The following is a 144,179-nucleotide window of genomic DNA, read 5'->3' as shown; positions in this document are numbered from 1 at the left end:
GAAAACACACTGTCTGAGGGGGAAAAACATCTGGCTTCTAAAACAGTGATTCATAAAGTGTGCTTCATTGGATCTTAAGTGATGGTACATACATACACATAAAGTTGCTTATGGTGATATAAGTTCAAAGTGATGTTGCTTTACTGCAAAAATTCTAAGATTCTCTAATGAAAAAGTCTGCAAATTTTTTTCTTCATATATTTTTTCATCAATAATAATTTATCCCCGATATATGTGTACATGCTCATATATAAATTGAGTAATTGCACTATTGTATAGTTATATACATTATAAAATACATAAAAATAAAAGAAATCCAAAATATTATAAAAATACATTTTGAAAACGTTTTCAAATTCCCTTCTTACTTTCTACTAAATTATCTTGTGCACCCTGTGATATAGTCACACCCGATTTGAAGACCACTGCTTCAATGACTTGATGTACATTATAAATCTGAGAAAGGGGAGACATTATGTGCAGAGTTTCTCCATGGGGCCATGGAATTTTTTTTATTCTACTGAATCTTCTAAAATGAATGCTTCTCAGAATGTATTTTAAAATCTCGATCCATTCTCCAGAGGCTGCAGGCTTCAGAGTTGCAAATTCTGGTGGCCCCAATTAGTTCATTCATTTCATTCGAATCTACATGGCATTACTCAGCATTGCAGTTAGTCTCCAGTTACCTAATCTTCAGTATACTTCTTTTTGCTTGATAAATTTATTTTACTTACTCATCTATCTAACATATAAAGTTCTTTTAGTTTTATAGTGCAACTTGGATTAGTTTAAAATACCACATGAAGTTTAGTGGAAAGCTTTGTGGCCTTAGAGGAACATAATTTCTTCAGAATGAGCACATATTTTTGTCCAGGGATAAGTACATAATAGCTTGCTTGAATTGGACCTAAACCAAATGGTCATGCCAGGTAATGGAATCTTTAATTCCTCTCCCCACTATCATTGTAGAATTTCTTGTGCCAAAAGACATGGTCCCTAGATTATTTATGATTTTCATATTCAAGAAAATTATAGCTTCATTCTATGGCCAAGTTTGAGAAAGATAGGTTGTTAGCTTATACAATAATTAAAGAGTAAGTGGCATTAATTTGTCATTTATCTTTCTTCACCAACCCTAGAAATTCAACTATTTCACACAAATTAAAAATTTTAAATTTAATTCAGAATTATCTTATTGGATTTTAAATAATCTAGAAGGAATTATAATTTAAATATTTCTAAAATATTATGAGGGTAAATTGATCATTGAAGACTATGATAACTGAATCACATTAAATCCAGTGTAATTTCTATTTCTTCTGTGAACCAGTGAAAGAAATGGGAAAAGAGAGAAATAAATTATGTAAACAACAAAGTCGGCACCTTCTTTCATGTGAAATGTTTTTAAATGTTAGCCAGAAAAGGGAGACTTTGCTGAGTTTTGTGGCAATTGAAATTGTATTGCCATTCATTCTATTCCCGCAGGGAGAGAGTGGGTGAGACAACAATTGATTTCTTCCGAAGGGAACCAGCACCCATGACTCTCACTGTTCTTATACATCCGTAGTCAGGCAAAAGAAAGTTTCCTAAAGAGATTTTTATTCTCTTGAATCTTAAAAATATATATATATTTCTAGATGTTTTAGTTATTAAATTTCAAAATTGTATGATACAGATAAAAATGAGATATTTAAATGGTTGAGCAACAGATGGTAAGGCAGACATAAAAATTGTACATCATAAGTGCTTTTAGCTCATATCCAGATTTTTCTCTTAAACCTTTTAAGAGTTAAGAGGGTCTGTTTGGTACTTCCTAATTTAACCTGGCACTTGAGCTGAAAAACTATAGTAAAAACCTGAAAGGAGGAGGCAGAGCCAGTGATTATTATAATAAACACACAGTTTCGTACTTAAAAAAAAAAATCAATGGGCTTGAATTAGAATTTAAATGATTCCTGTTATACTCAGTAGAACCTCAGAAAGCAATGCAAAATCATGCCATCTTAGCATGCACTTTCTCTCTCTGTCTCAGTATGTATATATATTTCCATACATATATATTATATTAGTATAAATACATTTATATTTTATTCATATTCTTTAAAATGTAATAAAATATTTTAAAATTTTTAAATTCTTTATTGTTGAAAGTATTACATATGTCTCCTTTTCCCCCCCATTGACCTCTCCCCAGCTGCTCCCATCCCCCAGCACATGCCCTCACTCCCTTACTGTCTGTGTCCATTGGTTATGCTTATATGCATGCATACAAGTCCTTTGGTTGATCTCTTACTGCCCTCCCCCACCCTTCCCTGCCTTCCCTCTGAGGTTTGATGGTCTGTTATAATAAAACTAGTAGCTCTGTGCATGAACTCATGCACCAGTAGGTCGCTGCCACCCTCCTGTAGCTCTCCACCCACTGCCCCACCCTCCTGTAGCTCTCCACCCACTGCCCCACCCTCCTGTAGCTCCCCCTGTTCCCTCTCCTCTTCCCCCTTCACCCCCGTAGCTTGCTGGCTTGCTCCCTCCTGTAACTCTTGTCCACCCACTTGTACTTCGCTGCCCCAAACTCCTGCAGATCCTTGATCTGGTCATTAGTGGTGGTCGTTACACCTCAGGGCATAATGGATAATTAGCATATTCCTCTCTTATTATATAGAATATTTTTAAATGCATACATATACTTCTTTGAAAATTGTGTTACAGTGAGAACAAGACATAATTCTCTCCTTGAAGTGTCCATTACACTGTATTTTTGTGAGCTTCTACTTTTGGCATCCTTAGATGGTCTAGGATGGAGAATTATATAAGGTAGAGATACTTATCTATAACACAGTACAAATTCAGGGGATAGAAGCAAGAAATTAGTTGAGCAGTAGGACTTTTTCTAATTCAAGCTACTGATAGTATAACCAACATCTTAAATGATGACAGATCTGTTTTTTTGAAAGGTGTAACACTGGCTCTCTGTTTTCACTGCATGCTGCTAAGGTGGTGACTAAACTAAAAATTTGATTGCAAGGTATGAAGTTTATTAATAGCATGGGAGAAGCAAATAAACAGAAAGAGATTACAGACCAGTGCTGATGGTAGTTAGCACCAAATATTAAAACCAACCCCACCCACCCCACACCCTGCAGAACTAAATTCAGTGCTGAACATTTAGAAACATAAGAAACTAATAACAAATTTGCTCAGCCCTCTTAAAGTGAAAAATATGCAAAGCTATGTAAATACTTCCAAAGCTATGTAAATACTGTGGAAATGATGAAGGCAGAAGGCAGGCCAATGGGCTCATGATTAAATTGACACAGCGAATCACCAGGTGGAATAATGCAATTCAAAAAGGCATTCACAACACTGACTGGGCCTCCAACAAATAATGTATACTGATTCAAATACTGAATACCCTGACTTGAGTTTCTAACTTTGTTTCTCAAAGAGATGTCAAACCTTAATGTACCAATGTTTATTTTCCCCTTTTCCCTACTGTGTAGCCAAAGCAGAGGTTCCATCCATAGTGTCAGAATGCATGTTCACAATTATAACTTGTGAATTTGGCAACATCCTACTTAATTAAAGAGTAATATGCAAATTGACCACACCTTTGCTATGCCCAAGCCACGCCCACAAGCCAATCAAGGTGAGTATGCAAATTAACCAAACCAAGATGGCGGTTAATTTGCATACATACCTGGGTCCGGGGAACCTCCTCGGCACCCAGCTCACTCCCAGCCGGCCATGAGGCAGAGGCTTTAGGCTTGGGAAGAAGCTGAGCCTGCCATAGGAGAGGCAGGGATCCCCTTCCCAAGCCTAAACCTGGGGCAGAGGCTTTAGGCTTGGGAAGGGGTCAAGCCTGCGATCAGAGGTTGGGGGGGGGGGAACTCTTCCCAAGCATAAAGCCTGGGGCGGAAGCTTTAGGCTTGGTGAAGTGCTGGGGGGAACCCCTTCCAGGCCTAAACCTGGGGCGGAGGCTTTAGGCTTAGGAAGGGGCCAAGCCTATGATCAGATGTGTGGGGGGTGGGGGGTCCCCTTCCCAAGCCTAAAGCCTGGGGTGGAGGCTTTAGGCTTGGGGAGGTGCTGGGGGCAACACTTTTCCAAGTGGGGCAGAGGCTTTAGGCTTGGGTAGGGGCTGAGCCTGTGATCGGAGGTTCTGCGGGGGGGAACCCCTTCCCAAGCCTAAAGCCTGGGGAGGAGGCTTTTGGCTTGGGAAGGGGCTGAGCTTGGGATCAGAGGGAAGGGGAAAAATCAATGGAAACATATCCTCAGGTGAGGATAAAAAAGAAATAAAGAAATGTCATATTCTATGAAAGACACATCTTGAAAATGCTTAAAGAAAGTTGTCATTTTTTCATGAAGGGTTGGGGGTTTGTGTTGATGAAAATACCTGGGCGGCTGCAGTGACTGGCAGTGGCTGCAGCAGAGGTGTGATGGGGCAGGCGCCTTCCCCTGATCAGCCCGGTTGCCTCAAGCAAAGGGAAGCTAGACTGCAGCTTAGGTCCGCTCCCAATGGGGAGTGGGCTTAAGCCATCCATAGGACATCCCCGATGGCTCCCAGTATGTGACAGGGGCAGGCTGGGCTTAGGGACCCCTCCCCAGTGCATGAATTTCATGCACTGGGCCCCAAGTTGATCCTATATCTGTTCATTTGAAAGAGCATTTGAGTAACCTAAACTCTGATCACCATCAATACAAAATTGCCATGTTAACCTAGGCCAGTGGTCGGCAAACTCATTAGTCAACAGAGCCAAATATCAATAGTACAACGATTGAAATTTCTTTTGAGAGCCAAATTTTTAAACTTAAACTTCTTCTAACGCCACTTCTTCAAAATAGACTCGCCCAGGCCGTGGTATTTTGTGGAAGAGCCACAGTCAAGGGGCCAAACAGCCGCATGTGGCTCATGAGCCGCAGTTTGCCGACCACGGACCTAGGCTGTCCTAACTTTATTTCATCTCAGCATAACTACTTTTCCGCTGATGAATTAAATAGCAAAATGTTGTTTCAGGTTGTGTTTTAAGGCTGTGCCCTAGAGAGAAATTCAAGAATCAGCTTAGTCGACAGAGCTGCACTTCCTAGCCTACACTTGATTGAATGTGTTCTGTCCACAAAGTGCTTTGAAGCAAAGACAGTAGATGATATATAATAACTAAATAGACAGAATTTTACTGGGGCACTTAAGGAAAAGGAAACAAAAGAAATCTGACCATTTATAGATATTGCCATCAGAATGTTCTAAGAGAGCCTCATACAAAATGTGTTGTAAATAAAATAAAATTGCTAATTGTTATTAAAATAATAAAATTCAATCATTTGTGAAAATACCTTTTTAAAATATTTATTTGATCATCAGAATCTTTGTTTTCATCTCTAATATTTTGCTCCATTTTAACAAAATGTGCTTAATTTTTCTTATGTTTTTGTCAGCTTTTTAATGTGTGAGAAGTACAAATTGGCAGTTATAAAAATAGTCATGGAGGTATAAAGCACAGCATAAGGAATATAGTCAATAATATAGTATTAACTATGTATGGTGTCAGATGGGCACTAGATTTATTGGGGAAATCACTTCATAAGGCATATAAATGTCTAATGACTATGTTGTGCCTGAAACTAATGTAATATTGTATGTCAACTGTAATTGGAAATTAATTCCTTTTTAAATAAATAAGCAGATGGAGGTTTCTACCTTTAAAAAATAAAATAACAAATACCATTTATAGTTACAAAGAAAAAAAGGGAAATCTACAAATTACATAAGAACAAAGATAGCAGAATTAGAAGACCTTTATGAAAAGTATTAAATATTATTGAAAGATTTTAAAATGCTGGAGTAAATTTAGAAAGATATATAATAAATGCTATTATTTATATAAATACAAAAACAATTCTGTTTTTATTTCAGTTTCTTGAAATTACTCCTTCCCGCCTTTCATCTTAAAGGTTTTATTCATTCAAATACTCTATACTTTTGCCAGAGGAGGCATTAAATGAGGTTTCATAGTAGGTTTACTTTATTGTTTTATGATTCCACATTGCCCTATATTTGGAATATTAGATGTTTTTTAAAACACATTAGATGTCTAATTTCTAGTTCAATGTTTGTATTTCCCATACTATCTAATAAAAAAGTAATATGAGAATTGACCATCACTCCAACACACAAGATGGCCGCCCCCATGTGGTCAAAGATGGTCACCCCCATGTGGACACAAGATGGCTGCCACAAGATGGCCAGCAAGGGATGGCAGTTGTGAGCGATCAGGCCAACAGGGGAGGGCAGTTAGGGGTGACAAGCTGGCAAGGGAGGGCAGTTAGGAGCAATCGGGCTTGCAGGGGAACAGTTAGGCGTCCATCAGGCTGGCAGGGAAGTGGTTAGGGGGTGATCAGGCTGGAAGGCAGGCGAGCAGTTGGGAGTCAGCAGTCCTGGATTGTGAGAAGGATGTTTGACTGCCCAGTGGGATCAGGCGTAAACAGGCAGTCGGACATCCTTCAAGGGATCCCAGATTGGAGAGGGTGCAGGCTGGGCTAAGGGACAATCCCTCCCTGTGCACGAATTTCATGCAGCGGGACTCTAGTTAAATTATAAGATCAATCACCTTCTGTTTACTTTTAGATCCCCCAAGGTTCAGCACAGTACTTGCAAAATAGTAGACTCAAAATTACTTAGTTCATTCATTCATTCATTCATTCATATTGTGTATTGTTATTAATTATTTTAATAACAATTCACTTAATTTAGACACAACACATTTTTACACATCTGCTAATGTTATTTAATAGTAAAAATACTAGTTAAAGTTATTTTGGGTTTTATGTTTATTTTCATATAGTTTGATTAATTGACCTAAGAGAATGAACTATGGGTAGCTTTATACTGAAAATTTTTGCTATTTAAGTAAGTCCATGCATAGTAAGGGTATCTTATTTCATTATTTCTTTGCACCTTGATAAAGCAGTGTTTGCACCATTTTGAGTCAAAGAAAACTGAGTTACAAAGAGGTTGCTTAGCTAACAATATCTCTAGGTTAGACACTAGCAGATAACATGCAGTAAGTTGGGATGAATAAAAACAGGTTTGAATAATACATATTCAAACATTGTGGCCTCAAGTGTCACTACATAAGTAAGGCTTAGATGAACATTTTTAAGCACCATTAATAATCATATCATATACTTGTATCATTTAGAGGGTTAGAGTGATTCTGTGATTCACCACACCTACCTCTAATCTTTCATTTTCAATGCTCTTTACTCTGATGTAGAATATTAATTAAATCTGTTCTGTACAGATGTAGTCTCAGGAAGTGCTAAAACAAACACTTGAAGTAGTCTCATTGAGACCGATATTAATATCAAGTTCATCTGCAAAATCCCCTGAGTATCTGAAGAATACATACTTCAGGTTTTGAAAATATTAGCTGCTGATATTTCAATTTATTCAAGTATTTTGTTTCATTTCCATAATCTTTTTTTTTTGAGCACTGCTTTTTTATTTTTAAAACTGGGAATGAGCTGAGATTAATTGCTCAGTTGCATGAGCCTTAATAATTATAAAAATCTCATATGGTTTATAAAATCCACTCCATTTTAAGAGATGCTTGTGAGTAATAAAAAACTGATGAAATATGGTTTTATATGTGAATGCCCCTTTAGTGAAAAAAAGAGTTTTCTGAATTTTGGCCAATTATAGTAAAGCTATAACCATATTCTAGATGTTGTTGACCTTCAATTCTCCTTCAGTGTTCAATGGTAGAGACCACTTTGCAGTCTTCAGGAAGTCCATTCTTCCAGTAAGTTCTCCACTACAAACATTTTCTGAGAACCTCTAAAATATGCACAGTTTTCCTCTTCTCCCTCCTTCTCATCACCGCTGGCTTCATGTTGGACCACTGATGCTTCCAAACCCGAAGGCTACCTCTCGCTTCTGGAAGTGTCTTCCTGAATCTCCTGTCACACACAAAGCAAACACTGTTAATGGGCTGCTTTCTTCATGCCTTAGATTGAGTCATACTGTTTTTAAAATATTTCCACTGAAGGAATAAGAAAAGCGAGCTAGAGAATAGCTTATGTGCCAGCCTCACTCTCAGCAAACTGATCCTGGGAAAGCCAGGTCAGCCTCTGGACCTGGGCACAAAAAGAAATTCTGTCCAAGACTACCATTTTTCACCCCAGAATGTGTCCCTTTTCAAGAGAGGGGGTTTTTAATGACTTTAAAAGCAAGTTCCCATCTCCACCTGCAAAATAGAACATGAAAATGAAGATAATCATACTGCTCAATGTTATTTCTAATATCTGGTTCTTAAAATTCTAAATAGCATTGCATGTGGCATACTAATAAAGCAGAACGTGTTGGACTGTGACAGCCTCGATCTGGCTGGCAGTTTCCTTCTACTATGGGGTGGAGACACTCTCTGCCTTAAATATCCTCCCTGGAGTGATCTGTTCTTCCAATAAATGCAAGTAAGTGTTTGAATGTATCAAACATTGTATCCCAAGGACAAATAATAGTTTTTAGTCGTGGGATAGCATACATCAAGATTCAATAAAAAAATTCATTTCTCTATCTCAGCAGGGATACAGTTTTGCATAAGATAAACCTAACTTCTATCATTAAACAGAACGCATCTTGGTTGATAATAGCTGCATTTTGATTTCTTCTCTTCTTCAGGGCTACACTATAAGGAGAGGGTAGACATTGCTTTGTGTCTGCATGAGTGAAAGAGCAAACCAGAGTAGTAAGTCCCCTAGAGAATACAAACAAACACAATGTCCAATTTTAACCCCAATCACTGGAACTTCCAGCAAACCCAATGTGGCAGTTTTTGTCTTAGCATTTTACAATTAAATCTTCATTGTACATTCACACAAAAATATCCCAAACAACCCAATAGTCAGTGACTCTTTGTTTATCCCCTGAGAAAAACTGGCATATTGCATACTTCTAAGTTCTATTACCTTCCTTCCTGGCCACTGCTAATTAACCTCTTTCCTTTTAAATCTTCTAAATCATTAAGCAACTAATCATTCAGTGTCTTGGAAAGTATTTTCCATTGTTTCCCAGTATAGCCTGTAATCACACATTACTGTCTCATTTCTCCAAGTCAATTGTGTGCTTGGAGGGTACAACTGTGGAAGGGCAACAGATTTTTGTCTTTCAAATGACCTTGAACTGTTTCTCTGCACTCAGTAGGAAACCAGTAAATATATGCTGATCCTATTCTATGAACATGTTCAGAATATGATAGTCTCTACTGTCTTTTATTAACCCCATCACAACACATACAAGTTATCTTCATTTTGGTACCACTGAATATTAAATGCGCTCTCTTAGTTAATGTTGTCATTGATCTCCTGAGTTATAAATTACTCCAAATTTTAATAACTCCTTCTTTCTTACTATCTCAGCTATTCATCTAAAAATTTGTCTAAAATTTTACCTGACAAAAGCCTGTGTTACTTAACCTCTCTCGTCAATTCCTCTCTACTTCCCTTAGTTTAGGACTCACCTGGAATATCCTTAAGACTGCTAGTAATTCCCCAAACTTCCAGTCAATTAACATAACTGTTCATCATTCCACTAATCCCATCAAAATACTGCTGAACATAAAATTGATTTTGTCACCCACTTGTTTGAAACTTTCCAGTGTTTTTCTATTATAATCTTAGTTTGGCATCAATCTGTTACCGGACTAAAGGGGCTCTTTTGCCTGTGTGCATTAAAGCCCAATGATTCACAAACAGGAACTTGCAGCAAAGAAGGTAAAGGTTTATTGTTAGGAAGTAGCCCACACCCAGAGAAAGGTTAGCTAATGCTCAAAGACCTGGCTCCCCCATGACTTCCATGACACTGGCTATATAGGGGGAAAATCCTTAATCATGGTGACAGAGGGAGCTAGGGTTGTGGTCTCTCCTGATTGGTTGATGCTACCATAGATAGAGGGTAGTTGATCAGGGCATCTGGTCCTGATGTCAGCCATGGTCTTAATTTATCTCGTTTCACCACTTTCCTGGGCCTGGAGCTGAAACATAACTGAGGCCTAGATGCTCTCTCTCCTTTGACTGAAACTCTCTCTCTATGGTCAACAGATCCAAGGCTTTGTTCCTAAGATTATTTGATGTAGACCAGAAAAACCTCATTGTCTTGAGGGCTTAATGATTAAGGGAGTGGACATGCAACGGAGAAGGAGGCAGGTGAGTCAGGGAGCTGGATGAGGTAAATTTGAATCAAAAGGAATGAATGGAGAAAAGGTTGTATTAAAGAGATAAAGTTTCTACTCAGTTACAGATCTTCATAATCTGGTCCTATTCTTTTCTCCAATATGACACCAGTGCATCCTGCCACACTGAAATTTCTACATCCTCCCAGATACAACACTTACTTTATACATGTACTAGTATATGTTTTGGCATAAACAAAAGCATGTCAGCGTGTTTTGTTCCTGAAAAATCTCGTTAGCCTTTTAAAACACAAGTTAAATATTACTCACACTATAAATGCATCCATGTCTTTTCCAGGTAGAATTAGTAACAGCACTTTAAATTGCATTTCCATAGCACTTTTTTTCATATCGTTATTATAGTATTCATAATGTTTATTGTTTTTATTTGCTTATATGCCTTTTTATCCTTGTTCTTCAATAAAAATGACTACATATTTATATCCTATAAACTTTGTTCTATTTTCTGGAAATTTGTTGGTCTCTTCATAGAAAGCAACAACATACAATCCTAAATGATAAAGATATGTTGAAAATTCAACTCTGTCATTTTACTCAAATCTAAGATTCAACATTGATCAGCTATAGAGAAATAATTTAACCTCCCTGTAGAAGCAATTATCTGCAATGCAGAGCTTATAACAGTTATCTAATTATCTATCATGATTATCAATGTGTTCTTATATCTGTATATAATAGATCCCCTTAGATAATTTTTTATTGTATCATGTTAGAAAGTGGTTGAGTAAATAACTTCTTTAATTTCATTATTTTCATTATCCTCCTATGTTGTAAGCTTCTGGCCAAGAAATTTGCACCCAAGAACAGCTCAAGAAAATAAGAGATGTAAAATTATCTCTCCTGCTTTTGATGTAAAAAACTGCAAAGAATGTTGCCCCCGCCTCAACAATTTAAAAAAGCTGAAAAACACACAAAATCACAACTTGTCAAACTATTATAGAGCAAAAGTTATAAGGCACCTATTAACCAGGTAAATTCCAAAGAGAGCTAAGCTTTTCCAAAATAAAAAAGGCACTGAAACTGTCATATCTGTGGCTGAGCAGAGGATAAAGAGATACCACCCACCATGTAAGCAGGCAAGAAAAAAACAGCCAAAATTGTATTTAACTTCGAAGTTCAAGTGTAGACAAGTTTGTCGGCTTGAAATAGCTGAGTTCAGGACATAAGGAAAGTCTTCACTCATTTGCAAAACTTTCTCATAGGTCTCTACCAGGTGAGACAAGGAAGATTGGGAGAACATGAGCTGAGAGTAAGTGATGCAGAAAGCAAGTAGATAAGTATGAAGAGGTACTTGGAGCTGGGAGGGAACAGTAATTAAACACTGCATATTTTCTCTCCTATGAAGCAAAAGTTTTCAGCCTGCTGATATAAGGGCGGCAAAGTCTGCTATACCCAGAGCGCAGGAAAAGACTGTATGGCTTAGGGAAGAATAGAAGAAAAAATATTTTTACTCTAGAAGGCAACAGGAAACCAACATGGCAGGATGCTGTCTTGGACCTAGAATCTTACATTGATATCAAACAGTAATCTCTTACTGCTACCTGAGAGCAAGAAAATTTCCATCAAAATGAACCACAAATGTAAGACTGTAAAAACTTTAAGACAGTGTTTGACTACCATGAAATGAGGGGTTAGAATGCTGAGAAAACCATGTTCCCAAAGCCAAGACACACATGGCCTTCATAACCATGAGACCGGATTGGAATAAAAAAGAAAAGAAATCCCTGACTCAAAAAAGAATCCTAGTACATAGCAACAAGCAGCTGTAATGTGCTGTGGGGGATGGGGTCAGGGCACGGAGAGACCACGGTTCTGGCACAGGTAGGCAGGAAGAGCTGAAAGCTGAGGATGAAGTAATGATGCAGAGAAAAGTCATCCAGCAACACAACCTAAACCTTAAGAACAAGATAAGAGCAGCACAAATTAAGAAAACTCATACAAGGAGTGTGCTAAAGGTAACCAGAAAAACAATAACACCCATATCCATCTCTACTCCTGACTAGATTCACAGAACCCCACACCTCACTAACAACTTGACAGAAGAATAGCATGACATTTCCAGGCATAGAAATTATTGACCTCTACTTTTACTATTCTAACATGATGTCTTGCAGTTAATCAATTAAAAGACATTTTTAAAAAATGGAAGAAAGAAAAAGACCAAAGGGAAAAAAAAAGTAATACAATAAGCTGAACCAGAATAAGAAATGACCATATGTTGTAACTCTCAGACAAAGCTTTTAAAATAAATATGACAGGATTTTTTTTGTTAGTCTAGTGAGAAAAACAAAAGAGAAAGTATGCATTCACAGATGGAGAATTTCAATAGAGAGTGAAAACTAAGTGCAAATGCTGAAAATATTTTTAAAAAGTACACAGAGGAATTCATTTGGCAAGTTTATTAGTAAATTAAAAACAGTTAATAAAAAGTAGTAAATTTAAAGCCAGGTCAATATAAATTATACACACTGAAATTCAAAAGGAAAAAAAAGGGGGGCGGGGGAGTGCAAAAAGATTATCCATGAACTGTGGAAAATTTCATATAGTTTAACAAATGTGTGCTTTGAGTTCCAGAAGGAGTAGGAAAAGGATGAAACTGAGATAATATTTAAAATAATAATGGTAGAGAGTTTTCCAAAATAATGAAAGACATAGATAGCATATGGCATCTTTGAGTTACTGCTCCAGATAAAATTTCTCTTTCTCTCTCTCTCTCTCTCTCTCTCTCTCTCTCTCTCTCTCTCTCTCTCTCTCTCTCTCTCCTCTTCTCCATGCAAAAAAAAAAAAAAATTTTTAAAAAGGAGAAAACTGCACATTATATACAGAGGACCAAAGATTTATACAGCAGCAAACTCCTTGCTAGGACTTATTCAAGTCAGAAGACACTTGAATCATATCTCCAAAGTACTTAAAAATAAAATAGTTCTCATCCCAGAATCATATATCCAATGAAAATGTGTTGCAAAATGAAAGTAAAGACTTTTTAAACCAACAAAACTTGAGATAATTCATTTTCATCAGACTTATGATGTGGGAAATGTTAAAGAAAGTTCTTCAGGCAGAAGTAGTATGACACAAAACAGAAACAGAATATGGTTTGAGTACTGAATATAGTAGAAATTAAAAGTAAGTTTTAAAAGGAATGTTTCCTTATCTTTAATCATTTTAATAGATAATTTACAGTCTAAAGAATAACTAATAAAACATACCTTGAGACATATAACATGTATAAGTAAAATTTATAATAACAATACAAAAGATGTAAGAAAGAAATTGGCAACATTGTAAAATTCTTACAATGTATGTGAGTGTTATCATATTCCTGGAAGGTTAGTTGTGATATAGTAAAGATATATATTGTCACTCTGACAGCTAAAAATGTATAAAGAAATATGCCAATTAGAAAAGGAATCATAACAATACACAATTAACCCAAAAGCAGGGAGAAGTTATACAAAAAAAATGAGATAGACAGCAAATCATGAGATAGTAGATTTAAATATTACTATGTATATTATTACATTGATTGTGATGAACCAAAGTAAATGTTGGAGATCATAATATTGGATTAAAAAACAAAAACTAAATTCTGACTATAAGAAATTCACTTTAAATATGCCAATATAAATAGGTAAAAAGTAAAATATTGAAAAACATATTGTTCAATCATTTTTTTTTTAAAAGGAGTGGCTTGAAGAACATTATAACTTAATGAACAAAAAGATAGATACAGAGGCAGAGAAGCATCAAACAGACTGTCAAATTACAGCGGGAAGGCTGGGAAGTATTGGGGGCTGGGGGGTGGGGCTTGTATGCATGCATATAAGCATAACCAATGGACACAAGACACTGGGGGGGGCGGGGTCGGGTGAGGGCATGTGCCAGAGGGTAGGGGAGGCTGGGGGAAGGTCAATGGGGGGTGGAAAAAGGAGACATATGTACTACTATTTGTAATACTTTAAATAATAATAATAATAAAAGGAGTGGCTATATTAATATCAAACACAATTGACTTCAGAACAAATACAGAGGAACATAGATAAAACTTGAGAAGCTATTGATTCCAGCACTGAAATTTCTGAGATGAAATAGACCCTACTGACTTACTGTTGGCACTGCTGGGCATAACTACTGAGGTCACACCAGAATGTGAGCATATACCAAATGACATTCCATAGTAGAACGTCAAGTCAAGATGATCCCAGGGAGAACAGTAGTGAATTAGATAGTAATATATTGAAAGTAACATCTTGCTAATTTAGAAGAGAAAATGGATTCAGTTTAAATAAAGACTAATTCCTCCTCCACTTTAAATGAAATATTATTTTCAATTTGTTTTATCTTGCCACCTTTTCTCTTTAAGCATGACTGTTAGGATATCTTGTTTCTCAAATTTCTCCATCTCTGACAACATAAAATCTTTCACAGTGCAATTAGCTAGATAGAAATTCATAAAAAATTCATTTATTGACCTCCTGTTCATTGCTGTCCCCTTAAGGAGCTCAGAGTTGAACACAGATGTAAAAAAAAAGTAAATTACAGTAAGTTGTGGTAAATACAAAAGGCTGTGCAAGACACAAATGTGGCATCATGCGTAACTAATTCTTCCAGGCTTGTGCAGGATTGCTGGACACATCAGATGAATATTTATTGGACATTTACATGAGTCTGCCAGGAGAACAAGTGGGGAGTAGGAGTTTCCAACAAGAGGGAATAGCATGAGCAAAGACAGGAGGCTAAAACCTGTGCAATGCTTGGCATCTGATACATCATAAAATATAATTAGGGGAATAGTAGGAGATAACAAAGGAATCAGATCCCAAAGTGCCTTATTTGTTATATCAAGGCAATATGAGAAGAATGAAGTGCTTTAATTGGTAGAGAAATATGATCAAACCTTTTTTAAAGATCATAGTTGCAATAGAGTGAAGAATGGCTAGAATGGAGAAAATTTTCAAACAAAGAGACCATTTCTGTGACAATTTAATTACAAAGCCTAAAAAGTGTCAATAAAAGTGGCAATGGCATAGAGAAGTTAGTTTTGAGAATATTTAGAAAATGCACGATTTTATGACTAATTAGGTACAGACAATGAGCACAGGTAGCATTTGGAATGGCTCCTAGATTTTACCTAAGAAATGGAATGACTGGTGATTCATTATCCAATATGGGATATACAGAAAGAAAGCATTTGGGTGGGAAGATAATTAGTTCAAGTTTAGAAATTCTGAGTTTAAATGACCACAAAAATACAGGTAGAAATAAAAATACGCAGAGAGTAGTTAGGATTCCTACATAATTAGGGACGTACTAATTAACAACATTCCCTGGTTATATTCTCTACTTGAGGCCCGGTGCACAAATTTGTGTACAGGTGGGGTTCCTTGGCCTAGCAGGTGATGGGGCAAATCGGGGCCAGCCGGCAGAGGGGAGAGGCCGTGGGAGGTTGGCTGTGGGAGTGCACTGACAACCAGGGGGCAGCTCCTGCATTGAGCGTCTTCCCCCTGGTGGTCAGTGTGTGTCATAGCAACCAGTCGACCAGTCTTTTGGTTGTTTGGTGGCTTAGGCTTTTATATATGTAGATTAGAGTGTATTTTCTATGAGCAACTGTATCATATTATGGTTAAAAGCATAGACTCTGAAACCAAACTGCCAGGATTCCTATTCTTGCTCTTTGGGGCTGCATGAACTAAACAATTACTTAACCTTTCTATGCCTCAGTTTCTTAATCTGTAAAATGGAGATAATAATGGTACCTATTACAGGATGTTATGGGAATTTAATGAGATATTTTATTTTAGCACTAACATAATGAGTTATCCTAGCACCTGATACATAGTGAGGACAATGTGCCTACTGTTATAAGATAAATAAGGCCTAAAGACAGAAACCATTCATTTCAATGTAATATTATTCTGACCTGGTATAGACACAAACAATAGACTACATTTTGTCTTGATTGTATACTATCAAGGCAGAAAGGTTGTTGTTGTTGTGTTTTAAATATTTTGTGAAAAGTTGATAAAGTACTACTTGAATCATGTTTCTCTAAAGAAGAAAGTTACATGGCTAAAACTTTATTAATTTGGTTTTTTATATTGATTGTGGTGTGGTTTACAAGAGATACAAACCTTGTTAACTAGTTTGTTATTTTTCATACAAGGTTATCAAGTTTGAAAAAAAATTTTTTTTTATCATTTAAACTTAGATGAATATAAAATCAGGCCATGGGAAAAATACCATTGTTTTAGGCCCATAAAATTCTAATGGGAAAAATATAATTTTTGATTCAGTGAAAAAGTACCAGAGATTTTTCTCACAGGCTTACTCTCTTGTATAATCCAAAAGAATGGTTCATGAAATACATTTTTTGTCAAGTTGCCTTCTCATCATCTTAAAGATCATGTCTTCTTCAAAATTCCTCTAAGCTTCTACCCTTTTCACTCTTGCCACCTCATTAACTAAATTCTGCTTCTTGCCCACCAGTCTGTGTTTTGTTTTCTTTGTTTGCTTGTTTTTTCATTTCACTTTGCTGCCTCCCAATGTTATGAGGCGTTAAACTTCTGACTTCCTTAGAGATATTGCATGAAATTGGAAAATAATGAAAAAAGTATACTTTTATAATAATTTTATTTTAAATGCTGCAATTATAAAGATGAGTCTGAACATATGGCATAATTCCAAAATTGGAACTGATTTTATCTAAATTAATGGCACCTTTTGGGAAAAGTATCATGTAACTGGCTAACTTTTCACTTCAACTCATATCTAGAAGATTATTTAGTTTAGCTAGGAGTGATTACGTTAGAAGACCCATTCTCTTGGTATTTGGAGTAAGATAAGGGGAAGAAGAAATCAGCAAATAATGGGGGAAATTAGCTTTTGGGGTACAGTCTGTATTGTTTAGTGGTTTCAACATTACATTAAATTCATATACTTAAGTAAGCTCATGTTTTTTTATGGGATAAGTTATTATTTTGACAACACCTTCTTGGCTAATTCTCAATGTAATATAAAATAATAGATATAATGAACAAAATATCATTTTAAAAACATTCTTATTTTAAAATAATACAGTGATGACATCTTTGCCAGATACTGGCTACATGAAGACCCCAATGCTAAAGCATAGACAAGGTGATTAAAAACCTCAACTCTTTCATAATATAAATTTAAAACAGAATTAATGTTACTTATGTTTAGGAATAATTTTTTTCCATTATGAAAATTTAGCAGGCTTTTGGAGAATAATTTTCTTGGTCCAAGGCTCTTAAAAAGCTGTCCAAATGAGCATGAAATCATGCCATCTTTTTATAAATTTCTCTGTAGCAAGCAAAAGCATTCAAAATCATTTCATTTGTTCAGATGGTGAGGACTCTAAAGGGACTTAGACCTTTACTGCAATCACCAGCACCTGCAGAATTTATTCTGGAGTTCAGCACACACCTGTGAGCCTTAATCCATCCACATCAAAAAGGCTGCTTAAAACAGGGCAGAGGGATTCTAAACCTCATCATGGGGTTTGCTGTCATATTTCACCTGCACACATGAGTGAGTTATCCACCCACATACTTAGGGTTCTGATTTTCTAGTCCCAGTGCATTCACTACCTTTTCCTTCATGATTGCTTAAGCCCTAAACTCTATTCTTAGATACTATTACAGCTTAAGCTGGCTCGCAGACTTCATTCATGATATTGTGGATTCTGTCTTTTGATGCTTAGTTTGGAAATTTTGCAAGTGCATTTATTTTTTTTTTATTATTTCTTTTTAGAGAGAGAGAGAAGAGAAGAGAGAGAGAGAGAGAGAGAGAGAGAGAGAGAGAGAGAGAGGAAGAGAGAGGGAGGGAGGGAGGGAGAGAGAGAAAGAGAACTATCAATCAGTTGCCTCATGCACACCCTCTCTACTAGGGATCAAACCCCCAATCCAGGCATGTGCCCTAACTGGGAATCAAACTGGCAACATTTCTATGCAAAGGACAACATCCAACCTACTGAACAACACCGGCCATGCCAATAATTTAAAAGAAAAATTATTTACTCCAGGAGATATGCTTGATGATAATTATTTACAAGGCTCTCTTACATACATCCCTGAATTTGGTCATCATAACCATTCAATGAGGTAGGGTATCAGCCTTGTGTCATAGCCCTGCATTTATATTTCTCTCCCCAACTTCCAGAGCTAAACCCAGTCTTGGTCCTCATTTATAGACCAAGGCTGAGTTCAGTCCCTAAGCCAATCAACAGTGGTAGGAAGCAATATTTTATTTTGTTGGAGGTCATGTATCACAGGCTCAGTCATTCAGCGAACGTATCTGGGTTTTCTTGGGTTCCAAAACTCATTTGTATAAAAATAGAGTTTTTAGTCTGATAAATCCCCAACATATTCTTGTCCCTACAAAGCTGCAGCCAACGGTTGGCCCCATTCTTAAATGTGTGCATGTGGTTGGGTCCTCTTTATTATTTATTTCTGTTTACTCAGCTCTCTACTTCATGGGGTCCTGCCTTATACCCCAGATATTGACAGATCACCAACCTCCTGTGAGAACTCCTTCCAGAAATCAGGCTCATCTCCACTGTATGTTTCCTTCATGTACTCCCCAACTAGAACCCCAAAGACTATATTAAATTCTTAAAACTATCAGACTCCTCCTGAATGTCAAGTTGTAGCTATGACTGAAATTCCTAGCTAACTTCACACCAGCCCACACCCAAAGTGCATGTAGATATATTACAATAATAATAATAATAATAATAATAATAATAAAATAATAAACACTTGAATTTTTTACTATTTTCCAGACACTGATCTAAGCTGTTTGCACACAGTAAATGCTTAATCTTCAAAATAACAACTCTCTGAGCTCTATTATTGTATAGGTAAGGAAACTGAGGCACAGATGAGATTAATCAAATAGTCAGGAAATAGTGAGCTTTATTTATTTATTTATTTATTTATTTATTTATTTATTTATTTATTAAATAGCTAGATTTAACCCCAAAGTTGTTTTGCTTCTGGAGTCCATGATCTTAACCAAGATACATTTCATCATTTGGGGGCATGAACTTTGGATATTGTAACTTGAACTGCTGGATTTCCTGCGCAAGGGAGGACACTATCAGCAGTATATGTATCTCACCTCCATCCTATGCCTAAGTCTCAGCTTTAGCACTCTTTCTTTGGTACATTATTTCCAAATATGGTCATTATAATGTCTCCCTATTGCATGCCTTCTGCAATGAGACTTCACCACTCCTCTCATCAAGTGGTGGGGGTCTAATTTGTATCTCCTCTTGTCTACGAGTTTGCTTTGTGACTTACTTTGCCCAATAAAATGTGGTGGAAGGAAAACGATAGGATTTCCCAACATTAGATGCTAAGAGCTTTGGATCTTCCACGTTCACATTCCTGAAATCCTCCCTATTGGAATGCTACAGGAGACCACAGGCAGTGGGGAAGCACATGTCCGCTCCTCGGAAAGGCCCTGTGAAGAAAATTGGATCAACCTCGCTAACAATCCAGGCGAGTCTTTCCCCTAATCAAACCCAGAGCTAAACACAACACTGATGATATAGGTCAAACCAGCAGAAAACTCAGTCAACCCACACAATCATGAGAAATAAACTATATTGCTGCAAGGCAATAAATTTCAGGGTAATTTATTATGCAGCACTAAATAACTGAAATGCACTCCTAGTCCTGCGGTGCCTGGATTCCAGCATATCTCATGCTTGAGCTTCCCTAAGAGCACAGATATGAATTTTAGAAAAAATAACAAAGAAGCTCAGAGTGATTTAATAAACTGTATTTGTGAGATACAAAGTCTAGCCTCCAACCCTGGCCTTTTAAATTCTAAGTGCCATAGTTTCATTAATCTTAAATCTGATGCCCCTTTATCAACGAACCCTCCCTACCCCTCTCTAACCAGCTTAGGGTTAGGCCATTGCATTTTACCTGAGACATTTTCCAGACATGGTCCTTCCTAGGACACCCAGTGCGACCACTGTGCTGACATCATTGACCTTGTAACTGTCAAGTGAATGCTGAATGCCTTTGGATAGGAAAAAAAAAAAAAGGAGGAGGATTAAAAAAGAATAGGAGGAGGATTTTCCCACTGACAACCACTCTTTTTTTTTTTTTCAATTTTTTTAATTAAGGTATTATACGTGTACATATCTTACCATTGCCACCCCCCACCCCACTCCCATATATGCCCTCACCCCCCAGAGTTTTGCATCCATTGGTTATGCTTATGTGCATGCATACAAGTCCTTTGATTGATCTCTTATCTCCCCCACCTCTCCCTAACTTTCCCCCTGTAATTTGACAGTCTGTTTGATGCTTTACTGTCTCTGTATCTGTCTTTTTGTTCAAGTTTATAATGTTCTTTATTATCCATAAATGAGTGAGATCATGTGGTATTTTTCTTTCACTGACTGGCTTATTTCACTTAACATAATGTTCTCCAATTCCATCCAGGTTGCTGCAAATGATGAGAATTCCTTCTTTTTTATGGCAGCATAGTATTCCACTGTGTAGATGTACCACAGTTTTCTGATCCAGTCATCTGCTGACGGGCACCTAGGCTGTTTCCAAATCTTAGCTATGGTAAATTGTGCTGCTATGAACATAGGGGTGCATATATCCTTTCTGATTGGTGTTTCTAGTTTCTTCGGATATATTCCCAGGAGTGGGATTACTGGGTCAAATGGGAGTTCCATTTTCAGTTTTTTGAGGAAACTCCATACTGTTCTCCACAGTGGCTGCACCAGTCTGCATTCCCACCAGCAGTGCACAAGGGTTCCTTTTTCTCCGCATCCTCGCCAACACTTGTCGTTTGTTGATTTGTTGATGATAGCCATTCTGACAGGTGTGAGATGGTACCGCATTGGACAACCACTCTTAAAATAACAGATTTAGACAACATTTTTTTTACTTTTACTTCTCTAAGTCTTAATTTATTTTAAAAAGCAGGTGAAGTTCATGAAAAGTTAAGACTTACTACTACAGTGCTTATCTATAGGCTATTTTTACCACTTGTTCACAAATATCAGAATCCTTCCTATGTTTTTCAAAGGTCACAGAAAAACAATTTAGTTTTTCACATAGAATTTTAAAGTAAACTTCTGAGAAGAATTTTTTGTTCTTACTATTCAAGGGTTGTTGGTTTGAAATAGACAAAATCTTGCAAAGAATGAGTTCTACTTAATTAAGCATCATCAGATAAATAACAGTGCAACTAGGAGACTGAGTATGAAACCATGTAAATCTGTAAGAAATAATTAAATTTCATTGAAATTTGGTGGGATTTTGGATTCTATACTAAAAGATTATATGTTAAAATGCTTTTACATTTTAAGAAAACAATATAGAAATGAGTAATTGTTGGTGCCAGGGTGTAAGCTGACACGGTCCTTGCACCTGAAGGGACTAGCAAGGCTGGGACCCTTACTCACACAGCTTTCCCAGACTTGTTTGGATGGCGGTTATCAGTAGAATGAGAGCAACCTTTGTAGAATGAGAACAGCCTTCCATGGCTTACCAAGAAGTCTGTAACTATTTTACTAAGATTTGCTATACCAAGAATTTGTCCTTCTGCTCTGTCTCTCCCTTAGATATTAAGAGGAACAAAGAGTACATTCCTCTTCACAGACCTCCTATTCAGTGTTTTGTGTATAAAAGGCATTACACAGTTAATAAACGATGCTACAGCCTCAAGAAGACTCAATAGACCTCCCGAACCCGCTGTCCTGTCTTTCTTTCTTTTCTCCAATCCCACCTCCCTACCTCAGCCCGGTTCAACCTGTCAGGCTGGCCCTGACAAGTAATATTATATTGTCCTCATTTTTTTCTAAATTACCTTTATTCTATCACAATTTTCAAACTTTACTCCAATCAACAGTAATCAATTGTCTTAAATATTCTTAATCAACTCCAATTTCAAAATAAAGTAATTCTTTCATAAGTGAGCATCATTAAATATAAAACTAAATGTGATATAGGTTTCTATTTTTGCATTTAGTGTTAATTTTTTTAAAAATGTGTAAGCCATATCATATAGTAACATTATTAATTCAGAAATTTTGAAATCATGAATATATCATTCCCTCCTCATGTTCCAACAAAAACAAATTTAGAAATATAGATTCACATTATAACCCTTAATTTTGAGTAAGATTAACATTATTCTCTGTGCAGGTATATATATTTTTAAAAGGAACATCATGAAAGAATCAGGAAGCATACTCTACCAAAAAAATCCCATGTATATTATTTCCCTCTTTGAACAATAATGTCTTTGTGTCTCCTTCTCTCTTATTAATTATATTAAATAGAAAAGCCATCCTAGAAAATCACTTCAAATATTATTAGAAATAAAAAATGGCATGCTCAAATAGTCATAATGATGAAGTTGCTATAAATGATTCCTATATTTTAAGCAATATAAACTAAAACCAATAAAGATAAAAATGCAGATTTCACATGCACACCTCTGGTATAACTATGGATAAATCACTTTCTCTATTTGTAGCTCAGTTCCTGAATTTAAGTTTTCTTCTCCAAAGTACTTGCTTGGGAGAACACTGCATGCTCATGTGTACATGCTATGTGCAACGTCAATAATTCCTCTGTAGAGGATAATGAAAGTAACAGGTATTCTACATGTACACAGGTTTATAATAAAAAATTAAATTAAATTGTGAAAGTTTACCTATGCTGCAGAGAGCTCTAAGAGTACATTGCTAATGAAATTATTTAGGACTCAATAATAGCAGCATCTGTCAGACAATCTTCAAACATTGATTGATAATTTTAGTGCAAAGCCTGCTGTCGGTCAGTTCTGTGCAACTCATCACCCTCCCTGACTAACGTACCACAGTTAAGACTGGAGTCCAATGATAACATTGCCCACCACCCTCATCATCCTGACACCATGCCATGCCCTGTTCTCACAAGATTGAGAGCTTCATGGGCTCTCAACTGGGGGATTAGCAGCTATTGCCTAATATTTTGTAAGATAACTTGCAATTTAATAGCTACATATTTGAAAACTAAAAACTTTTCACACCAAAGGAGTGAGTCTGTAACAATGAAAAGACAAGCTGTTGGGACTTCCTTTAAGTACAATGATTCCCACTTGAAACTCCATCAGCAACTCTGACACCGGTAGAATCCCGTTACGGTTTCTCTTGAGGCAGACACTCTGGCAAGGCTTACACGGGTGCCTCTCCCACTGATGACACTTCTCACATGGGAAGCACTTCTCTCATTCTATTGCCAAGAGGAGAGAATTAAAATGTAAGCAAGCTCACACACAACCTTTAGAAATGAATACAGATAAGTTATACCAACATGCTAAGTAGTGGAAAGCTGGGCAACTCTGTCAAAGTTCTATGACGCTGAAGAAACGTGCACTTAACGTAGAGTTTTGTTTTATCAGTGCGGTGTCTCTTACCTGCCACATGTCAATTACTTCCTTGCTAAATAAAACCTTTATGGGCAGAAGCCAAAATGTGATGAGTCTGGGTGAGAGTTAATGATCTGTGACTCAAATAAGGCTTAGCTTCGGAAAGGTCTCTGAGGTTCACATGTGATTATATCCAGTATGAACAAGAGCAGAGGGCATGTCATCAGCAGAGAGGGCACCGCTGGGGGATCAGTGTGGCATCTCTGTAAGGGTTCAGAAATAGGGCTTAACAACTTCCAGGCTGGCAGATACTTCCTCTGCTCCTGCACTTTAAATGTCATATAACTTCATCCTGGCTAACACGATGGCTGATGTGTCCATTCCCCCTGGATTCGCCTTGCAATATCATTGCAAAAATAGTGGAAACAATCAAGGTATCCTACCTTTCAGCTTGATCTAGAGCTGGATACATATAACAATGACTTTGAGCCAAAATATCTATAACGAGAAAACTGACAGCCCTCTTTGGGTTTAATTTTTGGAAGTTACCCTTTACATACTTTCTACATGCATTTCTCAGCCATGAACATAAACCCTGGAATGTGTGAGTAGGAACCTGTGTGGGTCAAATGGAAACCAGACAGAGAACACAATGAAAAGCAGACTCTGAGCCTAATTGACATGAGGAACACTGCCTTTCTATTGTCTTTCTGATCTACTTTAATGGTCTCTTTGAAAGAGTCAAAGCATCTGCTGCTGCCAGAAGTTTGTTGGGGAAAGAGAAGGTGCAAGTAGTCAAAGAGGAAGAAAGAATCTGGGATAGATGCACAGTCAAATACAAATGTTGGGGATCAGGTAGAAATTCAATACTCAGGTTACTTTTCAAAATGATTTGAAAACTAGGTCCAAAGCACAATGTGAGAGCAGCAAAAGGAAAAGAAAATCAAGACATAAATAAAGATAAGTAGAATTAAGTAAATAAGTAATTAGCTAGAAAAGGAAAAACAAAATAAGGATCAAAGTGACAACCCCTAGTTCAAATTAAAAAGCCCACATGGCTCTGTTACTTTCCAAACCCTTAGCTGCTATTCTGTTTCACTGCCCAAGTATAAAATCATTAGTGTTGTGAGCATCAGTATATTAGGTGTTGTCACTTAAAAGGAAGAACTTCACAGCACTGAGGGGTCTTTCAGAAGTCAGAGGCATTTAAAAGGAAAGTTAGTGAGATGATTTCCTTTGAAGAAAAAATATTGCATCATTATCTGATGTTCTCATTAATTTCTAGACTGTGCTCAGCATTTCTGTGGCAAAGGAAAGAAATAGACCCATATTCAGAAAACAGGCTATGAAAGAGGCTAATTTTCAATAATGAGAACAGGATATTCAGAAGCCAATGCTTCCACCGTTTTGTGAACAGGAAACTCTCATATAAGATCTGATACACTCTCTTTGACCTGTGTTCACAGGTCCTAATGATAAGCTTTAAGTGGCAAAAGAATCCCCTGAAATGGGAAGCTGAATGTGTATGTAACTTTTGGGGAGAAAACAGATCCACCGCCTTTTATCATAATTCAAAAGGATCTATGATCCCAACAAACTTAAGAGCTACTAAGCCGGGAGATCTTTGAAGTTCTCTACAGTTCTATGCTTCTGAGTTTTTTACTCCTTATGTTAAGATAAAACTAATTGATATTTTCTGCTCAGTATGATTAGAAATTATAATAATACAGAGATGAATAAGTCATATTGTTTGAGTACTTATAATGTACTGAGCACTGGTCTTTATAAACATTATCTCATTTTCATGCTCAAAACAGCCCCACGAAGTAGTTATTTTTATCACCACTTACATTAGGAAACAAGGACTCATGATTTGCCAAAAATCAAACAACTGGGAAATGATAGAACCTGTCATAAAACCTATAAAACTCGGATTCCAAAGCTGGTGCTTTTATGACTACACTTTATAACATTTACATAAAGACACAATTATGTCAGCCTCTTCCAAGAAACAAATGAATAAAAGAACTTTCTTTGAGGGTTCAGGGCCATACATGGGATACAGTGTAGGAAAAGAGAAAAAACTCGTTGTGTCTGCCAGCATTTTAATCTATTGTATTTATACTAAAACAAGTATCAAATGGTAAAAGAAAATGAGAAGAAAGCACAGAGCAGCGTGGTGTGTGGAGCAGCTAGCAGGCAACATCAATGTCTCATTCTCCAAGCCTCCCAGGCTCCTGTCTTCTCTCTAAAGTGCAGTGAAGGTACATGTTTATTCTACCCTAAGGACAACTCTGCTACTGATGTTTGGGAAACTGCAGGGGTAAAGGGGATGATCTTTGAAGGGCCAGCTGCGCAGTGTGCGACCTGTGCAGTCACTCAGGGCCCCCTGCTCAAAAGAACTCTGTAACTGCTTTAATGCTCTGTTATTGTCATCTTGAAATTTTTAATAGTTTTTGAAAAGTGTTTCTACATTTTCATTTCACACTGTGCCCTGCAAACTATGGGACAGCCCCGGGTCTTGGTTTGAAGTTCACGTATTACCAATTTTCTGCTTTGATTAAATTGAATTGTTAAATTTAATTCACATTAAGCATCCCAGCTTCGAGATGGGGATGGGGTAGAGTGTAAGAAGTGAGACCCTTAGTTGTCCACACAGTACCATTCAGTGTCCAACCATTCATCCTGCTCACTACATCCCATTTCATCCCTTTAATCCAATGCATGCAAAAGGTGGAAAAAATGCTTTAATTTCATCAAAATGACACTTCTATTTTTACAGTTAATCAATTCAGTTCAATGAGGCTGATTCAATAATGAAAAATGATTCAACTAAGTGGTTTCCCCTCCATTCCCAAGAACACGTGTCATGCACAGACACCTAGTCTGATGAGAGAGGCTTTGTACTTGATAAGCTACCTTCTGGAGGTGACCAAGGCTGCTAGCTGGTGTCTCAACATGCCAAAGCTTCTTAATCCACACACTTGTGCTTCACAGTCCCTAAGTGTTGAAATAAAACACTATATGCCCAACTAAATATCAATTCCCTGGATATTTTAATTTAAAGGTATTGGAAACTTCAGTCTAATTCAGCTTTTCTTTAACTTCCAATACAAGAACCACTTCAGTAAAGCACACGGCATCAATTTCTGTTACCAACACCATTTAAATAGTCATGGAGCATTTACTCTCACAGCCATGTTTTATTTAAATTTAAATTCAAGATTAAAATGTAATTCACCTAATTTTTTTCTGGAAAATATATATTACACTTAAACATTTTTATTTGTATTTTTATACTTGCTGTCTGACCATCTTAAGTATCTTAAGAGAAATGCACAGAACTCTCTTAAAGGACTACTAATCAAATATTTTTTATAGATGATAGGATTGAGAGAACATTTTAAAAAGTGCCTTGTAAGCTGTAGAGAGTAATAAAACATTGATTACTTCTCTAAGAGTGATTATTTTGAGTTCCTTTCCAACAGTGTGCATTTGTAAGAAATGCCAATTTAGACACTGAATAGTTTGCTTAAAGTCAGATAATTGGTTTTGGTATGTCAAAATATAGGCTCTCCATTAGACAATGAAAAATAGGATGAAGGAAGTTTTCTTTTGTTTAAGAGTTGTGGGAAGGTCACCTTATTTATGATGAAAATTCTGCCTCATGGTTCAGATAAAATACCTAAAACAGTATCACTAAGAACATAGTTTCTATAGCTCACAAGTCCAGACATGGCCTAGATGGGTCTCTACTCAGACTCTGACAACAGTGCAATCCATTGTTGGCTGGGCCACATTCTCATCTGAAGGTCCAACTGAAGGGAGATATGTTTCCAAGCTCACTCAGTCTCTTCTTGCCTGCCTTCCTCAGAATGAAAAGACTATATCTACTAGTGTCTTCTGGAAGAGGTAACATATTTTAAAAATATGTTGAATTAATTTAAGCTTTGTAATAGCTATGTAAGTGCAAAGCCCAGGAGTAGGGCTTTGAAGTTTGAATTTTGAGGGGGTGGTGTAGTGCTAAAATAGTTTGATCTATTAGTACTAAACTCTTTCTAGGGAGAATGGATACTAGAGAAGTGCCTAAAAGGGTCCCAGAGCATCCAGAGAATTGTATAATTCCTCTAAATTGTGGAGAGAAATACATAGATTTATCATCAACGTGCTTGTTGAGGGGATGAGCAAGGGCATAAAAGGGAAGTACTTGGTCATTCTTCCCTCCTTATCATGTTTTTCTGAGAGTCAGTGAGACTGAGCCCTTAACATAAATCAGTTGTAAGAAAAAAGGGCAACATCTATCAAGATGTGCACATTAAACTCCCTAGGTGCTCTGGGTTGAGTCTCCAAGATGAGGCAGGGTCATTTACTGCCTCAGAAGAACTTTCTTCATTAGATGTGTCAGTGGAATACAGCACAGTCTCCTATATAAGTAGTACATAATATGAACTATGAACTCTATGTATATAATCTTATTTAATCTCAAAAGAGCTGTTTGGGTAACTATCACCATTTGTGGTAGACACACCAAGATGACCCCAGTGAGTCATGTTCTTGTAAATCTTCTTCTCTTGAGTAAATCTTAATCTCTTGAAAGATTATAAATTCAATTTCTGTTCTAAGATGCAAAAGTTTAACAGAACTATTTATAAAGTTTCTCTTCTAGAAAAGAAAGACTTTCAAATCTAGAGTTACTTTCAAGTTTTCCTATTTTTATGGACAAAATAAATACTTTTTTATATCACAGTGTGATCTGTGACTTTTTGCTTACCAGTAGAATATAGCAAAAGTGATTCAACGTCACCCCTTGATTAGATTATGTTAATTGTCACTGCTATGATTGTTATATTGTATAAAATTCTATTTTAGCAGACTACAGCTAGAATATCTTCTTGCTTACTTGATGAAGTAAGCAGCCACATTGAGGAAGTTTGTGTGGAAGAAACTTCAAGGCCTGAGGATAGTCAACATCCAATAATCAGCAAAAGCCAGGGCCCTCAGTCATACAATCTCAAGGAAATTAATTCCGTTACCAACTTCAGTGAGTGTGGAATCATATCTTTCCCCATTCATGCTTCCAGATGAGAATGCAGCCCAGTCAGAACCTTTGTATTACCTTTTCTCCAGCTTCTCAAAATTCAGTTGTCCTTTATGGCTATTCCTCTCCACCACTACCCTCCAAGACTGTCTGTTGAACCCAGGCCCAACATTAATCTTTGAGTGCTGGTATACAACATGTTAGTTTGGATAAAATCTAAAACTATTTCAGATATTTTTTCATTGTTTATCATTTGTGTTAAGAACAATTACAGAACATAAATTTGAAAGATTATAAATTCAATTTCTGTTCTAAGATGCAAAAGTTTAACAGAACTATTTATAAAGTTTCTCTTCTAGAAAAGAAAGACTTTCAAATCTAGAGTTACTTTCAAGTTTTCCTATTTTTATGGACAAAATAAATACTTTTTTACTGTTATGTTTTTGCCGTTTTATGAAAGAAACTAAACAGATACCAACATATATTGCACTTTGTTATGGTCTGAATATTTGGATTGCCCCAAAATTTGTGTGTTGAAGCCTTAACTGTGAGTGCAGCTGTATTTGTAGATGAGGCTTCTACATAAGTAATTAAGGTCAAAATAGTTCATTAGTGTGCTTATAAGAGGAAACACCAAAGAGATCACTCTCTGTCTCCCTACACAAACAAGGCCATGTGAGAACATAGTGAGAAGGCTGCCATCTGCAAGCCAGAGAGAGAGCCCTCACTAGAAGCCACCAAGCCCTGCTGGAAACTTGACCTTGCACTTTCCAGTCTCCAGAACTGTGAGAAAATAAATTTCTGTGTAAGCCACTCAGTTTCCTGAACAGACAAATACTTACACTTTCATTTTAAAAATCCTTCAAAGTTAGTTTACAAAAAATTTATTTCAGCTTCAACATTAAGGCAGAAATAGTCAAAGCTTATCACATCATACTAGCTGAAATCTTTTGTAAAATACAGTTCCAAGAGCAACACCTCACTTTAGAATCTGATTAAATAAATCTTGGGAGGGATTCAGGTATCTGTATTTTAAGTACTGAAAATCAAAGTACACTGGGTGCAATATCATTCCAAACTTGCATAATGATTCATTCTGTTGTTGAGATGCTTGGCCCATACATTGAGAAGTATTGCTCTAAGTGTCCTTACAATACTAAGATATCTAACTATTCTTACCTAAGTATGTGTCTCCAGTGGATTATGATGATGGAATAGGGAAATAGTCTAAGTAATTCAAATGCACACTTACTTATTATACAACATTAAAAAATATATTTATTTAGAGATAACTCTCTGAATGTTTACTTATATAGGCATCTGTATTTAAATTTAATCATTGAAATTTTTCTCATACAATAAAAAAAAATATATGTTGTTTAAATTAAATTTTCTATACTGTTTGCCATACTGTTTTACCCCCAAATAACATACACACAGGAATATTTCTTTCATGCTTATTTTACAAAGTTAATATACATTTAGCATTACAAAAAAGAATCCTGAATTTAAGAAACTGAATAAGAAACAGATGTTGGGACATTAGTAAGATCTAAAATGCAGCCTACCTTCATTTCTGTTATAAAGAGACCCACATCAGGACCCCTGTTGTGGCTACATTCTCTCAACAGAAGTTTCATTTGGATTTTTTTCCCCCAGTAATGAAACCCAAGCTGCTGATACTCCTACAAAGACTGGTGGTTCTTTTAGGCAAGGATTATTTTGAAAATACCTGCCTCACTCAAAAATTTCTATAGGTCATCAAAGCCCCACTACCCCTATCAAATCCCTTCTGGAGCCCAGCATGATTCTTCACAAAAAAGATACATGAGCTACTTGCTAAAGAAGAATGGCTCTTTTAAAAATTGTATTACCCACTGAATATAGGGGTTTCTCAAAACATTCAGCCAAACACATTTAACCAGAACCCCCCCTCCCACCACACACCATTCTCCCTTTGTTGCTCTCACCCTCTTCCACCTAGGTTGCTTCCCTAGAAAAATATTGTCATGCACAGCTGAGAAATTCTTTCTAGACTGAAGCTTCATAGTGTGGTATGCCAAGGAAAACACCATAAGAACAAACCAACATAGTGACTAGAGCTATGGAGTGTAATTGGTTTTGAATTCATTTCTCAATTATGCTGAATTTCCTGAGAATGATTTTTAAATCTCTCAGCGATATAGTTTCCACATCTATAAAATAAAAAAGATAATGATGTGCATCTCATTGCATTATCCTGATTCTTAACCTTCCTTGACTGGTGTAGCTCAGTTGGTTGGAGCATCTTCCCATACACCGAAAGATAGCAGATTCAATTCCTGGTCAGGGCACATAACCAGAATGTGAGTTTAATCCTTGATCAGGGTGCATGCAGGAGGCAATTGATTGATGTTTCTTTCTCACATCAATGTCTCTCTCCTTTCCTCTCTCTAAAAATTATTTTTAACAATGTTTAATAAGGTAACTGTGCAAAACTGCTTGTACACCATCATAGTTAGCATTCATGGAACACCTACAAAATGCTGTAGTCAGCTAAGAGTATATTAGCAAAGTGTAACAATAAGTCAGAAAAAAATTAGATTACAGGCTCTTGGTTGTGAAATTTTGCTGGGTTTCAGCAAATACTCATTTCTCTATAATAAATGTGTGGTTGTTTATAATCAGGGTTGTCTTTTTTCCATGAGTTTTAAGTTCCTTTAAAACAGGGATCATGTCTCTTTCTTTACATATACTTGAACAACAGTACCTTATCAATTCCAATAAATTTAATTGAAAAATATTATGTCACAATGTTTGTGGCCAACCCTCCCCAAATATTCTTACCTAACACAACAAACTTGCACCTGCTATTAAGTTATAAATAACACACTAGTGTATTTTATTCATTTTTATTTATGTAACTAGAGGCCTGGTGCACAAAATTTGTGCATGGGGGTGTGTGTCCCTCAGCCCATCCTGCACACTCTCCAATCTGGGACCCCTCGAGGGATATTCTACTGCCCGTTTACAGGGATCAGGCCATGGGGGTGTGGCCAGCCTGGGTGAGGGGCTGAGGGCTGTTTTCAGGCTGGCCACACCCCCTTCAGGGTGGCTCCCTGCTGGGGTGTCTGGCCAGCCTGAGTGAGGGGCTGATGGTTGTTTGCAGGCTGGCCATACCCCCCAGCAACCCAAGCTCTCAGCACCTCATTTTTTTTTTTTTCAGCGCCTCCTTGAGCAGAGGCCAGGGCCAGCGGGAAGCAGGTATCTGGGATTTATTTATCTTCTATAATTGAAACTTTGTAGCCTTGAGCGGAGGCCAGCGCCAGCCAGTGAGGGCAGGAAGTTTGGCTTCCTCCATCACTGGGGGCAACCCAAGCCTCCTGCTTGCTCCAGCTCCGTGGCTGTCACCATCTTTGTTGGGTTAATTTGCATACTCGCTCCTGATTGGCTGGTGGTGTAGCAGAGTGATGGTCAATTTGCATGTTTCTCTTTTATTATTGTAGATTACAATTTGAAATATAGTAATAATTAGATGCAATACCTATTGAACTTTATCAATTCCTTCAGAAATTATGTGTGTGTATATATATATATACTAGAGGCCTGGTGCATGAAATTTGTGCATGGGAGGGGGTCCCCTGAGCCCAGCCTGCACCCTCTCCTAACTGTTCACCTGCCTGCCTGCCTGCCTGCCTGGTTGCCCCTAACTGCCCCCCTGCCAGCCTGGTTGCCCCCAACTGCCCCCCCTGCTGGCCTGGTCGCTCCACACAGCCTGCTGTTCAGTCATTTGGTCATCCCTCACTAACCCCCCTGCCAGCCTTGTCACCCCATGCAGCCTGCTGTTCAGTCATCCATCTGGTTGTTTCGGTCATGATGGCCCCTGGCTTTTTATATATTAGGATCTGTGTCTAAAAAATAGGGTCACAAGATGGAAGTAGGTTCTGTCTAAAGCATGTCTCTGTGATTTAGAAGAACTTAACTCCTATAAAAAAATGTATTCACTGTCAAGTTTAGAAGAAATGACTTATTTAATGTTATAATTTAGTAAAAATTTTAAGATTAATATCAAAGATTGTCACCAAAATCTCATAAATGAAAGATTGTCACTCACAGCCACTTGCTATAAGTCCCTGAAAGTGTCACTTTTTGTAAATCAACAAACATGTTTTTTATATGATCAATGATGCTTGTATATTCATTGCCTACAAATCACATCCAAGTTAACTATTAAAAGAAAGGTAGTCTTGGCTGGTGTGGCTAAGTGGTTAGAAAGTCTGCCTGTAGATGGACCTATGGGTCTCTGATTGACTGCCCTATCAAGGGCATGTACCTGTGTTGGAGGTTTGATCCCTGGGCCCAGTCACAGCACTTGTGGGAGGCAACCAATTGATGTGTCTCTCTCACATTGATGTTTATGTCTCTCTCTTCTTCCTCCCTCCCTTCCACTCTCTCTGGAAATCAATTAAAAAAATATCCTCGGGTGAGGGTGAACAACAACAACCAAAAAAAGGTAAAATGATGCTTAGCGGGATAGTGACAAATAGTGCTTTATACAGATAAATTGAATACTATAGTTTTATCTTTCAACTTCAACTCTGAGGTCTAGGCAGTCTCAGAGACTTTAGTTTAAAGTTGAAAGATTTTAGTACACTGGAACATAAGATAGTATGGAGATTACATCAATTCCATACATGGAAAAAGAGCCCAAAACAGAAGATGTAAACTATGTAACCCATTCAATAGACCTGCATTGGTTTAATGCTCTACTATTGCTGCCTTGAACTTCTTCATAAATTTCAACTTGGAACTTGAGTATTGTAAGTAAAATTCAGGGCAGGAACCCAGTGAAGGGGGTCAATGAGAGGGGACAAAGGGTGGACATCTGTAATACTCTCAACAATAAAGATTTTTTTTTTTAAATCCAAGGGGACAGTGAAGCATGCACTTGAGCAGGAGATACACTGGATGCATACACAGGCCCAGGCCAGAGAGCACGGCAGGCAGCATGCACACCAAGCATGTAACCTGGCCATGTCTAGGCCAGTCTGTGGCACTCTAAGGCCCAAAGGAGCAGCTAAAACTTGGCCCTAGAGGCATATTGGTGGCAACAATAGCAGCGACAGCAACTGTAGCAGCATCAGTGGCAGCAGTGATGGACACCTGCCTGCTTGTCATTCCCACAGCCCATCCCTGCCTAGAGGCTGAGACAAGAACTGCTAGTGCTCACACAGTCCACGTTGTCAGTAATTATAACAAAATAAAAGTGTACACATGAACATTGCAGTAAAGCATGTCAGTAAGATATTAGAATTCTTCAAAGGGATTAGACTCTTGTTTTAAAAATGTTTGCAACATTGCGAAGCAAATATCCACAGGCACAGAGTAAAATTTGGAATTTAAAAATTGTCACATTTAATGTAAAAAAGCATTATTTCCATATGAAGCTTGAAATAAAACAATTATTCACAAAGAAGCGTTTAAAATTAATTTATCTTGTAATTAAAGGCAGTGATAGAAAGCATAAACAGGCATTTTGAATTATAAACAAATCATGAAAGCACTTTTTTTGGATGTGATTTTCACAAGTTAAAGAAAATGTCAAAATACATTAAAATGCCATTGCGCATATTTGCATTTAAAATTAAATTTAGGCTTATAAGAAACTAGTGGCTCAGTGCACGAAATTCGTGCACGGGAGGAGGGTGTCCCTCAGCCCAGCCTGCACCCTCTCCAATCTGGGACCCCTCAGGGGATGTCAGACTGCCAGTTTAGGCCTGATACCTGGGGGATTGGGCCTAAACTGGCAATTGGACATCCCTCTCACAATCCGGGACTGCTGGCTCCTAACCACTCACCTGCCTGCCTGCCTGATCGACCCTAATCACTCTGCCTGCCAGCCTGATCACCCCCAAATGTCTCCCCCTGCCAGCCTGCTCATCCCCAACTGTCCCCTGCCGGCCTGCTCGTCCCCAACTGCCCTCCCCCCGCTGGCCTGATCATCCCAACTGCCCTCCCCTACTGGTCTGATCGCCCCTAATCACCTCTGCCTCAGCCCTGCCACCATGGCTATGTCCAGAAGGACATCTGGAAGGTCTCCTGGTCTAATTAGCATATTACCCCTTTATTAGTATAGACTAGAGGCCCGGTGCACAAAATTCATGCACGGTGTGTGTGTGTGTGTGTATGTGTGTGTGTGTGTCCCTCAGCCTAGCCTGCACCCTCTCCAATCTGGGACCCTCTCAAGGGATATCTGACTGCCCGTTTAGGCCCGATCCCACCAGGATTAGGCCTAAACGGGTAGTCAGTCATCCCTCTCACAATCCAGGACTGCTGGCTCCCAATCGCTCGCCTGCCTGCCTGCCTGCCTGATCACCCCCTAACCACTCCCCTGACAGCCTGATTGACACCTAACTGCTCCCCTGCCAGCCTATTTGCCCCTAACTGTCCTCCCCTGTAGGCCTGGTCCCCCCCAACTGCCCTCCCCTGCAGGCCTGGTCCCCCACAACTGCCCTCCCCTGCGGGCCTGGTCCCTCCCAACTGCCCTCCCCTGCTGGCCTGATCGCCCACAACTGCCCTCCCCTGTCGGCCATCTTGTGTCCACATAGGGCAGCCATCTTTGACCACATGGGGGCAGCCATCTTGTGTGTTGGAGTGATGGCCAATTTGCATATTACTCTTTTATTATATAGGAGTTGTAACTCTTTTTCTTTCTGTTTTTGGAAAAAGGGGCTCTGAATTTCATTTTGTATAGAACCCTCAAAATTATGTATCCAGCCCTAAATAGAGCTATCTTAATTCATTTTTACCTATTCTTTCTATCTGATAAATAGAGCTATCTTAATTCATTTTTACCTATTCTTTCTATCTCATTTGTTATTTCACTGACCACTTCTAAATTCCCCACATGAAAAATTCTGGAGTTTTTAACATAGTGTGGTTCCCTCTAAGATAAAATAATGCTGGATATTAAAGAACACCCTCCAGCAATGTACTGGATATTCTCAAAATCTTAATTACTTTACCTGTAAAAATCGAACATCTAGTGCTCCATAAATTACAGGCACCAAGAATGGTGAAATGCCTTATAAAATATCCTTAATCTAGTTTCTGGGGAATTTGCTATGCACATCAGCACATCCAAAGCTCTGCAGTGTCCTGCAGTCTTTGTTTAACCAAGGATCTGCATAAGTATCTGTCCATGGGCCTTTTTAAGTATAGCACTATCAACTCTCCATGTAGCTGCTGTTTCCTGGACACTATCTGAGAAGCATGCATAAACACAATAGTTATTTCCGCTTTTAAATTCAGGTTTTTTAAAAAGTGAAAATCCTCCATAATGTAGGCTTATTTTTATACTGCTCAGGTAGGATGGGTGTCTGTATTTGGTAGTTTCTAATAAATCAAGCTTGCAAATGTGAATTTCCAGCCACTAAACTATACCAGAATCATTTTTTTTCTTGTCATAAACACTTCATATCTCAGGGCAGAAACACAAGATAGTGGTGGTTAGCAGTCATTGTTATTTTTCTTTATAGCCACATACTAAAAACATATCCTTTTAACCAAGTGTTCTGATATGTAAACTGTCCACTTGTGAGATATATTTTGGGCCATAGGTAAATGATGTGATCATTTAAATGTGTATTATCAGAATAATTGTAACTTTTAAAATCCTTATGATAATTTTGAAAGATTATAGCATTCATTATAAAGTATTAAAACATAATCAATGAACAATGAACTTTTATCTCTAATTTTTTACAAGGGTTATTCTTGTAGCAATAGTTTTTCTACAATATTCAGTCTTAGATTATCAGTGTGGAAAAGGCAATGTTAATATAGCTCAGGAGTTAAGAGAGCTAAGTGTAGAGTCAAGTTTGCAGCTTGAATAGATCACTTCCCTGCCAAGTGATGTGGGGCAATTTATTTTAAGATATTTGATTCCTCTATTCAGTGAAGTTTAAAGCGTACTTACCTCTTAGAATTACTTTGCAAATAAAATTAAATATAAACATAAAAACACAAATGATATCAAAAAATATTAAAAGTAGGAGGAAATTAAAACCAAACAAGGAACAGGTGAAAAACAAACACACACACACACACCCCATACACACACATAAAACCTAATCCTATATAATAAAAGCCTAACATGCAAATTGTTCCCTCAGGCGGTCGTTCGACCAGGAGTTCAACCGGGAGACCAGGAGTTTCGACCACTTTCTATGATGTGTGCTGACCACCAGAGGGTGGTGCAGAACGTGGCGGGCGTCGGTGACATGGCACTGGCAGTGGGCAGCAGTGGAGGTGCTGATGGCCCCAATGGGCCCCAATGATAGCAGGACAGCGGCAGGATGATGGAGCAGGTGAGTGGGCAGCAACAGGCCAAGACAGGTGCAAGCGGGGGTCCGATTGCCCCACTGATCATCCTGCAGACAGCGACCAGCAGTGGTGGTGGGGGCAGGGCTGCCGCCTGGCTCCCAGGCACTGAGGGAGCCAGGTGGGGGGCCTGGCCCTGATCGATTGTCCCTCAGGCGGGATGGTGGAGCAGGTGAGGGGGGAAGTGCCAGGCCAAGACGGGGTACCAGGCAAGGCTGTGGGGTTGCGAGGTTGGGGGCATGAGCTGTGGCCCGATCTCCACAGGCCACCCCAAGGTACTCCACCCATGCACAAATTCATGTACTGGGCCTCTAGTATAATATAAAATGTAGCAGATAAAAAATTTAAGTATATTCAAATAGATAATAGAGGATATGATATCCATGAAACATGGATGGATGGAATGCTATGTTAAAATACCTCTACAGAGTCCCCCAAAAATGTATGCGTATTTTAACAGCTGATAGCTCCATTATGAAAATGAAATTTATTTTTTATTTATTTTAATTTTGTTAGTCCTCACCCAGGGATATTTTCCCATTCATCTTTTAGAGAGAGTGGAATAGAGAAGGAAAACCTGGGAAAACATCGATGTGAGAGAAACACATTAATTAGTTGCCTCCTGCACATGCCCCAACCAGGGCCCAGGCCAGGGAAGATCCTACAACCGAGGTATGTACCCTTGACCAGAATCTAACCTGGGATCCTTTGGTCCACAGGCTGACACTCTATCCACTGAGCCAAGCTGGCTAGGGCAAAAATAAAATGTACTTTAATAAGCACTGCCATTATAATTAACATGTGTATATACATTTTTGGAACATCTTCTATACATATATCTCTATTATAATTTGTTAGAATTTAAATAATGAAATCAGAAATAAAGAGAAAATGAATAGAAAAATTATAAGATAAACCTAATGACACCACTGAAAAAGTACTCAAGAAGAGAAAACACAAATAGAAAGAATAATTAAATTCAAGGGTTGATCTAGCAGGTTCAGCATGCAAATAATATTTTCAGAAAGAGCACATAGAAAAAAATGGCGGAAAGATGTAATGAAAGACATGGTATGAGAAAATTTTCCAGAATTTCCAAGAAGAAAATAATCTCCCAAACTTAAAGTGCCCATTAGAGCAATAAATGAAAAGAGACCCACACCATCTCATATTATCATGTTTCAGAACGTGGTCATTGAGAAAATCAAAAAAATCTATTCAGGATATGGAATAAACTGCCATAACACAGTATGAGGGAAGAAGATAGCATTTTCACACATGCAAGTTTTCAGAAAATGTACCCCACTGCTTGAAGTTACTAGATTCATTCATCAGGAAACTGCAGGATGGTTCATAAAACAAAGTGGAAAATACCTCAAAGTTAACTTGTGAACAAAGAATCCAAAGGAAAAAGAAGGTGAATAGAATTCATAGTGTTATAGTGAAAGTCCATCCTAGGGAAATATCTGTGCATCTGGTCAAGATAACAGGCAGTTTAGATCAAAGTAGGGAGATAGAAGTCTCCAGGAAAAGTCTCTTTAACAGAAAATAAATGGAACTGATAGATTCCCTGAGATATGAGACTATTGAGTACAACATATCAGTTTATTCCTGGAATTTGGAATACATTAGTAACCTAAACCATGAATGTTAATTTAACAAAAATTGTGAAGTATTTGTGTTGGTAGTATGGGACAAGAGGACAGCAGGAGGTGGTCAGGAGAGTGATATAAGAAAAGTAAAGCTCAGTGTTGATTTAAAGAAGTCAAAAGACTTCTTCAAAGTTGGGAAAAGCAAGATATAAATGTATATAAAGTGAATGTGTGACCATATGCATATATATATGTTTGAAAAAGCAAGATATAACATATATATATATATATGTATGTATGTACATATATATATGTATATATATATATGTGTGTGTATGTGTGTGTGTGTGTATGTATATATATATATATGTTACATCTTGCTTTATATATAAGCAAAATATTTAAAAGTGGTACCCTCTGAAAAGTAGAATTTGGAGAAATGATAGGGTAAAGTAGTGCTATATTTCTTTGCTAGAGGTCTGGTGCATGGGATTTGTGCACTGGTGGGAGGCGTGGCCTGTGGGGATCAGCCTGCTATAGGAGTGCTGCTCATCCTGGTCAGCTGAGTGGCTATAGATCTGCCCTCTGAGTGGCTGCTCTCACTGTGGGGGTGCCGCTCATCCTGGTCAGCTGAGCAGTGCTCCCACTGTGGGAATGCACTGACCACCAGGGGGCAGCTCCTGCATTGAGCGTCTGCCCCCTGGTGGTCAGTGTGCGTCAAAGCGACTGGTCGACCAGTCATTCTGGTTGTTCTGCCGTTTGGTCACTGGGCTTTTATTATATAGGATAAGACTAGTAGTACTATCAGATTTTGTTTAAACTGTGGACATATATTATCTTGATAAAATTAAAAATTATATTTGAAAACAAAACATTAATGCCATGCAAAACATTTACATAGTTGTGCCCTATTGAAGTTAATTTTTTGAAAAAAAAAAAAAAAAAAAACTACTTTGATCAACAGTCTTGTGGGAAATTTTTAATCCCAGGGGATTTTTTTATGTCACTCATAACAATTTTGAAACAATGTTCCCTTTAATCTACCATTATTTAATCAAGGAATATAGATTCATTTAACTAAAAGAATAGAGAATTTTTTAATACATTGCAGAATCAGTAAAATAAATATTGTAATATCTACTCTTTTACATTATTTACATGAGTATTTCTTAAATTCAATGGCACATAAATAAATCACCAGTACTTTTCTTAAAATTCAGATTCTGAATCTGTAGCGCCTCAAACTCTGCATCACAAACAAATGCTCAGATGATGTTGATCCTGATGGTCTGAGAATTGTACTTTAACTACCAACACAGATCTATGCCATTTTTCCTCTCCACACTGAAAACAATTAAATTGAATATATTTATTCCATTATAAAATAACTTAATAATCAAATACATTTAGAACTTTTAGATTAAATATTAACCTCTAGATTCCTCAAGGAATTAAAAATGTTACAGTTGATTATCAGTTTCCGCTGTGGAGACAGAACTCACCACAGTTTCCATATTTCCTTGGCTATTGTTAGAGAAAAAATTATTCATGACACTTGCAAAAGAAGAGTAAGGCAGACTTTATTCTGGGGCACTACTACTATGGGGTTTTAGAGTAAGAGAGAGAGAGAGACTAAGCTCAACTCCAAAGACAATAAGGAAAAGTAGGGATTTATACTAGTCCAGGAGCAGGGCAAAGTGATAGTGGATGAAAAATTATTAAGAGATAGGGAAATTTTTTTGCTAAACTGACCTCAGGATTCTTGTGAAAGACAGCCAGGGTAAACATATTGAGGGTGGTGGATTTTCACTAAACTGACTCAACAGGATACTTACTAAAACTAGAAGTGGGCCAAGGACAGAACCTTAAGGTAGGGTCTTGTCAGAGAGAAGATTAAAAGGAGCCTGATTAGAGTTAGGTCAAGAAAAGTCTTTGTCACCACATAAACCTTTTTTTCTTTTTGAGGGTGTGAGAAAGAAAAAAAAAAAATTTGTTAGTATTTGATATTACATAAATACACCAAAAATTTAAAAAGTGTTAAATATGTTTGTACTTTATTTTATTGAAGAATATTTTAAAAAATATTTCTAATACAATATCTTAGGTCAAGAAAGAAAATGATAAAATATTAACTCTATAATTTAAGCATTCAATTAGCAAATACTAATTGAATACATCCTGTTTTCCAGGTGAGATATACCTGAAGATTATACAAAAGAAATTAAAGCAATCTTCAAAAGAATCTTATATTGTTTTTGAAAAAGCTTGGAACCTTGCTGGCCATATTTTTCAGTTTCAATTTTCACTATAGCAGGAAATATAAAAAGGATTTCCTCCCTTTGGCAAGCTTCGCCTCAGTTTCAGGGAACTGTTGTCTCAGCTGGCTTGTACCTGCTGCTGCTTTTTTTCATTTTCTTATAACCTCTTTGACCCTAAAGTGAGCCGCTGGTTCCTGAACATACTTATGCATCTGAGTCACTCGAAGGAGATTTAATAAGTGCACGTTGTTGGACCCCAATTTACTTCAGAATCACTTATGCAAGTCCTCACCATTTATACTTTTAGCTTGCATACTGGGTAATGCTAAAATAGCCAGCCTGAGAATATGCCCTGGACCAGCTTTTGGTTATTAGTAATTAAACTTGCTCAACACTAAGGGATATAGTGTCACAGTTTCTGAACTCACTCTAAAATGATTTAAAATTGTGTGCGTGGAGGGAGAGAGAAAGAGAACTAGACAGACGATTTAAGGATTGATGACTCTAGTTCTAGATAAAGGGTATAATTACAGTGTATGTTCCAAGAACCCCTTGGATGCCTGAAATTGCTAGTAGTAAGGGACCCTATATATACCATGTTTTTCCTAAACATACATACCTACATACATACCAGGTGTACCGGTTAATAATGCGGATTTTTTCAATACATGGAGTTACACATCTGTTGATATATATGCAATTTGATATGTATGCTATTTTGTTGTATTGACAACAAGCTTCAAAACCTCATATGTCAAATTTGCTGAAGGTGTTAACATCATAGATATTTTTATGCTTAAAAATGTTGAATTTCATGCCAAAAAAGAGCATTTGCAGGAAGTTTTAATTCATTACTTTATTTTGAAGAAAAGTGGTGCTGAATACTTTGGGAAGCTTATGGTAAACATGCTCCATCTCAAGATACTTGTGAACACTGGTTTAAATGCTTTAAAAGTGATGATTTCGATGTGAAAGACAAAGAACGACCAGGTCAACCGAAAAAGTTTGAAAACCAACAATTACAAGCATTATTGAATGAAGATGCATGTAAAACTCAAAAATAGCTTGCAGAAAGATTAAACATTGCTCAGCAAACAATTTCCGATCATTTACAAGCAATGGGAAAGATTTTAAAGGAAGAGAAATGGGTGCCACATCAACTGAATGAAAGACAAATGGAAAACCGAAAAGTCATCAGTAAAATGTTGCTTCAAAGGCACGAAAGAAAGTCTTTTTTGCATCCAATTGTGACTGGCGATGAAAAGTGGATTTATTTCGAGAATCTCAAATGCACAAAATCATGGGTTGATCCAGGTGAACCATCAACATCGACTGCAAGGCCAAATCGATTCAGAAAGAAGACAATGCTCTGCGTTTGGTGGGATCAGGAAGGTGTGGTGTATTATGAGCTTCTAAAACCAGGTGAAACCGTTAATACTTATAGCTAACAACAACAAATAATCAATCTGAACCATGCTCTGATCATGAAACGGCCAGAATGGGCCAGAAGACATGGCAATGTAATTTTGCTTCATGATGACACACCATCACACACTTCAAAACCAGTTAAAGACATGTTAAAAGATCTTGCCTGAAAAGTATTAACCTACCTGCTGTATTCACCAGACCTTGCTCCTTCAGATTACCACTTGTTCTGATCGATGGCACATGCACTTTCTGAGCAGCACTCCAAAACGTGCAAAGAAGTGGAAAATTGGGTCTCTGAATGGTTTGCCTCAAAACAAGAAAAGTTCTATTGAGACAGTATCCACAAATTACCTGAAAGATGGGGAAAATGTGTAGCTAGTGATGGACATTACTTTGAATAAAGCCCTTTTGATGTTTCTCTTGAAATTATCATATTTTCTTTGATTACAAAATCCGCATTATTAACCGATATACCTGGTACATATGCTACATTTAATTTATAAATTAGGCAGAGTAAAAGGTTAACAATAACAGCAAAGTAGATCAATTATAACATCATATAGTAATATAAATTAAGTAAATTTGATATCACTCAGACTCTCTGATAACCGATCTGATAAGCAACACGGTTACTAAGTGACTAATGGGCAGAAAGCACATCAGTGTGTATATGCTGGACAAAGGGCTAATTCATGTCTCAGCTGGGACAGAGCAAGATGGCAAGATAGTTCATCATATTACTCAGAATGGCAGTGAGCCATTTAAAACTTACAAATTATTTATTGTGGAAATTTTTATTTAATATTTTTGCGATGCGATTGACCATAGGTAACTAAAACCATAGATAAGGGAGGGCTACTGTACTTTCCATAGAACTATTTTTGAAGTTTCAAAATCCTTCAAAATAAAATGTTGAGAAAAATTTACAACTGCCCCCTTCACTATCCCCAGCCTCACCAGCAGCCCTGTCACTCTCAAACCCTTAATCTTGCTCTATTTTTTTCCTCCACAGCATTTATCACTTTCTAGTAAACTATATTGCTAAACAATTTACTTACTTGTGATGTTTCTATTGCCTGTAGTCTGTCTTCTCCCACTAGAAGGTAGGCTTCATGGGCAAAAAGATTTTCTTCTCTTTCATTTGCTGATATTTTCCAAAAGCCTTGATCAGAGCCTGGTACATAGTAGTCATGGAGCACCAGTTTTCTCATATCCAAAATAAAACATATTAGCGTGAATATGTCTGAATTTATCTTGAAACAAATGTTTTGTGTTAATCTTCACCAGAGGATGTTTTTCCATTGATTTTTAGAGAGCAGAAGGGAAAGAGGGAGGAAAGGACTGATGGAGAGAGAGAGAAAGAAAGAAATGTCAGTGTAAGAGGGACAAGAGAGATGCATCAATTGGTTGCCTCCTGCAAGCTCCCGGACAGGAGCGGGGATCACACCTGCAATCCAGGTATGTGCCCTTGACTGGGAATCAAACTTGCAACCCTTCAGTGTGCAGGCTGACATTCTAACAACTGAGACTTACTGGCCAGCGATATTTAAAAATTTTTAAATTTAATATCATAAATCCTTTCATAATTACTGCCATATTTCTAATCAGTTTTAGATTGACTGTTTTCTCTTCTTAGTCTCATTTAAGCAAAACTATGCATAAAGTTATTTTTATGTTCTAGATATATTTCTAATAAACATTTAAATTTAAATTATTACAGTAGTAAATATCTGAATAGCCCCTAAAATTGCCTCATGTTTCACTTTGGAAATAAAGAATTATATAGAAGCACTGAACACAGTGACTGCTTCATGATAGATGCACAATAAATATTTAAATCTAATTGAAAAAAATCTAATTGAGATTCTTTTAAAAAATAGTTGTCCTTTACAAATAAATATAAAATCTTATGGACAATCATCCAGAAAAATTTGAATTTTTCAAAGCACAATGAGAAAAATGGAACAAAAATCTTGTTTATTCAAAAAGAGAGATTAAAAAAGAAATAATAAAAATATTAAATAGATAATTATTAAAATGTGTCTAATATATTTATAATGACAAAAATATGAATGCAATATAGTTTTCTATTGAGAAACTCTCAGATTAAAGTGTTTTGTTCTACTTATTAAAAAATGCATCCATATACTCTATATAGCATGGGGAGGAGAAGTGACAGGAAGGTTTAAAATAAAGAGGAAGTACAAAAAAGTTTAAGAGTACTTCCAGCCAATTGAAATTGAGTGCAACACTGCTAATATCAGATAAAGTGAAATTTATTTAGAAAATCTTAAAAAGGATAGAAGGTGAAACAAAATATTTTTAATTATCATGACAAAATTTATCAAACAATCTAACTTGCAAAAATATATGCAAGACTGATAAAACAAATTAAAAATAGATACACAAGATGAAGTTTTAACACACATTTTTAAAAATTCAGGTTTCAATGAAACAAAGGGAATAAAAGTAAATAATGTAGACAATGGGTGAAACATTTAAATGGGTAAAACATTTATCCACAATGAGCTTTCACAGTTTTGTGAAACAACCAAGTCTCAAAAAATTCACCTAGAAGAAAAAAAAATATGCTGCAATCTTTCAATATAATTGCAATAACCTTAGAAATTCAGTAAGTTGACTATATCAACTCTTTCCTTATCACATCAGTACTTTCCCAGTAAACTAATGATAAAAGTAGTCCCAATGGCATAAACTTAAAAAAGAGACTCTCCCTCCATAAAGATGACCTGGCTGTCACATCTGCAGTATACCAAACAGTTCAGGATTAGCAGCCAAACTCAAGGTTCTAATCCAGTACCAAATATTGGAGTTCAGGGACCAGATAGAGTTGATTAGACAGGATGGCATATTGAATACCTTGTATCTATGAGCAAGAATAAACCAAATTTATTGAAATACTTAATATTTTGAAATTTGATGGCCAAAGAGGATTTATTCCAGAAATTCAATGGTGTTTTATTATTTATTTATTAAACTAGAGGCCCGGTGCACAAAAATTGTGCACGGGGGAGGGGGGTGTCCCTCAGCCCAGCCTGCACCCCCTCCAATCTAGGACCCCTCAAGGGATGTCCAACTGCCCCTTAAGGCCCGATCCCACCGGGGAGTCAGACATCCCTCTCACAATCCAGGACTGCTGGCTCCCAACTTCTCACCTGCCTGCCTACCTGATTGCCCCTAACTGCTTCTGCCTGCCAGCCTGATCAACCCTAACCACTCCCCTGCCAGCCTGATTGACACCTAATTGCTCCCCTGCCGGCCAATTGCCCCTAACTGCCCTTCCTTGCCAGCCTGGTTGCCTCTAAATGTCCTCCCTTGCAGGCCTGGTCACCCCAACTGCCTTCCCCTGCAGGCCTGGTCACCCCTAACTGCCCTCCCCTGCAGGCCTGGTTGCCCCTAACTGCCCTCCCCTGCCAGCCTGGTCACCCCTAACTGCCATCCCCTGTTGGCCTGGTCACCCCAACTGCCCTCCCCTGCAGGCCTGGTCCCCCCCCAACTGCCCTCCCCTGCTGGCCCAGTCCTCCCTAACTGCCCTCCCCTGCAGGCCTGACTGCCTCCAACTGCCCTCCCCTGTTGGCCATCTTGTGGTGGCCATATTGTTTCCACATGGGGACGGCCATCTTTGACCACATGCGGGTGGCCATCTTGTGTGTTGGAGTGATGGTCAATTTGCATATTACTCTTTTATTAGATAGGACTATTAAGTTAGTTAATCACATACTTAGGTCAAAATACCCAAATAATTTATATGTCCCAAATTTATCTAATAAATTCATCAGACATTCCCATTAAATGTAATAAAAGAAAACTATCAAAAAAAATTTTCTTGCCCTACTCAGTTTGGCTCAGTGGATAGAGAGTAAGCTGGTGGACTGAAGGGTCCCAGGTTCAATTCCAGTCAAGGGCACATATCTGGATTGTGGGCTCCATCCAGGTAGGGGGTGTGCAGGAGGCAGTCGATCAATGATTCTCTCTCATCATTGATGTTCCTCTCTCTCTCTCTCTCTCTCTCTTTCTTCTCTCTCTCTCTCTCCCTTCCTCTCTGAAATCAATAAAAATATATTTAAAATAAAATAATTTTCTCCAAAATTACTGTGAAGATAAAAAAAATGGGGTGAGAGTCCAGAATACCTCCACCCTTATTTATAATATTATGGTAAGTTCTAGTCCATGCAATTAAAAAAATTAACATAAAACAGTATATGTAAATACCATGTAGGCTTATTTATGGACAAAAAGAAAATATACATGGGGGAATAAAAAACAGGAAAATTAACTTCAAAAAAGTAGATTAATTAGAGACAACAGTGTGGAAGCACATGAAAAAATTAACAGGAAAAAAATAGTACCAGCTATTTCCATTTTTTAAATGTCATAAAAAACATATTTCATTAAAAAGAGTGAAGGATAATATTTGAGTTATAAGAGTTAATATTTCTAAAACCATATTGATCTGCTCAAAAATGTGCAAATTTGTAGCAAGGGAATCCTTCATAAACATACAGATATATCACATTCCTGGGTGGGAATCAAAGGAGAAACTTCAGCATAAGGTCTGGGGACAAACCCTAATTATACTTCACTGTAGAACTTCAACAAAACAATGAATAAGGGCAATAGACTAAGATATACATTGTGTGTATGTTTTTTTAAATCTATAGAAATAACATAACTAACAAAACCTGAAAGGAGAGAGAAAAGTAAAAAATAGACTAAGCTTGGTGACATTTCTAATTCTTAACTGAGAATGTAAGAAAATCCTTTGATGCTAATTAATCAACTGGCAGGAACTTAAATGGAATTACTTCATACCAAGTCTGTTTGTAAATTTAACCCACAACATGAACCTCCCATATCCATAGTGAGTTTTGTAAACCATGTATTGTACCCCTGATGTTGACATTCTAGGTGATACAGTTGTCATTGTGATCCACAGAGCCTGAGGGCTGTTGCTGGCAATACCAGGAGAGAAAATGTATCTATAGATTTGATGGAAATAACTGACCATCACATGAATGCAGTTTTCATAATTATAACCAAATCCTAAGTCATAGAGTTTTGGGTTATTATTACTATTAACTTCCATTTTTTCCTGGCTGAGAATTCATGAAAACTGGCTAGAAGATTTGGAGACCTCTCCATGTCCAGTCCAGCCTGACTGTGTCCTCTTAATCATTCATGGTCTGTCAATGCTCTTGTAAGTGGACCATATAATTCTTTCTCACATTGTCTCAAGCTTGTAGCAAGATTCTCATTACCAATCACAGAAAGTTCTTTTGCTAGTTAGATCCTTATTCTTGTCAGTGACATAAAGTTTGCTATCCTTAAAGGCTTCCTGGTAAATATCTGCCACCTGCTATATATGACCTTGAGGATGACCTCTCTATGGGTGTAGGCTGAAGCCCTGCTCTATCCTTGCAATGGAGGCCACTGCCTCTGTACTCTCACCAGACTGGAGCAGTTTGGGAAGGGGAGGGGTGGTCCTAAACTCATCACTTTTTTGTTGAGAAGAAAAACAAGTTCTCCCCTTGGGTAGGAATATGGGCATCTGGAGTTACCGTGACCAAGATTTAGCTCTCTTCTTCTTCACCTACCTTGCAAGGTAAGAGGCTAAATATTTGCTTTTAACCGTTCATGTCTACTTCTCTGTGAGCTTGAAAATAATTGGTGACATTCACCAAAGGTCATGTAATTTTAATGTAGATAGGTAACATTAATTCTTTGAGTGAGAACATGCTTTCCTCTTTATTTCTTCCTGTTATTGTATTACAAACCATACATTACTTTTAATATAAAGAAATATGCATCAACTGAATAAAAGAAAATTACATAATTCCCAATATCAGAGATGTTATTAAATCAGTGCTTTTCAAATTTTAAAGAGCATAAGACTCACCTAGGGATCTTGTTAAAATTCAGATTTTGATTTAGTCAGTCTGTGGTGGGGCCTACGGTTCTAGATTTCTAATAATTTCCCAAGTGATGCTAATGCTGCCTATCTATGGCCCACACTTTGATTTGCAAGGATAATTAGACTTTAATAAACATCTATGCCATATTAATTGTCATTGAGAATTATGAATATGTATAGACACACATACACACTCATATATACCAATACTGAAATAAACATCTTAAAAATAAGCCTTTATAATAAGGAACATGGTGCTTCTTACATATTTCCTTTTTCTGATACTTAAAGAAACAAAAATATTTTCTTGCTAGAGAAGAAAAAACATCCGCATAAAACATCCTCACATTAGAAACTGATGATTGCTCTTATAAATTCTAATGGACTTTTCTCAGATTTTATGGCAATTTTTAGAAAATCAAAGTCATCTGCTACCATTGATACCATGAAATAATGTCCAATTTTAAGTGCAAACAACTACAACAGCAAAAAGGGTTTGCCTGAGATACCATTCACTAAAATGTAAGCAGACCCCAATAACCAAAGATGTTTTGGTACACCTGTAAGAGACATTTTAAGAAGCCTGGGTGAACCTGTCCAAGTAAATGACATGCTTCAGAGATCACATGCTGATTTAATGAAAATATTTTTAGCCAGTTCTATGATACTTAATACAGACATAGCTTTTTATAAGGCTTATATACATATTAGATACCACCATTTTAAGTGTATTTTAAATGAACTGGGAGAGGATTTCAAATGTAAAGAGTTCTTTTATGAGTATTGTAAAAAATTACTTTAGCCCTGGCTGGTTTGGCTCAGTGGATAGAGTGTCGGCCTGCAGACTGAAGGGTCCCAGGTTCGATTCCAGTCAAGGGCATGTACCTTGGTTGCGGGCACATCCTCGGTAGGGGGTGTGCAGGAGGCAGCTGAATCGGTGTCTATCTCATCGATGTTTCTAACTCTCTATCCCTCTCCCTTCCTCTCTGTAAAAAAATCAATAAAAAAATTACTTTAGAATATTGTCATATAGTGATAGTGATATGCAGAATTGGGCAAGTTGAACTCTCCTCATTGTGGATTCTTGTCCTACAAAGTTTGAAGAATAAAATTCACAGACTAAAAGATTTTAAGCAAAAATGTGGAAGTTTATTGTAAGCATATACAAACTCCCCCTGGGAAGGGGGTCACCAAAGGGGAACTCTCCTGGGAAGGGGTCCCCAAATGGAAAAAAATTCTTGCTCTCTCTCTAAATGGGAAAAACCTAGTCCTTTGAGTCTCTTTGTCTAAGGGTTTATAAATGCTGGAAGCTCTTTGTCTGTTCATCCTACTTTCTAATTGGACTCTTCTTTATCTGATGTTCCCTGTGTTTTCCTAATTGGTCACTTTTCCCCTTATTCCCACATGGTATCAGTTTCAAAATTTTAAAGTTCACCCAGTGCGCCCCCTTTTCTGCTTCCTCTTATCTTGTAACATTCTTGTAAACAATCTGGTAGCTTGGAGCTGTCTCTTCCCTTATGTATGCATTCCTCTCCCATGGACCCTTCCCTAAATCTGCCTCTGCTATCTCTAAAATAATTTCAATGGTATCATTTGTTGAATAACTGCTAAAAACCATACACTATACAATGTGCTTTAAATGGATTCAATACCCAAAACCACTCTTTGACTATTATTAGTCCCATCCTACAGATGAAGAAACTGAGTCTCAAAAAAAAATTATGTTTTCCAAGGTCATACAATTAGTTAATGGCATAGTTGGGATTCTAACCTATGTCTGTTTGATCTAAATAATGGACCCTCTACTTATGTTGGACCATTTTCAAACATCACTCTATATCAATGATTCTCAAAATTTGCTCCCAAGATCAAAAGCGTCAGCATTACCTGGAAATTTGTTAAAAATGAAAATTTTCAGGACCTACAGGAGCAGAAATTCTGTAAGTGAAACCCATAATCTGTGCTTTAACATCTTCCAGGTAATTTTGATGCCTATTAAAAAACAAGAACCAGTAGTATTAGAAAGGATTCTGTACCCAATTTCACCAAGCAATTGTCTAAAACCAGCTGAGTGCCCTACACTTCAAACTCAATTCTCATACTATTTACCTGGACATAGCATCAGATACCACAGGTTAAGGGCTCAGTCCCATAAGACTGCCCCCCTTTTCAGATGCCAATCTCAAGCCAAGGTGGTTACTGGTATTTCTGTCTGACTGACTATAAATCAGAGATTCCCACAGCTGACTCCTTGGGTTTGATTAATTTGCTAGAGCATTTTAAAGAAGTCTAGAAACCCTATTATTGACTAGATTAACATTTTTTTAAAATTTTTTATATATATTTTTTATTGAGGTATTATATGTGTACATATCTTACCATTACCCCCCCACCCCACACCCATACATGCCCTCACCCCCCAGAGTTTTGCGTCCATTGTTTATGCTTATATGCATGCATACAAGTCCTTCGTTTGATTTCATAACTCCCCCACCTCTCCCTAACTTTCCCCCTGTAATTTGAAAGTCTGTTTGATGCTTTACTGTCTCTGTATCTATCTTTTTGTTCTAGATTAACATTTTTTATAAAGGATAAAAATAGATTAAGAGATACATGGGTCAAGGTATTATCTACACTAATAAAAGAGAAACACGCAAATTGATTGTACCTCCGCTATGCCCACAAGCCATGCCCACCAGGAAATCTGGAGCGAGTATGAAAATTAATCCAACCAAGTTGGCTGCGGCCACAGAGCGAGCAGGAGGCTTGGGTTTCCCTGGCAATGGAGGAAGCCAAGCTTCCCGCCCTGGCCTGCCCTGGCCTCCACTCAAGGCTACAAAGTTTCAATTATAGAAGATAAATAAATCCCAACAAAAATGGCGGCAGCCATGGAGCTGGAGAGAGCAGAAGGCTTGGGTTGTCCCTGGTAATGGAGGAAGCCAAGCTTCCCACCCAGCCTGGCCTGCCCTGGCCTCCGCTCAAGGCTACAAAGTTTCAATTATGGAAGATACATAAACCCCAGATACCAGGGCCTCGGCTTGGGTTGCAAGGGTGCGTAGCCAGCCTGCAAACCACCACAGGCCACTCGCCCAAGCCGCCCCATGCCCCAAGTGAACCCCCACCCTGATCTGGGACACCCTTCAGGGCAAACCAGCCAGCCCCCACCCATGCACCAGGCCTCTATCCTACCTAATAAAAGAGTAATATGCAAATTGACCATCACTCCGATACACAAGATGACTGCCCCCATGTGGTCAAAGATGGCTATTCCCATGTGGACACAAGATGGCCGCCCCAAGATGGCCAGCAGGGGAGGGCAGTTGGGAGGGACCAGGCCTGCAAGGAGGGCAGTTGGGGGCCATCAAGCCTGCAGGGGAGGGCAGTTAGGGGGGACCCAGGCCTGCAGGGGAGAGCAGTTGGGGGCGACCAGGCATGCAGGGGAGGGCAGTTAGGGGTGACCAGGCCTGCAGGGAAAGGCAGTTGGGGTGACCAGGCCTGCAAGGGAGGACATTTAGAGGCAACCAGGCTGGCAAGGAAGGGCAGTTAGGGGCAATTGGCTGTCAGGGGAGCAGTTAGGTGTCAATCAGGGTGGCAGGGGAGTGGTTAGGGTTGATCAGGCTGGCAGGCAGAAGCAGTTAGGGGAAATCAGGAAGGCAGGAAGGCAAGTAGTTGGGAGCCAGCAGTCCTGGATTGTGAGAGGGATGTCCGACTGCCTGTTTAGGCCCAATCCAGATCAGGCCTAAATGGGCAGTTGAACATCCCTCGAGGGGTCCCAGATTTGGGAGGGTGCAGGCTGGGCTGAGGGACACCCTCCCCATCGTGCATGAATTTCGTGCACCGGGCCTCTAATCCTATATAGTAAAGAGGTAATATGCAAATTGACCATCACTCCAACACACAAGATGGCCACCCCCATGTGATCAAAGATCGCTGCCCCCATGTGGACACAAGATGGCTGGCAGGGGAGGGCAGTTGTGGGTGATTAGGCCAGAAGGGGAGGGCAGTTGGAAGGGACCAGGCCTGTAAGAAAGGGCAGTTGGGAGTGATCAGGCCTTCAGGGGAGCAGTTAGGCTTGACCGGACCAGCAGAGGAGAGCAGTTGGGGGCAACCAGGCCTGCAGGGGAGGGAAGTTGGGGGAGACCAGACCTGCAGGGGAGGACAGTTGGCGGGGACCAGGCCTGCATGGGAGGACAGTTGGGGGTGATCAGGCCTGCAGGGGAGGGCAGTTTGGGGGGACCAGACCTGAAGGGGAGGGTAGTTGGGGGGGACCAGGTTGGCAGGGAGGGCAGTTGGGGGTGACCAGACCTGCAGGAAAGGGCTGTTAGGGGCAATTGAGATGGCAGGGGAGCAGTTAGGCATCGATCAGGCTGGCAAGGGAGTGGTTAGGGGGTGATCAGGCTGGCAGGCAGAAGCGGTTAGGGGCAATCAGGCAGGCAGGCAGGCAAATGGTTGGGAGCCAGCAGTCCTGGATTGTGAGAGGGATGTCCAATTGCCTGGTGGGATTGGGCCTAAATAGGCAGTCGGACATCCCTCGAGGGTCCCAGATTGGTACAGACTCGGCTGAGGGACACCCTCCCCACCATGCAAGAATTTCATGCACCGGGTCTCTAGTTATTATTATAATTAACTAGTTTATTAACATTAATAAAAGAAAGAGAGAAAAGTGGAGGCCAGACATAGCATGGTCATTTGGGCAGCTTCATCAGGAAGCTACAGTTTCAAGCTCCCTAGGGAACCACTGGTCCATTCCCTGCAGATCACTGGGGGAAGGTTGTGAATAAAAGGAGAGATGGGCACAAGTTGGGGTGACATAGGAAAGGGTCTTGCCTGTCAGACTAGCCTGGAGAACAATGGATTGGATAGGGGGTGAACTCCTTCAGAGACATGTGAAATCTTGGAAGGTGAAAATCCCCAAAGAATTCCCTCTGCTCTGTGACCCACACTCCTGTTCTCTCTCCATCACCATGTGACCTTAAGCCGTTGCACAGCCCATGGCCATGTGGAACCCACACACAATGGACTGCAGCTGGGTACACAAGGTAAGCTAGTCAGATGCTGGAATGGACAATACTTTAATATGAAGCAGAAATTCTGGGCAGTGGCCTTAATTCCGGCCCTGCTGAAGACAAGATTGGACTTATTCCATGGTGGGACAGATGAAGATGGGACATTGGAGGAGAACCCCTTAATTTTGCATCTTCAATAAAGCTTTCCAGGAAACCCCATCCTCCCATGGGAGCCTCAGGAAACTCTTCCTTGCGGCACTCTAAGAACTGTACTTACACCAATAACATTATGGGGAAAGGGTTCAGAGTTTCCATGCCCTCTTCTAGTTAACACTCTCCTCAGGTCCCACACGTTCACAACCAAAACCTTTTCCAACTCTGTCCTTTTGGGTTTTTGTGGAGGTTTCACACATGGTTGATTAAATCATGGGCCTTTTGATTGATTTGATCTCCAGCCCCTCTTCCCCCTGGAAATCAGAGGATGGGAATGAAAGTTTCAAACCTTCCATCACAAAGTTGGTTTCTCCCTCAGGCAACCAACCCCCATCCAGGGGTATCCTAAAAGTCATCTCATTAACATAACAAAATATGCTCCTTTATTGCTTTCATCAGTTGGGAAATTCCAAGGGTTTTAAGAGCTCCATGCCAGAAATGGAGACTAAGACCAAATATATATTTTTTATTATAAATCATAATATCACAGATATATAATATTAAGATCAGATGTTAGTAATTTGATTTTTATTAAATGACACATGATCAGAAATATATATATTTGGTCAAAGCAGAAAAATGTCTAAATGGAATGATATTTAAAATATTGAGAAGGTGTGCCTGCCTACCCAAAATAATTTCTCCTTGATATCTGGGCTCAAGATTAAACTTTGTTAACAGAGAACAAATTAGTTCATAAATTAACAATGAGGTACAAATTGTAAATCTTAATTACATTGCCTAGAATCCAGATTTCACACTGTTACTTACAATTAATATTTTTATGTACTTTTTGTTTGTTTCTTACTATTTAAGAGTCAAAATCTCCTAAAGCTTAATTTAGTTGAAGACACTTATTATAACACTAGAGGCTTGGTGCACAACATTTGTACACTGGCGTGGCGGGTGGGGGGCGTCCCCCTCAGCCCAGCCTGTGCCCTTTTGCAGTCCAGGACCCCTCAAGGAATGTCCAACTGCCAGCTTAGGCCCGCCCCTGCAGGCAGAGGACATACCCCGAGGGGTCCTTAGTGCTGCCTGGGAGGCAGGAAAGGCTCCCACCACCACCACTGGGCTCACCAGCCATGAGCCCAGCTTCTGGGTGAGCAGCACTCCCCCTGTGGGAGTGCACTGACCACCAGGGGGCAGCTCCTGCATTGAGCGTCTGCCCCCTGGTGGTCGGTGCACGTCATAGCAACCAGTCATCCTGTCGTAGGGTCTATTTGCATATTAGGGTTTCATTATATAGGATTAACTGTCAATTAAAGGATGCCTTCTGTAAAGAACCATAAATGGTCTGAGAATTTTCCCTCTTTTAAGCTAACAAGTGTCAAAAGTAATAACAAAAACTTTAACCAAGATAGGAATTGGGAGGGCCTATAAGTAACAGAAGTTGTCACACCTTATGTCAGTCCTTTAAAATCCCTACAGGAAGAACTCTAGGGTTATAAGAGTCCTTCTCACTTCCTCTCCCCCTCTATTCTATACAAAAACTTTATCTTCTTTGTTTCCCTGGGGACATACATGTCCCTTGGCATGGTTGCAGGTACCAGGAATAAATCCCTTTTTGTTGAAGAATACTGGGTGACTTTTTTATAGTCAACACATTTAAGAGACTCCAGAGAGGACCCCCCCTGCCCCCCAGTAGCTCTGGAGCTGGTGAGCAAACAGCTGTGGTGCCCACAGCGCCATTTGAGCTCATTGATTTTCTCCCTGACTCAGCTTGAGGGTAAGTTTTCTTCTGAATCCCAGCTTCCACTGTTTTTGAATTTTGAAGCTCTCTGGGTTTTATTCAGGACCTGTTTAGAGGTTGCTTTTTGTTCCCTCTCCCTTTTCTTTATTTCCCTGTTAAAATCTTTGTCTGTGAGTTCTAGTTTAACTCTTTGACCTCACTCCCTAGGGGATCAGACTATTTCTTGGGACCCTGTTCGCCATCGACTTGATTCTTTTGGAATTAGACTGTTTGTGCTGGCCTTCACTCTGATTCTGTCTGGAACCCTGCAACCAGATTGTCTCGTTGAAACCCTGTCATTCACCCTTTGGCCAGGCTCTTTCAGAAGAAGGCTGTTTTACTAGAAAGAAGCTGTTTCAGCTTACCGCCTGACTCCCTCAGGACCATGCTGCTTCTCTGAATCTGTGTTGCTTCAGCCATTGACCTAACCCCTTCACGATTACACTTTTCTAAAGTGGAACTGGCTGGTATTAAGTTGGCAGGCTACTTGCACTGTTTAAAGGCTACTTAGATCCTTTAAGCTGTTTAAACTATTTAAGTTGTTTTAGCTGTTAGGCTGTTTTGAGCTTTCTACTTGAGAAAAATCCCTGAAAAATGGGATCTTGGTTATCTAAATATTTTCAGGGTGTTCCTACTGTAGAGACACCACCCAAACTTATGTTTGAAAACCAAAGTAAGTTCTCGTGCACATTTTTATTTAAAGGGATGGATCTGAGCAAAAGTAATTTGGAACCTCAATGGTCATTATGGGAAACTTGACATCTTCAACTTACTTTTCTTCAAACTAAATTGGACAATTAGCTTTGAAATTGGCAAAATTGAATGGAATGCCTATTTTGAGTGGGATATGGAGACTTCTAATCATTACGAGGAATTTGATGTTGCCTCTTTGCAAAATGAAGTTTTAAAGTTAAGTGAGGCTAACACATATTTAAAGAAAAAGATCTTCAGAAGTCTCATGCTCCTCTCCTCCTGCACCATGGTGCCCTTCCCCCAGACTCCTTTATCTCAGGCTCCACCTCCAATGCCATGGTGCCCTCCACTCCCAGCTGCCTGGCCTCAGGCTCTCCTCCAGAGCCATCCTCCTTTGAACCTTCTCTCACCCATCCTCCTCTGTTCCTGTCCTTTATCATTAAACCCTCTGACAATCCTGGCGAACCGCCAGTGTCCTATGTTCCCAGGACTAAAGATGAATTGTGATTTATAGTTAAAGAATTTCTTAAGGTAATAGGATCCTCACAGATTTGCAAACAGTTTAATATATTTATTCAAACCACTAGCCTGGATTTCTGACTTATATCAGCAAGTTCATAGTCTAGTCAGCGAAGGTCTAGCTCAATATTAGATGAGACCTGCCCAATTGGAACATCCTGAAAGAAATTTAGAAAAACAAACTTCTAGTTACTGACAGAATGCTAAATAAAAACAAAATCTAGAGACCAAACCATTACAGCAACCTTGCAAAGCCTGTTGATTAAAACAAAATTTAGGCCTGTTCACAAAAACCTGGTGACTATCATAAACTTGATGACTATTATAATTGACTTCAGATTATTTTAAAGAAAATTCTGGACTTCCTTCAAATGTTGATTCCACTTGGTAGCCTTTAACTTATGTTTATTAATGGCCTGAACTGAGACCTTTCCCTTTTAGTTAAAAGGACAAGGATGAAATGGGAAACCATGTCCACTACAGATTTGCTTAATTTGACAAATAAACTTGCTTGCAACCCAAACAAGTCACCTGGAAGTAAGATCACTAAGACTTTTAATTTTCAACTCCATCCAGCAAATGAAGGCCCCTCTATGAAACAAAAAAACAACAAACCTCATGCCTTCTGATTTTATTGCAAAGATCGAGAGCATTAGAAGAGAAATGGTCACAAATTGAAGAGCTTCAGGTACGCTCAGCCTTCTAACCAGCTTTCCCAAGGTCCCCCTAATTCCCAGTGCCGGGGCTCTGAGGAACCACAGGGGTCTTTCCCAATCCTCTCTCTTAGTCAAATTGGAGACACCTTTCTCCAGATTGAGAATAAATGTTTCCATCCTTATTAACACCAGAGCTATCTTCTCTATGCTCAACACCACTGCTATGAAGCGGTCCCTGCCTGAGAATAATAACCGTTAAATCTGGGAACACTGATCATTTGTCCCTATTAGGTCAATTGCCATCCCCTTTATGAGCAAAATCTTCAGCTGATATTGGCAGAATCCACAGTGTACCTCCTATTAAGATTCAAATAGATTCTTTAAAACCTCTTTCCAGAATGAATGAATACCCTATGTAAAGAAGCATTTCAAGGCATAAAGTTTGTAAGAGATTATAAAACTCAGGGTGTTAATTTTTGCACTAGTCTCTGCAACACTTCCATTTCACCTAAAGAAAAAAAAAAAAAAAAAAAGAAAAAGGAACAAGGGCGGAGATTTGCCTAAGACCTCCGGGCAATAAACATCACTGTTATGTCTTGAAAACTTGTTGTTCTTAATGCCCATATGTTACTAGCATCCATCCCAAATGGAAGTAAATTTATTACTGTACTTGCTTTATGCTGCACATTTTTTAGTATTCCACTTGGTGAAGCTAGCCAATACTTTCCTGCCTTCACTTGGTAAAGAAAATAATTTCACTGAGAGTTCTTATTTTCCTTAAATCTTTTTTTTTTTTAAATATATTTTATTGATTTTTCACAGAGAGGAAGAGAGAGGGATAGAGAGTTAGAAACATCGATGATAGAGAAACATCGATCAGCTGCCTCCTGCACAACCCCTACCAGGGATGTGCCCGCAACCAAGGTACATGCCCTTGACCGGAATCGAACCTGGGACCTTTCAGTCCCCAGACCGACGCTCTATCCACTGAGCCAAACCGGTTTCGGCTTATTTTCCTTAAATCTTGAAAGCTGACTTGGATGACATAACTTTCCTTAGAGGTTCTACTTGCTTCTTTGCTCTTTCTCATCTAGGTATATCCTCTAAGAAAAAGTTGCAGTTTTCTTAAAACACAGGTTTGATATTTGGAGCATCTGACATTAGAACAAAAATTACACTTGGATCCAGACAGGCTTCATGGTATCCTAAGTTTCCCAAGATCCCAAACTAAGCATTAAATGTGAGGCTTTCTTGGGCTAGTTGGCTACTGTCAAAATGGATTCCAGTCTCTCTCTCTCTTTCTCTCATGACCAAACCTCTGTATGTACTAAAAAATAGCCTTAGCCAGTTTGGCTCAGTGAATAGAGCATTGGCCTGTGGACCAAAGGGTCCTGAGTTTGATGCTGGTCAAAGGCATATAACTTGGTTGCAGGATCCTTGGGCCCTGGCCCTGATCGGGGTTCGTGCAGGAGGCAACTAATCTATGTGTTTCTCTCACATTGATGTTTCAGTTTTTCCCTGTCTCTTACACCCTTCCTAAAAATCAATGGAAAATATCCTTGGGTGAGGATTAAAAACAACCACAACAATAAAAAATAACAATCCCAACCCAATTTTATTGGAAGAATGGGATGACATAACCTTTAAAGCCCTAAAGAAGAGTTTGATGAACCCATGGACTCTCAGGCATCCCAATTATCATAGTCCCTTTTATTCCTTTGTATAAGAAAATACAGGAAATGTCATTGGGGTACTTACCCAAAATAATGAGGATCATCATAAACCCAGTCAGCAACTGGTCCCTTTGGCTCTGGAATATCCCCTTGCCTTAGAGCCATTACTGCCATTTCCCTTTTGGTTAATGCCACAGAGGAAACTCCTGTGGGATCCCTTTTAATCATCCTGTACCCCATGCAGAAGGAGCCCTCCAGAATACTCATTACACCCACATTTTTTTTAGTCAATCACCTCACTTCCTAGGAAGTCCTTTTGTTAACTGCTTTTTGCATAACTTTTCATGTATAATAACATTAACCCTGGAACTCGTCTCCCTCCAACACCGACGAAGCTCCTCATGGCTGCTTATTGCTCTCAGGTCACCTCCTGACCCTTCATGATGATTTGCAGGAAATTTCTTTGGGTAAGTCTGACTTCTCATGCTTTACAGATGGTTCATATTTAAAATGTGAAAATGGTTAAGTATTTTGCTGGGTATGCTATTGAACCGCATCCAGCACAGCCAGGGGTGAACCTGAGGAGGGGCGGTGAAGGATTAAAGAAGACAGACAAGAGAATACAGTTGGGGCCAGGTAGGATCACTGTGCCTGGATGAGGAAACAGTGACACAGCCTGTAAGCTGAAGCTTTATTTTATAGTCAGATTACACAAAGCAAAACAAGGGCAAGATGCTTACAATATTCTTGCGAGTTTCAAATCTGCTTCTCTCCTGCTGTTGCCATTCTCTAAACTCTCTCAAGCCTTGTTTCGGCAGCCCACATCCCTTAGCTACCTAGGACTGCAGGGTCAGACTATAAGGTCAAGCTTACAACCATAGCCTTTTGGCTATAATTGTGCTGGGAGGGATTTGCCTTCCAAGCTGGGACTTGTATGTGGCTTTGCCACAAGTCAGTCCAGGGCTTGAACCTGTCCAAATGCTGTAGCCGCTCTCCACATGCTATTGTAACTCCTTTCAAAGTCATGGAGGCAGCATCTTTTCCTTTGGCTACATCAGCCCAACAGGCTGAATTATATTCTCCCACTCGGGCTTCTATGTGAGCCAAGGCCAAAACTGCCAACATTTATACCGACAGTAGATAAGGTTTCAGAGTAGTAATGTGATGAAAGCAGTGTGGATTCCTTATTTCTGGTGGAGATAAAATTAAAATGATCAGGAATCTTTGGATGCTGTAGTTTATCTGCTGCTTTAGCTAATATTAAGAGTTCAGGGCATTCTAAAATTGACTTACAAGAAACCAAAGGAAATCACCGTGCTGACATTTCTGCAAGAAATGCTGCCCTGAAAAGAGGTAGAAACAGTCACATTTCCATCATTGCCCAACTAGATACTTCTCCAGCTGATAGCTTAGAAAAATTGGCCAGAGGAGTCCAACAATTGGCATCAGAAAAGAAAAAATAAGATTGTAAACCCAAAAATTATTGGTTTAATAAAAATAAACAACTGTGATTTGGACCAAATAATGACCCAGTCCTATCAGAGACTCCAAAATGTCCACTTGTAATTACTGAGAATGCATTAAATCATTGGTCCAGTGATTTAAAAAAAATCGCACCTATGAATCAATATTTATAGACAAATATTAATAAGACCATGAGAAGCACATACCTCACTTTTGCCCTACTTGTCCAAAGTATAATCCAGGGAAGTCTGTTTACACTGTTCCTGAACACTTTAGTTTGCCTAATGGACTATTTGATGTTTGGGAATGAATTTCACATAGCTTCCCTCATCTTGTGGAAATAAATATGTTTTAGTCATGATCTGTATGTTTTCTCACTGGTGCTTTCCCTTGCAGACAAGCTACGACCTGTTCTCTGGTTAGAAAAGATTATCACTATCTAGGAAACTCCTCTTGATCCCCATAGTGATCAGGGAACCCATTTTTCTGGTCAGGTGTTTGAACAAGTCTGTGCTGTTTGGCTTGTCCTACAGCATTTTCACTGCACTTACCATTCCTAATCCTCAGGTTTAGTCAAATACACTAATGGTATTATTAAGATTTAATTGAAAAATTTGTAGAGACCCTCCAAATACTTTGTTCAAACACAATGTCATTTGTCCTTTTGTCCTTTTAAATCTCAGATCCACCCCATTTGGAGCTCATAAACTCTCACCTTTTGAGATAAATTCAAGGCACCCCATGTGTTTGGCTCCTTTTGATCATCAGTTAATAAAGGGAGACATACTTCAATATTGTGAAAGTCTAATTGCTTCTATTAAAAAGAACGATGCTATGGTAAAGCAAATTATTCACAGTGGGCTCCAAAGAGATGAAAACCCCAAACACTACACATATCTGCAACCCAGAGATATTTTTTACTGGAAAACACACCTCCAAAAAGACTCCTGCAGCCTAGCTGCAAAAGCCCCTCAGGTTTTGTTGACTAACCCTTGTGCTGCTAAACCCTAGGGAGTAGACACTTGGATTCATGTGTTGCACCTAAAGAAGGCACCAAACCCTGACTAGACCTGTACACAATCTGAGGACCCGAAATTAAAGTTGTCAAAACAACAACAACCAACAACCACAAAACTGAAGCAGGCAGCGTCTGAAGAAGATAACTTTCGCCAAATAACTGAACTAAGCCTGCACAACCTTTTCTTACTGTTGCTTCTTATTGTATTTTTTTTTTTTTTTACTCTTTCTTGGGGGTGAAAATCCTCTTATCTTCCAATGTTGTGAAAGAAAAAACATCTCTAGATGCTGAGCCTACTGTCAAGAGCTTTGGTGACCCTTATTGTTTATGAGCTTCTGGTTTAAGAAAATCATATAGACTAATGTTTTAATTTTGTTCTGATTTCTTGTTAAGTACTACACCTGTTTTTCATCAAGCCTGGTGGAAGGGAGTGGTTTTAGGACCATGAACTTTCCCCCAGGCATAAGACCGGACACCCAGAAGAGTTCCTTCCCAGCTTTGAGGGACAAAAGGCCACTGAAATCAGAAGGCCTGACTATTAATCAGTGATACTGTCAGAGAAAGATCTTGATCCAAAGGAGAATTGTTAAAATTAATGATAAAGACTTTAACTAAAACAGGAATCAGGAGGGCCTGTAGGAGGAGCTCTCATCTCTATGTCAGTTGCAGAAGCCTTATAGAAGAACTCTATGGTATACCAGCCTCCTCCACTGCCTCTTCCCCTCTACATATATACAAACGTCCTCTCCTTTGTTTCCCTGTCTCCTTTTTGCAACCATGGTGAGCACTGTCAGTGCTCACCATGGTTGCATAAACCAGAATGCAATCCTTTCTTTTTCCCCAATTAAATTGTTTTTGCTGAAGGAATACCTAGCCGACATTTTTGTTGACAGTCAATACATCTGAGCCTGTCACAATTTCATAGATGCTGTCAGAAGCCACATGACTTCTAGATCAGAGACTAAGGACTTATTACTCACAGCAAAAACAATAGCCAGAGTATGAACCCTTTTCTATACAGATTTCCAAGGCCCAGTTCCCACAAAGTGATATACAAAGAACCAAGTGATGCTTGTACACACAGTGCATTTCATTACCTGAGTGGAACCCTGAGCTTAGAGAACTTGAACCTTTTATAATGGGTAGTAATCATGCTTGCCTTTCACTCCAGAGGAAGCACTGCTTCTGTCCTTTAAAGGTGTAAGCAAATCTGCCTCTTGCTCTGGAGGGAAACAATTGCTACCTGCCAAAATTGTTTGTTATACAAGCGTCCTTGAAAAGATAACTTGGATAAAATACTGTCAGTGCCTGTGCTTGTAAGCAATGCAGAAGCACAAGAGATTTATAGAGAACTGCCTCCCAACACCTTCATTTCATAAATGTTTGGCAAGATGGTGCCTCTCCATGAAAATGCCAACTGGATATAGCTAATGGTTGCACAACTATAAAACATTAGATTTGCTGCAATGTAATCACTTATTAAATTTTTAAAAGATGACATATGCTATGCACTTTAGAGACTTTTGTAACTTGAAAGATAGCACATCATGATCGGGAAACTTTCTAGATTGTCTGAAATAAGATATGCTTTGTATAATTCAAAAGACATCACATAGGCATATATGCCATTTAATATTTAATTAAAGATCAAATATATATATTTTTAATCTCTCACTAAAATCTCAGAATTCAGCATTTTTCCCAGTGTAGTGTTGCTTAGCAACAAGGCCAAGCAACATATTACTTCTAAAGAGGAGCCAAAGTATCAATTGAAGTGTCCCAATAAGAGTCATTTAGAAAAATAGCAATTATTTGCAATACAAGATATTTATTTCTTATATAATTAAGAGCAGCACTTATTTTCCACTTTAGAATTAATTCTCTGATTTAAATATTCACAACTTCTTCCTGAATCAGGAGGGGGGAAAGGCGGGTAAGACCTGGCTTTGGAGGAGTCCTCAGTGGATAAGTATGGCTCCATTTATATTTTCCCTTTGTAAATAATCTCTCTTTAATTGAGCCCTATAACCTATGAATAACTACTTTGAATGTGTTTTAGATTTTGATGCCAGTTGATAATTGTTGTGTCTGGCCCTCATTTCCTGTCAGACTTAATTAACTCAACAAACTATCTCAGTGACTTTCTAAAGAGACATTGATTTATTTACAATAAGATTAATTGCAATATCCTTTCACTCTTAAATATCTTTCAGAACAAAGAGCAAATAAATTGAAATGGCAAAAGGAATGGAAGGAAGGAAGGAAGGTGGGCAAGAAGGAATCTGGAAATAAAAAGAAAAAATTAAAACTATTTCAAATACATAATTATTTCTTCAATAATTATAAACATTGAGATAGATATATTAAAAAAAATAAAAACAATTTCCAAATTAAAAAAAATCCCTGTTCCCAAAGAACATTTGTTTGGGATTTTGGCAACACTTTACTATAGAAACAATGGTTTTAAAAAAAATCACTGAACACAATGAAATTTAAGTAAAGCATAGCAGTGCTGAAAGCTTGATAACAGAAACTTAAAATAATATTAAAGTTTGTTAGCTTTCCTGAGCACAAGTTCTTATTTTCCTTGACATTGTTTTTCACTCAGAATTAGTGCATCAAACTTTCCTTCTCTAGGCACATGTCAACACTCCTTCAGAATTCCCCCTCTGATCGTCTTGCTTGTCTTCATGACTTCCTAATGTTAAGTTTCTAGCAAATGCATCGATGTATAAGCATAGAGTAAAACATAAATTATTATATAGATTATTGTAAAAGTGTCCTTAACCTATAGCATTGTATACTATGTCAATATATAAGAACAAAAGCATTTCTTTTTGTAAAGTCTAAGAAAGTGAGAGGTTCATAATCACACATTGCATGAAGTACTCAATACACATTGCTACTTAATGCATTAGCACAATAGTAATTTTATTTTTTGGGGGGGTTAAATAAAGGAAAATTTTATTTTGTATATTGAAAGGAAATATTTTATTTTTAATGAGAATTCTGTCATTAAAGTGTTTTTTTTTCATTTCTATAACATTTTAAAAAAATTATTGACACAGGTTAATAAAAGTATATAGGTTTCATTTGTACAATTCTATAATACATCATCTGCATATTGTATGATGTGTTCACCACCCTCACTCAAGTCTCCTTCCATCACCATTTATCCCCCCTTTACCCTCTTCTACCTCCCCCTTACCCAATTTCCCTCTGGTAATCACCACACAGTTGTCCATGTCTGTGAGTTTGGTTTGGTGTTTTGTTTTGTTTTTTCTTAATCCCTTCACCTTTTTCACCCATCCCCTCCAACTCTCCACGCTGACAGTTGTCAGTCTTTTCTCTGTCTTTATGAGTCTGTTTATTTTGTTCATTAGATTCCACATATAAGTGAAATTATATGGTACTTGTCTTTCTCTGACTGGCTTACTTCACTTAGCATAATACTCTCCAGGTCCATCCATGCTGTCACAAGGGTATGGTTTCCTTCTTTTTTATGGACAAGTAGAATTCCATTGTGTAAATGTACCACAGCTTTTTTATTCACTCATAGCTTCCAAATCTTGGCTATTGTGCATAATGCAACATTGAACATAGGGTCATAGGGTGCATATGGTCTTTTAAATTGGTGTTTTGATTTTCTTTGTGTATATTTCTTGAAGTGAAATTTCTGGGTCATATGGCAGTGTCATTTTTAATTTTTTGAGGTAACTCCATACTGCTTTCCACAGTGGCTGCACCCGTCTGCATTCCCATCAATAACGCACAAGGGTTCCCTTTTCTTCACATCCTTGCCAACACTGATTGTTTGTTGATTTATTAATGGTAGCCATTCTGTCAGGTGTGAAGTGATATCTCATTGTGGTTTTAATTTGCATTTATTAGATAACTAGAGGCCCAATGCACGAATTCGTGCACAGGTGGGGTCCCCAGGGGGTGGGGAGTCAGGATGCTATCGGCTCTCTGGGCGGGCTGTGGGACGCCCTTGCTAGCCAGGATCTGGATCCGTCCTGCTGACATTTGTGCCTGTTGTCGGGAGCCACCTGGCGACCGCTTTTATATCCTTTCTTCCTTGCAGAGCATCTAGGGAGGGGAAGCGGCCATGATGCTTAAGGCCGACTTCCAGGAGGCTGGCAGCGCTATCGAGAGCGGCCCTGGTCCATTGGTGCCTGGCCTGTTCTCTGGAGATTGGACCTGCGGGACTACTGAGAGAGTGAGTGACTGCCACAGGGAGGTGGGCAGCAGGATGGGTTGGTCAGCTGAACAGCACTCCCATTGTGGGAGCACACTGACCACCAGGGGGCAGCTCCTGCATTGAGCATCTGCCCCCTGGTGGTCAATGCATGTCATAGCGACCGGTCATTCTGGTCGTTTGGTCAAAAGGTTGCTTAGGCTTTTATATATTTAGTTTAGTTTTGTTGAGCATCTTTTCATATGCCTATTTGCCATTTATACATCTTCTTTGGGGGGGGTTAGGTAAATATAGTCTATTCAATAATTGGTATTGAGAAAATAGGACAGATATATGCAAAAAAAATGAAGCTAGACTACCTGCTTATATCATATACAAGAATAAACTCAAAATGGATTAAAGACTTAAATGTAAGACTTGAAAATATAAAAATCCTAGAAGAAAACATAGGCAGTAAAATCTCTGAAATTTTCTTAACAATATTTTTTCTAATATGTCTTCTCAGAATAGGGAAACAAAGAAAAAATAAACAAGTGGAAATGCAGCAAACTAAAAAATGTTTTGGTTCTTGCTGCACCATATTTCACAATGGAAGGAAGTGTCTACTTTCCAGAAGGGTCTATATGTCTGCAAAATACATCATCTTAAACCAACTTGGGTTTACAGAATTTGGGTATTTCTTCATTGCAGATGCTATAAAAGTTTCCCATAGGTGGTTAGAGACATGCTTTAAAGTCCATACTTCTTTTTAATTGGATTGTTTGTTATTTTGGTTTTGAGTTTTTTAAAAATTTGGATATTAAACCCTTTTCAGATGTATCATTGGTGAATATGTTCTCCCATTTAATGGGTTGTCTTTCCATTTTGTTAATGGTTTCCTTTGCTGTGCAAAAAGTTTTAGTTTGAAGTAGCCCCATTCATTTATGTTTTCCATGCTTAAGGAGATATATGAGAAAAAAATATTGCTAGGAGAAATGTCTGAGATTTTACTTCCTATGTTTTCCTTTTGAATTTTTATGGTTCTCAGTCTAACATTTAAGTTTTTAATCCATTTTGAGTTTATTCTTGGGTGTGGTGTAAGAAGGTGGTCTAGTTTTATTTATTTATTTGTTTGTTTATTTATTTGTTTATTTATTTATTTATTTATTTTTGCACTTTATCTGTCCAATTCTCTCAATGGCATTTGTTGAATAGATTAGCTTTACCAATTATATGACATTGCCTTTTTTTGTCAAATATTAATTGAAAGTAGAGGCATGGACTTATTTCTGGGCCCTCTATTCTGTTTCACTGATCTATATGTCTGTGTTTATGCCAGTACCATGCTGTTTTGATTACTGTGGCCTCATAGTATAGTTTGATATCAGATAGTATGATTCCTCCAACTTTGTTCTTTCTCAAGATTAATATGGTTACTCAGGGTCTTTTATGGTTTATATAAATTTTTGGAATATTTGTTCTAGTTCTATGAATTACACCATTGGTATAGTGATAGGAATTCCATTGAATCTATAGATTAGTTTGTGTAGTATGGACAGCTTAATGATGTCCATTCTTCCTGTCCATGAACATGCTATATGCTTCTACTTATTTGTATTTTCTTCAATGTCTTATAATTTTTTGAGTACAGGTCTTTTATATCCTTGGTTAAATTTATCCCTAGGCATTTTTGTGATGCAATTGTAAATGGAATTGTTTTCTGAGTTTTCCTTAATGGTAGTTCATTATTGGTATATAGAAATGCAACTGATTTCTGGATATTTATTTTGTATCATGCTACCTCACTGAATTAATTTATCCATCTAGTAGTTTTTTGGTAATCTTTAGGGTTCTCTATATACAGTACCATGTCATCTGAAAATAATGACTGTTTTACTTCTCCTTTTCCAATTTGGACACCTTTTATTTCTTCTTCTTGTCTGATTGCTGTGGCTAGGACTTCCAGTATTATCTTGAATAACAGTGGTGAAAGTGGACATCCATGTCTTGCTCCAGATCTTAAGGGAAATGCTTGTAGGTTTTTCCCATTGAGTATGATGATGGCTGTAGGTTGTCATATATGACCTTTATTATGTTGAGGTGTATTCCATGTGTTCCCACTTTGCTGAGAGCTTTTATCATAAATGGGTGCTGAATTTTATCAAATGCCTTTTCTGCATCTGTTGATATAATCATGTGGGTTTTATCCTTCTTTTTGTTTATGTGGTGTATCACATTTATTTATTTGCATCCCCAAAGTAAATTCCTCTTGATCATGGTGTATGATCTTTTTAATGTATCGCTGTATCTGGTTTGCTAATATTTTGTGGGTAATTTTAGCATTTATGTTTATCAGGGATATTGGACTATATTTTTCTTTTTTTGCAATGTCTTTATCTGATACTGGAATTAGGATAATGCTGCCCCCATAAAATGAACTTGAGAATTATCTCTCTTCTTTAATTTTTTAGAATACTTTGAGAAGGATAGGTGTTAGTTCTTCTTTGGATGTTTGGTAAAACTCATCTATTAAGCCACCTGATCCAGAACTTGTGTTTGTTGGGAGTTTCTTTATTACTGCTTCAATTTCATTAGTTGTAATTTGTTGGCCCTGATTCTCTGATTCTTTCTAATTTAGTTTTGGAAGGTTGTAAGTTTCTAGGATTATCAGTTTTATCCAGATTGTCCAATTTGTTGGCATATCGTTGTTCATAGTATTTTCTTATAATCCTTTGTATTTCTGTAGTGTCAATTGTTACTTCTCCTCTTTCATTTCTGATTTTATTTATTGGGGGTTTCTCTCTTTTTTTCTTGATAAAAATGATTAAAGGTTTGTTAATCTTGTTTATCATTTCAAAGAACCTGTTCTTGGTTTCATTGATGTTTTTGTATTTTTTTTTAGACTCTACAGTAGGTCCTTGGGTTACATCCGAGATCTGTTCCTACAGCGTGATGCAACGTGATTTTTGCTGTAAGTCAGAACCCACATACATAAGCACCTACATCACTCACCTGGAGCACATACACAGCAGTAATGAAGTGAAACAGTAAAAAAACATTTAAAAGAAAGATAACAATTCCTGACCTTTACTTGTGGTAAATAAATAATAAAAAAACATAAAGTACATATGTACATACTTAGAAATGACGGAACTTTTTTTTTTTATAAATACTGTAAATGGGAGATGGCGACGTAATCACGAAACGACATACTTGGAGTCTGCTGTAACCCGAGTGTAGGAAGTGGTTATAGGGTTAAGCCTCATACTGACCTGTGGCAGGATCACAAACAAGTTCGTTTGGAGGGCAGACCCCTCCCAGCATAATTAAGCCTGATCCTATAACTGATCCCAAGATCTTTCCTGGGTAGCTAGTGGGCTGTGGGAGGGGCAGCAAGTGCTGCCAAAACAAGTGAAACTTACAAGAACATTGTTAATTGCCTTGTTTGTCCCTGATTATAAATAAAGCCTCAGCTTTGCAGTCTGGATCTGTTCTGTAGCCTCAGCCAGGTACAGAAAGATCCACCCAGCCCCAGCTTTCAAATCTATCTCTCCTCTCTTTATTTCTAATATTTCTCAATCCCTGGCCACCTCCACTTAGAACCGGTTCGTTCATCTCTCTTTCCACGCGGGAAGCGGAAAAGGGAGATTCCCGCCATGTTTGGCCCCCGCCGCATGAGGCCCCCGCACCTGAAGACTGTCTGTATTTTATTTCTGCTCTGATCATTATTATTTTCTTCTTTCTACTCACTCTGGACTTTGTTTGTTGTACTTTTTCAAGTTTCTTTAAGTGTAGTTAGACTGCCTAGTTGAGATTGGTCTTGGTTCTTGGAGATAGACCTGTAATGCTATGAATTTCCCTCTTAAGATTGCTTTTGCTGTTTCCCATAGATTTTGGGTTGTTGTGATCTCATTTTTCTTTGTTTCACGGCATCTTTTGATTTCTTCCTTGATCTCGTTGTTAACCCATGAAATGTTTAGTAACATGTTATTAAGCCTCCATGTCTTTGTGTGTTTTCCATTTTCTTTTCTTATGATTGCTTTCTAGTTTCATAGCATTAAGATCAGAGAAGATGCTTGATATGATTTCAGTCTTCTTAAATTTATTGAGACTTACTTTGTGTCCTAACATGTGGTCTATCTTAGAAATGTTCTGTGTGCACTTGAGAAGAATGTATATTCTGGTGCTTTAAGGTGAAATGCTCTGAGAGTATCAATTACATTCTGCTAATCTAGTGTATTACTTAAGACCACTGTTTTCTTGTTGATATTCTATTTGGAAGACCTATCCTTTGATGTCCATAGTAAAGTGATAAAGTTCCTTACTATGATTATATTACTGTTGATCTTTTTATGTTCATCAAGATTTGCCTTACATAGGTTGGGTCCATAAATGTTTACAAGGGTTATATCCTCTTGATGAATTGCTCCCTTTATTATTATGTAGTGTCCTTCTTTGTCTTTCACTATAGCCTTTGTTTTAAAAATCTATTTTTCAGGTGTAGGTATTGCTACCTCAGTTTTTGTTTTATTTCCATTTGCAGGAAATATCTTTTTCATCCCTTATATTTAGTCTGTGTGTATCTTTTGTTCTGAGGTGGGCCTCTTATAGATAGCTTACATATGGGTCTTGTTTTCTTATCCATTCAGCTACTGTATTTCTTTTGATTGGAGCATTCAAGTCATTTTCATTTAAAGTGATTATTCATAGGTATGTGTTTTTTGCCATTTATTCTTTTAATGATGTCCCTTTGTGTTCCCTTCTCCCCCTCCCCCTCCCCCCTCCCCCTCCTCCCCCTCCTCCTCCTCCTCCTCCTCCTCCTCCTTCTTCTTCTTCTTCTTCTTCTTCTTCTTCTTCTTCTTCTTCTTCTTCTTCTAGAAGGCCTTTTAACATTTATTGTAATACGGGGTAAGTGGTAATGAACTCCTTTAGCTTTTTCTCTCTGGGAAGCTCTTTATTTCTCCTTCAATTTTAAATGATAGCCTTGCCAGGTAAAGTGGTCTTGGTTATAGGTCCCTATTTTTCATCACTTTGAATATTTCATATTATTATAATAATTTTAAGTAAATATCAAGGTAAAATTATTGCTTAAGGGATTACATGAATGAAATTCAATAAATTAAATACTTGGACTGTATTTAAATCATACATTTCTGTATTAAAAAAAAACACCACACCACAAAATGTAGCTTAAAACAACAAACATTTTATTTTGGCATAATTCTGCAATTTGATCTAGGTGCTCAACTGGGCAGCTCTGCTGATATCTTCTAGTCCATTCATATAAAGTCATCTGGTTGCTCTACTAGGGCTAGATAACATAAGATGACCTCAGTTACATTTTTAATGGTGGCTACTAGCTGTAAGCTGGAGTGTCTAGAATGCCTCAGCTGCAATGACTTGTCTCCTGCTCCATGTGACCATTAATCTTACATTAGGCTAGACATTGCAAGATGATAGAAGCATTCCAAGAGGGCAAGGGTAAAAACTGCAAGTTCTATTGAGACATAGGCTCAGAAATTACATAATGTCACTTTTGACATACTAAATTAATCAAAGCAAGTAATAGATTAGTCCAGATTCCAGAAGTGGAGATTAAAAGACACTTCACTTTTTGATTGGAGGAATGGTTAGGTCACATTACAAAGGGACATGCATAGAGGGGTAAAGAGAAATATTAAGTAATCTACCACAGAATTGATTAAAAATGTGTCTGAATATTTTAAGAATAACACAAAAGTATAACACACACACACACACACACACACATGCAAAGTAATATTCCAAATTTATGGAACCAACTATTACTTTGTCACCATTTCTTTTTTACTTCATGCTTTAATAGAAGGCACAGACTAATGTTATCCAGATGTTCTGAGTTTATCATTAGCTTCTGATGTACATACTTGGTGACATGAGATTGATATACATAGGTTGTATCACCAATCATTTTCAAATATTAAGTTTCAAGAATTAAGAATTTTGTCTAAATATATAAAAGTACACATCTTTGGACTTATACATGGTCTTTTCTGATGCTAAAGAGTTTTTACCTTTTACAAATTTATGTCTAAGGCATTTTAATAAATTTGTTCTCTTACCACCAACACAACCTTGCCCCCAGAATTCACTGTCCTCGCTGCTGAAAGTAAATCACTGAAGAGTGATTTGATTATAAAAATATACTTATAAATACTTTTGGAATGAAGTCTTGACTACTGTGCTAACCTACTTTACCTCTCAGAGAAACTTACACATTTGCCTACCCAACTATTAATGAGTGAAGCCTTCAATCAAGACCAATCAGCAATTTTTAGTAAACTTACAACACTAACTTCTTCATAAAAAGACAGAAATTAGAAACTGTAAACCAATTCAGAAAGCATCTTGTAAAGGTATATAGTACAGTATTTTACTATTTTTTTGTTTGTTTGTTTGTGATGGCCTCTTAAGGGTCTCAAGTTAAAATACATTTCCTTAAAGGAAGATGATTACTCTGGAGAACATTTGAAATAGATAATCCAAAAATATTTTACTATGAGAGCTTTTTCTTTATTTCTCTCTCTATTTTGTAGTAATTTTAGTTTGAATGTTGCCTTTTAGTCTCACCATCTGGCATCTCTTTTTCCCTAAACCCAGGACTAATCATCTGTTTATAAAATGTGGTCTACTAAAATAGAAAGACTTAAAAATCCAAATTCTGTATTAATTTCCTAAATATTCCTTCTCAACAGAGGAAATACAAGACTTAAATAATTCACCTGGTCCCAAAACATTGGAGGAAGATTGAATTTGAAAATTCTAATTTCTGGTGATGACCTTAAAAGAAGACAAAAATAAAGTCAAGTAGGCCTTGACACCTCCACCCACGTATAATGACATCAATGTAGTGGTAGTATTATCTATCAAATATTAGCGTGTTCCTCATAATTTGAGTACAAAATTTCTCTCCTATTTTGCTATATTGTGACACTTTATTTTGTTATTATCTTAGATAAAATAAATATTTTTTCAGGATCTACAGGTTGAAAAAATAGGAATAATATAAAAGTAAGAGGTTTTTTGTTATTAAAATTTTTAATGTAATATCATAATTTTTAGTAAATTTACAACACAGACTTACAAAAACATCTTATAGGGCTTTTACACACCTAAAACCATTGACTTGGAAAAATTAAGCTTGATATTTTACATCCCTTAATAAAATATGCAGCCTGAGAAAATGGATAAAAATCCAAAGGTTTGCTGAAATTCTAGGGTTAATGCATAAGAATAAGAACATTAGTTGTGGAACCAGCATATGTTCTAACTGGAAGAGTTTAATTTCATCTCTGAAATTCTCCTTCTTTCTCTTTTTATCAAGATTTCAACTATGCGTCTTTTTAGAAGCAGTACATAGGCAGGTTTCCATATTTTTATGTTCTGCAAGTGAAGTTGTACCACCTCTGGACACCCCTGCTATATAGTTCAAGAAGGACATGGAGCCAGCAGGTGCCTGGGAGAATGAGAAAATTTTTAGAATTCTTTGTGTTACATTTTCTGATGAAAGAAGAGAGGTCATGTGACAGGAAGTAAGAAGACCATAAACTGAGACTCTGTTATTTCATGGCCTAGAAAAGCCTAAAATCTTTTCTAATACAAAGTAAAAAAAATGGTCCCAAAAGGGTAGAAGTTGAAGTGACAGAGTTATTTGAAATAGTATGTGCTACTTGTCAATGTCTCATTATATAAAAAAATAGTCTCCCACATTTTGTATATAATTTGATTTTAAACCACTGGGATGTCTATTTTTTAATTCAATTTGAATGATTTTTCCCTTACACCCCTGCGAAAAGTAATCTATATGCTGCCACTAATGTTTGCATTGGGTCTATATCATCTGGCAAGATAACCGAGGATAAGACCCATAATACCATCCTATATAATAAAAAGCTAATATGCAAATCAACCAAACGGTGGAATGACCGGTCGCTATGACACGCACTGACCACCAGGGGGCAGATGCTCAATGCAGGAGCTGTACCCTGGTGGTCAGTGCACTCCCACAGGAGGGGCGCTGCTCAGCCAGAAGCCAGGCTCACGGCTGGCGCGCACAGTGGCGGTGGCAGGAGCCTCTCCCGCCTCCGCAGTAGCGCTAAAGATGTCCAACTGCCAGCTTAGGCATGGGGCGCGGGCCTAAGCCTTCAGTTGGACATCCCTCCGAGGGCTCCCAGACTGCGAGAGGGTGCAGGCCGGGCTGAGGGACTCCCCCCAGTTTATGAATGTCATGCACCGGGCCTCTAGTAATTTATACACAGTTCTGGGCAACATAAGGGTGACTAGAAAGGTCTAGAGAGTCCATCAGTTTCTGTTTCTATCCTTATTAATTAAGAAGCTTTTTTTCCTTATAGCATTATAAATATGAAAAAATAATCAAGTTTCTTATAATTAGACCCATTATGACATTATCTGCAAGCAATTTGCTAAGCAGCAGTTATATCACTGTGTGTACTAAAGCTAAATACTATTTTTGAGGTCTTTTATCATTGAATGCCTACTACTCTTTATCTTGATTTCTGTAGTTTAAATATGATATGCCTAGGTGTAGGTTTATATTTGTGGTGTTTTTTTTTTTCAATTATTCTTCTTGTTGTTCTCTACACTCCTTGGATCTGTGGTTTGGTATCATTAGCACCATATAACCCAAGCTCACAATAATTAATTCTTTTGACCAAGATATCCCAGGTAGCATTTGATGGAGCTATTAATAAACCTAAGAATGTCTGTACCAAAGCTGCCACACCCTGTCTTTGCATCCACCCTTAGTTTATCTTACACTATTATTTCTTAATATAACCCATGATTCAAGCTTTTGAGTCAGAAAATCTTAAAATAATATACAGCTACAGCTTAAAATATTATACAGCTAGTATACACAGTTTTAGGACTTGTTAATTGCTTAAGCCCCTTATCTATAAAATGAGGAAAATAATCATCATGGAGAGGCATTACAAAGATGAGAGGAAGACATATAGAGATAGAAATATATCAATTAAATGGATTATAGATATACAATTATATCTACATCCATATGTGTATACTAAATGTTTAACACTTATGTAGCCAATAGATGTTAAACACTGCCTTTTTACTTCTAATCCGTATTTGTTTCAAACCAAACCACTCACATGTATCCTCCATGCTCTTCTTCAATGCAAAGTTCTGACATTACTTACTATAAATTCATGTCTGCCTGAATTATATGGATAGTTTTAGGTAAAAAAAAAGAAGGACCTTCCATATTGAGTGCAGTGCTGAGGCAAAGACTATTCTTTTTTTCTTTTTTTTTTTTTAAATAAACATGGAACAGACTGAGGAATCTCAGAGAGATTAACCAAACAATTCATATGCATATATGCATAACCATGGACACAGACAATAGTGTGGTAAAGGTCTGAGGGGAGAGGGGTGGAGTGGAGGAATTCAATGGGGAAAGAAGAGAGACATCTGTAATATTTTCAACAATAAAGATAAATTAAAAAAAAACTAAAAAAAGATCAGCGTTTTCTAGTATGTATAGGGAATGGGATGAATACTCAGAGTACAGAAGACCTTTCTTTATTTAATAAAAATATGGTTGCTGACTATCTCTAAAAAACAAAACAGTAACTCACTGCCCAGCCTTCAGCTGCCATAATAATACTATGTTTAGATAACTACTGCCATTTATAAAGCATGTACTATTGACAAACAGAATGTTCCACACTGAATAAATAGTTACTTGCTTAATGTATCCAGGCTTCATAAGGACTGATGGAGACTTGGCTGTATAAACATTTCATTCTCATTTATGCTTTAGTTGTAATAGAAAATAGAAGGGGTAGGAAATCATAAACATTTTACCTCTCCTTAAATAATCTTGGATCTGGAGTTTTAAGCAAGGGACTTGTGCTTCTACCCTTTGGTGACCATTCTCCAAAGTGCCCTCTTTTTCCAAAATACAAGATTATAGCTACATTAGAATAAGCACATTGTGGATTCCGGTTCCTGGAAAGGCTACTAATTATGGAATAGGAAACGGCTTTGACAACCAACTACCCATGAACTATTCACAGCTAGCCTTCGTGTACATCCAGTAATTCCTGCAATTGGTACTGCCTTTATTTGTTTTTCTTTTTGGCTCACTGATTTCAAAATGGGACTTGAGTTTTATTTTCTTTACCACTTGACCACCAGATCTTTGATTACACTTCACGTGTCTGTAGTGACAAACTTGATTATGTGTCATCATTACATGTCTCATGCCTTTGGATATCACCTATTTCCAAACTTGTTAAAGTTTATATTTAATATATTTACCAAATCATAACCTTCCTTTCCACAAGACTGTGTAATGGTTGGACTTACCATTCCCAATATACTTTGTTAATTCAAACTGAACTTTCTTGTTCTTACTTCATTAGAAAAGAATGGTAATAATAACCTATAACAACTGAAACAGGAAAATTATTGAAGTCAAATATTGAAGGAAGGGACAGCATCTGGTTCAAAAAGAAATACATTTCCTGAAAGGCTAAGACAGTAACCAACAAGTTTTTTTTTCTGACTAGTTCAGATTTGCTCATCAGATTAAACAGAGCCACTGATAGGGGGAAAAAGGGGAAATGAAGAGAAAGTTACAACATATGGCACACAGCCAAGGAAAGATAAGAATGAAGAGCTTAAAATGTACCTTTGGGTACAGGGATTAGCAATGTCAAAATAAAGGGAAGCACTAATACAACATCCACAAGAATAATTCCAAATATTTCAAAACTTTGCCTCAGGCTAACCCTGAAAGACCAAAACATATCTCAGAAAAGTTGTCAGTAGTATAGGAAAATGTATACCTGATTTTCCCTAATAGAAGTAAGTGAAAAGAGGCATGCTGATCTTCATTTGAGGGATATTTTCTTCCTTTAGTTCTTGCTAGTGTGTCAAATAAGGACTAATATTTTTTCCCAACTTGTTTCTAAATACATTTCTATTTCCTTATAGATTTCAAGCTTTTATACCTAGTTGTGATTCCAGCACAATTCAAAGAAGAGGCAGATGAGCTATCTTGCCTTTGTTTTTAGTACCTTTAGAAAACTAGAAAAAATGAAATTTCTTTTAGTAGAAAATAAACTACTAATCCACATGTTAACCCTTTGCACTCGCTTGTTTTTTTATCGATTCCTTTATTCTAATGCTAACCATGTCGAGTCATACTCGACATCCGAGTGCAAAAGGTTAAAGGTAAGGAGGTTAAAATAATTAAGTTTTACTTTTGACAATCTATGTATATAAAAGCCTAATATGCAAATTGCCTCCCAAGGAGTTCGACCAAGGACTGAGAGTTCAATCACTTGCTATGACGTGTGCTGACCAACAGGAGGTGGTACAGAATGAAAGAAGGCCCTGGCTGGCAGCTGGCAGCTGGGGAAGGGAAGACCCGGCTGGAAGGCCCAATCAGCCCTGATTGCCAGCTTGGCCTAGGGTCCCTACCGTGCATGTATTTTGTGCATCGGGCCTTTAGTATTATATATTTATGGTTGTACAGACAGTTGCTTTCAAATTCAAATACTAGTAGAATACAGAAGGAAGCTATGTTTCAAGATTATAAGATAGTTAAGGAACCCTTTGTGTGTCCACTAACCTCAAATTAAAAATCAGAACATTACATCACATTAGTTTAAATATTTATTCAATTTTACATTGCTAAAGGACAACTTGTTCTCAAGGTAAATCAGTGATGAAGAAAACAGAAAAATCATAGATCTACAGATCCCCTACTGATTTAGAGAAAAACTATAAATGAAAAATATTGTTTTGAGTCATGTTAGAAATTATAATCACTCTCACATTTGATAATATGAGGCTACTTTAATTTATTAAGCCAGAAGCATTGCTGGAAATTATCTGACCTATAAGTTTAAGAATATTTTAATTTATAAAAAAATTATTTATTGAGTGACTACAATGTACCTGGCACTCTTATAAGTCCTTGGGATGCAGCAGTGAGCAAGAAAGTCTACATGTAAGGAATTTTCCAGTGGGGTGAGTTTTTTGTGTGTAGGAGTGACAGAACATGCACTGTAAATAGACAATCAAATAGGAAAAATACCAAATTGTGAAAAGTACTGAGGAGAGACTGATTGGATCACTGGTTAAGATTTTATGGATAGGAAAACTTAATTGATACGTAAACTAAGATCTAAGAGACAAAAGGAGTAAATAAAGCAAAGATTAAGGAAAAGTTGGTACTTGGGGTTCTGGTTTGGAATAGGGGATTGATATCCAGTGTGGTTTCATTGTAGTGGGTGAGAGAAAGAGTTCTACGGGAGGTTAGCCAGGGGTAATCATACCTGGACTTTGTAGCCAAGATAAAAAATTTGAATTCAGTTTAATTGTTATAGGAAGTCATAGGGGGTTTTATGTAAGGGAAAACATGAGCAAATTTATAATTTTAAAACATCCTATTGGCTTCCGTATGAATTGTTAGCTAAAGCACAATAAACATTTTAAGATAAGGAAAAACACATGGTTGCTTCTCCTAAGTGGTCATTTGCTTTTGCTCATTCTCAAATATTTGAGTCCCAATTTGGGACAAGCACTGTACTACTTGCTGGAGATTCAAGGTGAATCAACTCAAACATGGATCCTTACTCTCATGGAGCTTACTGTCTGAGAAGGGACATAGAAATTAATTAAATAATCACACTAAGGTTATATCATGGCCATCTGCAAAAGTGCTCTGAAGAAAGAAAGCAAAGTTATATCTGATTATGTAACAAAGGATCCAAATGGGACTGGGTAGTCACTGAATGCTTTACATGAGCTGTGATCAAAATAATGAGTCGGAGTAAACCGATAACATTTTACCTTAAGTGCAATGAAGGTTTCTTAAGCAGGCTTTCAACGGAGGGATTACTTGATTTAATGTGAGTTTTAAAGTGATTGTTCACTCTAGCTACACTTGAAAAATAGATTTGAGGGAGAATAGGATGAATGTAGAGGGTTGTGTGAGGATGTCTACTTAAGAGATAATGGCAGCTAAGAACAGAGTGAATGTAACAATGAAGAGAAAAACAGATTGCATGGATATTGAAATAACAAAGACAATTGGTATTGGTGATGGATTAGATAGAAAGAGAGATACAGAAGAGAATGGCCTGAGCAAGTGGTTAAATGGTGATGCCATTTACTGTGAGATGGAATAGTGAAAGAGGACCAGGTTTGAAGAGAAACACCATAAATCTTGTCATGTACATCATGAATTTGTGATATCTTCAAAATATCCATGTAAAACTAGTAGTTAAAAACACTGATAGACTATTAAAGGGCTCTGAGCTAGAGAAACACATTTCGGCATCATCATGGTAACCAGACTATGCATGAGTTGAAATTTCCTAGCAAGGGACTATCAGAAAAAGGCCTATTTCTGAGCTTTAAGAAACTATGGAAACCAATGACTCATTAGAAAAGGAACTGCTTGAAAAATAAATCTGAAAGACATGGCCAGAGAGGTAACAGTTGAAGATGTCAAATAATGTCAAATGATTATCTAGAACTTGGAAGAGTCTGGGAGTTTTCTCTATGTGCAAGCTAATAAGCTAGTCTGTTACTGTTTTAAGAAAGCTAGAAGAAGACATGATGCTCCTGGATTAGAGACAAAGGGCTTTATTACTCACAGCAAAAATTATGCTTTTGTTGGTTCTCCATGCCCTCCAAGTCCCATGGAGCACTGTGAAGTGCCCATGATAGATGTCTGCACATGCAGGGAGTTGTATTACAGGAGATGAATGATTAACTTGAAATATTAACAATTTTTATAGTAAGGTGAAAGCAAGTATGCTCTTTATATGAAAAAAAAAAAGTTATTTCTCAGGATTGCTTCATGGAAACACAATCCTGAGAAATGGCCCAAATAAAGAAAAGTCAGGAACCTGCATTCTTGGCATAGTCAGAAAGAACATACAGGAATGCTCAGGGCCCATTGCAGATTGCACCTTTTAAAATGATTCCAAAATGACAAACAAACTGAAGACAAAAAAATTTGCAAATGGACTTAACAAAATGGAGATCATGGCTAACCTAAGGGCTATTTCATCACTGTGGTATAATGTGAAAATATATTATAGTAGGGTGTATGTGGAGTTTGGAAATGAAGATCACAAACAAAAATAGTTCTTTTAAGAGATTCAACTATAAGAGGTTAAAATGGGAAAGTTAACTTGAGGTTGTGTATTAAAATGGGGGAAGATGTTTTTGTTATGGATCTGGTCTTGAGTGTGTTAAATGCTGATGGAAATGATCAATTAAAAGTTTTAAAAACATCCTATCTAATAAAAGAGAAGCATGCAAATCGACCATACCTCCGCTATGCCCACAAGCCAATGAGGAGCGAGTATGCAAATTAACCCAACAAATATGGCGGCAACCACAGAGCTGGAGCCAGCCAGAGGCTTGGGTTGCCCCTGGCAATGGAGAAAGCCAAGCTTCCTGCCTGCCCTGGCTGGCCCTGGCCTCCACTCAAGGCTACAAAGTTTCAATTATAGAAGATAAATAAATCCCAACAAAAAGGGTGGCGGCCACAGAGCCGTAGCAAGCAGGAGGCTTGGGTTGCCCCCTGCGATGGAGGAAGCCAAGCTTCCCACCCACCCTGGCCAGTCCTGGCCTCTGCTCAAGGCTACAAAGTTTCAATTATAGAAGATAAATAAATCCCAGATACCAGGGCCTCCACTTGGGTCACCGAGGGGCGTGGCTGGCCTGCAAACCACCACAGGCCCCTCACCCAGGCTGCCCCATGCCCCAATGGAACCCCTACCCTGATCCGGGACACCCTTCAGGAAAAAACAGCCGGCCCCGACCCATGCACCAGGCCTCTATCCTGTCTAATCCTATCTAACAAAAGAATAATATGCAAATTGACTGTCACTCCAACACAAGATGGCTGCCTCCATGTGGTCAAAGATGACTGCTCACATGTGGACACAATATGGCCACCACAAGGTGGCCAGCAGGGGAGGGCAGTTGGGAGGGACCAGGTCTGCAAGGGAGGGCATTCTAGGTGATCAGGCCAGCAGGGGAGGGCAGTTGGGAGGGACCAGGCCTGCAAGGGAGGGCAGTTAAGGGTGACCAGGCTGGCAGAGGAGGGAAGTTGGGGGCAATCAAGCCTGCAGGGGAGGGCAGTTAGGGGTGACCAAGATGGCAGAGGAGGGAAGTTAGGGGTGACTGGGCCTGCAGGGAAGGGCAGTTGCGGGGGAACCAGTCCTGCATGGGTGAGCAGTTGCGGGGGGACCAGACCTGTAGGGGAGGGCAGTTAGGGGTGACCAGGCCTGCAGGGGAGGGCAGTTGGGGGGGGAACCAGGCCAGCAAGGGAGGGCAGTTAGGGGCAAACAGGCTGGCAGGGGAGCAGTTAGGCATCATTCAGGCTGGCAGGGAAGTGGTTAGGCATTGATCAGGCTGCAGAAGCAGTTAGGGGCAATCAGGAAGGCAGGCAGGTGAGCAGTATGGAGCCAGCCATCTGGATTGTGAGGGGGATGTCTGGCTGCCCATTTAGGATCTGGCCTAGGTAGGATCTGGCCTAAACGGGCAGCCAGACATCCCTTGAGGGGTCCCAGATTGGAGAGGGTGCAGGCTGGGCTGAGGGATGCCCACCCACCCCCATGCATAAATTTCGTGTACCGGGCCTCTAGTGTCATAAAAAAGGAAACTCTGGGCTCAGAGGCAGACACACAAAGAGGGAAGATGATGTGAAGACACAGGGAGAATTTCATCCAGAAGCCAAGGAACCCCTGCGGCCACCAGAAGTTAGGAGAAAGACACAGAGCACATTTTCCCTCAATAGGCTCTCAGAAGGAATTTACTCTGCTTACATCTTGATTTCAGTTTTCTAGCCTTCAGAACTTCAAGAATAGATTTCTGGTAAGCCACCCAATTTGTGCTACTTTGTTACAGCAACCTTGGGAAACTATTACAGACATCATTTTTAGAAGGACTGGATTCTAATTATAAGAAAAAAGCAAAGATTAAAACCTTTTTAACACGTTATTTTACTGCATTTCAGCAGGACAATGATCATAGCATACATTGTTTTCAGAAGTGTATCATATAGAGAGCACTTCTGAAATGTTCATTCTTGAAGAAATCTTTTTAAAAACTATTTTTATTTTTGTTGATTTCAGAGAGGAAGGGGGAGAGAGAGAGGAGAGATAAAAACATCAATGATGCGAGAGAAACATTGACTGGCTGCCTCCTGCATGCTCCCCACTGGGGATTGAGCCCACAACCCAGGCATGTACCCTTGATAGGAATTAAACCCGGGACTCTTCAGTCCTCAGGACAATGCTCTATCCACTGAGCCAAACCAGCTAGGACTTGAAGAAATCTTTTTTAAAAGTTAAATAAAAGGGAACAAAAAAGTTCTGTGTAAGTCTTCCCTCAGAAAAATGAAAATTCAATGTAAATTAGCTAATTTAATGGATATTCAGTTATCACACCCTTTGTATTTGTTAATATAATATTTAAAAATAAAATGGGGAATATATGTTTAAGTCTACATGGAAAATATTTGGGATGTTAAGGGAATGACTTTCTGAAATGGGCTAAGCCAGATTATAGCAACAGAAAAGCTTAAGCAATGACTCCTCTAGACTTTAAAAAATTACCTAACCACTATGGTTTTACACTTCCTCATCGAGCTTAAAGACTTATATTAGATCACCTCCCAAAATGATCATGGGATTTACTTCAAAAACATATATTTTCAGCAGAAGTGCCTTTTCTTGCACAAGATTGAACAGGACTGAGATTTTCTTGGTGCTGAAATCATTTCCAATCACCTAACCATAACCTTTGTTCTTATATATGATTTGTATGTCTTTGATACATATGTCAAGTTTTTTTCTTAATTTATGTGTTTCTTATTCTAGTTTCCCTGAGTATGCCTTTTAGAGGTTTGCCTCAGGCTCCATCTGGGGTTCTCTTTAATTATTTCAGAGAGGATGTTCATCCATTCACATGGGTCCTGCTACAGCTAATGGAAGCACACACTTGCACCAACAGCTAGACAAAGGCTCTCCAGTGGGCCAACTATGGTCAATCTACAGGATTAATATAAATCAGTTTTTACAGTCTCTGGTGCCAAAACAACGTCTCTATCTTATAATTGTTATGATTTCTTTGAGGAAGTGCAAATGTACTTCCTCTGGCTAAATAGTCTTTGGGACATTTCCATTTAGCTCTTCAAACGCCTACAGATATCACAGGAGTTTCTACTTGTAGTAGAACTGAGACATAAACTGAAGATTCTGACCACATGATCAGAGAAATAGTTTAGCAAAGTCAAAGGTAAAGGGAATGCTCATGGCCGACCCAGAAAAACACATCCATTTGAACAAACAGAAAAAGAAAATTGGTCCAAGTTGTTGAAGTCATTTCAGATTTTTTGACAGTTCTTCAGAATGTACACTTCTTTGATGAAAACAAAACCAAACACTCAAAGGAACTTTCACAATTAGCTATCTTGTTTCCCTAGCTCTTTAAAAATACATTCCAGGGTGGGTAGTGAAGGATACACCCTCATTGTTCAGGTCAGTGCTTATCAAATAATTTAAAAAAAAAAGTTCAATTTATCTACATTAAAATCTTTATACACAAAGCAAAATAGCAGACATGCCAGCCTAGCCTTGCACACTGGCTACATGCACAGCATAACTTCAAAACAGCCTCCGGTCATAATAAGGCTGGAAATAAGTGGTGGTGCTTTCAATACAAAAAAAAAAAAACAAAAAACATGAAAGTCCTTTTATTTATAAAAAATAAACCCATCTTAACTTTTAATTTATATAAACATGCTTTTGTACAATGGCTTACCCTTCCAAAAACATAGCTTACATTCAAGAACTCCGCAATATCAAGGTATTAAGTTACTAAGAGTTAGTTTTATCTTTATTATTAATACTAGTGGCCTGGTGCACGGATTCATGTACATTGAAAGGGAATTAATTAGAAGAAATATTTTAATATCCCTATTCGCCCTTTCTCTATAATAGAAGTGTCAGAGATGAAAGAAAATTAGTGAAATGTATATTAAAATAATATATAAATTGATTAATAAATAAACAATAACAACATGATATAACAACAGCAAAGACATTATATAAAAAAAAAAAAATGATATAAAAACAGAAAAAAAAACATGGTATGACAAAAAAGGAAAAATATGATATAAAAACATTGATAAAAACAATGACTGATAAATTAAACTTATTCTAATATCTCCTTGTATAACACATTAAGAGTAAAAACACCTTCAGAGTGCTTGACTAATTTCCCTTGTGATGAAATATTTACAACTATAACTTTAACATCACATGCTCTTTGAACTCGAGAGAAAGCAACATATAACTGACCATGTCCAAAAATGGGTTCAGGTAGGGATATTCCTACTCTGTCTAGATTGGCACCAGTGAGTGCTTTATATGTATCATGCATGCACGAGTCAATGTTTATTTTTAAATTGCCATTGCATGTCATATATACCGGCCAGTTGGTCAGACAGTCGGAAGAACATACGGTCGGTCACTTAGCCTTTTTTATATATAATTATTTAAAAGCTATTTGATGTATTAGCAACTAGGAATGTAATTAACAAACATGCACATATTTCAGTATAATGCTATAGTCCATATTAAATTGTTTTAATTACATGCATTTGTATATAAATAAAATCCTGGAAACTAATCTAAATATTGTTCCCCATATAGCAATAGCTAGACTTTGGGTTAGAGGAAGGAGGAAGTGATATTCTACATAAAAAAATAATTAAAATATTTTGGGAAAAACTTCCCTCAAATCAGTACCCTAATGATTACATTTACTGTTCTTAAATTAAATTTTCTATATATTATATTCAGAAAATAAAGTACATGTACATTATCAGTTATTTTCCAATAGTTCAGCACCTTATCAAGAGAAATTAATACAATTAAAGTTATATGGGATATTTGTTATATTTATTAAAAGAAATGGTTACTTCATTCTTTTTTAAAATGCATGGCTATTATTACTTAACTTTCTTAAGTTTCCCATATGAAATCCATGATGAGAGCCCATATGGAATCAGTGATGACAGCTCTCATATGGCATCATGAATAATTTCCTTTGAAATGACTCAATAATCAGATGATAAAAAAAAAAAAAACCTTTGAAGAGAATAAAGAGGTTGAGGTTGTGACAGATATGAATGTCATCTAAATGACAGGGAAATTGAAACTGTGGAAAGGGAAGAAAAACTCTAACAGAAGACATTATAGAAGAAAAACCTTTGACCAATGTAGAAAGCTTGGAAATGCTACCTGAGTTAGGCAAATCTTCATGTCATAAAATGTGTGAAGTTTGGGGTATATCATATAAATTTCCAAGGACCAGGCATTCATGGTAAGTCACAGTGTAATGAGTCGATGAGGGAGGAAAAGCAAAATTATTTCCCTCTTTTAAAAAATAAAGATTTATTATGGATTTTATTTTAGATTTTTACACACAAATGCTACATTGGGTTTTTGAACAATGTCTATGAACTATAGACAAACTGAAATTTCTACGATTATTGTGTTGTTCTTTTTTACATGCTGAAATTGTGGATTCCAGCTGTTAGTTCCTTTTCATTATAGTGATATTTGTAGATTCACATACATTCTAGCCATGCTGCTGGTGCTCAAAATACCCTTAAAATCTCCTAAGCAGGTCACATAGCTTTTTAAATACTTAGAATAGTGACAGATTTTATTTTTAAGGTATGCTTGATCTTATAAAACAACTATATAAACATAGTTTATAGTTTAAAAGCTACTATGAACAAAATAATTTAAAAATATTAATTAATAGTCCTTATCATTTCTTCTTTATTTCTTTTCTCATTTTTGCCTTTCCCCCATTCAAATACCTAACCAATGTTCTCAAACCTGGCACTACTAGACTGTATTTAAAATATACTCATGTCTGCAATGTACCTTTGGGGGTGGGCTCACACACTGTTTTTGTTTTTGTTTTTCACAAGCTCCCACAGATGAATTTTTTGGTGCATACAATGTTGGGGAAGTACTGATTTAGACAGTTTTATATTTATTGCCTCAAGGAAGTGATATGACAATATGGACATAAAAAATAATCTTGAGTCTCTATTTTTATGCTTTGCTAGTCTGCACATTCTTAAAGGAATTTTGAAGATTTAAAGACGCAACCCCTGCCCCTAGACTGAGAAAATACAGGAGAGATGAAGAAATACCAGGAAATTGTGCTGCTATGAACATAGGGGTGCATACATCTTTTCTGATTGGTGTTTCTAGTTTCTTGGGATATATTCTTAAAAGTAGGATCACTGGGTCAAATGGGAGTTCCATTTTTAGTTTTTTGAGGAAACTCCATACTGTTCTCCACAGTGGCTGCACCAGTCTGCATTCCCACCAGCAGTGCACAAGGCTTCCTTTTTCTCTGCAACCTCTCCAGCACTTGTAATTTGTTGATTTGTCAATGATAGCCATTCTGACAGGTGTGAGATGGTACCACATTGTTGTTTTGATTTGCATCTCTCAGATGATTAGTGACTTTAAGCATGTTTTCATATGTCTCTTAGCCTTCCTTAGGTCTTCTTTCGAAAAGTATCTATTTAGGTGCGTTGCCCATATTTTTATTGGGTTATCTTCCTTTTGTTAAGTTTTATGAGTTTCCTTTAAATGTTGGAGATTAAACCCTTATTGGAGATAAAATTGGCAAATATGTTCTCCCATGCAGTGGGATTTCTTGTTGTTTTGTTGATGGTTTCTTTTGCTGTGCAGGAGCTTTTTGTTTTGATGTGGTCCCATTTGTTTATTTTCTCTTTAGTTTCCATTTCCATAGGTCAGGAGCTGTATCTGTGAAGATATTGCTTCAGCATGTGTCTGAGATTTTGCTGCCTATGGATTCCTCTAAGACTTTTATGGTTCCCCATTTTACGTTTAAGTCTTTTATCCATTTTGAGTTTATTTTTGTGTATGGTGTAAGTTGGTGGTCTAGTTTCATTGTTTTTTTTTTTTTCATGTGTCTATTCAATTTTCCTAATACCATTTATTGAAGAGACTGTATTGACTCCATTGTATGCTCAATAGCTAAGATTTGGAAATAGCCTAAGTGCCCATAAGCAGATGAGTGGATTAGAAAACTGGTACATCTACACAATGGAATACTACACTGCTATAAAAAAGAAGGAACTGATACCAGTTGCAACAGCATGGATGGACCTGGAGCGCATTATGCTAAATAAAATAAGTCAGTTGGAGAAAGATAAATATCACATGATCTCATTCATTTGTGGAATATAATGAACAACATAAACTTATGAACAAAAACAGACCCAGAGACAGTGAAGCATTGAACAGACCATCAAACCTCAGAGGGAAGGCAGGGGAGGATGGGGGTAAGGGGGAGAAATCAATCAAAGGACTTGTATACATGCATATAAGCATAACCAATGGACACAGACACCAGGGGGGTGAGGGCAATGGGGAGATAAGGACACATATGTAATAACTTAACCAATAAAGAATTTTTTTAAAAAAAGAAGTACCAGGAAGAGAGAGTTAAGACAAAAGAGGACAAGGTAGATATGCCACAGCCAAAAAAAAAAAAAAAAAAAGTAAGGACCATTGGCCCTGAATAAGGACTGTGCAGTCATTTAAGTCAGTCAAGATAAAGGATTCCAACGCTAAGCAAGTGAATGCCTTAATCACCCACACCAGGGCTTACAATAGCTGTGTGATCCCATCACATCCATTGACAGCTCATCTTTTGTAGAGCCCCACAGTTCTCCTGGATAAGGCCAGTCTAACCTTGAGAGCTTGGGTCTGTTCTTTCTTTTTCAAACTGCACCTTGAAACTTCTACATGTAAACCATAGGGAACTGAATGTGATAGTCTTTTTCTATAGTATTACTTATTGCAAATTTTCAAAAGGAAGAGAGAAAACAATTCAATTTGGAGAACAACATATCATGGAGATTTTTCTGTTTGTTTCTGTCCGTAAAATGCAAGGAAATGCTTTATAATTATTTAGTGTTTATGTCACAATAGATTATCTCATTTTATAGATCTCATATAGAGAGAGAAATGTCAGGAATCTCCTTAGTCACAAAATAACCCAAGCCCTAAACCTCTCCTTTAGCCTCTGAAATCTTTCCCATTTGGGAACTGAATTTTATGCCATCTGGCTCCAAAACCAGAGCTTGCAATGTCAGGCAGTACTTGGAGGAAACAGCTGCATACAGATCACTCAGAAACCCTCATAAAAATATATGGTACTATCTTTTTTTTTCTTTTAAAAAATGTTTTATGGGATCCCCCATAGTATCTTTTGCTAGTCTTGCTGTAAAAATAATGTTTATGGTGATTGAATATACTTTCAGTAAATAGCTTCTGTGGCTATCAAATGACTGTTTTTCTTCTGCATTTAATCACCTAGGAGCAAAGAAATGATGGCAAACAGATTTCACTGCCTTAAACAATATTTGTTAAAGGAAGACGTTTGCCCTGGAGCATCTTACTCAGAAAGTAATTTCCTGGTCACAGCTTTGGAGCCATTGCCTTATTATTTCGAATTTTAGTTTTTCAGCATGAATCAGCCTTTTCCCCTGTCTTGCCTTTATCTACGTAGGCCTGCAATGACATCATAGTCTTTTAATATCACAATGAGTGAATAACATTCCCAATTTGTTTGAGGCTAACCAGGCTCAGATATTCCTGTGCTGGTGATGTTACACCTTAATTTGTATTCTTAAGAGAACAATGACCTTTCAGTAAACTGTGGATTCATGAGAATCTATGTGGCTGGACTTAATTATGTAGCTTTTAAATACAACCTTTCCTTGGCAGCCTTAGAAACTTGTTACCCAGAATTAAAATGTGATATATCTCTAAAATTAATTTATCAAGTGAATAGACACAAATATTAAATAATACATTTTTTCAGTAGATTTAAAACGTAAGGTTTCATGTAGATTTCAGATAGTTCTTATGAGCCCTCGTAATAATATTAACAATGTCAATAATAAAACTACAAATGTTTTGTGGTTTTATACAAAGATTAAATAGCACCATTAAATGATAAAAATTAAATTATAAGAAAATATTTCAAAGGGGAAACCAACCATTAATCAAATAAATATAAATTATACTTTCTCAAGAACAAACCCAGTCACGTAAAGAATGATGCTAATATGCAACAATATCTAAATGAAGAGAGAATATTACTAATAAATCTAATATTTACAATGCTAACATTTTGATTGCTTGGATATTCACTATTTTTCTTTACCAGTTTCTCTGTAAATACATTCTCAGGATGTTAAAATTCTGCCTAGAAAAAAATATCCTGAGAAAATTATTTTATTTTTTTATAGTAAGACTAGTGGCCCAGTGCATGGGTGGGGGGTGACTCTCAGGTTGGCCTGCACCCTCTCCAATCTGGAACCTCTCAGAGGATGTACTGACTGCGGGTTTAGGCCCGATCCCTGTGGGGAGATAAGGAGAGCAAGAAAAGCCAAGGATTAGCTGCTGCCATTTACAATTCTAATTGGGTCACAAATGGACCTGGAAAGTAAAGAGTTAGAATTAACAGAGTTTAGGGGGAAATAGTTTCTTGGGTGATGTTTTGTGTTTTTGTTTGTTTGTTTGTTTGTTTTTTAATTTTCTGATAAAAGAATCAAAAGAAGGTCTAAGAACCAGTTTCATTTCTCAAGTGCTAAAAGTGTAATTTTAATGAGGCAAATGATAGAGTATTTGTGTCTTTGTAATTTTCTCTTTTTTAAAAAAAGATTTCCCATTGATTTTTAGAGAGAGGAAGAGAGAGGAAGAGAGAGATAGAAACATTGATGAGAGAGAAACATCAACATCGATCAGCTGCCTCCTGCATGCTCCCACCAGGGATTGAGCTGCAACCTGGGTATGTGTCCTGACTGAGAATTGAACCAGCAACCTTTCAGTGCATGGGTCTGTTGTTCAGCCCTGACAGTAAGGGCCATATTTTCTTTCTTTAAAACTTTTACATTGTAGCATTTTACAATGCCAAATGCCAAATGTGCGTGTGTGGAGGTGGGTGCGCGTGTGCGTGCGCATGTGTGCTCACGTGTGCACACGCACAAATGTTTAAAATAAATATGCTTAACAGATTATTATACTAATTAATATTAACACTTTAAATATATATTTATTAGTCAAGTTACTGACAAATATTTTAATACAAAATAAAACCAAGACTTTGGGAGCCTGCTGTGTTTATACAACACAATCCACATTATCTTATTCAGTTACAGAGTAAGTCTTTGTGAGGGCAGCACAATGCCAATGATCAATCTGTTCCCAAGTCCATGTTTCAGTGTCCAAAGTCAACAATGGCGGAGCATGCGTATTTTCATAGGAATGTGTGTGTTTTTTTAAACTGTACTTAAGAATGATGACTGTGTTATGCTATTTTACACTTCAATATTAAACATATACTAAAAATAGAGGTGTAAATAAAGGCTAGCTGTTAAAAGAATACAGAGCTCACGGTTGAAAACAATTTAGAGTTGATACACTGACAATATCATCAACACAGATAGTGGCAAGTATGCTATAATATATATTAATGAGCTATATTTTCCATTTCTATACTAACATCTAACTTCTTACATAATTTGATCTTCTAAGACTATCAAATATCTATAATAATAAAAGTGTAATATGCTAATTAGACCAGACAGCTGAACGACTTTCTGGACGTCATTCTGGATGTCCTTTCGGCCGAAGCGATGGTGGCAGGGGCCAAGGCAGAGGCAGTTAGGGATGATCAGGCAGGCAGGCCAGTGGTTAGGGGCAATCAGGCAGGCAGAGGCAGTTAGGGATGATCAGACAGGCAGGCTGAGTGGTTAGGGGCGATCAGTCAGGCAGAGGCAGTTAGGGTCAATCAGGCAGGCAGGCAGAGGCAGTTATGGGCAATCAGGCAGGCAGGCAAGTGGCTAGGGGTGATCAGGCAGGCAGGAGAGCAGTTAGGGGTGATCAGACAGGCACGGATTTCATGCACCAGGCCTCTGATATATAATGAGTAAAGGCTTCTCACTAAGATTAATGCTCATAAAACTCATTTTCTATAGTTAAAATAAGAAAATGTAAGCTATTAAAACAAACTCCAATTTATAATAATACTTCTACATATATTAATATTCAATAAAAGACAACTGGCCCCCATAAGCCTGTATTTTTCTTTAATATTGTATGTTTGCCAAGATCACAAACAATGGTATTCAAATTGTATCATCAAGCAGTGTTGCTAGTGAGCTCACTGGCTGTGTGAATGGTTTTCTGGTAATACAGAAAGGAGTTTAATAAAGTTCCTACAGGAAAGGGCATTTCTTAATTAGGGATTAAGTAATGAATGATCTTATGGCCCACTTATCTCAGAGATATTATAAAAGTTATGTAAATTTGTAAAGCACTTTCTAATTTTTCAGTGTTACATTTTAGCCTAGTAAAACTATAAGGCAGACAAAGCAGAATGTGTTATCTTTAATACATAAATGTGTAGATTGGGGCTTAAAGAGGTTTGATGATTTGTTTAAAGTCTCCAGATAGTCAGTGTTGTAGTTGGAATTTGTACCCAGGTCATAATAATGTAATAGCATAACTTTGGGGAAAAAAAAAATAACAGGATAACAGTCATTATCCTCCCATTGTCCATCACCCCAAGACTGTCCAGGATTGCATATACACACCCTCTTAGGTACAATCATACATAAACTGATCAAGATTTCCTGCCCCACCCCAAATATCTCAATATATAACTAAGAGTCTATCATGAGTCAGAAATTCTACCAGGTGCCATCACAAATCTTATAATCTAATAAACAATTATAATACCAAGAAAGCACACAGGGAACATAAAAAGACAAAGAGAATCATTCAAACAATTTGGTGTGAGCTTTCATGACTTATTCACTCCTCTTTCCAAATTTATATTTCTACCTTTGAAAATATCTGGATACTCAACCACCTCACAAACAGAAACTGCTATGCACAAAGAATTGTCTGGAAGAATTGGGACAAGTTTGATCAGCCAAAGGAAACAAAAAGTGAGGCAAACAGATTGTTCTACCTGACAAAACTAGAAATGTCCAATTGCTGGTGTCTCTCAGATGTAAAAGGAAGAGTTGAGAACAAAGAATGAGAAAGGTGCCCAGCCAGTGTGTTTGAGCTTTGACCCATGCATCAAGAGTTTGTGGATTTGATTCCCAGTCAGGGTACATGCCCTAGTTGCAGGCTCCATCCCCATTAGGGGGCGTGCAGGAGGCAGCCAATTGGTGTTGATGTTTCTTTCTCATGGATATTTCTATCTATCTATCTATCTATCTATCTATCTATCTATCTATCTATCTATCTATCATCTATCTGTCTGTCTGTCTGTCTGTCTGTATATTTATCATCTCCCTTCCTGTGTCTCTAAAATCAATAAAAAATATATTAAAAAAGAGAATGAGAAATGTTGTGAGTCCTTTATGAGGGGGAAGGAAATTATAAAAACTGATCTCTACATATCCTGCAGTATCCCCTAGTACTCACCTCACAATCAAAGCAAAAAAGTTATCATTTTATCTGGTAACTATTTAAATCATCTACCCCTGCCTCCGTGCCTTTCTCTCTCACCATTATCTCGGTTTAGAATGTCCGCATGGTCATCTTTGTAGATGGGAAATAATGCAGCAGATATGTCCCCGATCCTTCACCTTACACCCATGGCAGACATGATGGAACTCACTCTTCTCTCTGCATTCTTACCTAAGACGATAAAATAGCATGAGAACTGCTAGAAATTTTCCATCTTTATATTTATATCTTGAAAATAATGGCGGGAAAATTGGTAATTTTTCCCCAATACCCTTGTTTACTCCTTCCCATAACATAGGAATAACTTAGTGAGATTGAGATAAAGGGCACTGCCTATAAATGGGGTACATTCCTTTCTCATTCTTGCCTTCTCTGCCCAGTTGAAAGTACAACATGTTCTTTTTCTACTCTTGCTCTCTTTGATTTCTCTATTCCACCTCAATGGGTTTTAAACTATCCTTAGTTCTCCAAGCAACTGGCTAGAAAAGGATCTATTCTGTCAACTCAGTCTCTCCATATGCAAGTCCCGAGGCTTAATGTTTAAAGGAAAAGTCATAGGAAATCATATTTTGGCTTCAAAGAAGATATATATTCTGCAATCTAATTTTCTTATCAATGAAGGTGATATTTTGATATAGTGAATGAGACAGTCTCACAATCTTTAATTTTGATTGGGAAGCCATTATCTATTAATTGGAATTCTCAAACAAATTGAAATCTACTTGTCAATTCTGCTGTAGGTCATACTTTTCCTTTGAGGACCAATTTATTTCCACTTTTTAAATAAAACTTTTCCCAATTACTTCCATTTATCTTAGCCTCTCACTACTAAATTCCAATGACCTTCATTGTCTCTACCACTTATTTAGTACTTAGCATATCCTAGCTCATTATGTGAGCTATATTTTCAAATATGTCTTCTCATTCTCTAAATGAATCATAAGCCCACTTAGGGGAAGCCCTGCCTCTCATGTTCTTTATACCTCTGGATTTTGACATTCAATGCTCCTTTAATACTCCCTGGCATTAATGATAAGATTCTAAGGAAATTGCCATGACAGACAATGATAATAAGTGATTTGTGTACTGAATTACCCTTGATTCATTTTACGCATATCAGCCTGAACTTTCAACCTGCTAGCTGGATTAAGTAAAGCAATATAAAAGAACACTTCTTTAGGTAAGCCTCAATTGTAATGGTGGTTTGAAGTTGACTGTCTAAAATAGAAGAGGCAAATATATCTTCCTAAATATTTCAGAGGACACTGGTGCCTTTGAAATTAATGAATTAGAATTTGACTTTCATTCTGGTTTCTCTGGCAAATGCTATAAGGAATATGTTTTTCTGAGTGTAAAGAGATTAAAATGAAAAAGTTCAATTAAAAATAACTTGATGGTTCTGAAATCTCTAGGCAATACTTTTCCATGTGTGGATAAAATTATAAAGGAATATAAAAGTTATGTTTGGTACAAGTTATAATAAGTATATCTGAATAAATTATTTTCACTTACTAGTCTTCTCAGGAAGTTTTTTTTTTCCAGAGTATCATTTAATTTGCCAGTCCAAATCACTATCTAATCTTGAGCAAGTCGTTCATGTTAATAGCTGTAACATGAAAATATTAATGCCTCCCATTTGCCAAATTTCATGAAAATGATATGGACCTGAGGTAACTTTCAGAAATACTTCGTGTTCTTTACAAAAAATAAGATGTTTAAATAACCACAAATCATTGCCTTAAACTAAAAGATTAAGCAAATACTCCCTGTCAGATACTAATATGTTAATCAGTCAAAGAATTTCATATATATTAGAAAATTAAATTTAGTAAATATAAATTTTGTTATTATTATAACTCCTTTCACTGAATATGCATATTGAGTTTATTTGAATCTCTTTATAGGTTTTCTATGGAAGAGAGTATTTATCCTGAGATCTGCATTAGCATAGGTGAGAGAAAATTATATCAGAAAAGCATAATGGGGTGCCTTTTTACATGTTGACAGACCATGCTTCTGCATCCAGGATCTAGATAATATTTAATATGCAGAGATAGCAATAAACAGAAGAAATAAAGGTATTTACCAATCATGTGCCACCCTTCATATATTTGCCCTTCTTCTAGTGACAAAAATTATCTTTGTGTAAACATTTAATAAATACTGTCCAAGGTTAATTCTAAAGCTCACAAGCTAGCAAAATAAATTCACATAATCTTGCTTCTAAAATATGCTTAACTTTAATGGTCTATCAGAAGAAAAACAAACAAACAAACAAACAATAAATAAACAAAATTCTAAAACACTGCTGAAAATTTTCATAAACTTTGCAGTAGGTCCATATAACCGAAAAGCTTTTGGAACATGAGCATATGGACCCATAAAAATGTATTCGCACACTGCAGGAAAGCTCTACCTTTTAAAAATCACACTAGAAAGTCAGAATGAAGGATCTAGAATCAAATCAAGCAAATATTTTAGAAATATAAATAATTTTTATTTATGCATTTATGAATTGCTTATAATATTAGACTAGAATTCACCACCTTCTGAAGTATTACCTTGTGCCCCCTTTGTTTTCTTTTTAGTAACTACTAAATTAATACTTCACCATTAACCTTCCTAGCTGGTCTTCATCCTTCTGAACACAAACAAATGGTACTAATTTCACTCAACTTATTCTACAGTTAAAATGTGGGAACATTTATAACTTGGGAAAGTTATTCCTGTCCTTCCTCCTTTTCTTTCCTGCCTCTCATTGCAATCACCATTTATAATTATAATTTACTTTTATGGAGGACCTACTATGTGTCAAGTAGTCCAAGTTACTTGACACATATCTGCATACTCAAATCACATATGCATGCATATATACAGATATATACACATGTGTATATATGTATACAATCACATGCATATATTCAATCACATATGTACATATGCAAACATGTACACATAACCACATCTACAGTTTCAAACACATATGCAAGCATATACACAATTACATACAGTATACAGTCATATACACATATGAAAGCACTTATACATAATCACATACTCAATTACATAGATACACAATAACACTGTCATACAAGGATATATTCATATATAACTACACACATATATAATCACACACACAATACACATTAGAGTTTGGGTCTTTAATTTGTCATCCTTAGTTTTCAAATGAGGAAGTCAGATACAGAGAGTTGTGCAATATAACACAGCCTCTAAATGATGAGGCCTGTAGTTGAAATGTCAGCAGTCTGACTCTAAAAGTCCACATTCTTAACGAACATGCTGTATAATTTTGCACAGATTTTGTACTAAGTATCTTTAGTACTTAATTCTCATAACGGATTTCCCTATCCTTATTATGTATTTAGCTTATTATTATTCATTACTTGCAGTATCATTTTAATCACGTTTTAGTCCCAAATTATGATCTCTTAAATGGCTACAGCAGTTTTTATATAATTCCTTTTATAAAACACATTTTCCTGCATTGGTAAATATTTCATACAATGCATTTTGGAAATTATTATAAATTTAGGTAAACAAATACTTTCTAAATGTTAAATATATCCAAACTAATATTTTGCTAAATTATAAATGTTAAATGATGCCCATATGTACTCATTTTATTGCTTCTTCCATAATATCCCAGCTTTATCTTTTTTTCTTTACTAATGAGTAGTATTTTCCCTACTTTTTAGATTCTTCTTTCTCTATCACATCTCCTATTCATTTTATTCAAGAACAGTTACATGCAAAATAAATAATACTGTCTCAAAAAGATAGTCTGCCCTGAATGTTTGGAATATATGTCTAGATTGATCAACACTATTAGGAAAAAGCGACCAAAGCAGTCCCTTGATTATGTGATCCAGTTATTAAAGTTTTAATTTGCTAACTGAGTCTAGCAATTTTGGCTTCTTTCTTTTCTTTTTTGACAACACTTGAAAAATGTTAATTGCTGCATATATTGTTTTCTTTTGAACAATAAATACCTACCCGGCAAAATAATCTAGGACATTTTATCAAATTATTTTAACAAAAAGAAAATGGAGATATAAAACTTAAAAAAAAAAAGACTCAAAAGTTTTTTAGAGCATTTTACTTCTCTGGTGACATTGCAAAAATGGCAGAAATAGGTTGGGGTCGGGGAGATCATGGTTGTTAATTTACTTGCTTGTCTAAATTTTACTTATTTATAAATTTACCAATTGTTAAAAATTTAAATGAAACATGATTTAAAATTGATTTTCTAGCAATAACAATCTTAATTATAGCTATAAAAAACTCTGTTTATCCATTTGAGAAGGAAAATGGGTATTTCATGAGAGCAATAAGCTGTCCAATAACCAATTTATAAACCTAGAGATCTATGAAAAAGCACAAATTTATGCTCAGTTTAAACTGTCACTCAGAAATTTATAATTCTGTAAAAACAGACAATAAGCTCAAGTAATATTATTCAGTTTAACCTCCAGCTCTCCTCTTTGTCAAGCCCTATTTTACAAACCAAGAAATCAATGTATATAGGAATGTATACCACTTGTTAATTTTTAAAAAATCGTCTACCTCAAATTGCCATTTCATTATAGATTAAATCTCTTCTATGTTTCTCACAAAGCAAATCTTGCCTTAAAATAATTTCTCAAGACCCACTTTCTCTTTAAAATGGGGTTACTACAAATAAATTCATATATAAATGTATGTATCTAGCTAGATAATTTTATATTAAAAATCTGTTAAGTACAGATACTCATGAAACATCAGTAATAAACTCACTACAAATTCTGATAGAAACTACTAATTTATGAAACTAACTGATCCACAATAAAAGTACCTTGCTAAGGGCATACCACAACTTTAACTGCTTCATTTATTGATACATGTTTTCTTTTAAACAGTAAATGCATAAAACTCCGATATTATAATATATTTTTTCCAAATTATTTTACAGAAATAAAAACAAAAAATCAAAATTTTTCAGAGCAGCAGTTGTCTTCAGTGGAAAAATATCAGCTATGGGTTGTTTAATGAAAATAAAGACCTTGTTTTGGAACTTCTTGTGTCATGGAAAACATTCAGGTCTCTAAGCTTGATGAAATTTGATCTATTCATGTGCAAGTGTATTATCTATCATCTACTCTTCTATAGCGTTTTGTTATTTTTTCCCTCCACATCACTCCACCTGACAATTGGTTAGGAAATATTTATTGGCAAGCATCTTTAGGAAATTTCCTTTCCTTTCTAGTTAAGGTAATGAACTTTAAAGTTCTTTCATAAAAGAAAAACCACTCTGGGGTCACTTAGGTGTGAGTCCATAAAGTTTGACGATAGTGAACATCAAAACAGAGGTTAATTCAGTGGCATAATAACTAAACTGATATTTTAATACTGTTTAAAAAAAATCTAACATTGCTTGAAATTTATGTTTATCACCAAGGTGGGTTTAGCAAATGATTAAAAAGGTATATATAAATCATTTGTTTCCAAGACTTGTTTTAAAAATGTATGCATATATTTTTGTTAATAAAATTAATACTCTTATCCTTGGTTAAAAACATTGAAATTACTGAGAAGCAAAGTATTACTGAAAAGGTTTGTATTATCCTTTAAGTGAATTTCTTTCCTAATATGCATATGACACAGTATACCTTCTAAAATAGAAACAATGCAAAAGTGAGGAGATTGAGAAAAACAAACAAAATCTATTTAACTAGAGCAAGTTTCCATATATATGCTATTTAGTCACTTGGAACATGACATTAACAAAATACTTATTTTAATCACTAACTTCAACTGTCTTCTTCATTAAAGTTTTGAAGGACTTTCTGAAGAAAAAAGTGGTAGAAAATAGAGAAACTTTAGAAGCCAAGCAAAGTTAAAGAAAATGACACTAGGGAAGCTAGGATAGTCTACAAACTAAGTAATCAACTTCATTAAGAAAAACAACACACACACACACACACACACACACACACAACATAATTTATCCTGTAGTAATTATTATGACTTATTTAAGTTTAAAAAACTCTGTGCCACTTACATCTTATATCCACTTTTTAAAAATATTTCTTTTTATTAATCTCAGAGAGGAAGAGAGAGGGAGAAAGAGATGGAAACATCAGTGATGAGAGAGAATCGTCAATCCGCTGCCTCCTGCATGCCCCACACTGGGAATCAAGCCCACAATCCAGGCATATGCCCTGACCAGGAATTGAACTGTAACCTCCTGGTTCATAGGTCTATGCTCAAGCACTGAGCCACACCGGCCAGGCTCCAGTTTTAGTTTAATGCCAATACTTTCTAAAATGTTCATGTGTAATGGCTAATGGAAACATCCAGAATGACGTTTCATCCCACTGAAATCTCCAGGGGCTGCAATAGTTAGGCTGCATGAATGTACTTCAAATAGAGTTCACTGTTGACTTTTCCACAAGAGTCTTCTCTTTCATATTTATCTCTAAATCCCTTCAACTGTTTTTAAACATAGAGATATTCAGTTATTGGTGACACTCCAACTGACAGCCCTGGATTAAGCACACAAAGTAATTAGTGTGTAAAATATATATCAAAGGTCTGGTCCATAGTGATTGGCACATAGAATGTGTTAAATAACTTTAGTTCTCCTCCTTTCTTTAATAAAATAGGCTTGCTTTCTGTTCACATTGCCTGTTTTTCTTATCTGCTATTTTATTCTCTTTACGTAGCCCAATACCAGGCACAAAGTAAGAGATCTATATATGAGTAAAAGAGTCAATGAAATTAGAGGGTCATCTTGGGATTTAGCTTTAGAAAGCTCCTTTCTTTAGTCTTTTTCTTGTATCTTCAAAATTATAAGAGTTTATATTTTGCCACTTAATAAATTATAGAGATTTTAAACAGAATAGCATGTTTAATTTATTACCATGAAACTGATCTTCTGGGAAGATTTGCAGTGTTTGCATGAAGTTTTCAGGTATCCCCAGAATACCATCACATATATTTGTACACATGTGGCCCTGGATAGAAAAATATCTGACAGAATTTTAAAGAAATTATTATTAAAATAACTTACATATTGATCAATTCAAAATGACTATAGGGCCTTGAATAATAAAATAGAACTTTTATTGTATTTTTCCCATTTCAGTTATTGTGTTTCATTTATTTTCCCCTTTTTATTGACTTTATTAGAGTGACACTGGTTAACAAAATTATACAAGTTTCAGGTGCATATTTCTGCAGCACATCATATGTACACTAAATTGTGTGTTCACCACCTCAAGTCAGGTCTCCTTCCATCACCATTGATCTCCCCTACACTCTCTCATCTTCCCCACACCCACCCTTCCCCCCCTCCCTGGCAATCACCACACTATTGTCAGTGTCCATGAATTTTGTTCTCTTTTCCCCCTGTTTTTCTCATTATATTTTGAAGGCCAATCTTCACTCTGACAGTTATCTATCTACATGAGAACATTATTAGGGTGTCCAGAATTCACAGTGGGAACCTAATGTCCACTTTTATAAATTGGAAGACTTACAGCAATTTATTTTCAGGTAATCTTTGATGTCATTATATTCACCTAATAATTTCATAACAGAAAAAAAAAAACTATTAACATCATATTTCAAAGAGCTTTGATTGAAAAACTATCCTTCGGGCCAGAGAGCATCAGTAAATTTTACAGAGGTAGCAAATAGCTTTTGACACTAAGCCAAGCTGGTGTTATCCAGAAATAGAGATAATATATAATTTGGGAAAATCCATCTGCCATACCAGAGTGATCTTCTAAATCTTAGTACAAATCACATTCTTCTTCAAAAACTTCAGTGACTTCCTTTATCTATCAAATAAGTTCAAGCCTATGGTATACGTTAAGCTAGAGTTCAGGAGCATGTGTACAAAGATCTGACTCCCAAGGATTAACCAAATAGACATTTAATTTTCATCATATACTGTGAAGTTCAGAAGTAAGTGAAGGACAGCTGGAATGGTCCCAAAATGGCAGAACAGATTAAAGGCTGTTTCCATTTACTCACATAAACTTCTGTCCTCACAATTCTTGTGCTATGATTGCAAGATTGCCACTGTATCTGCAGCACTGCATCCGCAATCCATGCAGAAAAGAGTGCAAGGTAGCCTTTTTGCTGCCCAACCTCTTTCCTGGTCCAGCCATGCCCCCATTACCCATGGAGGACTAGTTCCTACATTCTCCTCTACTTAAGTCTCCATACAGCCACAGCACATCTTCACTTTCAGCTCATGACCTTGCTTCATATCATCCTGAGAAACCTGAAGCAAGCAATAGAAAATTTCTATAAGGTTCCATCACCATATCTTTTCCCTATGAGCTTCAAGACTGGATATTTCTACAAAACTTTGTCTAGAATAATATGTCCTCCTATTTCACCCATGAAATAATATTGCTCCTGTATATTATTTCCAGTCATCAAATAAACATACTGGCATTTCTCTCTTAGTTCTTTTTTTTTTAATCAACCCTTTACTTCCATAGCCTAACTCCTCAAAGGAATGACTTATGTATAATAATTTTTATATGTCTCTTCCTATTTTCTCTTGACCTCAATTAAACCAAATTTTAATTTCCACCATTCCACTAAAATTCTCTCTAAGTTCACCAATGATCTCCACATCTCTAAATCCAATTGTCATTTTCAGTTCTCTTTTAATTTTTATTATATCATATATTTGAAATAGTTAATCTATCCTCTTTGAAACTTCCTTCACTTGGCATCTTGAACACTCTACTCTCTTGGTTTTCTTTCTACCTCGCTGGCTGCTCCGTCTTAGTCTCCTTTGCTAACCCCCTTTCCCAACTTGAACTCTTAACATGTGAACGCCCCAAAATTTAGCTTTGTATTTTTTCTCAACTCCTATCTCTAGTCCTTTAACAATCTTTGTCAGTATCAATGCTTGAAACTGTGTTTATGTTGAGAGCATCCAAATAAATATCTGCAGTCAATATTTCTTCCCACCTACATTCAAATGTCACTTTAACAACTCTATATGAATGTTAGTAAGCTTTTCAAATATTACAAGTTCCAACCCAAATTTCTGATTTCCGCACCTTAGAAAAATAAATAAATAACAAAAACAACCAAAACCACATTTCTCCCAAATCTTTCCCTTTTGTGTTTCTCAATTAATTACCATAACATCCTATCATTAGGGTAGGACACACTCTTGTAGTTTTCTTCAACGCCTATGTTAGTCTCACACCCCATTTGCCATCTCCCACTTAGCAATTTCTCTATCTTTAAAATACAACATACCCGGACTCTGACCACTGTGATCTCCATCTTCCTGGCTACCACCCTGGTATGAGCCTCTAACATGTTTCACCTGGATAACTCTAATAACCTCGTAACTTGCTGCTAAGCCATCAATCTTGATTCCTTACAGGCTGCTATCAACACAACAGTCAGAAAGAGCCTGTTAAAAGTCATGTCAGAGCTTGTCATTTCTCTGCTCAGAATTCCCAGTGGCTTCTAATCTCATACAGAATAAAGTGCCTACAGGATTCAAGTACTCTCTGAATTTCTCTCTGACCATTTTTCCTACTATGCTTGATTTTCCTTAAACACACTGGGCACAATTATGACTCAGGATATTAGTACTTCTTGTTACTTGTGTCTGAATTCTCTCTCCCCAGAAATTAATAGAGTGCTTCCTCACCTGTATATTTTTGCTCCAATGATGAGGCTCTCCTTGACAATCCTATTTGAAATAAAACACTGTTCCTACTTGTTTTGCCCTGATGTTACTTATGTAACATGCTATATCTTTTACATGCTTGTTGTTGTATTGAATGCCCTCCTTTTCCTCCATTAGAAGTAAGCTCATCCAGATTTGAGATTGCATCTGTTTTGTTTTGTTTTTTTTTCTATTATTTTTGTCTCCAGTGCCTAGAATAGGGCCTGGCTTGGAACAGATACTAACATGTAGTTCTTCAAATAAATAACACACATAAAATTATGTAATCTGTCTACTCCAGAAGTCTTGGAAATTGGACATATCATTGATGTAAAAAAAATTGAGGTTTCATTTGTAAGCAAAACAGGTTGCAATATATATTGTGTATGTAGCCAACAGAGTCTTCCATACATAATCTTCTAAGAATTGGCCCAAGTTGATATTTTTTAGCCCCAAATTACACAACAGAACTATTTAGATGTATCAGGTAACTGGCCCTTCTTCAAGCACAACATATGCTTTTATTTTTCTGTTACTGAATTTTTGTTCAAGTTCTTTTCTTTCTAGAAATTTACTTTCAATGTCTCTATGCTCCACTCCCCTTTTGAAGAACTCATATTGAAACTTGAAGACCCAGTTCAGGTATCACCTCTTCTGCACAGCCTGCCCATTCCTTCTGTGAGCTTTAATGAAACTTCCATTTACACGTACTGTACCCATAGTCTATGTCTGTCATTTCTGACTTCTTCTTATCTACTAGATCAAACATATCAAAATCGTGGCCCGTGTGCCGCATGCAGCCCACAATGAAAATTTTTGTGGCCCAACCAAAATAACGGTATGTAAGAAACGTTTTAATAAAAATTCCGTAACTTAATTTTTACAATATCCTGTTACACATAATTATTGATAACAAACTACTATGTTCGCTGATTGATTACTATAATCGTGTTGTATTCATTTCCCATACACGCCTTATGCGCAAGCGCGCCATTTCTCTCCACTAATACTAGCAGTGAATATTTTAGCAGCCAATTTCCATGTCATTAGTCTTGGACTGACTTGTTTGGTGTGCGCAACAGGAAATATTTTGCTTTCGGAGAACAAGAAAAATAGGTTTATTTGCATTACGCTTATTAATTTGTGTAGTTATTCAGTGTCTTGTAAGTTAATGTTCAAGAGAAAATACTAATTTTTATTAAAATGTTCTATTATTTTATGTTAACGATTACTCATTTATTTCAGTCCTTTGTATTCAGAACATCTCTATTGAAATAAACCTACATTTCTATGAAAAATGAAGCTTTTGTTTTTTTTTGCGGCCCACATAAACTTAAACCTTGTTTATTTGGCCTGTGTTAGCCTTTGAGTTTGACATGCTTGTACTAGATGGCAAGCTTCATAAATAAAATAACTTATTTTCATTAATTTTTAAAATTCTATTACACTAGAATGTGTTCTATATGTACCCTTACTTCCCCCAAAATACATAAATGAAAATAATGTTTGAAACAGTAAATTTACAAAAATGCATGTCATTTAAAGTTATTCTATGTCTAACACAAGTTTATATATAAATTCTTCTTTGCAGGACTTTAAAGTCTGAAGCAAACCATTTTTTAAAAAAAATTTGCCTTTACCCCATATCGAAACTTTCATTTTTCCCTTCTTAGGTCCTCTCCATGTTTCCTTTGCTCTTCCCCCTGGGTTTTTATTGTCACATTCACCACTTCTACTGCACCACTTAAATCTTAGACTCACTGGTAAGAATTTAAAAATAATATGATTCACTAGAATAAGCTAGTCTGAGATAGTTGAGGTAAAGCTAGATTAAACTAGATATAGTTTAAAAAAAAAACAAAAATGAGTTAATTGAGGATGGAGCTGTTGTCCCCAAACCATTCAACTAGAACAGTGCCTGGTACATAGTAAATATGTGCCAAATGAGTGATTTAATGAGTGATTAAATAAAAATAATATAAAACATGAAACAGACCCCAGTATATAGGAAAATCCAGAATATGATAACAGTAGCATTCCAAGGCAATAGTCATTAAATGTGGTTTGGACAACTGAGGAAGAATTTTAAAAAGAAATATTGAAGCCAATCTCATAATTTATAATTTTATTTACTCGATATTGTTAAAAATCAAGGTAAACAATAAAATCTTGAAAGTCGAAGAAAATAATAGGTACATTTATACTGTCTTGGTAAATTCTCGTAGAGAAGAAAGAGTAAACAAAACAAATTACTTTATCAGAAGGTTGTGAGTACTACAAAGAAAAATGAATAGGAAAGGAAATTAGAATTACCCCTAGAAGATGAATAAAAAAAGTTTTTCGATGGCTCTCCATCTATATATTATAGATACTTTCTCTTTATACCTTGATACATCATCCAATATTTTATATGTGCTATTTTACACAAGAAACTATTTCATTTTCTTTTATTATAAGGAGAAATATAAATATAAAATTTAAAAATTCTGTCACAGTTTTTTACAGAATTGAAGTTATCCTAAAACAAGATTATTTGCTGAAAATGAAAGTTTTACTGACCTGAAGAAACTTGAGGGAAAAAAAACAAGGCAATAAATTAGTGCGAAGAGTGGTGGGATAAGCAAATTTTCCCAAACCATCAATTTTGCCATGTTATGTTCTAACTGAAATTACTAGCTTCTTTATTTTTAGCTTCTATTCATTGCAGTAGTTCCACATTATGATAATGCTTCAGTAGTGGCTTTTAATCTTACAAATATTTCAGTTTCATCTGCTATCTCTTACTTGAACCTTGAAACCAATACCACCTTTGAAGCCTAACATGCAGTGATCTACTTATAAATGTTTAACAATATTTAGTTCCTTGTGCATTTATTGGGAGGAGCTCTAACTGTACTTTTCTATAGTGTAAATTCTCTTATCTTGGCTGTGTTCCCATAAGCCTGAAGAGATGTGCATAATTGGCTCTCATGAACCAATTCAAACCAGCTCCAGCACACCACTGAGCCACATCCTCCATCAATATCTGCTCTACATGTTTAGACTCATCTCCCACTACTCCACACAGGAACTGTCTGCTTGAGGTCGTTCAGAACATCCTTACATGTTGACCTTATTCCCTGTGTCCATGCTGCTTCCCTCACTGGGCTTATCTGGCAGCCGCCTCTCTAGCTATATACTACCCTTAGTTCCACACATTCTAAGCTCTACTTGAATTCACCTTATGTCACAGGATGAAGTTGTCTGTATTCCCCCACTTCTTGGAGGAGTTTCCTACTTCAGAATGCCTCCAGCGTGTATTTCTTAAGCACTTAAGTCTTAGGCTCGAAGATCAGAGTCCACATGTAGCAAACAAAACAACCACTATGCTCCTATAAAACATATTTTTGAGACATTAATTAAGTAATCACAGCGATGTGTAATGAGAAACTTATAAGTGTTAAGAAGGATGCTAAGAGAGCACCATGTAACAGCTGACTGGATTTCTTCTGAGGGTTCTTATGTTCTGCCACTGAGTGGCATATATCTTATTTCTGAAAGTGTATTGTGTCCCTTAAGTTCAGGGTACACAGCAGACAGTCCTGGAGACGTAAGTCAAGACTGATGGGCACCCACAGCAGCTGACGGAAGATCACATTAAGAAGGCTGTCCTCCTCTCATATAACCAGCTTCTCAAATTCAGAAAGCTAAAGTCATCACAAAAGTGACATCCTTGAAAACTGGATATTAACCAACTTACATCATCCCATTAATGATAATGAATAAGACGTATTAAGGGGAATGGTCGAGTTCAAAATAATCAATAGGTGACTTCATATTTAGAGGCATCTTTCTTACAAAGATCTATTAATTAGCGAAGGCAGGCCTTCCAACCTCTCCAGCACTCGGAGTCTCATTTTTAATATCCTTTATGGCTTGATATAGAAAAAATGTTAATGTAGAAGTATTTGAAGAAGAATGAAATCCATTATCAATAGAAAATTCCTAATTGCATACAAAATAGTTTTTTTAAAAAAATCAGTATGAAACTATTGGGTTTCTCTGCTTCTGCTTCCAATTCCTCCATTTTTACAGAAACTCATGATATCAAAGTTCAGCTGATACTACACTCTACTTTGGATGAATACATGAATATCATAGATGAGTTAACAATGCAAATAACTAAGAGGTATTCTTCAAACCAATTCATCTTAGAGTTAACATAATCTAAGGCAGTTATTCTTTATGGATGCAACGCAAAATGGATGTTGGGGAAATGAAAGATGTTGAAAAAACATGAATAGTTTAATATAAGACATTCAGGTCATTCTGACAAACTCACCCCTTTGCCTCTGACCTCTAAAAAACAAACAAACAAACTACGTTGCGAATCACTTGTACACTGCTAGCACTGTTCAAACTAAGCCTTGGACACATTTGTCAATATCATTCTTCAATGCTGGCCTCAGCGATATTATTCAAACTATCACAACTATAAAAATACTTTTGTCCAGCAGTAAATTTATTTTATTTTATAATTCTCTTCCCTAAGAAAAGTTATTTTCACCACAAAAAATTGCTTCCAGTATAAAGTATATAAAACTTTAACATATTTGTAATGAAGCAAATCTTTGTAGCTTCTTTGATTTCTTTAATCACAAAGAACTAAATTAAACATCACAACTGTCATTATTTTAATACCAAATCAAATTTTTATTTATAAAATCAAATGCTGAACATGAGTAGGACTCTAAGATGATCATAACCTTTTAACATGTGTTAAATCTTTTAGACTGTTCTGTACCCTTTCTTAACTTTCATTTGTGCACAGAACATATTATTAGATTTCTGATACTGTACCAACATCTCGGCAGCAACCATATTGTCCTTAATGACCTTTTCCAGCTTAATTAAGTACCTTAATATTTGCCTATCAAAACTTCAAGATTTTCCTGAGTTACTTTGACATTTTTAGTGATACACTAAAGTTAGGATAAACAATCCATGTGGGCTTGACACAAAGTCTCTTTTCCCCCAGAGTGAACATCATGTATATCCAACTCAGCATGAATTCTGTTGCCAAAACTGAAATGATTGATTTCTATGAGTCTATCTCAATTATTTCTTGTTTTACTTTATACCAATGATTCTGAAATGTTAGTATACATCAAAATTATAGGTAGAGTTTATTAAAACACAGAGAGCTTGACCTCAATTTGAGTTTCTGATAGAGTACATCTAGAATACCCAAGAATTTGCTTTCTAACAAGTCTTCCAGGTGATGGGTGATTTGGGTCAAGGGACCACAAAATTCCATCCTAGGGTTAACTTCTTCCATTTTCTTTCCAGTTACATTTGATGAAATGATTTTTAGGAAAAGTTACAGCAATAACCAACTTCAATCTGTGAATTAATTTTCATCTATTTTTCAGTTTTCTTCATACAGCCCTCATGGGAAGATATTAAAAAATATTCAGCCCAGTCATAAACACAGACACATCAAGGAACTTATATTTATATATATATATATATATATATATATATATATATATATATATATATATATAAAGTTCCTTTTATATATATATATATATTAGGGACCCGGTGCACAAAATTTGTGCACTGGGGGTGGGGGATCCCTCAGCCCAACATGCCCCCTCTCACATACTGGGAGCCCTCAGGGGATGTCCTACTGATGGCTTAGGCCCGATCCCCACGGGAAGCGGGCCTAAGCCACAGTCTGGCCTCCCTTTGTGGGAGGCAACAGGGCTGGTCAGGGGAAGGCACCAGCCCCATCACCCTGCTGCTGCAGCCACTGCCAGTCACCACAGCCACCAAGGTGTTTTCATCAACACGACCCCAGTCCCTTCACCAAGAAAAAACGACAACTTTCTTTAGGCATTTTCAAGATGTGTCTTTCATAGGATATGCATTTCTTTCATGTTTTTTTTTTTTTTATACTCGTCTAAGGATATGTTTCTATTGACTTTTAGAGAATGTGGAAGAGAAAGGGAAAGACAGAGAGAAACATCAAAGTAAGAGGAAAACTTTGATTGGTTGCCTCCTGCATGAGCCCTGATTTGGGCCCCAGCCAGGGAGGAGCCTACAACCTAGGTACATGCCCTTGATCAGAATCCAACCCGGATTCTGCGGTTGGCAGGCCAAGGCATTATCCACTGAGTCAAACCAGCTGGGGCAGGATATGACATTTCTTAGCCCTCCAGCAGCGGACCTTCATTTTTTTCTCCAGAAGTGTGGTGGAAAAACCCTAGATCACCTTTTTGGATTCTTATTACCCAAGTTACTGAGAACATTACCAGTGGCATACAGGAAGCTCAGCCAATGTGCAGTCAGAAAAGGTGTTTCCTCTATAGTTCACACCAATCACCAGCTGTGACCTGCCCAGGCCTAAAGCCTCTGGCCAAAAGCTTTAGGCCTGGGAAGGGGACCGCCAGCTCCCTGTGATCGCAGACACCACCCATTGGGCAGGGGGCCCCAGCTCCCTGCAATCCACCACAGGAGCAGATGACCTCGTAGGAGCTGACCCCCAGTGGCCTATGATCCGTCGCAGGCTCCCCGCTGGTGCCCAAGGCTGGAAAAGCCTCTGGCAGGATGGTTTCCTGGTGGGCGTGGCTGGTGGGCATGGCTTGTGGGTGTAGCGAAGGTACAGTCAATTTGCATATTACTCTATTATTAGGTAGGAAAAAGGCTGATATGCAAAGTGTCTCCTCGGGAATTCGACAGGGATACCAGGAGTTCAATTGCTCACTATGACCTGTACTGACCACCAGAGGATGGTATGGAACGAAGGAAGGCCCCAGCCAGCAGCCAGCAACCAGGGAAGGAAGGCCCTGGCCAGCAGTCAGAAAACCCCAATCAAATTCTGTGCACTAGGTCTCTAGTATTTCAATAAAAGAAGAACCAATGTGTGCACAACATATTGGTTAAAGGTTAACAGATAGAGGATAATTATTATCACCTTTTTTTGCAATAAAAAAATGAAAGTGCTAACAGCTTAAGGAACTTACCCAAAGTCATTTAAGAATTTTTAAATAATGATTTTAAAGAGAATTTTACCTAACACAGAAAATAAAAATATTTATAAATATTGGTCATTCATATTATTATAAATAAATAATAAATGAGATTATTGTGATAAAATACTCCCTTGCATGAGACCTATAAATACAATAAGAGCTTAAAATAAACAAAATAATGAGAACACATTTATCTTCACGGAGTATTAGCAAAGCAACTGCCCAAGCTGTAAAGCCTCAATTCTCACTCCCAATCAAGCCTCCAAGGAGCTTTTATGAGAGTCAGGCCACCTCTCTTAACATAACTATCCTCAGCTGTAAAAGAAAGAACATTGAACTAGAGCAGTGGTCGGCAAACTGCGGCTTGCAAGCCACATGCGGCTCACGAGCCGCGGTTTGCTGCTCTGTTGACTAATGGGTTTGCCGACCACTGAACTAGAGGAGCTGAAACTTCATTCAGCTTCAAAGTTTATAGTCCACATAGTAGTCTAACTAGCAGAAATTTATTTCTTCTGCTTTTCGTTTTTCTCTTTCAATAGAAGATTGTAGTTTGTTTCAGATAAAAAGCAAATTAAAAAAAAAAAGATATTACTCTGACCACATACCTTAAAAACTGAGATTCACTTCTGCAGTGAAATGATTGGTCCCAAAGTGAATCTTATAGCAAAAATCAAACAACAAATGTGTACATTCCATTAAAGTTATAGCACACTGTAAGGATGATAGAGAATACATGTACAATAATATTTTTAAACTCTGCATGAGTTATTATTGTTTGCAAACATTTATGTGAAACAATTTTTCTTAGTAAACTATCAAACTCTATTTTAAAATATTGCCTTCTTTTTCCTTTCTCTCACTTCATCTTTCTCCCAAACACATGTGCTATTTGTTTTCCTCAATTACATCACCTTCAAAATGATCTACACATACAAAAGCCAAGTGACTGGAATGCCGGAATGACCAGAATGTCCAGAACAACCAGAACGACCGGTCGCTAGGACATGCACTGCAGCTGGCCAACCGGCTTGATCAGGGGGTGGACCCTCCCCCTGGCCGGCCTCCCACAGCCCCACCCCCCAGCTGGCCTCCCACTCTGATTGGGGCGGGGTCTGCTGGCCAACCACACACAGCCCCTCCCCCAAGCCAGCTTGTCCCTGAACAGTCCCCCGCAACCCTGATCGGGAATGGGGCCAACCGGCAAACTGCCCGTGTACCCTCCCACCTGCCGGCCCAGCCTGATCAGCCCCCATGGGGGCGACCAGCGGGACCCCACTCATGCATGAATTCATGCACTGGGCCTCTAGTTAAGCAATAAGACTTAAACCAAAATTATAGGCAAGGTCTGATTACAACCTCAGGAAATAAAAAGCAACTCCAATTGTTAAATTTAAATAACTAGATAAACTTTAATAAAGGATGCTTGGAAGGAGTCAAATACCTCAAATACTTATTCAAAATGTAACATCACCAATCCTCTATAATAATAAAAGTGTAATATGCTAATTAGACTGGATGTCCTTCTGGGATGAAGCCAGGGCTGCAGCCATGGGATCCAGGCAGCCGGCTCAGCTGCGAGGGAGGGATCGAGACAGCCACAGCTGTGAAGGCCTTCTCTTGGCCGAATTTCGTGCATCAGGCCTCTAGTCTTAATATATAAAAAGCCAGGGGCCGTCACGACTGAAACAACCAGACAGACAACTGAACGCAGGCTACGTGGGGCAACAAGGCTGGCAGGGGGCTTAATGAGGGATGACCAAACAACTGAACAGCAGGCTGTGTGGGGTGACCAGGTTGGCAGGGGCGGCAGTTGGGGGCAACCAGACTGGCAGGGGGATATTTGCGGGCAACCAGGCTGGAGGGGGGCAGTTGGTGGCAACCAGGCTGGCGGGGGGGGACAGTTAGATGTGACCAGGTCAGCAGAGGGGGGCAGTTGGGGGCGACCAGGACGGCAGGGCAGGTGGCAGTTAGGGGCAATCAGGCAGGCAGGCAGGTGAGCAGTTAGGAGCCAGTGGTCCCAGATTGTGAGAGGGATGTCCAACTGCCGGTTTAAGCCTGGTGCACCGGGCCTCTAGTCCTATCTACTAAAGAGGGAATATGCAAATTGACCATCACATCGTCACAAAGCTGGCAGTGCCCATAGCCACAAGATAGCAGCACCCAGTCCCCTCAGCCCCGCCAGAGTCCCCCAGTCCATTCAGCCCTGCCGGGGGGGTGGCAGGCACATGGTGTGGCCGAACCAGCCCTCAGGCAGGTCTGGCCACTCCTTGCACCTGCCGTCGGAGTTCCACAGTCCTTTCAGCCCAGCTGGGGTGGGGGGAGGTGGGCAGCAGGCAGTATGGCCGGACCTGTCCTCAGCCCCCCAGCCACCCAGTACTGGCCGGAGGCTCAGGCAAGCCTCAGATGTCAGCTTCCCAGCTGCCCAGGGTGGGCCTGTGGAACAGGCAAGCCTCAGATGGCGGCTGCCCAGCTGCCCAGGGCAACCTGAGGCTCAGGTAACCAGGGCCGGCCAAGGCTTTGCTGCTGGCAGTGGCAATAGCAGAGGTGTGATGGGGGCATCGCCTTCCCCTGATTGCCGAGCCCATCACCTCCTGCCCCTGAGGGCTCCCGGACTGTAAGAGTGGGCAGGCGGGACTGAGGCATCTAATATGCAAATCGACTGAACAGCAGAATGACCAGTGGAATGACGAGTTGCTATGACATGCACTGACCACCAGGGGGCAAACACTCAATGCAGGAGATGCACCCAGACTGCAGGCCCCAGGCCAGCTAAGGTGAGTGCCAGTGGGAGCTGCCCCATTGCTCCGCTGGATGTTTCACAGAGGGAGGCAATCGGCGGCAGCGGCGGGCGGGGGGGCAGGGCCAGTGAGTGGGTGGCGCCAGGCTGGCCAAGGCAGGTGCCAGTAGGAGCCCCCCTATTGCTCCACCAGTCACCCCACAGATCAGCCCTCATCACTGGCCAGGCCTAGGGACTCTACCCATCCAAGAATTTTGTGCACCGGGCTTCTAGTATGTAAATATAGAGGATTGTTTCAAAACAATATATTTCAAATATGATTTATTGAAACTATTCAATTGTTGTATCATTTGAACACATAAATGAACATTGTGTTTAATTTTTACTTTCAAAATATCTTATCTATTTGTGAACTCTTAAGCTAGAAATTATCACTAATGTTTCTCACATAAAAAGGCTTGCAAAACTAAATATTAGTCATAGACCTTTTATTACATGATATTAAAATATGCAAAATAGATTACTTCAAAATACCAACCTCCATGGATTTGTAGCATGTAATTGTAATGCCTGTTGGCCAACATCATTATTTACTGGAAGCAATAAGCCTGGTGAGAGAATTCAACCTAACATTATGATTAGGGAAAAACAAAACAAAACAAAACAAAACAAAAAAACTTTCATCTTAGAAAATCCTTCTCTACTTAGCATTAGATTTAGTATTGTGAACATTTTTACTCTAAGAAAAAGTTTAGATTGTATGGAAAGCTAAACATTATTGAAGGAAGTTACACGCCATTATTATCATGGCTATTTACAGTAAGGCAAACACAATGGTAACCTGAAGGTCACTTTCCTCGCCATCACCCATTGTAAAAATTGGGAGGGGTGGGTTAATTGAAAAAGCATTTAAATGAAGATTACATCATTCTGAGTGCATTATGATCAAAATATAGTATTGATTTATTTTTATAGGTGAATGATGGATGCCCCATAAATTATTTATATAATCACCTTAGATTTGCGTTGTTCTTCTTATGGATTCCGTATTTAGCAATTAGCATGCTAGGAAGACAAGTTTCAGCCATTTTTTACATTCTTCACTGAATGAAACGATCTCATGAGGCAGGTTTGTCTCTCTCCCTTTGTGGTCCCTTCAGGCCAATCAGATGAGAAGAGTGTGTTCAAGTTGGTAAAGAATGTAACAGGCAGGGACTCTGTCTGCTGTTTTCACCAGAAAACATGTAACATGGCCAAATATTCCCATGATGCACTATGGACAGCCTAGCACCTTCATAAACTGTGCAATTCCTTGGAAACCCATTTACAATGGCAACAAAAAGTTCTATATGATAAGATGCAATGACACTACTAAAAATCACATCTTAGAAGATGACTTACTGATAGAAAAATTCCCAAAATATAAAATAAAAACCACATGCTACTAATTTTTATAAAGTATATTGCTAATTACTTCTCCAAAGTACATAGATGAAAATACATAAAGATGGTACATATGATTTCCTTTGTTTATAGATTACAGCAGATTTTTTTCTTTTCCAACACTTGACTCATAGTAATTTCTACATTATTATTTTTAAACACAGTAAGCATTTTTAAAGTATCATCATAAAAGGAATGATCTCTGGAAGAACCAATGGAAGCAAAGGACCAAATCCTTACTCTCCTATTTTCATGTAGAATTTGAATCTGCCATGACCTTATAGAGGTCAGCAGAAGTTCTGAACAGGCAATAAGTAAGATGTGTCAGTGGAAAGGAATTTAACATCTGAGAAATCATTAGGAAATAGACAGAAATATAAGGCAGAACAGGAAAGGAAAGCAGAAAAGGAAGTACTTTAAAAAAATTCATGATGTCCTAGATATTAAATGTATGTCACCATTTTAAGTATTAATGTAAATGCAAATATACTAGACACAAAGTAAGTGGATAAAATTATGATTACTCAAGAAGCTATTATTTGAAACAAGAGAATGTTAAAACCACTTTTGACAAAAGTATTGTGTCTTTCTTTCTTTGTTCTCAGAGCCCTGTAGCTTTCACTTTTCTTAGCATTTCAATTTATTTTAAAATTATGAAATGGAATTAAAGAGCTTCTTAGTTACTGATTTCCTTTAGTTTGCCTATATGCTAATAAATACTACATGAGAAAAAAAAAAACTTTTTTTCAGACAGATAATTCTCTGTCTAAAATATATTATCAGAAGTTCTATTTTTAAAGGTAGGATTTATTTCCAGTTTTATGAAATGTACTGATACACTCATCCCCACAACAATTAGAGGTAAAATACTTACATGAAATGTAGGATAGCACAACCACTTGTGAAGATGTCAAAATTATAATACCCCTCACTCTATGTCCAGAATTTAAAAATATTATGTTTGATTAAATTTCAACAAAATTTTTTTTCTAAAATATAACATAATGAATTAAAACACAGTCCTCTTCCAAAGGGAACAAGGGTAAATTAACATTAACAAAATAAATGATCTAGGTTATCACCAACTACGTTATCAAAGAAATATATCCATGAAAATGTGCTAAAAATAGACATTTATTAAATTTCTAATGGTTATCTAGATTCATAAGCCAATTCACCCAATGTTTATTATTAAAATCCTGTAAGATAAATATTTAAATTATTTCATGATTTAGATTATGGCCTTATGTTCTGTCAACCATCATTCTAAGAAGTGGAGTAGAAGTATTCTTGCATAGAGATAATATTCCCATAAGTGAAAAAGTAAAACCATAAATGTATGCTTTCAAAATTCAGCCTTTTTCTCTTCTTTATTTTGTACTGAGTTTATTGGGGTGACGTTGGTTAATGAAATTATAAACATTTCCGGTGTATAATTCTATAATGCATCATCTGTATATTGTATTGTGTTTTCACCACACCAAGTCAAGTCTCCATCCATCACTATTTATCATCCTTTTACCCTCCTCTACCTCCCCCAACCCCTTTCCCTCTGCTAATCACCATGCTGTGTCTGTGTCTATGAGGCGTTTTTCCTTCTTTTGGTATAATCCTTTCACCTTTTTAACCCATCCCCGTAACAGCTGTCACCTGCTCTCTATCTATGAGTCTGTTTCTATTTTGCTTGTTAGTTTATTTTGTTCATTAGATTCCACATATGAGTGAAATTATATGGTACATGTCTTTCTCTGACTGACTTATTTCACTCAGCATTGAGCTTTTAAAGGTAACTATACAAAGCTTGTTCTGGAAAATAGCTAGTTCTAGTAGCTATAATCATAGTCAAAGTAACAAACATGTCCACACGACCCCTTACTCTACAAGTGCAAAAGCTTTAGATACAAGTACAAAATCTGCACAAGAGAAACAGCTTCAGATTTCAACCCACAATTCAGTTGGGGAATAATAGCCAAAACAATTATGGCTTAGATTTAACCAAAATTTCTGATTTAAAATTTGCTACTTGCCTGGAAAGTTTTGAGGGGAAGAACTATGTCTATCTAAATCATTACTCCATCTACAGCTACAAGCACAGTGCTCAATGAAGGTTTTCTAAGTAAATTCATTCATTTTAATTCAATTTACATTTACTAAATATCAACCCTATGGTAGGCATGGTGACACAAAAATGGACAAAATATAAATTGCAGCATTCTTGAAGTTGTTTTGGTCTGTTTCCATGTCTGAATAAAGAAATAATGGACTGAATGATTTCTGTATGATTCCACTACTCTAAGTATTAATTATTTATCTTTAAGCATTATTCAGAGCCACATCAGTTTCATCTTTAAACTATCCCTATCAATGGTAACTAGCAGTGGGAGCACAGGGTAGTGTTCTAAAAGCCTGGAAAGTGAGGTCAGACAGTCTTGAATTTGATCAGGAAAGAAAACCACAGAGTAATTTGAAAGGCGAACATTTAATATGATGAATAATCAACTATAACAAAGGATTGGAATAAGAAGCTATTGGCTATTAAAAAGTTAAAGGGACTTAAAAATGTAGAAATCATAGGTATAATGAGCAGTCACTACCCTTAACACTGAGAGGGAACACCACGGAGAATGCCCTGCCCCCTCTCAGGGCTGAGACACAGACCTTGTAGGACAGTGCACAGCCCTGACCTGCTGAATGGCAGAGCATTTGCTGTGGTGCCTCGCTGGCAGAACTTGCTGGAAATGTGAGCTCTAACATGCCTGTGAAAGCTATTCGCAGAGAAGTGCCCCTCACTGTAAAACCACCCAAGGGGAAGCTGCTGGCTGCCCACACCGCAGAAGCTGGGGCTAATGAGGCAACTGCACTCTGCAAGAGCTGAGAGGCTGAGCAATGAGGAAGCTACCCATGCTAAGGGAGCCTGCTGCCCAGCACTCCAAAACCAGAAAGCAAAGCGCTTTCCTCCTGCAATATCTCCCCATCCCTCTGTACTGGCAAAGCCTCCATTGTGCCAGGTGGCAAAGAACCCCAATCCACTTTCCCAGAGCCTGCCAGTGGGTAAATATGGAGCTGATAGCTAACAAATAGATAAGGATCACAGCTCACTCCTTTGCTTTTAACTCCCATACAACAACAAAACAACTTTATAGCCGTGCATAACAATGTATAGTTATTCTTCTAAAAAAAAATAAGTTTGTATTCTTTCTCCCAAATGAGAAACAGTTGGAGAAGACATTGTATCCATCACTGGCTATATGACATGCTCCTTACATTCAGGAAGAGTCCCACTGAATATTTTGTTACCTAAAGACTAAATTGTAAATTTAACTACTAATGGCATATGTATAACATGAAAAAGGGAAGGCAAGAGATGAAGAAAACAGTAGCATTCAAATAAACACACACATTATAATAGTCAAATAAAATTAAACAAAGCTTTACAGTCCTTATTTCTGAAACTTGTCACAGGACTTTAATGAATGTCTTTGGCATCCTGCTTTCATTACCCATTGGTTACAACCTCTACCATCAGCCAGAATCTCAATTAGCCAGGGTTTGAGTGACCCCAATCTTCATTGCCAAAGAGTCTGAGTCCTCAATTGTTCCAACTTTACACCTTTAGTAAGTTGTTTGACCTCTCTAAACTCATTCACAAAATGGCAACAAAGGAAGCTAGTTCTTACCTCAAAACTTTGTGATGAGGATAAATTAGTTAAGGCATGATGAGTTCCTAGTACAGAATAGACATTTTAAAAGTCTTTCTTTATGTAATCTATATCAATTATTCTTTTAATAAAAGTAGCAGGAGACAGAAAAGTTATATGTAAGGCAATATTTCCTATTGACTTTTAAAATAATTTTAAGAATTAGTTTTACAGGTGCTTAAAACTCAGTCATTTAGCCATTGTTGAGTCCTATTTGAAAAACTGGAGGATATATGCTCTATCTGTGAAAGGTGGAATCTGTTCAGGATTGGGTAGAGTGAGATTTTGTTTTTCCTTTATACCCTTCTGTAGTCTTTGAGTGTGTCACTACAAATATGCATGATTTTTGTCTTAGTTCTATGTCTGAAAATGTCTAAATTTATTTAATGTATGTGGAGTTCCTTTCTTGTCTATAAAATATGAGAAATTAGAATAGATGCCCTCTAACATTTTTCCAACTCTAAAATATATGATTCTATTTCTACAACTTCAGAGCTGTGTTCAGGCATACTTTGCATATAGTAAACAGAGGTATATATAATTTATGTGAAGAGCACAATCTTTGGACTGGAAAAGTATTAGTTTAAATAACACCACTTAGTATGTATAGAGCTCTGAGTAAGTTGTTTAACTGGGGCTTCAATTTCCTCATCTGTAAAATAGTGAAAAAATACCACTTGCACATTAATGTGTAGTAAAAATTCAACTAATTGTAGCTATGCTATTTAATCAAATATAGGTCTACATTGATTTTAACCTTTTGCACTCAGATGTCGAGTGTGACTCGACATGGTTAGCATTAGAATAAAGGAATCGAGAAAAAAGCAAGCGAGTGCAAAGGGTTAAGATATATCTTCACTATGTTATGACCCAACAATCGAGAGAGAGAGAGACAGAGAGAGAGAGAGAGAGAGAGAGAGAGAGAGAGAGAGAGAGAGAGAAGAAGAAGAAGAAGAAGAAGAAGAAGAAGAAGAAGATGAAGATGAGGTGGAGGAGGAGGAGGAGGAGGTGGAGGAGAGGGAGGAGGGGGAGGAGATGGAAGAAAGGAACAAAAGAGGAAAGGAAGGAATAAGAAAAATATTTTCAATTAAATCATGGCATGCCATCATTGTAGACGTTTTATAATATCAGAGATGTTCAAATGTGTGTGGGGGAGGCTTAGTAGTTTTAAAATTTGTGAAGTAAGGCATTGCTATTATTCTTATTCACTGAACATATAATACTCTGGTTGAAAGGCAACTCAGCAATCAATTTTCATCTTCAATTCCAGCAATTAAAATATTAAGTCAATATTAGAGAATATGGAACATGAAGAGCAAATACTAAGTATCCATTATGGAAGGGCGAGATCAGTGTGCTTTGTGAAGAATTAATTATTTGGTGTCTCCTATGTGGAAGATGGAGTGTTAGATAGATGCTTGTGATGTAATAGTGAGCTGAAAGAAAACCTTTGCTCATGTTGGAGCAGACAGCCTGGAAAGGAATAAGAGCCGTGATATAACTTAGTGAGAATAAAGAGTAAACATAGGAAGTATTTGACAAATTAAAATGGAGAACAATACTGCACTTTGTTTTTTTCTTAAAATAGGATATTAGGATCAAAGTAAGAAACCAAGGGCATTATGTGGAAATAACGTGAAAATATCCATTTCCCAGGCCTCTATTCTATCTAATAAAAGAGTAATATGCAAATTGACTGTCACTCCAACATACAAGATGACTGCCCCCATGTGGTCAAAGATGGCTGCCCCCATGTGAACACAAGATAGCCGCCACAAGATGGCCAGCAGTGGAGGGCAGTTGGGAGGGACCAGGCCTGCAAGGGAGGGCAGTTGGGGGTGATCAAGCCTGAAGGGGAGGGCAGTTAGGGGTGACCAGGCCAGCAGAGGAAGGAAGTTGGGGGAGGGGGGACCAGACCAGCAGAGGAGAGCAGTTAGGGGTGATGAGGCTCACAGGGGAGGGCAGTTGGGGGCAAACAGGCTGGCAGGCTGGGCTGAGGGACACACACCCCCTGTGCACAAATTTTGTACACCAGGCCTCTAGTTTATTTATAAACCTACTTAAAGAATCTACAGTTTTGCTCTTGCTGGTGTGGCTCAATGTGTTGGAATATTGTCCCATGCACCAGAAGTTCTCGGATTGGATTCCAGGTCAAGGACCCATACCTAGGTTTCAGATTCAGCCCTGTCAGCCTGGTCAGGCATGTTCAGGTGGCAACTGATCAAGGTATCTCTTTCTCTCCTTCCTTCTCTAAAAAAAAAAAAAAAAACAGACAGAAAAGAAAAGAAAAAGAAAAAAAATGAAAAAGAATCTACAGTTTTGATTCTTGACCTAGGCAAGCAAAAATGTCTGAAGAAGAACATATTTGCTGGTCCAAACACAAAAAGGGGTAGATGGTGAAGCCACAGAACAAGTTTTCAATCTGAAAACAAAAATGATAACACACTTTTAGGTTTTACTGTCATCCCAGTCAAGAACAAGCAAATCTTTTCTAATGAGATAAGTGTCCAGGGTTATACTAAACTAGCAACAGAGCCAGAAGGCATTTAGTAATATTTATATACTTAAAAGCATACCTGTATATCTGTCTAAGGGAAAAATCATAGACTTATGTTTTCTTCTACCTTCTATAACTTGTTTGGTTTTAGTTTTAAAGGTATTGTGGAATAGATAGGCATTTTCTTAGTATTTTTTGCAACAAAACAAGTCATTGAAAAAAATTAAATGACAAATATATGTAAGAGACTTTATAGACAATTTTCCAATTCCTTTTCCCTCTAGAGAGCTTCACAGACAGAGGAATGTTAGCACAAAATTGTACAGACACTGGGTCTGGGTGAGGCCACGCACCCATGGGTCTGGGAGAGGCCACGCGCCCCTGGATACGAGTGAAGCTGGATCCCGGGTCCAAGTGAGGCCATGCGCCCCTGGGTCCGGGTGAGGCCATGCGCCCCTGGATATGAGTGAAGCTGGATCCCGGGTCCAGGTGAGGCCGTGTGCCCCTGGATCCGGGTGAGGCTGGGTCCTGGGCCCGGGTGAGGCCACGTGCACCTGGGTCTGGGAGAGGCCATGCACCCCTGGGTCCAGGTGAGGCCTCGTGCCCCTGGGTTCGGGTGAAGCTGGATCCTGGGTCCGGGTGAGGCCGTGTGCCCCTGGATCCGGGTGAGGCTGGGTCCCGGGTCCGGGTGAGGCTGCGCTTACCTGGGTCTGGGTGAGGCCACGCCCCTGGGTCCGGGAGAGGCCACGTGCCCCTGGGTCTGGGTGAGGCCTCGCGCCCCTGGGTTCAGGTGTAGCTGGATCCCGGGTCCGGGTAAGGCCATGTGCCCCTGGATCTGGGTGAGGCTGGGTCCCTGGTCCAGGTGAGGCCGCGCACACCTGGGTTCAGGTGAGGCCACCTGCCCCTAGGTCTGGGAGAGGCCACGCGCCCCTCGGTCCAGGTGAGGCCTCGCACCCCTGGGTCCGGGTGAAGCTGGATCCCGGGTCTGGGTGAGTCCGTGTGCCCCTGGATCTGGGTGAGGCTGGGTCTGGCCGAGACCAAACCAGATGGAGTCGGACCTCCATTACCACCATTTGTCCACCATCCAGAGCTAAGGGGTCAGTGCCGACATGTACACATAAGGAACTGGTGGACATTGAAATTGGGACTCAAAAGAACTGTTGGTCCAGAAAGAAACTCACTACAGACTGATTCATTTGCCTGTCAGCATAACTATTATTGCTCGTCTCACATTCAGTTCTTATAAGTATATCTCTAGTGACACATGATCTCGCTCATCTAGGGGAAATGATGAACAACATAGACTGAGGAACAAGAACAGAACCAGAAACAAGGAGGCATCGATCGGACTATCGGGCCTCAGAGAGAGGGGAGGGGAGGGTGGGGGGTGGGGGGAGAGATCAACCAAAGGACTTGTGTGCATACATATGAGCCTAACCAATGGTTAAGTTCAACAGGGGGTTGGGGCATCCGTGGGGAGGGGTGTGGGATGGGAATGGGGGAATGAGGACAAATATGTGACACCTTAATCAATAAAGAAATTTTAAAAAAATTGTACAGACATCTACAGAAAGGAATTCTCCATTTTAGGTAATCAATTGGTATTTCTACATGTAGGCAAATGTTTTACTTGTGTCCTGTGTACATTAGAAACAGAATGTTCAACATACTCTGGCTCCTTTTCCTATTTAGATTAACTTTTTAAGGAAGCACTCTGTTGGGTAGGAAGTTCTGGATTTCACTGGTAACCTTGTAACATCATATATTATTTAACAATATTTTCCAGCAGCTCATTTTGAAACAAGAATAAAAGAGACTCAGGTTTTATATGCTGTATGATGTAGTGAAGTGAAAATAAGTATCCAGATTTTTGACAGTAGATGATAATTTGACCCACAATGACCAGTTATTTTTCTACTATTCTTTTTTTCTGTGCATTCGATGCCTGATAAATCTTCATTCCCTAATTTTCTACACGTTGGTTTTCTCTCTATCTAGAATGTTTAACATTTGCTTATCATTTTGAAGATAGGGGAGTAGAATGTCTTTTGTGTATAACTAATAATGCATAATAACAGTTACATAAATATTGCTTAGCACATGTTTACTAATTAAAATAAAATTATACTAGAAAAAAATTTCAGAGGGTGAAGAAAAAGAGGTATTTCTGAACATACATAATGTGACAGTTACCTCATGAGCAAAGATTCAATTAATACACGTAGTTAAGTTAGAAAATACAAAACTAGAATTTAGAATGTGAGTGACAAAGTTATAATATTTTATAATATTGCTCTTATCCATGGAAAGAGATTTAGAGGAGAGGTATATAAGACAAAGTAACAGCAATACATTTCTAATACTGAGTACAGTAATAGAGGAAAAGCATAAAGAGATACAATTCTAGAATAAACCAATCCTAATAAATGCCAATCTATGAATAGTAGATATATGAAAAGGCCCAGAGAGAGTTTCTAGAGCTCAGAATTTCCATTCCTACCATAGGCTTTAGTATCCAATCTGCCTATAGAAAGTTTCTTTACCACCTGATTTTTACTTATGAAAGGAATGTACTTAGAATTTTCTGGTTAAGCATTGTGAATTTAACATGTATTTATTTTTGCTCCATCTATAACACCCAAATGGTAGTAATTAAAAAAGGATAGATACACAAAGTCAAAGTAAATTAGAACAGGGTAGAATATAAATGTTAACTAATTTTGAAAACTGAAAACCAGATAGGCAATTATTGATTTAAGAGACATAAATGGGGAAGACATGTGTGTGTGTGTGTGTGTGTGTGTGTGTGTGTGTGTGTGTGTGTGTAGAAGGGGTATTACCAACTAGAATCTAGCCGTTTCACACTACAGTTGCCTGAGGAATCAGGGGGACCTCTCACTTCAATATAGATGCAAGACACAACAAAAAGCAAGTTAAGTGACACAGACTTTAAAAAGAGCTGCTATATCTGCTTATCTGAAGTGGCCAATAATTATCTCTCTCATACCTGTGCTAAAGATGAAAGATTTATTCTCTGGAAAAAAATTGAACAATAGAGAATCTTATATAAGGCTATAAGGCACAGGTGAGGGGAAAACGTAAGTAAGGTATTATTAATGAGGTTTAAATGATAACTCATTTATTGAACACTGAGTCTACCATTTTCTTCCCCCTCCTGGTACCTCCAGTTCAAAATACCCAAGGCAGGAAATGGAAGACAACATAGACCATAAGAAAAAATCCCATCATTACTGACAATAAAGGACCCCCTCAAACAATACAAAGCCCGACTACTCTTAGGAGTAAAATCTGTCAGTAAACCAGCCCATCTGAGAAAACAGAGCTCCAATAAACTATAGAGTCTCACTCTGACTAAAAACAGAAGGCTGAGGACCACCAGCCAGTTAGGAAAAGTCTCTAAAATGAATCAAGAACATGAAAATCTACAGTTAAAAAAGAAACCAAGGCAATTTAAGATGCAAAATAAAAAACTTTAAAAATATTTTATTGTTCTCAAAAATAGTAAGACAGATATTATAACTATGACTCCAAATCAGAATGCTACAAAAAAGGTAATATCAGAAAACAGAACAGTTTTTAGAAAACACAAATATAATAGCAAAATATAAAAATAATAGAAAGATTGGAAAATAAAGTTGAAGAATATCTCCCAGCAAATAAAACAAAAATAAATTTTTAAAAAAGACAGAAAATATAAAAAGAAATAAAGATTGTTGAAGGAGGTCCAACATTTATATAATAGGTGTTCCAGATAAAGAAAGCAAAGAAAATGGGATGGAAAATGATTAAATAAAATAGCACAAGGAAAACTTCCTGAATTCAACTGATTTATATGGTTCTCCACATTAAGAAGAGCATGAAGTACCCAATATAAATGAATGTAAAAGTAAAATAAATTAAACAAAAAACAACCCACACCAAAATCTGTAACTGCAAAATGTCATCACCTGAGGGGTAAACAAAAATCCTGAAAATTTTCAAGGAGAAAGACAAGATTAATGTGCAAAGAACTGTGTATAAAAGTACCATCAGCTGCCAGGAACCAAATCCAGCATGTAATAATTACAAGAGTTTCATCAAAAGGTTGGTGAAGCTTGGGCAGCTCAACAAGGGTGAGCCACATATGTAGTTTACCTGTTGGAAACGGCTAAACGGCACTTCCCCCAAACCTGAATAGGATTGTTAACTGCCAGACAGCTCAGGGCATTTTATTACCTCCTGTTGGCCAAACACATGAACAGCTGTAGACTATTCCCCAAACTGACAATGCTTCTGTACCCTTTGATACCTTACCCTTTGAAGTGTATATTTCCACCTTGTCTTGGGACAAATTGTGTTATAATAAAAGCATGGGGTCCTAGACAATGAAGGAGTCTTTAGCTCCCTTAGCTGAAGACCCTCTGACCCCCAATGCCTTTCAAAATTATCTTTTGTCTCCAGACTCTTTAATCACCTATGCACAGCCCCTTTCTCCAGAATGTTGAACCCTTTGTAAGGCTGGGACAAGAACCCCGGCATTATGGTGCCCGAACGAGGGACACCAATAATCAGCCTTCTTTACAGCAACACTGAAAGCAATAAAACAAATGTAAAAATGCCTTTAAAATTATGGCATTTTTTTGTTACCTAAAATTTTAAGTGCAAACTATCAACTCTGAGAGCAGAAAAACATTTTTAATATACATGCTCTCAAAAAATTTCTGTCTCCAAATAATAACCTGAAGTTGCTGCAGAATGTTCTTCAGTAAACAAGGGAGTAAATAAGAAAGGAAGGTAAATGTCTCTTCCAGTTCTATATCAGACTTACTAGTTATAAACAACAAAGGAAGACTCTGGATTTACTATCTTTAAGGGTGGAGAACATCTGGCTTCAGAGCCATGGAAGACCCATGAAATCATTTGGTCTGGCCCTGCCAAGGCATTAGGAGTGAGTTAATTAAATGTTTGAGCAAATATAGCAGGCTAATTTTAAAATATATATATATATATATATATATGTATATATATATATATATTTTAATATATATATACATATATATATTATTGATTTTTTTACAGAGAGAAAGGGAGAGGGATAGAGTTAGAAACATCAATGAGAGAGAAACATTGATCAGCTGCCTCCTGCACACCCCCTACTGGGGATGTACCAGCAACCAAGGTACATGCCTTTGACCAGAATTGAACCTGGGACCCTTCAGTCTACAGGCCGACACTCCATCCACTGAGCCAAACCGGCCAGGGCCAGACTAATTTTTAAGTTGATAATTTTGTATCTCCCATGAATGATGTTCAAATACCCAAATGGCCCTTGGCAGAAAAAAAGGTGTCTCCCCCCCTTCCCCCGATAGATGAAGAATTTGTCTAGAAAATGTGGGAATTTATAGAATCATTGGAAGGGCTAGAAAAACAAGCCATGGGGCACAGCACTGTCACCAAAGAGATGTGGCATCTTAACATTTCTTGAGCTACAATGAGGGTAGCTGGGGGGTGTCTCCCTCATATGAGTCAACATCCTCCACATGAAAGACCCAACCGGGCAAGGAGCTCAAGTGCCAGGATATCTACTGAGGGTTATTGGTCAAGCTGTACAGCTTTCTAGCCAGACAGCCAACTCCACCTTCAACCAAGTTGTGCAGCAGAGGTTGTTCATGAGTCACACTATTCAGCTATCTCTGCCCTTTTCCCTGATGATGCAGAAAATGAAGCTTCCTAGCCAGGAAGACAAATATAAGGAATAATGTGCCTGTCCAGAAGGTTCCCAAATTGAAGGCGTGTGAGCTCCACATGATCACCCATGCTGCGAACCACATCCTTCAGACAGGGTGCAAAAATCTCACCTTCAGTCAGCTGGCCATGGATTCCCCAAGCATTTTGACATCACCCTGATCTCCTCCCAAAGCCTCAGAGGTGCAAAGGCATTTCAGCAAAGCCCAGGGAATCCCCACCAACCATACCAAACCCGATGTGCACTCTGAGGACAGAAGTTTAAGTGCTCCAGAGGCAGAGGGGGCAACTATGGCTACAAAAGCTAACCCAGATCCTACCTTGTTATTAAAGATTTTGGAAGAATGAATGAATGAATAAATAAATAAATAATAAATAAATAAATAATAAATTTTAATGGGTAACTGAGGCCTTTTTATTTTTCAAATGAAAACACTGGGAATCTTGTTTGTGGACACCCCTGAGATTACAATGTAGATAAACATTCCTACCACCTTTTAGGAAGCAAGGTGAGAAAAACACGGATTTGGGCCAATCATATGATTACAAAGCTGGAATTTTGAGCAAGGTTCCAAAAGGTCAAGCAAGGTTAGCTTCTGTAGCAATTCCAAGGAAGCAATGAGAACATCACAGGGAAGAGAAAAAGCACTTAAATACCAGAGGCACCTGAAAGCATTGATTGGGAGCCTTCAGCCGCCCCTGCCTACATCAAGAACTCCACCTATCAAACCGTTCTATTTCAGCTGCTGCCAGAGAGAGCACCCCCTGTCCCTTCCTTTATGCATCATGAGGCACATTAAAATTAGCTATGGACACACTTGACTGAACTAGTACAACTCATACATTTGTTTCCTGGATGCAAGAGTCTCAGGAAAGGTGAGAATCTATTATTTTTAGCTACTGGTCATTAGTCACTCTTTAGTTTTCTGAAATGTCAGTGAGAATGAGTATGTCCCTAGTCACAGGCTGGACATACAAAGCAAAGAACAAATGTTCTTTTTCCATGGCATCCATGAAATACTGGATCCAGATGAGAGGTGAAGAGAATTTCCAGGAGAACAAGATGTGTGAGGATAGTAGATATGCATCAAGCCTAGAGAACCATGTAGATTAGAGCAGAAGACTAAAAAATTAAGTCTGGGAGAGATTTTCCAAAATTTCTACCCTAAAAAATAGAATAGATTTGACAACTGTGACTAAGTGGAAAATGGGACTGAGAAGTGTTGAAGAGTCTGGAAATATATAACGAGAGATTTAAAAAAAAAAAAAACTAAGTGAAAATAATAATAATAAAGGGCAATTAACTCCACAAAATAAAAACAAAAATGTTGTACAATAAAGGAAATTTAATAATAGTGTTCAACTTGCTCTGAATTAAATAGTATACACATAGCCATGATAATTACAAATTCTGAATAAAGAGTCAACATGCATATCTATGAGAGGAACATCAGAGTGTGAGCAGAGTTTAAGAGAGCTACTCTTCAGTTTCCATAATAGGAAGTCAAAACACAACATCTGGAATTTAGGAAGATAGTTAAAATGAGTTATTTTGGAAACTAGCTAAACACTAAAGAAAATGGCTGAAAGAATTGCAAGTGGCATTCATTGGGGGAGTAGATAATTATTGTTAGAAGGGATAGACAGGAGTCAAGTTTTATGCCAATATCATTACCTTTAAATTTTTAAACCATTTCGAAGAATTACTTGTAAAAAAGGCACACTTAATTTGTAAAAAAATAAAATAAACTTTGGCCCTGGCCTCGTTGCTCAGTTGGTTGGAGCATCATTTGATACACCAGAAGTTTGTGGGTTTGATTCCCAGTAAGGACCCATACCTAGGACCTAGGTTGTGGGTTAGATCCCTTGTCGGGACTTCTATGGAAGGCAACAGATGGATGTTTCTCTCTCACATCAATGCTTCTCTCTCTCTTCTCTCTCTCTCTCTCTCGTCTTTCTCTCTCTCTTAAATAAATAAGCACGGCTTCAGGAGAGGATAAAAAATAAAGTAAAAATATGTAACTAGGAAGAGTTTAATATATACTGCATTATAAATCACTTTATTTGCAAGACTATATCAAAATATATAGCAAAAAATATAAAATTTTTTGTATATTTTTTACTTTAATTTTATGCATGGCAATTTATCATAAGGAAATAATTCAATAAAGGAAAATGTTATTCATTATAGCATTATCTATAATAGCAACAAACCTAAAATAAATGTCCAACAAAGAAACTAAATTAGGTAAACATAAGGACATAAAGGAGTTTTTAATTAAAATTTATAATTATAAGCACAATATAGAAACATAGAAAAATAATTATAATATATAGTTAGATTACAATGGAAATACATAAAATCAAAGGTTCAATGTGATTGCTACTCTTTAAAACCATATTTGCATGTGGAAAAACATAAAGGATAAGTAAATGCAAATGTAAAAAACAAAGTTAAAATGAAGTTGAAATAAATGCAAAGAAAAATACTCAGACTGGCTATTTAAAAGAGAATATACAAACCAGGGAAATATTTGTAACACTTAATATTATCCTTGTATGAGCTTTTGCTGTACAAAACAACAAACAAAACAACAACAACAAAAAACACACCTCAAAATATAGACACTAAAAACAAAAATAATTTACTTACTTCATGATTTTGAGATTGGAATATTAGACTGAGTACTTGGTTCTTTGGGCCAATCATAAGATTACAAAGCTAAGACTATAATTATTCATAATAGGACCTGAGAAAAAACATTTCAAAAGGAATGAATACAGGAAGGAGTGAAGGAATGTGATTATTTTTACAACCTGCCATATGTCCTAGTTTATTTTTAAAAGTTTATTAAAAAGATAGAAAACGAAAAATATAACTGTTATATATAAAATAGCCTTAAGTTATGATCAATTCAGCTTATTGAAAAACTAGAGGCCCAGTGCATGAAATTCGTGCACGGAGGGGGGGTTTCCCTCAGCCCAGCCTGCACCCTCTCCAATCTGGGACCCCTCGAGGGATGTCCTACTGCCTGTTTAGGCCCACCGGGATCGCCTAAAAGGGCAGTCAGACATCCCTCTCACAATCCAGGACTGCTAGCTCCCAACTGCTCGCCTGCCTGCCTTCCTGATTGCCCCTAAATCACTTCTGTCTACCAGCCTGATCACCCCCTAACCACTCCTATGCCAGCCTGATTGATGTCTAACTGCTCCCCTGCCAGCCTGTTTGCCCCCAACTTCCCTCCTCTGCCAGCCTGGTCACCCCTAACTGCCATCCCCTGCAGGGTTGATTGCCTCCAACTGCCCTCCCTTGCAGGCCTGGCACCTCCCAACTGCCCTCCCCTGCTGGCCATCTTGTGGTGGCCATCTTGTGTCCACATGGGGGCAGGATCTTTGACCACATAGGGGCAGCTATCTTGATCTTGTGTGTTGAAGTGATGGTCAATCTGCATATTACTCTTTTATTAGGTAGGATAGAGGCCTGGTGCACAGGTAAGGACCAGCTGGTTTGCCCTGAAGGGTGTCCTGGATCAGGGTGGGGTTCCCTTGGGGTGTGGAGAGGCCTGGGCAAGGGGCCTATGGTGGTTTGCAGGCCAGCCACACCCCTGGTGACCCAAGCAGAGGCCCTGGTATCTGGAATTTATTTACCTTCTACGATTGAAACTTTGTAGCCTAGAGCAGAGCCAAGCCTCCTGCTAATCCGTGGCTGCTGCCATTTCTATAATTGAAACTTTGTATCCTTGAGTGGAGGCCTGGGCCCGCCAGAGTGTGTCGAAAGCTTGGCTTCTTCTGTTGCTGGGGAAACCCAATGGTAGCCATCTTGGCTGGGGTTAATTTGCATGCTCGCCCTGATTGGCTGATGGGCGTGGCTTGACTAGTGGAGTGATGGCTGATTTGCATATTACCTTTTTATTAGAGAGGATAATGACAAAACACTCTAAACATGAAAACTTTACATCTTAATGAGATTAATGCAAATTAAACTATATTGAAATACCAGTTTTTATCAGTATAGTAAAAACCCAAAATGTTGATAATATACTCATTAGTGAAGCTTAGGGGGAAACAAGCACTTTCCAACATTGTAGGTAAGAATGGAAAATCGTGAAAAAGAATTTGCCAATATACAACAAATTTGCATATGCATTTATCCATTGATCCAGAAATCACACTTCTAAGAATCTTATCCCAATAACACATTGGCAAAAATATGGCTGAAATTATACACAAAGCTATTAATTAAAACACAATGATTATAAACAAACACAAGTTCATCAGTAGGGAACTGGTGGAATAACTATTGTAAATCCATGCAATGGAATATAATGCAACTGTTAAAAGGAAGAAGAGATAGCTCCAGAGTCAGCTGTGGCATAATTTCCAGGAGTTAATATTCAGTGAAGGAAGAAAGTGAGGATAACATTTACTTAATAAGTCTTATAAATATTTACTTGTTTAGTTTCAAAAGAGAATAAAATGATAAAGTATATATTATTTTATTTGTGAAGGAGAGAGGAACATGGTTGAGAAACCAATAATAGAGGGTACACTCTGAATATAATTGCTTTGTAGATGTGCTTTGAGCCACATAAATATATTATAATAATGAGATAAAATTATGTCAAATGAAATAACTACAATCCCCAAAATTTAGAAGCAAAACCAAATATATTATATATTTTGTTGCTGACCTAACTATAAAAAAAAAAAAATTAAGTGACTAAAAACACTGTGATTTGCCAGCCCTTCCTGAATAGAATTTGCAATAACAACCAAAAAAAAAAGCTGCATATAATTAGTTACAGCAATTGTTATAAATGTTAAATACTAACACCAAAAAAGTAAAAGCAAATATGTAATTATGAAATCAATAGGTTTAATTGATACCTCATAATTATAAATTAGAACTGGAAATGTCACTATAAATTAACAGTTTACTTTCTCTTAAAAATTATATTCATAAGCTTGTCCACTAAAAAAAAAAAAAAAAAAGGCCTAGAAAGAGTAAGTAATCATTGGTTAAAACCAACTAACATATAAAAAAACCCTAGCTTTCATTTCTTTATCTCAGCCTATCATTTCCCACCAAGAGGACCCAGACATTATTGAGGCAATGTTTAATTCCAGGTTTGAAATAGGAAATGTCGAAGATGGTCCTGGACATCAAGCTATACCTGACAGCAAGGAATCTATCAAAGACTACTAGGATCATATACAGAGGACGGAGGAGAGCCAACTTGAAAAGCCAAAGATGGACAATTTGTGTAGCAATAAAAATTAAAACTACAATGGATTGATGACAATCAAATTTGCCCAAATCTACAAGATCAAAATCATACTTACAAGAGATTATTCACTTTCGATGATGGGAGATAACAAATTCATTAGAAAGTGGTAAAAAAAAAAAAAAGTGGTAAATAGAGGGAAACAATCAAGCATTTAACATGTCTCACAAATACTCATGCTAACCAAATACATGACTGATAATCTCAAAAGAGGAAGACAACCAGATATTATGTGCATCCTGATGGAAGATACAACACCATATATAAAGTATTTTTGCCAAAACAAACCTGAGTCAGATCAAGACATACAAATAATTTGTTTTTCAACAAATAAATTACAAGAACAAAAACTAGTTGGTGGGATAACTTGTAGATTAGAAATTACTAAGAAGATATACCAAAATAAGTACAATGTTTTGACCTTATGTGGACACTAATTTAAATAAATTCAATGTAAACAAACATATTAAATTAGAAAAATCAAACATGGACTTCATATTTGATAATGCTAGTGGGTTATTTTTAATTCTTTCTTTATATATGATAATATTATGGCTATGTTTCAAAAGGAATTCTTACCTTTTAGTAATATATGCTGATATATTTAAATATAAAATTATATAATTCTAGAGGCCCGGTGCACAAATTCATGCACCAGTGGGGTCCCTCGGTCTGGTCTGGGGTTATTAGGCCAAAATCGTCTCTCTGACATCCCCCGAGGGGTCCTGGATTGCAAGAGGGTGCAGGCCAGGCCGAGGGACACCATCTGTGCACGAATCCATGCTCTGGGCCTCTAGTATGCATATAAGATCTTTGGTTAATCTCTTCCCGCCCTCCCTCTGAGATTCATCAGTCTGTTCCATGTTTCCATGCCTGTGGTTTCTGCTCCTGTGTTTAGCGTCTGCCCCGTGATGGTCAGTGCGTGTCATAGCTACCTGACGGTCAGCTGCTTGGCTGGTTGGCTGGTCGCTTAGGCTTTTATATATACAGATCTTGATTTTTTCAAAATAACCTTATTATGAGTTATTGAAATAGGAGAAAGTACAGATGAAGCAAGATCACAAACAATATCAAGAGGAAATTAATACATCATCTGTAAGAAGCATTTATCTGCTGCCACAAAGGAACTAATACCAGTAATGAGTGGCAAATTTTCTCATGGAATATTTTCTAGGTAGAAATAATTGAAATGAAACACAGAATTTGTCTTTAATTTATAATATTAAAAATAAATTGTGTAAACCAGAGAAAATTTTAGATATTTCATCAAAAGCATCCAAATAACATTGCTCTCATTCCATAATTTCTGTCTTTCCTTTTCACCTTTTCTCTCTCTTTTTGTAACACTTATCATTATTGTTTATATTTATTTTCTAATATTTAAATATTATTTACTTTTTTGCTCCACATTTGTTTATAAAATAAATTTACTTATAAGGGAACTTTACTGTAGTGCATTATGAATGCCCAAGGTGAGTATCAAACTGCAGAAAGTTGGACTTCTAAGTAGTAAAATTCAACTGTAACAGTAGCTCTGTAGAACAGTTTTTCCATAGTTAACTACTGTTATATGTAAAAAGATTTAATCACAACAGTAATGTTAATGGCAAACAGCACCAGATGTTACCAGTGAAGTTTGACCTCAGTCCTTGAGTTTGGCTAGGAAAGAATTCAGAGCCAATACTCAAATACAAGTGAAAGTTTACTGAGAAAGTCACAGAGGTACAAGTGAGCTGTAGAAGAAGTGAGCCAGCTGGGCTGTGTGAACTCAGGAAACAAGTTACAAAGGCAAAAGAAGGGCCCTTGGAGCTTAGGAGAAAGAAAGCAAAAGTGCAGGCCTTGAGGGAAGAAAGGGGAAGCAAAGGCATGGGTTTGCAGAAGAAAGAGAAGGAGAAGGAGGGAGAGATGGGTCCTTTGTCTTGAGGGTCTTTATCTGCTTCTCTAAAGGCAGGGATTTTTATGGGGTGGGGGATGTTTCAGGGGGAGGCTCTCAATAGAATATTCATCAGCTTTCCAGGTGTGCCTTTTCAGGGTCATGGTCTCTACTGATTGGTCAGTACAGAGGGTAGGGGGCATTAGTCATTGTAGCTGGTCCTGACATCATTCATGGCATCACCTTTGTCTGGTTTTGCTGCTTTTCTAGACTTGGAGTAGAAACACACTGAAGCCTAGGTATTATCTGTAGTTAGACCAAAACTCTCTCTCTCTCTGTGGTCAACAGACACAAGGCTTTGTTCTTAAGATTATTAATGTTTCAGAACCTCATTATCATGAGTTCTTACTGTTTAAGAGTTTGGTTTTGCAAGGGCATGCATGGGAGACATATCTCCGGCCCCTTGTTTCTCCTCTAAGGGGATCTACAACATGACTCATCACATGGCAGGGGAGGAAATGTCAGGGGAGCATCCGAACTGCATGACCAGAAATATTAAACCTCAGGAACAATATTATACTAGGGGAGGAAAAGTTACCCTGGGGGAAACATCCCACACTACAGTACTTGTTCTCCCAGTTTTGCCTGTTGCTAGGCACCCGGTGCTTTCCACCCCGATGACCTTCTGTACCTGGCCTATTGATCCTACTCTGCTCATGCCTGTCTAACTGCCTACTCTAATAGTAACGCCAGAGTTCTCACATGGTCCAACTGTTAAATAACTCAGCATAATACATTTAGCTGTTTTCACATGAACCACTGATGCGCAAAAATAATTTCCTGCTAATCAGTAATAATGACTATATACCCAGTGAGTCACCGTTACACTTTAAGAAGAAGACTGTGCTAATGCGTGAATAATTATTGACCTGATTAAGTGTTCAATCTTGCTCTTGGAAAAAAAAAAGTGTGCATTATTTAATGATTCAGCTGTATATTGTCTTTGAGATAAAAGCAAGAAGTAATTTGGATAACTAATGCACCAGCTAACTTCCGTTAGGCAGTTCCCAAAAGTAGATGATTTTCATCTCCCTTAAACATTACAGGAACCTACATTTTACTCTGCCTGTGTCCTTAATGTTCTGCCAACTATTTTCATTTTTTTTCCCTAGAGGCAAGGGGAAAATGATATAGAGAAAATGAAGTAGATGATAGGGTTTTATCTGTCTGTCATTTAAGAGGGCTTGGGATTCAGAGAAAAAGCTATTACTAGTTAGCACCACAGAAAATTCCTCCACCAGGCCACTTCTCAAAGCTGTTAGAAAGGTAAGCCTTTTGGGGAAATGAGAAATGCGCAGAATTCCAGACATTTAGCAAAGACCAAGTTGGAGTGCAATGAAGAGCTAAGAACTATTATTTGTCAGGTTACAGTTGTCTCTGATTAAATTGTTTCTACTGTTTGTTTCCATAAGATTGTCTCCCATTAAGCACAAAGAGTAGTCTTGTTCTCCAGAAATGCCTTGACTTTGTAAAACAGAACAGAGGCATGAGAGGGACAGAGGTACGCATCTGGGGGGATAAAATGCTCCCTCAGTTATGAATAAGTGCGGTGAGATTGTGAATGCTACATTAACAGCTAAATATACTGGGTCAGAAAAACTTTCTGAAAAATTAAAATTTACCCTAAAGAAATAAATTGAATACTGCAGCAAATGAGACAGTCTCATAACAAGTCTTATTGCATACCACTATTTAAAATGTTCAGTTCTGTTGGGAGAAGGGGAATTAATCCACAATCAAGGTAAGGGACATGGACAACAGACCAATGTCCTTTCCTGAGAAGGAGGCCTTTACTACCCGCTACGTTACTATATTTTTTCATGCAGACTACCCTAGAGCTAAATAGCATTAGAAAGTATTCCCCCAAGTAACATTTAACCAAAACAACTCTAGTGATCCTGATGGTGATACAAGAGTCATTCAGGAATAATTGAAATATGACTCTGAAAGGCAGAATATTTTCAATGAATGCTGCATTTGGACATAATCCGATGGAAAAGCTACAGCCATCTTTCTTTTGGGGGTGTTGTTCATTATTTCAAACCATTCACTTTAATTTTAAGGGAAAATGCGAAGCTACCTCAGAGGCACTTTGAAACAACAGAGTAATATTGAGTTTTGGTCTCAGGAGGCATATGTATGTATTCGTTGTTTGTGCCTCAATATTAACTTCAGGCTTTAATTATTTAACCTTTCAACTTTTTACTTATTGAATAGAATTCTCTCACATCATACCTAATTTCCCCGTTGTACTACACTAATGAGAAGGTTCTGTTCACTTCGGACCATAAATAACACTTCTATATTTTAGCACCAAATAATTATTCTTCATTCTGGGGACTCCTGTCATTAACAAAATGAGTATATAGTGATCATTATGCTCTGTTTAGAAAGGTAAATCAGCATATAATGCACTTTTAAATGACTTCATCCCAAATTATTAAAATATAAAGCAGCAATGAATAAGGATAATTTAGGTTATCACAAAAATTTATTGGCCTGAAACCATTTATATTCCATTATACATATAAACCACTGCTATATCAGCATAATAATACTTATCAGAATTTTTATTTCAATATAGATCTTTCTAACTCTAAAGAGACTCAGTGTGCTATTTTTTCCTCTAAAATAGACTCATCCATATTTGCCTGGATTTAGATAAGGCAGAAGGGGTTCTGAATGGTGCAAACAAAATGTTCGCTGAAGATAGTGTAATGCTCTGCTAACAGAGATAAACTTTATGTTTCTCTTCAATTGACCCAATACAACAGAATGGGAGTTGCTCATGAGTTGTGAGAGTTTCATCAGATTTTCCCTATCTTAATTCTAACCCCTCTCCTCAGGGGTTGCATGTCCAGAGACCTGAAATAGGTATCCTGCTCTCCTGCCTAGTAAGCCTTCCATTCAGACAGCTTATGCAAACACAGATCCTTCAGCTCATCTCTGAAGTAAAAAGCTAGCTCGCTTACTGGCATTGCATTAACATGTTGTTTCTCCCCTTAGTTGAATCACTAGCTGGTGAGATTTGCCTTCATGGTGCTGCAGAAAAATAGAAGGTTACTTCCTGCTTCTCCTTCTCAGGGCCAGAATAACTGTGAGACTCCACTGCAAGCACATGGTCTTGCATGCAGGGGACAGCGATGCTCAGTGCATGGTCTAGAGCGGGGAAGGGGGGGAAAGTACACTGGTGGCAAAAGCATGCCATTGTATTTTTTATTATCTAGAAAAGGATACTGGCGTGTAACGGTAGGCTGAGATCTTAGAAAATAATACTGTTTGCCCCCATCTACTTCCAAAAAGAGTTTATAAAATTGAAAATTATAGAAATAATAAAATTTAAAATGTTTTCTTTTTAACTCACCAGAAAACAACTGAATTGGGTAAATGAGAAGTGGACAAATAAAAATATTATGCCAGAAAACCTAAGCTCAGGAAAAGTCCTATGATGGTATGAAACTTCCTGTCTAAGAGAAATAAAGAAAAATCATAGTTCTTATCCTCAAATTTTAGAAAGTTCATCTGATTTTTATGGAGACTAAGTTTTCCTGTACAGGAGAGCTGAAAGGAACCAATAGTTTACTAACTCATTCTCTGAATCAACTCAGTTTTTTTTTTTGAGAATCCAGAAGAGAATCACAGAAGGGTGGGATAATCAAATACAGACTACTGACTAAGACAGAGACTTCTCTGATTCTTTGCTTTAATCCATGTGACCATATTTCTTTAAGATGCTCTGTTGCCAAATATCTCTTTAGCTTCTGCTGTATTTCCTGGACTGTGTGAATATATGTCTCCATGGAAAGCAAAATTAGCACAATCAGACATTCAAATGAATGAGAATAACTTTACTGATTTATTATTTAAATTTGTATCTTTTTCTATCACACTCTTTTGTCCTTTGGTCATTCTTATTGACACTTTTGATTTTATAAGAAACGTTTGTTTTATAAAGGCATTGAAGCTTTCTTCAAAGATTTAGCGGGTAAGAAGATTAGAAACACAAGTTTAATTGAGCTTTCCTATACACTGTAGATTTCTATTTTCTTTCTCTTTATGGCCTCTTACAATCCAATTCAAGTCAGCAAATATTTATTGAGCACCACACATGGTGGGCTCAGGAGTTCTAGGAGTTACTGGGGTTGAGAAGAAATATATGGAATAGTTTCATCCCTAGAGAACCTTTAAATTCTTATTAGACAAAGAACACATAAAGATTTCTTTTAAAAAGCAAACAACTTTTAGACATTAAATCATTAAGGATACAAGTGAAAAATACAATAAATAAGACTAAAAGAGAACAACTCATAGAAGATGTAGGACTTCGACCAGACCTTGAAATAATTGGTCATCTAGGCCAGGGAAGAAACATCAGCCAGGACATGGGAAAAAAGAATGGGTATGAGACTGGTGTTGGAGATTGAGAACTGAGTACCGGGAGAACTGGAGAGCTGACAGCAGGAGATAAACATGTATAGTGATCATTAAAAGTAAAAAGAAGAATAATGATATGCAGTGGGCAAGCAAGGAAGTACACATGGTGCCCTAGATTAGTGAGAGTACACAATGTACATATTAAATGTCATCCTGTAAGTTCTTACACTATACACTGAGACATTGTTTGATTTCCGCATCTATAAGAGGCTGAAGAAATTGCAGAGGTAAATTTTATTTCCTCTCCACACTAACTGGCAGAGTGAGTCAGAAACCCTGGCAAACTCTGAGGGCACGACATGTTTTACTTTTGCTTGAAAATATTAGCAGCTATTAAAATAATTGTCTTCATTTCACCAGTTATACAATAGACAGGAAACGCATAAAGAAAAACACATATACCAGCTGCGGAGAAATGAAACCTTGCTTTATCAAAGTAATTGGATATTATATGAGACTCACTTCACTCCAAGATCCCCTTTTGTTTTCTGTGAAGAATATGTAAGTGATCAGAATTTCCCACCTCACTACACTCCTTTAAGAGTATTTGTTTTCCTGGCGGGTGTGGCTCAGTTGGTTGGAGGGTTGTCTTGTGCACAGAAACAGTCACGGGGTTTGATTCCCAGTCAAGGTTCAGCCCAGTACCCAAGCTTGGTTTCTCTCTCAGATCAATGTCTCCCTCCCTCGCCCTTTCTCTCTCCCTTCCTCAGTCTAAAATCAATAAACACATCCTCAGGTAAGGATAAAAAACAGAATATTTGTTTTATACTTCAATAGATACAACATGTATTTTGTAGTTTAAACAATATCATAAGCTATTATTCAATTATTACATGAGTGGCCACTGTATGTCAGGTGCTCTCCTAAGTACTAGAAATACGACAATAAACGTGAAGACTGAGGTCCCAGCCATTGTGGAGCATACACTCCAGTGAAGGAAGATAGAAACAAACAAGAAGGGAAAATGTAGGCATGATGAGTTTAGGCTGTGTTCAGTGCTATAAAGGAAATAAACAGGGTCCTATGGCAGAGGGTGATGTGAAAAGGACAAGATCTTCCCTTGAATAGGTAGTCACAGAAGTGATCCTGGGGAGGTAAGTACCCTTGAGTTTAGCTGAAGGATGTATCTTTGAGATTAGCTGAAGGGAAGCAGTAGTTACCACAGTCAGAGGAAGAGCATTTCAGCAAACAGAACTGCGAATACAATAGTCCTGAAGTAGCTGCAAAGAGCTTGGTGTGCTCAATGGACAAAAGGAGGGGCTTGTGTAGGTGCTGCAGGAAGAGGGAGAATGGGTGGCATGAGCTTGAAAGTTGCAAAGGAACCCCATTGGGTAATTTTGTAGGGTTCAGTTAAAGCAGAGAATGGGGGAGTGAAGAGTGTTTCAGGCAAGATGTTGAGGACTATAGAGGAAAAATGGAAAACAGTCCTCTCCTAAGATGAAAACACATATTTTAAAACCTCTTATCTTGACAAAAACTATACACTTTAGTTGGCCAGTTTCTTAAAGTAGGGAATTTTACTTTTGATAATTTTATTTTAAGCTGTAAAAAAACAAAGTGAACTGAAATTTTATTTTCCCTGTTTCTTGGACTTTTCCAAGAATGTATATACAAAGGAATCTAAATAGAAAACTTCAAAATCACTAATCAACTAAATTAGCCAAGTGTTTATTAATAACTTCCTGTCTACTTCAGTATTCCAGGCACTGTGAATTATAAAAGAAGGCAGAAGGCATGGATCCCACCCCCAGGGAACTCATAACCTATGTGAGAAGACCTGCATAAATGCAAAACCTAGAGAGCAATGCTATCACAGATATCTAAATCAGAAGAAGGCATTAGAGCAATAGTTGTATGCCTAATTGAAGAAAAGAAGTTGTGGAATGATATAAAAATCACTGTGGGGTGAATTCATCTGAGAAGATTATATGAAGTAGTTGAGGCAAAACCCAGTTATAGAATAAGGGGGTTGAATTTCTAAACAAGGGATAACAATTACACAGCTGGGACTGGATAGGGAATTTGTAGGGGAGAGTAGAGACTGTAGCTGAGAGTCTACCTGTAGGTGAGGGGGAAGATTAAGAATACTTAGGCAAGGAAGGATGATACAATAGAATGTCTGTGCATCCAGAGTGAGGAAATTGTATCCACTAGTTCACAGAAAACTATTAGGCTTTTAATCAGTAAATATAAAAGTCGAATATTTTTTGGATAACACACACTCAAATAGCAAACACATGTAGTGCTTCTCATGTGAAAGATATTTTAAATAAGTCTCCTTAAAATATTTATAGTAAGGATAAGATGTACATCATCAACCTAAGGTAAAAGACAAACCAAAAAATAAAAAACTGGAACACACAAGGTTACCTAACTTGCCCATTATTACCATACTAGAGGCCCGGTGCATGAAAATTCATGCACTGGAGGGGGGATCCCTCAGCCCAGCCTGCCTCCTCTCACAGACTGGGAACCCTCAGGGGCTGGAGGCGACCTGGCGATCAGGGGAAGGTGATGCCCTCATCACACCTCTGCTGTTGCCACTGCTGGCAGCACAAGCCTTGGCCTGCCTTGGTTACCTGAGCCTCAGGCAGCCCTAGGCGGCTGGGCAGCCGCCATCTGAGGCTTGCCTGTGCCTCGGGCCTGCCCTGGGCAGCTGGGGGGCTGAGGGGACTGGGGGACCCTGGAGGCAGGTGCACGGAGAGGCCGGACTCACCTGGGGGTGGGCCCAGCCATGCCACGCTCCTGCCACCCCGCGGGGCTGAGGGGACTGGGCACCGCCATCTTGTGGCTGTGGGCACCACCATCTTTGAGGGTGTGGCATTCAATTAGCATATTCCCTCCTTATTGGCTGCGGGCATCACCATCTTTGTGAGGGTGTGATGGTCAATTAGCATGTTCCCTCTTTATTAGATAGGATAATCTCTCATATAGCCAGGATATCTCTGGATGTCCAGGCTTTTGACTTCATGGAATATAAGACATTACACCTATTCTAGAAACAAATGTAATAAAACAAAAAAGGCATCAGACACAAAGATCAGATAGAAGGTTTCAATACCAATGAGCTGGAAGCCCTAAAGCTTAGTACTAATAGCAAGAATGGAGAGGAAGGCAAAAATCTAATAATTCTTGTAAAGGATGTTATTCCAAGCTTTTGGAAAATATACATATAACAAGTGAAAGTAGAAATAACACCAGAAGAGTTCATTTAGTTAATGGGGAGAATAATAGTGTAGTTGGCACAAATGTAGAAGTTGGAGAGAAGGGTTAATTAGTGGTGAAAAATGATGGTTGTTTGGACATAGAATTTAAGGAGATGTAAGAACTTTGCTGGGAAGGTATTCATAGGTGTCTGTAAAGCAGATAGAGAATCAATTTAGAGCTTCATGCCAAGTGGACTTTAAGTCAAAATAAATTTTCTGGCATTACCTTTCTTAGCTTTAAATTTGACTGCAAAAATTGAGATCCAGAAAAAAATCCTGGTCTAGCTTCAGATGAATAATTGTAGCAGCTGTGTCTAAGACTAGTCATTCTCAGAGGTGATGAGGTCAAGCTCCGCAGTTGGCTTGACATTTTGTTCAAACTGAGAGGCCCATCTGCTCTAATAGTTGCCGTTCTTGTTCAACTATGGATAGATTTGGGAGGCAGACATGCAAGAAATGATGGATGGCTTTACTTCAGCAAAGTGTAGAGTAGGAGTGAGTAAGGGCAAAGGTGAGAGAGTAAAAAAAGTTTACTAAAGACAAAAAAAGGGCAGCTTTCCCTTAATTAACTTTGCTCTTTCCTGTTTCAACCTCTTGTCTTGGGGGTTAATCCTGCTAAAAACCTCCATTTCACTTTGATTTTAATATTGATGTACCACAAGAGTGATACATAAGGTAACTGCATGCTAAATTGTTCTATTCTCTCTCAAACAACCCATGGCAAGAAATGACGATCAGTACTGATATGTCCTACTCCCACATCACAAGGATGGTAACATTGTTTATGATGACCAATTTGCGTATGGTATTCTTACCATTCTTCTTTTTCTTCTCACAGGGGAAAACAAAATAGGGTATTACAGAAACTTGAACACTAGCCCTGGTAACAAATCAGTTTAAACTTTTTGATCTGGCAAAATCTCCGTAGAAAAGATATTACAATGTGGAGTCAGAAAAGTATCCTTGCCTCGCAAGCCACAGAGGCCATACATTCCACAGTTCATAGAGAAGACCCGCCATCTTCATTGAACAGCCTTCCCAGTTTCAGCTGAGCAAGTCATCAATCTACAAATAATAATTTGAATAAAGATTCATGGTACAAACCTAGGAAGATACCATTTTATTGATGTAGCCTGAAATAAGACTGATAATTTGGAGCCAATAACCAATTTGTTACCAGATTTTATTCAAGATATCTATGAGAGAAAAAGCAAAATCTTGCCCCACATCTGATACATGTGACAATTTACTTGCTGGCCCAATAATAGTATATCACTTTTGTATAATGCAAATGAAATCTATAAAAATGTAAGACTCGCAGGTTGTGTTTTAAACCCTGTAGCATTGCCCTACCTCATTTGGCTCAGTGGATAGAATGTCGGCCTGTGGACTGAAGGGCCCCAGGGTAGATGGGTTGCTGGTTTGATCCCCAGTAGGGGGCATGCAGGAGGCAGCCAATCAATGATTCTCCCTCATCGTTGATGTTTTATCTCTCTCTCCCTCTCCCTTCCTCTTTGAAATCAATAAAAATATATTTTTTTAAAAAATAAAATAAACCTTGCAGAAAAAAAATAATAATAATAATAGTTAACTACTATCCCAAAATCTCAAATCACAATGGTTTATTTTATTTTATTATTTATTCATTCTCTGTCATCCAGTAAGAGAACATTTAAAAACCTTTCAGTTTTACATAGCTTTATTTGATTTTCTATTAGCTCCATAGAAAAGCCAGCCATCAAAATAAAAGATCAGGTTATTATTTTATATCTGAAGAGACTACTAACTATACAGTTCTGTGAAACATATTCAACAGACAAGTGCTTTCTTTTATACTAACTCTCAATAAATTTGCCATTTCCTTTCTGAAACAGCCTTCAGGTTTCTCAAAATGGTTGCAATTTTAAGTCACAAATGCTTTATTTATATCTTTATAAAATTTTGCAAAGACTAGGTAGTGATCAGATGCTGTGATATTCACAAAGGCACAACATATTACTCCTAAAATATAATATTCCTTACTCTCAGGTGGCATTTTTGTCTGACAAATTCATGCACTCAGTACCTGATTTAAGCTAAATAATATGATAATAACAACATCAAAATCATCTCCACCTTAAGGAGGCTGAAAGCAATTTGGTCTTCAGGATGCCTGACAGCTCTACAGCCATCCAGTCAGCATTAAGGATGCTGAGCCATTTTATTATTGGGTCCTCTTATCTTCTAAATCTATGTGAAGTAACTCACATCTAGGTCAGCTAATTCTCTTATAGAAGAGTTACTTTCCTACATTACTAGTAAGAGTGTGGCTATGTGGAGAGGATATTAATGATAGCACATGCTGAGCAATTTATAGCTGCATTCTGTTGTTGTTTGGTTATTAAATGATGTTAACAGATCCACTCAGATAAATTAACTTTTCCAACTTGATTGCCTCACTTGGTGAGAACAACATAAGAAAAGCTTATTATAATAAACTTTTCATCAAATATATAAAATATTATAGTATTATCATTTTGTTTGTATAGTTAAAAAAAAACAAACATGAACAATCGTCAGGTTTATTTTGGCTTTCTTTCTTTTCACAGAAATACCCATTGTCCTGCATTCTAGCATACACTGGTGTATATCAGAGTAGAAAATTCTTATGGTTTTATCCCAGGTTATATCCTATATAATAAAGATGTAATATGCAAATGGTCATTACACCGTGAAGCATAACGACCAACCACATAACTACCGGATCACAGGTCAGCAGGAGGGTGGGGCAGTGAGCTACAAGCAGGCAGCAGAGAGCTACAGGAGAGGGCAGGGCAGCAAGCTATTAGGGGGAGCTGGGGGTGGGGGGCGGTGGAGGGAGCTACAGGAGGACGGGGCAGTGGGCGGAGAGCTATAGGAGGGCGGCAGCGAGCTGCTGGCGAGCTACTGGTTCACTGATTCGTACACAGGACTACTAGTATATGTATATTGGTTAATCCTTGCCCGAGGATATTTTTCCATTGATTTTTTAGGGAGAGTGGAAGAGAGAGGGAAAGACAGAGAGAAATATTGATGTGAAAGAAACACATCAATTTGTTGCCTCCTGCAGGAGCCCTGACCAGGGCCTGGGCCAGGGAGGAGCCTGCAACCAAAGTACACGCCCTTGACTGGAATCAAGCCTGGAATCCTTAGGCCGACACTCTAGCCACTGAGCCAAACCTGCTAGGGCTCCCAGGTCATAGATTGATATGAAAACATGATTGTGGTATGTGGTAGTGTTTTAAGGATAAAACTTGAGACGACTTGAATAAAATTAGACAAGTTGATGAAATGCTTTGTTTCTTTGTTTCTCTTTATTCTTCTTTTAAAAATCAGGGAAGATGGCCTTGGCCCCAACTCCAGGGATAAACCTTGGTTGGACTAAGCCAATCATGAAATCCCCACTCCCCTTACAACTGTTTAAGTAGGGGCATTTGACACAATGTTGGTCAATAAAACCTGAGGAAAAGTTTGCTGGGGGCTTCTGAGAAAATTTCCTTTGATATAAAGGAAGACATATGCTGACAATCTCATGTCTACATCTACGTCCTGGAACCACATCATTCATCTTATAATCATAAAGGGGACCAGCTGAAGGCAAGCCAGCATACTCCCTAAACATTCCCCAAGGATCCTCCTACTTTGTATTCAGTTAATATGACTGGATAAAGAAGAATACCCAATTTCCTGTGGAACCTTCCTATGAAAGATGGTTGGATACACAAAGATACAAAGACCCATCATGACCCACTATTAAGATAATAAATAGAGTCTTGACCCTAGTCTATTTTACATACACTTGTAATTGCTTTTCAGTTTCTGAATGTGAAATCAGAATGGGCATGCTTTTAGTTGAAAGAAACTCTCACATTGGAGTCCAGGATAAACAGTGTGCTGCCAGTTGTACAGTTAAAAATGAGGATGGACCCAATAGAAATCCATTCTAAAACAGAAGCAGTACATCTGGAATTGCACTTGAGCAGGTCTAGAAGGCACAAGTTAGCTGCATAAACACATGGCCCAGAAACCTATGTCACTTACTATTTTGTACCTTTGTTTCTCCCTTACCTAATGCATATCACCTCATAGACTATGACATAGAGGGCTCCCTATGATCACGTATCAGGGGAGGAAAAAAATCAAGCTTGGTTCATGGAGTGATTCTGCATAACATATAAATCCAAGCTAAAAACCAACTGCTCTTTTACTGTAGCCACAGTGAAATATAACCCTTACAGACAAATTAGGAAAATCCCCCTAATATACAGAGCTTCTGACTGTATACATGATCAGCCACTTTTTGTAAAAAGAAAATTGCCCCATGGTAAAGATTTAGATAGATTTATGGACAGGGCCTCATTAATTGGCTTGTTTG

This window comes from Eptesicus fuscus, chromosome 3 (assembly GCF_027574615.1).
Source record: "Eptesicus fuscus isolate TK198812 chromosome 3, DD_ASM_mEF_20220401, whole genome shotgun sequence".
Taxonomy (NCBI): Eukaryota; Metazoa; Chordata; class Mammalia; order Chiroptera; family Vespertilionidae; genus Eptesicus; species Eptesicus fuscus.
Note: the sequence above shows the minus strand (reverse complement) of the source record.